The sequence below is a fragment of the Notolepis coatsorum genome (assembly GCF_963971535.1).
Source record: "Notolepis coatsorum genome assembly, chromosome: 2".
NCBI classification, from domain to species: domain Eukaryota; kingdom Metazoa; phylum Chordata; class Actinopteri; order Aulopiformes; family Paralepididae; genus Notolepis; species Notolepis coatsorum.
The window spans coordinates 91,989,836-92,134,014 of NC_140166.1; positions in this window are offsets into that span (position 1 = coordinate 91,989,836).

The following is a 144,179-nucleotide window of genomic DNA, read 5'->3' on the forward strand; positions in this document are numbered from 1 at the left end:
TAGCCAAGAGCTAACTAGCTCTCAACAGGCTAACAAGCCAGGAGTGAATTGATGGCTAACTAGCCAACCACAGGCTAACAAAGCCAGGAGCTGATTGATGGCTAACTAGCCAAGAGCTAACTAGCTCCCAACAGGCTAACAAGCCAGTGCTAACAGGAAGTGGACTGGCCCTAGCCAGACATGAGCTAATAGCTGGCTACCAAGCCAGAGCTAATGGAAGTGAACAGGATGTCTCACAATCATCCCCACATCACAGAGGACGATAAATTACCCTCTGATGATGGATTGGGAGCTTCTACACCCAGCAGGGGGTTAGACTACCCAGGAGAACGGGGAACACACCCAGAGTCCCCTGAGACGCTTGCGGAAAGTAAGGAATTCACAGAACCAAGCAAATCACAATACCCAGAGCTGCCGGCTGTACAGCAGGCAGTAATTGGCACAGGAGAGAAACCTTACAGCTGTGGCCAGTGTGGAAAGAGCTTCAAGAAGAAGGCTAATCTTAAACGACACCACGTGGTACACACAGAAAATAAACCTTACGGTTGCGCCCAGTGTGGAAAGACCTTCAAGACGAAGGGAGATCTTAAAAGTCACCACATGGTACACACAGGAGGGAGACCCTACGGCTGTGACCAGTGTGACATGAGCTTCAAGAGAAAGGCAGCGCTTAAAGTTCACCACATGGTACACACACAAGAGAAACATTACTGCTGTGGCCAGTGTGGGAAGAGCTTCAAGACAAAGACATGTCTTAAACAACACCACATGGTACACACACGAGAGGAACCTTACTGCTGTGGCCAGTGTGGAAAGACCTTCAAGAGGAAGGCAGAACTTAAACAACACCACATGGTGCACACACGAGAGAGACCTTACTGCTGTGACCAGTGTGGAAAGAACTTCAAGACGAAGACTCACCTTAAACGACATCATACGATACACACAGGAGAGAAACATTACTGCTGTGGCCAGTGTGGGAAGAGCTTCAAGACAAAGACATGTCTTAAACAACACCACATGGTACACACACGAGAGGAACCTTACTGCTGTGGCCAGTGTGGAAAGACCTTCAAGAGGAAGGCAGAACTTAAACAACACCACATGGTGCACACACGAGAGAGACCTTACTGCTGTGACCAGTGTGGAAAGAACTTCAAGACGAAGACTCACCTTAAACGACATCATACGATACACACAGGAGAGAAACCATACTACTGTGACCAGTGTTACATGAGCTTCAGGAGCCAGGGAGGGCTTAAGAAACACAGACGGCGGAGGCAGCCATGCAAGGTGCCAACCTGCTTAACAGGAGCAGTCAGGGGTTATGTGTCTTGCTCAAAAACACTGCGACACACTATCATGGACGAGTTTGGAAATGGAAAAAATCAAGAGGACGATGTAGTCATTCTTCCTCTTTATGAGGCGCAAGGCTCCACCTCAAAACGAGTATCTCCCTCCACTAACATAGAGGCGTTCAACTCTCTAGACGAGTTCCTAAAGGCCAAGAATATCAATTATGAGCACTGTTCCATTTTCTATGGCCCAGAAGAGGAGGATGGCGACATTCAGATCGAGGATCAGAACCCGAGGCCACAGATGACACCTTCAGGTGAAACTGAGTCAGAGCCTGAACATGATGGGGAGCTAAATACCTCTGAAACTGAACACAGTTCTGATTACTCAACATATTGAGTAATAGCTCAAGAGAAGCTAGCACAAGGAGACGCTAGCTCCCCAAAGGGGCTTCAATGGCCCAAATGATGGAAAGAGAAATAAGAAGCCTCGGTCAAGATCCAGGGGAAAACATGGGGGAGAAACTAACCCAAGAGCAACATGCAGAGCAGGCTAACTAGCCATTGCGAACAGGAGCTATTAGCATGATGACGAGCCAGAAGCTAGCAGGAGCATGAGTCCTGCTACTGTGACGGAAGTGGAACCAGCGTAATCATACAGGCTGGTGTTATCAGCAGGAGCTGAGTCTACAAGAGGCTACATAGCCTGAGTCTACAAGAGGCTACCGAGCCTGAGTCTACAGCAGGCTAACTAGCCAGAGCTAACACCAGACATAACAGTAACTAACTACCCAGTCTGGACCGAAACAAGCACAACACAGGGTTGACCCCCTGTGCAAGAAGGAAATGGCCGGAAACAACAGTCCGAAAGGCCTGTGAACAATGTGCGCTGGTAAGGGGGACAAAACCTGAACCAGTGCCATCGAGACGAATAGCAGTATCTGAGAGCAGGACTGAAACTACTGGAGGAAGCGGGTGTAATGGCCCAATACTCTGTACCCTACCAGCCCAATACGAACGGGGTGGCAGAGAGAGCTGTACACTCTATGAAGGATCAGATGATCAAAGTGAATATGTTGCGATCCTGGAATGAACCGACCTCCCTCCTTAGGATACACCAAGGAGACCGACAGTACAGTTCGGACCGGAAGGATCAGAACCTGCCCTATTTCGGGCCAGGAGCATTCTTAGACGGGGGGGGGGAGGTCCCCCGGAGTCAGTGGACGACGCAGCGAATGGCAAGAAGGAATATACTGACTCAGGTCAGAACTCGGAAATGGAGGAAGACCGGGATAGGTCAAGCTCCAGAGCATCCTCAAGGTCCTCATCTAGACCTCCCAGACCTCCTAGACCTCCTAGACCTCCCAGACCTCCCAGACCTCCTAGACCTCCTAGACCGGACAGAGAGACATCGGCCTGGACCCAGGTTACAGGGCGACGAGAGCCCTGAATGGACCTGAAAGAGAGAAAAGAAATGAGTCCTCTGTGGACTGTATCTGTGATGTCCTACGAGGCCTACGGACAGGGTCACATGACCAGGCCAACCACACCTCAATAGAGGATTGCTGCTACAATTCTCGGGGACCCGTGGGGTCGCCCGAGAAGTGACAATTCAACCTACCTCAAACTATGGGAGAGATCCAAGAGGTCAGAGGGGGTGACCACAAGATGACCACCAGGTGTTGTATTCAGACGACAACACCTGGGTGCGTTGGCCGGGAACAACAGATTTAAGTCTTCCCGCCGGATACCAAGTAACATCGTGACCCCTATCCTGTCGAGCCGTCCAGCCAGGGAACAACAGATGCAAGTCTTCCCACAGGCTACGGGGGTAACAAGGTACCAAGATGGCAGAGGGGGTGTGGAGACCCCGCAATCGCCATCTCGTCCCCCAGTACAGACGCTATTAAGACAATGGAAAATGACCGACCAGGATGACAGAGGGGGTGTAAAGTGTCACAGCCAAATAGTGACACTGGTTATAATGACATCCTGTTCTCTCTGTCAATTATGGAATGTAAAAGGTTTAAGCATATGTTAATGGTATATATCTGTTTTAGATCTAGGCATATGTTACTGTAGGTGTCTATATGTGAAGATCCGTGGCAGAGGAGACAGCTCTCTATGACGGGTGCACACTTGTATAACTTGTATACACTTGTATCTTATATAAGCTGTATATTCTTTATACACCTTAGGACCATGTACTATATAGCCAGCAGTCTCCCTCGTCTGCATCCCCTTGAGTTGGGGTGAGTGAGAACGAAGGGGGCCCCTTTGGAATGCCGGGAGGTGATGGCCTTGGAAACATCTCTGAGCAGGGTGCTTTCCACAGCAGGTTGGCACACCCTGCGTAGAGTAGACAATGATAGGTACAAGTATGTGCATATATATGTGTACACTGTATACTATATATATGTACTGTATTATACATGTATGTGTATCTGTATATATCTGTAGTATGTGTTGGGCTATGTACTATATATTACGGCAGTCTGCCTCGTCCTCGTCTCAGAACGAAAGAGGCCCATGGAGTGAGGGAGTTAACCCTTACAGTGAGGAAGCAGAACAGACATGCATTCATGTTTAAATGATGTAATGGGGTTTTTCCCAGAAGAAGGTAATCTGTTAACGACTAGAAGGGGAGGAGTCCATCCTTACTACGTATTGTACGTTGGTTGGCTAGTGAAATGACATCCCTGTGACATCACTGTTTTTAGACCAATAGAAATATGATGCCGGATCAATATAAAAATGACTGTTCCTCCTTCGAGAGGCCAGATTTGAAGATTTTGCTTGCAGACACCAGGCACAAGCCGTTTTAGGCCTTTGCGATATTAAGAGATGAGATGTTTTTGTTTTATACTTCTTTTAACTGAGTTGGACATTTCCAATGAAGTCTCTTCTGTAACTTGCTTTTTCTAAATAAAACAGCTTTTTATAATATATCTTTTTGTATCCATTCTTCTGACCAGACGGGTAAGCATTGAAATGTTTTTGCATTGTAACTTTACCCATTGTTTAACCATGAGGGAGCACGGCTTCGTGATGTTCATGATTTATGATGTAAAAACTTTAGAAGTGTGTCCTTTTTTTTTTTTTTTATATTTTATTTTGATTTTCCATTATTCAAAACATACACAAATGACAATACTGAGACAATTACAGGACCGTAATAACAGCAACAATAACAACAACTATATGTGGGTGCCTATATACGCCTATGGTAAATGGTTGTAAATGTGCAAGATAAAGTGATAAAGGTCCCTACATATGTAAACAAACACAACAGGAAAACAGAAACAAACGACAACAACAAAAAAACAACAAAAAATTACAATATTTTCAGAGACATTGAGAGATACAGGATGTCCTCAACACATCTTTAACACATCTTTACCAGAATGGAGCTACTAGAGAGATCAATGAGAAGGTCATTCAGTCAAGTCGGGTGGGAGATCTCCAAGATAGTCCAGAAAAGGCTGCCAAATTTTATTGAAATGATCAACCCTGTTCCTTAGTGAATAAGTCACCTTTTCTAGAGGGATACAGCTCTTCACCTCTGAAAGCCACATCCCAAATGGCAAAGGGAGATCTGACTTCCATTTTGTTGCAATACATTTTTTGGCAATAACCAGGAGGAGTTCTGTAAGCTTGATGGAATGACTGCGTGTAAGGTTTGAGTTTGTAAAGTTACCAAGGAGGCATAATTCGGGATCAGTCGGAAATGCTATATTATGAATTTGTGATATGGCCTCACAGACCCGCTCCCAGAAACTTTGCAGTTTGATGCAATGCCAAGTGGAGTGAAGGAACGTGCCCTCCTCCTGGCCACACCTAAAACAGAGGGGCGAGATACTAGAGTTGAACCCATGTAATTTGGAGGGGGTAAAATAGACCTGATGCAGGAAATTGAATTGAATCAGTCTATATCTTGAATTTAGTGTGCATGTGACCCCATCTTTACACAGGTCCTCCCAGAGGCCTGGATCAATTTCTGTGTCCAAATCTCTCTCCCATCTAGTCCTGGACCTATCAGGTTCAGTGGTCGGCAGAGAGGGTAGTAAGGTGTTATAGACTTGAGAGATGGTTCTCACCATCCTTTGATCATTATGAAAAAGACTTTCAATGGGAGATTTTTCTGGTAGTTTCCATTGACCTTGAGTGTTAACCCTCACAAAATCTCTCAGTTGCAGGTATTTAAAGAAATCTCTTCCAGGAAGTTGATATTTCTCTTTCATTTGCTGGAAGGACATAAAAACCTCCTTTTCATAACAATGTTCCAGTCGAGTGATACCTTGTAAAGGCCAGGACTCAAAGTCTCTATTCTGGTATAAGATAGGTATAAGCCTATTTCCCCATAGGGGGGTTTTAGGTGATAGAGGGCTATTGTGTCCGAACATTTTTTGTAATTTTAACCAGGTTTGGACTGAATGGATCATGAAGGGGTTCTGGGTGATGGTCTTAATTGATTTCACGTCCCATTTGTACAAGGTATCAGACGGGGCGGTCTCGTTGATGTCTAGACATTCAATGTTCAACCATGAGGCTGAGAGGTCCCCCTCAAACATTTGAGCCAAAAATCTGGCTTGTGCCGCCAAGTAATACAATCTAAAATTAGGAAGTTTCAGTCCTCCCTTTGTATAGTCTAAAGTAAGTTTAATTAAGGCGATCCTTGGGGATTTACCTCGCCATATAAACCGTCTGATCAATCCGTCCAAGGAGGAGAAAAATTTAGAAGGGACTTGGATTGGGAGGGACTGAAATATATAAAGAAACTTTGGCAGGACATTCATTTTTATAGCATTAATTCGGCCTAGTAAGGTGAGAGGGAGGTTCATCCATTTTTCCAAGTCCTCCCCTAGGATTTGTAACTGTCTTAACAGATTGAGCTTATATAGATTCCCCATCTCCTTATCTATTAGTATACCCAAGTATCTTATACCATTTGGTGACCATTTAAAAGGGAAGTTATGTTGAATGGTGTCTTTAATAGAATCTGATAAGGGCAATATTTCACTTTTGTCAAGGTTAATTTTATAACCGGAAAAGGAGCTATACAAGTCCAACAGTTCGACTAAACGTGAGAGGGAGCTTTCTGCGTTTATTAAAAAGAGAAGAATATCGTCGGCAAAGAGCGAGATTTTATGCGTGTTCGGTCCAATTTCGAAGCCCGTTATTTTAGTGTCTATTCTGATTGCTTCTGCTAGGGGTTCTAGGGCAAGCGTAAATAAGGCGGGGCTAAGAGCACAGCCCTGTCTGTTACCTCTATGTATGGAGAAATAATCTGAGGTAGTCCCATTGACCGCAATCCTAGCTTTGGGGGAGCCATAGAGTGATTTGATCAAGTCGACAAATTGAGCGTCAAAACCAAATTTTTCAAGGACTTTGAAGAGATAGGGCCATTCCAACCGATCAAAGGCCTTTTCGGCGTTGAGGGAGAGAGCAATGCTGGGAATCTTGTTTTTATGTGTGAAATGGATAATATTAAAAAAGCGTCTAAGATTGTTAGAGGAATGTCTGTTAATTATAAAGCCAGTCTGATCGGAATTAACAAGGCGGGGAAGGAATGTTTCTAAGCTTTTGGATGTCATCTTAGTTACAAGTTTATAGTCTGTATTTAGGAGCGAGATTGGCCTGTAGGAGGCGCACTTTAAAGGGTCCTTCCCAGTCTTGTGAATAACCGATATAATGGCCCGAGAGAACGTCTCAGGAAATTGTTTTTCTTCTCTAGCTAATTGAAGGACTTCCATTAAGGGAGGGATTAAGAGGTCTTGAAATTCCTTGTAGAACTCTGGGGGGAAACCATCCTCCCCAGGAGACTTATTTGACGGTAGAAGTTTAATGGTCGCTGTTACTTCGCAAATTGAAAAAGGTTTGCTCATAAACTCACTATCCTCGACAGACAAGCTTGGGAGATCAAGTTTGGAAAGAAAGGAGTCTATTGCTGTGCTGTCCCCGCTAGGTTGTGCAGTGTATAAGTCACTGTAATAGTTTCTAAAAGCATCGCTAATTTCTGTGGGTTTATTGGAGATTTTGCCCGGGGCTACTTCAATTCCGTTAACTGCCCTCTTGCTTTCTTCCGTTTTTAGTTGCCATGCCAGTACTTTGCTAGGTTTCTCTCCCAATTCATAGTATTTTTGTCTAGAACGCATAATGGATTTCTCAGTTTTGTATGTATTTAAGTTATTATATTGTATTTTTTTGTTCACCAGGGTCCTATATGTATCTTTATTTGATGTTCTCTGATAGTCTTTCTCAAGTGTTTGAATTTCAGCCTCAATAGAATCAAGTTCAGCACAGTATTTCTTTTTCATTCCCTTTGTATAGGAGATAATGTGGCCCCTTAGGTAAGCCTTGAGTGTATCCCAAAAGATGAAGCTATTAGGGGCAGATTGTTTATTTGTTAGTGTAAAGAATGCAATTTGTTCTCTAATAAAGGAGCAAAATTCTGGTTGTTTGAGAAGCATTGGATTAAATCGCCATCTATATATTGTTTTTATCTTATCTGGCATAAATATGGATATAATCAAGGGGGAATGATCGCTCAGCAGTCGAGTAAGGTATTGAGCGTTCAATACTCTATGGCATTGGTGAGTGGATAGCAGGAAGTTATCTATACGTGTGTGGGTTCCGTGGGGGTGAGAATAGAAGGAGTAATCTCTAACCCCTGGGTGGATTCCCCTCCAGGCATCTGTCAAGTTATAGTCCTTCATAAAAGAAATGGTTGTTTTTGCTGCCTTGGTAGGGGAAGCCGGGTTGGTTGAGGACCTATCTAGTACTGTATCCAGGCAGAAGTTGAAGTCCCCTCCCACTAAAATTATGCCCGTTGCCTGAGCTATAAGAAGGAAAATATTCTGGATGAAGGCAGGGTCGTCGAAGTTAGGTGCATAAATGTTCAATAGTGTCCAACGTTCCGAGTACATTTGTCCCTCAACAAGTACAAATCTGCCTCTAGGGTCAGAGGTGGTTTTGGTGGCAACGAAAGGGATGTTTTTGTTAATAAGGATTGCGGTTCCTCTAGATTTGGTATTAAAGGAGGAAGCAAACACCTGTCCAACCCATTCTCTCTTGAGTTTCTTATGCTCCTCATCAGAAAGATGCGTTTCCTGTAGGTATACAATGTCTGCCTTGAGTTTCTTTAGGTATGAATAGACCTTTTTCCTTTTGATTGGGTTGTTTAGGCCTTTGATATTGAATGTTATGAATTTAACTGGCTCCATCATTCGATCTGTGTGGTTGTGTTGTAAAGTGCTCTCCATCTCCCCATCACTCCATGTCTGGATTATTCTCTATTAGAGTATAAGGGTACCGATATCTCTCTATATGAAAAAGTATACATGTAGTACAGACGGAAACATACATAGAATACAAATAGAACATAAACACATTACCCCTATGCCTGTCTCCCCAATTGAGACAGGCTGATAAATCCCCTGTTGACAGAGTGTCTTCCAATTGTGCAGCTTCACTCCTAGCCTATGTAGAGAGGCTCCTGCCTCTCATTATGTTATACTGCACATCTTATTTGTGCTTTAACCGAAACTATTGCTGAGGAGCAAATGAACATTGTTATTTACATGAACAACCAATAACTTGGAGAACTGGAGATAGGTATGTGTAGAATTGTACCCAACCCTTGTTTCATGTTCAAAAGTGACATCAATTTAAAGGGAGAAAAAATAATAGATGGATATTTAAAAGATATATGTATGTATATAGTAGGTCAAACTGTCCTTACTTATATAAAAACCATTGTCATTCGTGAAGTGACAGTGATATGAAAAGTTCCACCTTACGTTCTAGGAAACAGAAAAAGCGATCCCATATCCAAATTAACTCTGGCAGGTCGATTTTGCAATATGTCAATTATTACGGTATGTAAAACTTGTCCTTCAAGAAGTGGTAGTGGTATGAGAAAGAAATCAAAATAAAAGTTCCACCTTTGATTCTAAGAAGACCCAACCTTTGTTTCATGTTCGAAAGCGACATCCATTTGAAGGGAGAAAAAATAATAGATGGATATTCAAAAGATATAAATATAGTTGGTCAACATGTCCTTATTTATATAAAACTGTTGTCATTCGCAAAGTGACAGTAATATGAAAAGTTCCACCTTAAGTTCTAGGAAACAGAAAAAGCGATCGCATATCCAAATTAACTATGGCAGAAAAATAGAAATAAAATAAAAAGTCCACCTTAGATTCTGAGAAACAAAGAGCAAACAGAAGAAAAAAAAATTAAGATTGCAAACTATGGTAGGTCGACTTTGTAAGATGTCCATATTTATATAAAGCCATTTTCATTCAAGAAGTGACAGTGAAGTGGGAAATTCCACCTTAATCTCTAGAACCAGAAAAAGTGTATACATATACCCGTAAATTCTTTCACGGTCGATGTGGAACGTCTATTGTAGTCTGGTGACCCGGTCATTGAACTGGTTAATCAGACAAACTATGGCACGTCTACTTTGCAGTATGTCAGTAATTATATAAAACCATTATCATTCAAAAAGTGACGGTGAAATGAAAAGTTCCACCTTAAATTATAAACCTGGGGAAGCGATCATGTGACGTACCCATACCAACTATGACCGGTCGACTGCTTGTTTTCTTTCACGGTCGATGTGAAATGTCTTATAGCCTGGGGTCCCAGTCATTCATTTAACGGGGTTTTCAGCTTGGCCAAATCTTTCCTTGCAAAATGTCTTGGCTTCCTCCGGTGTGGTGAAAGTGTAGACTTCTCCCTCCGCCAGTGTCACCCGGAGGCGGGCGGGGTGAAGGAGCCCGAAGCGTATGCCTTTACGGTACAGGATAGTTTTGACCTCATTAAACGCTGCGCGTTTTTTAGAAAGGGCTGCGCTGTAATCCAGGTAGAATCTCAGAGTCTTATTCTGATAGCGGGGTTCGTTTTCTCTGGCCCCGCGTAATGCTTGTTCCTTCTTCTGGAACCGGTGGAAGCATACTATGATGGATCGTGGCGGGGTACCTGTTTTGGGTTTGGAGAGTAGAGATCGGTGTGCTCTCTCCAGCTCCGGTGGCTTGTTGAATACGTCGGGACCCATGACTTCCATCAGTAGATTTGCGACAAATTTAATAGGGTCTTGTCCCTTTTCGCTGTCTTCGGGTACGTTTACAATACGGAGGTTGACGACTCGCCTTGAACGATTTTCCAGCTCGTCGACCCGGTCTAGGAGGGTGCTGTTGTCTGTTTCCAATTTGTGTATGGTTTTCTCCGCTCTGACGAGACCCCCAAAGTTATCTCCCGCGGTGGTTTCAACTCTGGCGAGGCGTGCTTGAAAGGAATTAACCGTTTCGTGAAGTGCATCCACCGATGTTTGTACGGGCGAGAGAGAGCTCTCTAACAAAGTTGAAAAGTCTTCTCTGAGGCTGGATCTTTGTTTTGCCAGAACTTCGAGTAGAATATTCATGGATAGGGCGTCTTGGCCGTCTTCCATGTGCTCCGTATTGACTGCGACGTCTCGTGCGGCCATTGTCTTGCTAGTAGCGTTAGCCCTATTGATTGGAGTTGTCCGTGTCGGTTGTAATGTCGCTTGTTTAAGATGTCTGGTCCTGTCGTTGTTCATTTTTACCTCGGTAGGGTGTTTGTTAAGTAGGAGTTTCGATTTTCTGTGGTTGAAACGTTTTTTAGATGTTAGAAATGTAAATTATTAGCGTGAGGCAGGAGAGCCTTCTCGACCACGTCTTTCTCCTACGCCGACATAACCGGAAGTCAGAAGTGTGTCTTTAACCAGTCGGCAACAACACGGTCCCGTAATGTTCCTGATTTATGATGTAAAACTATAGGAGTGGGCCTTTATCCACACATTATCATGTAAAGCTACAGTGATACTACGTGTCTACAGTGATACTACGTGTGACGGATAAGGGAAATGGACATCATCTGAATAAAGAGTGTCCATCCCAGTGCAAATAAAATAAAAGATTCCGCAACTTCAGTCACTTGACCATGGTCAATGACTGGTGGGGTCGGAACGGTGCATTCGCTGGGTCTGTCGGTCAGGTGTAACAACAACATTTTGTAGACTCATTGGGTTCTGCATGTCAACCACTTCGCAGGACGCTGCTTGATGTCAAGATGAGCACACCAATGAGTTATGAAGTTATCAATCTGACCTAAGACCTAGCGTGGGCACTTATCATCTACGTACTGAAAGACCAAGATGGTGAGACTCTAACCGGAACATTCTATGAAGTCGAGTTGCAGAAAATTGTGGAGGCTACGAACAAGAGATATATGATTGAAAAATGTCTGGGTGATAAGAAACGACACAGCAAGATTTACACTCTAGTGAAATGGAGGGGCTGGCCAGATAAATTGAACTCCTATATCTTAAAGAGTAATCTCACAGATGTATGAGACATGTCTGTACATAGCCCGAAACCTTAGAAGGATGGGGTTATTCTAGACTTTATTTTATTACATGAGGATATCATAATGGAGGGGTTCTATGTCACCCTACCATCCAATGCAAGTATGAATGTTTTCCCTGCGAATACTAACGCTAGTTTCACCATCAATTTGGGAAAAGCTCTACACCTAAAGGGTGAATGGCTAGTGTATCTGGCAGAAATAACCTATCCGCATACCTGGTACAATATTCCATCGAAATCAGCCTATTATGAGTATAAACTTATAAAAGGTGACGACAGTCTGAAAAAGACTCAACGTATAGGTAGGAGTGGTTATTATAAAAACCCTGAACAGTTAATTAAACTAATCACTGACGGTCTGCAGAAGACGGGATATCAGAAAGCAGGACTCCTTTTTAACGATATTACAAAGACCTGTGAGTTTACAGGATATGGTGTACATGAGGTTAAATTCCCACCCGAATTATGCTACATGTTGGGCTTGGTATAACTTAGCTAATATTGTGGCGCCTCACCCCGCGGATTTTGGTACAGGCGTATATAATCTGTTCGTATACTCTGACTTTTCAGAACATCAGTTAGTGGGAGATGTATACGTACCTTTCTTGTCCACAGTTCAAGTCCAAGGTACATACGCCGACATTATCAATATCCGCTACGACAAAACGCATTATTCCAGGGTCACAAAAACCGATATAAATACTATTCATGTTGAGGTCAAAACAGATCGAGACAAATTAGTAAATTTTACGTATGGGAAAGTAATTGTAAAATTACATTTTAAACCTCTAAACGTCAGTGTACATTAAAGAAAATGGGGACTCCCCTATAGAATTTCATATTCCAGGCGAAGGACAGAGATATTTGGATCTCAACAACACCTTATTATATTTAAAAGCAAAAGTCACCAATGCTGATGGGAGCAATTTGGCAGCCGATGCGAATGTTTCTCTAATCAACTATCCCTTAAATACAATTTTAAGCCAGGTTGGTGTTACAATGCAAGATCGTTTAATCAGTCAATCTAGTGCGACCCACCCCTACCGAGCCATGATCGAGACATTATTAAATTACTCCCCAGATACTCTGAATAGCCAATTCAGTGCTGGATTATTCGCTAAAGACACTGCTGGAGCCATGGATGATATACTTATAACCGATGCAGGGGGAAATAAAGGTTTAAAAACCCGAGGAGCTGCTTGTGCTCTATCTCGGGAATTCCACCTGCTAGGCGGAATTCATTCCGATATATTTTTAATGATCATCTACTGTTAAATAAGGTTGATTTAAAATTAAAGCTCACAAGGGCTAAAGATGAATTCTGTATAATGTCGGCAGCGGCGGGGGGATATATTCTACATATTCTGAGTGCCACGCTATTTGTCAAGAAGATCACTGTATCGCCAGCTGTACAGTTAGGACACGCCTCTGCCTTACAAAAAGGCAATGCTTTATATCCTCTGTCCCGTATTAATGTAAAGACTTTCTCACTCCCTGCTAATTCTAGAGTTTCAACTCGCGATAACTTATTTTTAGGGTTATTGCCAAAGTACGTAATATTAAATTTGGTCCCGCATAACTCCTATACCGGCGGGTATAATAGAAATCCTTTTAATTTCCAACATTTTAACTTGGAGTATGCTGCTTTCTACAGTCTCTTCACCGCCACAGGACGATATTTGAAGGACTCATCTCTGATTTTTGATCGCACTGACTTTTTAGCAGGCTATGGGTTGTATTTTTTTAATCTGGATCCTGATGAAGACGGGATAGCCTCCTCCCCTGCATCTACCGGGAATTTAGGTCTGGAGATGCGCTTTCGACAGGCTTTACCAGACACAGTTACATTGATCGTATATGCGTGTTTTGATTCTATTCTCGAAATCAATGACAGACGACAAGTGTTGGTAGACTATTATTAGAAAAATTAACAACCTAGAATTACAAGCGTTATGTTCTTCCTTGTTGGGGGACCATTTTCAAGGTGTTTGGGCATGTGACGAGTTAAAACTGAATTTACAGAATACAAGGATTAGACCAGTCTATTTTATTGTTAATACGGATCCTAGCAATAAGCCAGGGGCACATTGGCTCGCTGTGAGTCTTGATAATGAACGAGAGGGGCAATTTTTTTTATTCTTTCGGACTTAGTCCAAATTCTACAACATATCCCTCCGATATCTGGGATTTTCTAGAACAAAATGTTACAGAATCCTATTATTATTCAACCCGTAGTGTACAGAATGAGCTCTCTGACTGTTGTGGACAACATTGTGTATATTTTCTCTGTCAAAGAGCAAGAGGTTACAGTCTGAATGATATCATATTTAAACAATATACAGCTGACACCATGAGAAATGATCTACTAGTTACCAGTTTTGTCCGAAAATATAAGAAATGTATATTAAACTGCAGAGGAACCCATAGGCAATCGTCTTGTAGTTTAAGAATGTTAAATGAACGAATGTAATCAAATATATTAAACACAAAAGCTACAGTTTTTTTTCGTTATTTATGCTTTATTTGTATTTTGTAAATACATAACACAGTGACATTTCATATGCTGAACAATTTTTTTGCAGGAAGTGTACCCCCATCTGTTTCAGTATTCTTCTTTTTTTCTGGGTAGTATAGGAGCTTTAAGGGGTGACTATGGATCATAGAGGACACCTTCATCAATAGAACGAGTCTTTATAGCATTCAACCACATATGAACATCTTTATTTCCTATATATAATAGAGGGAGGTTAACCTCTGATAGAGATTGTAGAAACATATCGAACCCTGGGCCAGGTGTAAAATGTTTAGATGTATTTGACAGAGCTTTTAGATAGTCTAATATATGAGAACCTCTAATGGGGACACCTTGAGAGATAAACTCTGCTTTACTGTTCCATGATTCGGTAGGTAAATCATTTAGTTGATGCAGGATGAATCTAGCTTTTACTTGGTTTCTAACGGGTAGAGTAGAAACTAGTTGTTCTATATTTCCAGGGTCTCTGTCCGTTTGTACTCTCTCAGATGTATCCACCGCTGTAAGTTTATTGATATCGTGTTCTTTCTGTCTAATTAAGCCCAAGTATCGATGTAGAAGAATATAAAAATGTTTCGCTTTTTCAGAGTCATTGGCATAAACATTCTGATTATGTAGACATGAGGCTTTAGCCATAACCGGTGATGGTGCAAGTTCTTCTTCGTCAATTGTAGCATCGGTCAGGATATTATACATGCTAGTATGTATTTTATCTGACGCCTTATCAAGGATATTAGATGCCGATGCAACACTGGGTTCAGATGTCTTGATCCATTGGTTTTTAGGGATAAAAACCATCTTCTGTATGCTACTCATTATTAACTTTTTTTTGTGAATAACGATACCAGAAATGGAATAGCGGCACTTAAGAGAGGGATGATAAAACCGTCACCAGTCTGTATAAGAGTCTGCCTCTTTTTACTGTCAGCCAGTATCTTTAGGAATTTCTTTTTTCTACGTAGCTTCTGTAGATGGGACCCTTTAAGTGGAATGACGCCCTTCAAAACGTGTAAGGCAATCTCGCACATACATCTCAATAGATCTGGTGAAGCTCTAGCCAACATCTGTTTGCGAATAGCCGGTGCCGAGCTATATAAAGCTTTTAATACGGACATATGGCTACGTATACGACACGACATGTTTTATTTTCTAATGTAGATGATGGGTGGGGCTTCCTGGGGCAGCAAACCACTTCTCAGTCTCAACTGATCTGGACAGTGCGGGCGTAGATCTATTAATAGATTCGAGTAAGGATACATGGTTGCATCTTTGAAGCTATCCAATAGAAAGTCTTTTTCACCCGGAAACATTTGCCCCGCAAGTATAGAGCGCTGCAATCTGTCTCGGGGGTTTTTAAATAAAATTAAGTAGCTAGCATTAAGACTAATTGTATGATAGTGTTTACTTTGTTGAAACAGGTTTTGTGTAAGTAGTATAACACTCATTTTTCTATGATGTCTATACTGTGTGAAAATCATTGCCACTTCGAGATGTTCTCCTGCCGTGAAAACCATGTCATCTAAAATAACGAGGTGATGTTTCAGATTGGTAGGGAACAACGTCTCATCAGTGAAAGAGTCGGGCAGCCCTTTAACAAAAGTGATTTTTATTGTTTTCAATAAAACATCATATAGATAGAGGTTGGTAACAATCATAAATCCACACGATATTATCAGGTACATTTGACAAAGTTTCTCTACAATGCTCCAATAGTTTCTGTACAAGATATGTTTTTCCACAACCACTGGGACCCGCTACAATCGTAGACATAGGTAACTCCAAACGGGGATCAAAATCAAACTCTGTTATATGAGACATCTTTTTTTTCACTAACCAAAAGGCAGTATGGTCCCGTTAGAGTACATTCTCTGTTTATCGTACACTACCCGTAGTTTTTTCAAGACTGACGTATTAGTGAGAGAGACGTCCTTTTTAGAGTGTGTGATTGAGAACTGTGCAGTATACAGCATGGGTTCGCTTGCGGAAGGGGCGGGGCTTAGATAGCTTTAAACTAAATCTTGCATGCCGCCAAACGAAACTTGTTTGCAATTCTCTTTAGTCTGCATTTTTCCTTTTGTTTTCAGAACAACGTTATCCTGGTCAGTAAGATAGGCGTAGGACTTTGGCGCACAGGTGACCCAGTCTATGATCGATTCCCCTGCTTTGAGCTCGCTAGTCAGCTCGCCTAGATATGAACCCAGAGGTAGACTGTCGACGTTCTTACAAGATTTATAAATCACGCTGTCGGTGTTGTGGTATAAGACATCTTGGCCCAGTTTGTGCAGATAGTCATACAAATGCAGCCGCCCGTATCCTGTCACAAAGGATGCGATGGAAATATTGGTGTTTCTCTGACTGAGAAGGTGCCGCTCAGTGTAACACTATTGGACAAGTGCCACCTCGTCACTCAATAATGCCATATATTTCACGTTGTATTCTTCAGAGAATAAGAGTTTGAAAAACTCTTCAGTGCCCAGCAGGGGGTGCACATTTAGTGCTCGCATGAGACTTCCTCTCTAGATACTCTACCTGGCCAGGGTACTCCTGGGTCCTAGTGCCCCCCATGTTGCACTATATGTCATGCACATTGATTGATTGATTGAAAAGTTTATTAACAGATTGCAGAATGGGTACAGTACAGTACAGCTCAATACATACAATTGTTACGGGGATGCAGACCAGAGAAAGACTTTCGTCTTGTTTACATCAGGGTCCAGGGACGCGGGAAGGGGGGGTGCGGGGGGTGCTGCAGCACCCCCTCTCAATTATTGCAAAAAAAAAAAAAAATTATGTTTTTTTTTATGGCAGTATTTATATATTTGTATATACTGTAACTGTATAACTGTAACACTGTATATTATAAGTTTATCCTGCTCAAAGCATGTCACCATTTTAATATTGTGTGTATTGAGCCGTACTGTATTGTAGCCATTCTCCAATCTGTTAAATAAAGTTTTCATTCATTCATTACACTACTGTATGTACACAATCATACGTGTAAAACCGAGTAGATTTTCGAGTGATGACAGACTGTCACAGACTGATTGAATGACAGGTGAAACAACTAATTGTATTCACCTCCTGTCTCCCGCCCTTCCCACGCGCCACGAACCACTGAGCTACTGTGATACAGTGCTTGCGCAGTCAGTCGATTTGAGCTAGTAGTCAGACTTTGCTAGCACAGAATGTCTCACTCGCAGAAAAGAAAAATATCAGATTTATTTTCGAAACGTCCCGCCGGTCCCAGTGACAGTCCCACTAAATCTGATAAACGTCAGAGAGAGACAGAGACAACAGGTTCAGCCTCAGCATCAGGTATTGAAGAGTTAACGTTAGGTTATGACTATAACCAAGTTCTGTTAGTTAGGGGCGACGCTTGGCATCACCTTCTGCACTATCTCGCGTACGTGCACGCGTACTGAATAAATTCCACAAATGTACCTCTAATACCAGTATTAGTCTGACCACACCCCTCATCAGCTTACCTTCATAAGCAGGTGTGTGGTCACCTGCTCTCCTCCTTCCCAAGCTTTCACCACAAGGTGAGGTCAAAGGCTGCAGCGGCCGTCTGATGCCAAGCGTCGCCCCTAACTAACAGAACTTGGTTATAGTCATAACCTAACGTTCTGTATCGTTAAGGGGCTCAGCTTGGCATCACCTTCTGCACAAGGGAGGCCAAGCGGAGCCACTGGCTGACAAATACACCCCGCTGACAGCCCCCCACAACCATCAGAACAGGGAGGGCCGAGCCCCCCCGACCCCCCCTAATGGCGGGTAGCCCCCCTATTAGGGGCTTCACGGGAAGGCGACGGACCCGACCGTGCGAAGAGGCACTCAAGCAACTCAACGCACAGGGTGAGCAGACCGTGGCTTGACCCCACGACTACACACACGCACAACCCGCATGCCACCCGGGAACGAACGGAGGAACAACCTCGTTACTGCCCCCAGAATCACGTGGTCAAGAGCAAACCCAACCCCGTGGCAAGGCCGTAGCAGCGGAGCGCGAAGGAAGACCCAGATCCACCAAAGGACCGGGCTCCCTGGAATGGGGGCCCGGAGAAGTCCATGATGCCAGCATCAAGACCCCACCAGGGGGGCACCTAGTGACCCCGCCCCCCACATCGCCAGCGTATCCGGACAAGGGGCCCCTCAGCCGAGCGGGCCCTGTCCTCCCCAACAGCACACCGCCTGGAACACAAGCCCTGCAACAGGCAGACAGCACGGCTAAACACACAAGAGGTAACCAACGGAAGCAGGCAGCGCACCGGGGAAAGACCAGGCAACAGGCTGTCAACCCAAGCCTGGAAAAACTGCGGACGAGGCAGGCGCCAGAAAGGACAGCTGAACAGCCGTCCCGGCAGAAGGGGCGTATGCTGGCGTTGTCGCATAACCAAGCTTTCAAACAGCACGTCAGAAGTGGGATCCGTAGACCACTCGACCCCTGACAGCTGCCCACAGAAAAGCCCATACGATCGGCAGACGTCATGAACGTGCAGGGGCACCCTCAACCGGAGAACCGGGAGTTGACACTGCATCAACACACCAGAGAACCAACCACCCAGGCATCACCCCATGCAATGGTTGGTCCCATAACCCCTCAGGAAAGAACCCCGAAACACACCTGCGGCACCGCCGCAGCCCGCATTCCGGTTCCCAACAGGGCTATCCCGGGCCTACGGGTCAACGAGCATCACCCCGGACCGGGCCCGGTGATACGGGGAGCACAGGATCCCAAAGGAGGTTAACCCCACCCAACAGGCTCCTCAGCGCCAAAACGCAAGAGAAGAGCGTAATATGGAAGACCAGCCCCAGCACCCCGCACTCGGTATTCCCAGGAGGTCACCCAACCAAGTACCAACCAAGACCAACCCGTACAGCGGCCGAGATCCGACGAGATCGGACGAGTACAGGTCGGCACGGCCGTAAGCCATTACGACAGTGCAGAATACAACGCACCCAACAAGGGTCCCATAACGCTCAACCCTGTGACACCCGGATCGACCTAGCATTTTCCCCCTGAAAAAACCCCAAGTCCCTCAGGGTACCAGAACAGCAGATCTGCATCCCCAGCGGACAACGGGTGCACTGATCTGGACCAGCGCGACCAGAACCAGTCCCGTGCCCTAATCACGCCGACCTGCCAACCCCAGGAGAAGGGGCAGATATGCGTGTTTGATCCCAACATAAAAAAGAAGGCGCCACCCAGACGTGTCGGTATGAACCGCGTCCGGCGGCCCACCCCTAGGGTGTGAGACCCTTCCCCATATGTCCAGACCCATTCCGTCATCATCCCCTGACATGAACGGGAACCCATCGACAACACACAGGATGTCGGAAGAGGAAAAAACCCCCATCCCAATTGCTCCATAAAAACGCTGTTTTACCAAAGCAAACGAGGCGCGCCAGTCAGCAACGGCCCAAAGCACATCCTGAGCCAGCACTATGTGTGCGTTCTGACATACCCACATCAACAATAGGCCGTTTAGACCACCATATTGAATCCCCAAGACGCCCAGGGAACGACAAGAGGGGCGAGATGCAATAAACTCCATGAATGAATGAATGAAAATATTTACCCAACAGACTGCAGTACAGGAATACATACAAAAAGATAAGGGGAGGCAGACCTGAGAAAGACGTTAGTCTTGTTTCCATCAGGGACCCTCATTTCATATCCATCAAGACACATTCAACTCTTTATAAAATAAAGAAAAGGCATCACCCGTATGACCCAACTGCACAGCTGGGAGTAAAAACCCTGTTTTTCACATGATTTTAATCCAGTCACTCCTTTTAATCAGAGTGTAAGACCAGACTCCCCCAGAAAACACCTTCCCACATGAGACCACGGTCAAGAAAAAGATATGTAAACTGTGAGACACGTGACCAACAGACTCAAGTTTGACACATAAACGGGCGCAGCAGGCTGTAAGTCCTGCGCCCAACCTCGACATCTTTAAGACACCAGCTCATGGAAGGCGTCGCCATAGCAACAACGCTACAACGGGCGGGGAAAACCCACCGGATCCTGTCATAACAGGAGTCGGTAGAATACCCCTCCCCCCCCCCCCCCCCCCCCCCCCTGTCAAGCACTGGCCTGGCCCTGACTGGCTCAGCAGAAAAGATCAACAAATCCTCCAAACCAATCAAGTGGGAAAAAGGAGGGGTTTATTCGACACCCCCTCCCGAAAACACACCTTTTATCCCTACACACAGAAAACAACCGTAGCCATCTTGAAAACCTCCGGTAGAACAAAGCATAGCATAAGCTAATACAATGCCTGCTACCCACAAGTGTAAAAAAAGGGTTTACAACAAAACACAAGTCGCCTGTGCGTGAATCCCATACCCGTTGCCTATGTCATACATAGGAAGAACGCTGAACGAGAGTAATGGCTAGGCCATGAAAAATGTGCGTACGAGCATTACTGCAACTAACAACACAGCGTTGTGAAAACACATATACTTAGTTAAAGCAATGGAATAACACCAGTTCTAATTGCATGTGGAGCATCAAGCTAATAGAACCTATTACCGAGTGTAAGTTGCAGACCTTGCTTAAAACCCGTAACACAACACAACTCACCCCCCAACGTAACAGGGTAGATTCATATATACACAACCCCACCATATGATTTGTATGAAGAAACACACAGTTTGTTCGGCCAAACACAGTCCCCCTTATATCGGGGAACTTTTTTTATTAATTAAAAAAGTGTAAGGCACAAAATCACAGAGGGGCCGGGAAGGGTGTAGAGGAGGGGACACAAAGGGGAAAAAGTCACTCCTAACGGCGTCTGCCACCTCGCGCCGCTCGAGTCTTGCCACCCCGGGGAGCCCCGGAGGGACGATAGGTTACAGTCTGCTGGACACGACGTTCCCTACCGTCTCCTCCGGTCTGGGATGGGCCGGCGGTGGCCGAAGCGCCGTTTCGTCCCCTGGCCCTCTTGGCAGGGCCAGCAGCGGCGGTGGAGGTAGTGGTAGCGGCGACGGAGACAGCTCGACGTCGCGGAAGCCTTCTGCCCCCACCGGCAAGGACGGGAGGCGGAAAATGGGGTTGAAGGACGGATCTCTCCTCTGCCATTTCTCTGCATGTTGAGGTCATCAATTGCAGGGCCTTCCCGAACAGGCCAGCGTCGGAGAGGGCGGCCGTCAGAAGAGGGGCTCTCTTCTTCTCTGGCACACGGGCCTGCTCCAGCCAAAGGTGACGCTGGCCCAGGGTGGCCAGGGCGCGCACTTTCCCCATGGCTATGGCCAGCACCTGGGAAAGGTGCAGAACAGCTCCCGCAGCCTGGGTGATCTGATCGCATTTTACCTCGTTCAGATCCGTGCCGCCCGTCATTATCCCCGATACAAATCTAGCCAGGTGGGCGATGTTAGACGCCGCAGCCAGCGACTGTGTACCAGCGATGAATGACTGGTCACCCCAATAAGCCAATCGCCTAGCCGACTTCCCCTGGAGGACCGGCTTGCATAGGGGTTCCCACACCATATCCGGACAGAGGAGCGCGGCCATCGGATTGTCAAGCCGAGGTACGCCCTCCCCCATACCTTTGACTAACCCCGACACCCGCATAACTGGTACGTAGGCGGGAGTTAGTCCCATGATGTTGGACACCGCCTGACCCCGACGAACATAGGCCCCCATCGATGGGAAAAATGGGTAGACAACGTCCACCCCTCTCACTGGGGGACGCTGCCAGGGATGGCCTATGAGGTCATCAGGGACAGGTGCAGGCAATGGCAGCGGCAGCGGCACACCGTTTGCGGTGGCGGCTACCGCCATGAGCTCGGGAAACAAGGCCCGCAGTTCCCCCTGCGAACCCTCCTCCACCGACCCCGCATCCCTCGCATACAGCAGGCTGCGACTGGTCAAGGAGCCACAATCCGATGCGGCTGACAGTAGGGCATCCTGCTGATGAGGCCAAGGTGGTTCCTCGACATCCTCGAACAAGGCGCCCCATGGAGCCATTTCTCCCCCCTCCGGGGTCTCCGGAGGAGGGATACTCTCCTCCACGGGACCATCATACAAGAACCCGTCCGCCTCCTCCATGAAGTCTTCAGTTTCCATCAGAAATCCAGAGTCGGACGCGTCCTCGCTGGTCTCCAGCAATTCCCCAAACCCAGGCCGTTCGCGTCTGCACGCCACCATCTTGCGACGCGAGCGAGCAGACGCAAAAAAATTTCGTCGTAAATCCTCCGGCTCCAAGACAATCCCCCGTTCATCAACGGGCGATTCCCCAGAACCAGAGGAACCAGAGTCGAGATCAGGCCATCGCCGGAGCGACGGCACCGAACCCTCGGCTCGTCGGTGAGGAAAACTATCCACCGGCAGTCTCCCGGGCTGGGTCGGCAACCACGAGAGTGGCAACAGCCCAGCACCAGAACGCACGACGGAGGCGGGAATGGAGAACCGGTGGTGAAGAGTAGGTCTAGCGGGTCTACTCTCCGCGGAATACATTATGACCCAAACCTTTTCTTATACAACAAGTGAGAGAAGAAAAGGTTAAGCACAATGTAAACCAGTCACAACTCTTTTCAACTAACAACACGTCAAGTGGGGTACTACCGAGGCACTTTCCTTGTGGTGAAAGCGAGAAGGAGGAGAGCAGGTGACCACACACCTGCTTATGAAGGTAAGCTGATGAGGGGTGTGGTCAGACTAATACTGGTATTAGAGGTACATTTGTGGAATTTATTCAGTACGCGTGCACGTACGCGAGATAGTGCAGAAGGTGATGCCAAGCTGAGCCACTTAACGATACAGAACTGAGTCTGTTCCCCTATACCCCCCCTCTGGCGCCAGGGGCTTCCACTGAGGGGTGATGCAAATAGGCATGGGGTGTTATGGCAGCTCATGATGGAAAGAGTGCGCACCAAGTCTGATCCCGAGTTGAAGAATTGGCTCCAAAAGAGAGACAACTGGATGTCCAACAACATCCAAAACGAAATCTTACAGCTGCTTGCCCATGATATTCAGCGACAAATTAGAGGCAAAGCATCCAAAAGCCCAATCTTTGGCTTGAGCGCTGACGGAACCACTGATGTCACTCACTGGAAAAGAACAATTCTCGTGTTATATACAGTTAGCCGATGACAACTTGAAAGCTCAGAACTTCTTTTGGGGTTTTTACAATGCCCGGCCCAGACACAACAGCCGAGACGCTGTTTTTGTGTATAAAATACTTTTACGCCTCGACCTGCCCATGGAGAGGCTGATAGGATACTGTTTTGACGGGGCCAGCAACATGTCTGGGGGGTACAGGCTAGACCAGGGGTTCCCAAACTTTTCAGGCCGCGACCCAAAGAAAACGGTGTCAGAGAGTTGCGACCCCCACTATTATAGGAGGTAAAAAAAAATTTTTTAAATGGAAATGTATGGTTGAAACATGCAAACGTTCAAACGCACACACACACTAATAAGCATTGGAGGCTTTTAACCAGGGCCGGACTGGGGAAATCATTCAGGCCAGGAAATATAGCCCCAGTCAGGCCACTTTTTAAGCAGGGGGTCTGGGGGTCCCCCACCAGGAATTTCTTTGTTACAAAGACTTAATTTCCTGCATTCTGGTGCAGGCATTTTTATTATTTGTACCCTTTAAATGCCAGTGTTTGTGATGGCATCACAACTTATTGTTAAAAAACAGGCTAGCATATGTATGATTAGCAACAACACAGATTTTTATGGATTTTCAGTTTTTTGTAATTGATAAATACAATATTTTATTCAACTTCAGCCCTGATCATAACACCACATATTCATTTTATAATTCTAACCCTTTAAATGCCAGTGTGTGTGATGGCATATATTTGCAATATATCAAATGCAAAGTACATTTTTCTGGGGGGGATTATTACAGGCTAGCATGTGTCAATGATTAGCAGTTTTTCGTAAGGATCCCGCCTCCACCAATCACATGCGGCTCCCTTTGTGTGTGTGTGAGAGCAAGAGAGAGAGAGAGAGAGATAGTTCTCCAACTTGTGTGAGTTGCAGTGATCTCCTGGTTGTTCCCCACCTAGGTTATCTAACTATTGCGCTGGTGCAAATAGAAACACTGGCCTGGCCTGCTTCTAAGTTCAGTGGCCTGAAAAAAAAAAAAAAAAAAAAAAAAAAACGTTTCTGGCAAAAAAAAATCTGGCGACCCCCCAGCACCCCCTGCCGTTTTATAGTTCCCGCGTGCCTGTCAGGGTCCCCCATTTTCAATTCATCATAACATATATGACATACATGACATACAGATAGACAGTACTGCTACATCTATACATTTATGACATATCAGATTAGTACTGTTTGTGATACAAAAAGTGTCCAGAAAAAGAGTGTATATACATTTGACATAGAAACTGTACATTGGAGGAGGTTGGGTAGGTGGGGGCTGTACATTGGGGGGGGACACTGTACAAAGTACATTGGAATACTGACAAAGCCATACTTGGTAATTTACTGTACAACTGGGTTAGGACATTTGTAGGGGCCAGTTTCAAATTGCAGTCTCCCATAGGTGTTCTTTGAGAGTGTTTTTGAAAGTGGGTAGTGATTCACATTCCTTTACAGCTTTGGGTAGGGCGTTCCACATTGATGTGGCATAATTGCGAAACGTGTTTAGTCCCTTGTTTGAGCCGAATCTCGGTTTAACATGATTTGTGGAGCTCCCTCTGGTGTTGTGATCGTGGTATTCACTGACCTTTGGGAAGTATCTTGACATGTACATGGGTACCTTGGTCGCGTAGTGTATCTTGTAGACCAGGCCCATTGCAAGTTGCTGTACTCTGTTGTCTACTCTAAGCCATCCTAGGTTGTCAACGTATTTTATATGTTAATAAAATAGCATTTATCTTTAGTCCTAATTCTGTCACTGTTTGATGTCACAAAGAAGGGTGTATCCGAAAGCTGTCTACAACATTTGTAACATGTGATGAAAAAGTAAACAAATAATTAACTGTATTAGACATTTGTTAATGATGAATAGGCTTCACTTCAGATTAGGGCACACAATAGCATCTGCAAATGATTTATAGATTTGTTATGAATGTCTTAACAAATCATTTGTTGAACATGAAAAATAAATGGAGATACAGTATAGTTGTTTTTTCATATCCATTTTTCAAAGCATCTACAAATGTGTTACTACACATTAAACAACATTATTTAATGATGAACAAATCAAGTACAAACAATGTTGATAATGAGTTATAAATAATGTAGAACTAATCTGTAGATGTTATACAAATATAGTTATAGATGATTTAATAATCATTTATGAATGTATATAAATGGTTTGTTCATGATTAGTTCATTATCTACAAATACCTTATAAATGTATTATAACAGGGTGTTATTATAAAGTGCTACCCAGATTGGTTTCGGAAAACATATGCCGCAGATATTCTTAACAACTTGCTCTCAAGGAGGTCAGTACCAACACAGGTCCGCCAACAGGTAGAGAGCTCAACAACCTTTCAACCATTCCAGCATAAATCTGGTGGAATTCAAAAGTACACATCTTATTATTCATGATGTGCTTTTTTAATAAGCACATCAGAGTTAGAATTGACAGTACTGTCCATATTATTTCTAAGTTTAGAGACCTTGTTGACAAAATAATCATAAAAATAATTTGCGATCTAAAGTGGCTTAGTCAAGTAGACGCCATCTGATTCTACAAAAGAAATGGAGGTCATCTTTTTACCCATGATTTCCTTCATTACATCCCATAATTTTTTACTGTCGTTACAGCTTTCAGAAATTCTCTTTTGATAGTAGGTTATTTTATTTCTTTTATTCATTTTGGTTACCTGATTTCTTAACGTACAATACATTTGTCAACAGAAGATCCAGAAAGAGCAGCAACCTTTTTGGCCTCGTCCCTTTGAGCCATCAAGTTCTTCAGTACTATATCTATCCATGGCGCACATTTTGCTTTAGCCGTGAATTTCCTTAACACATTGGTTGCCAGCAGGGGGTGCACTATTTATCGCTTGAGTGCCAGCGCTTTAGTCAATGAGAGGACGGAGATATTTGGAAACGCATAAACTATATCTTAAATTATGGCTATGTGTCTAATACAACCGTCGCTTATCGATGACTTGCTTGCAGTCAACATGTACGAAATGGATTGTTTTTTCATCAGTACATTTCCGTTTCATACCGTTTTGAATACGAGTATCGTTTTGAAGATGTCTAGTGATTCCAGAAAAATCCGCAAAAATAGCCCTTTACTGGAATACACGTTGTAATTTTTCGGCCTATTTATGAATCGTTTTCAAATAAACGCTAGATTATCGATAGTATATGTGTACTTATGCACGCTAGAGAAGCGGGCTGAAAAATCGATTATCTATGCCCTGCCTGGCGCTAACGTTACGCACACACACATACACACATATGAGACACGTTGTGAAATCTGTGAAAAAACATCTGATTACCCCAAGACTGGTAAAATAAAGTCCTTACCTCACATCAGATGTTCTGCAAAAAGATTAATCCAATTCCTGATCGCCATTCCAAATATCGATCGCGTTTATTGATCCAACGTTAGACCTCGAAACAGATAATCCACGCTGCTTTTCGTTGCCTCAATGAATGCAATAGTCTCTTCTCATGGCTCAGAAGTCAAATGTGGAGCCCAGAGTTTTTTTTTCTCATGCATTTCCATTGACACCATTCCAATGGGTGCAATACCATCCGGGAGACGATAGGGGGAGGTATTTGCCCTTTTCGAGCTCAGAGCCAGTCCCAATGATAACGTGAGGCTGGATGGATGAAAAATGAATGGATATCGCTAATAAAAGAAATAACGATTAAATAACGAGATTTCTCATCATTGGCACTCAGCGCATGGCGACCAACAAACAACGAGATTTCTCGTCGTTGGCACCCAATGTGTTAATGGTGCATGAATGTTCACAATTTTCATAAAATGCTCCATAAATAAATTCAAAGATATCTCAGGATCGTCAATGGTGCATACATCATCAGCCCATTCAATATTCTTAAGATCTTCAAGAAAAACATCTTCATTCAATTTCTTATATGATCTAGAAATTATAATTTTGGGACAGGCCCTAGGTAGCTTAGTTCTCCTGGATACAGCAACTAAATGATGGTCACTGAACACAACTGGGACTGAAACGGGTGAAGAGCTCAGATCGGGAGTATTAGTGTAAATGTGATCAATACATTTAGAAGTTTTAACCGTGGCAATTATTCCTTAACCGTGGCAATTCTCGTTGGTTGGAAAATTAATTGCAATAATCCACAGGTGTCAGTTATGGTTTTGAGTCTGTTCTTCAGAGGACAGTTTTCAGAAAGCCAATCAATATTAAAATCACCAAGACAGTACAACTCTCTATTTTCCTCTGTGGCCCTGTCCAACATGTCACACAAGCTACTTAAATACTGTATATTGGCACTGGGTGCCCTATAACAGCAGCCAATAAGTATAGGTTTCAGGTGTGGGAGTTGCACTTGTAGCCATATAGCTTCAATATCATTTATCATTCAATCCTGCCTAAGTTTCACAGGGAAATGTTCACGAATAAAAATTGCCACACCACCACCAAACCTGTTTCTATCATGTCTGTAAATTGTGAAACCATAAATCTCAACCTCAGAATCTTCGAAGGAGCTGTCCAGATGAGTTTCGGAAACTGCTAGAATATCAACCTTATTTGTCTCCAAGAATAGAGCAAGGTCATGAGTTTTGTTCCTCAGGCTACATATATTAATGTGAGCAAGGACTAGTTCTTTCGGCAGGTTGACTATGGGCGGCATCCATAATAAACGGTTAATGTGATAAGCAGCAGTGATGCCGGTAACGCGTTACTAAGTAACGCGTTATTGTAATCTGATTACTTTCCCCCGAAAATAGTAATCTAACGCGTTAATCTTTAAAAGCCAGTAATCTGATTGCAGTTACTTGTCCAAGTGGCTGTGCATTACTATTTCGTTACTATCTCATCATAAATTCATAATGCAGGCGGATTGCAGTATTTTATTTCGTTTTCGACAGTCAAAAATACATTTTGAGCTGTTTTTCTTTTGGGAGTGACGTAGTGTGGCAGTGAAAGGGTTACACAAGAATGTGTCCCGCGGGCCGCGGCGTGACTGGACACTCTGTCTGTGAGTGACTCTGCCTTGGTCCAATCACATTCCCCATCCACAGTCTGCGAATCAGAGGCAGAGTAGGGCGGGTCTTCACAGCACGTCATGTGACATATGAGCCAATCGTGTGACAGCAGGGCTCCGTCGTCGGAGAATTCCAGTGTGAGTTTCTGTTCAGACTTCCATCCCAAAACGCTCGTCAGTCACTACTTCACGTTCATATGCGGAGGAAACAAAATACTGTCTACCGCTAAAAACAGCACATCCAATTGCATTGAAAGCATCTGGAATCACAACACTAGCCGACGCTTCGACTAGGTACAGGAGGAATCGGAGGCCAGCCAAACAGCAAAAGAGAGAGATAGTTTCTTTCCCTTTTGATTAATGTATATTTGATGGTGGCAGAGCAAAAGCTCTTATTTGCCAGATTTACAGTTAATTTACATGTTAAAGAGAGACGAATTGAAAATGGGGGACCCTGATGTAAACAAGACGAAAGTCTTTCTCTGGTCTGCATTCCCTTAACAATTGTATGTATTGAGCCGTACTGTACTGTACCCATTCTGCAATCTGTTAATAAAGTTTTCATTCATTCATTCATTCAGACTGATTGTATGTTTATAGAGAGACATTTATAAAAACAATTTAATAGTTACAGTTGATATAATTGAATAGTTCAGCCTGCATTTGTTAGATGTGAATGGATACACTGGTTTTGTAAAACCACTGGCTGGCTGCTCTAATGCTGTGAGCATCATAGACTGTTGCTTTACCATACTTGATGGTACAGAAGCTGAAGCACTAGTTTAACAATTTACGTTATGTGCAGAGAAACAAGTTAAAAACAATTTATGCACTTTCAATAAAGCGTTTAAAAAAAACGGTTGGGGGAACGACGACGACTTCGTAACCTAGTTACTTTCAAAGTAACTAAGTTACTCTGATAATCAAGTAATCAGTAAAGTAACTTGGATTACTTTTTAAAGGAGTAATCAATAATCAGTAATCGGATTACTTTTACAAGTAATCTGTGGCATCACTGATAAGCAGTGATGCCGGTAACGCGTTACTAAGTAACGCGTTGTTGTAATCTGATTACTTTTCCCCGAAAATAGTAATCTAACGCGTTAATCTTTAAAAGCCAGTAATCTGATTGCAGTTACTTGTCCAAGTGGCTGTGCATTACTATTTCGTTACTATCTCATCATAAATTCATAATGCAGGCGGAATGCAGTATTTTATTTCGTTTTCGACAGTCAAAAATACATTTTGAGCTGTTTTTCTTATTATTATTATGGAGTGACGTGGTGTGGCAGTGAAAGGGTTACACAAGAATGTGTCCCGACTCCCGCGGCGTGACTGGACTCTCTGTCTGTGAGTGACTCTGCTTTGGCCCAATCACATTCCCCATCCACAGTCTGCGAATCAGAGGCAGAGTAGGGCGGGTCTTCACAGCACGTCATGTGACATATGCGCCAATCGTGTGACAGCAGGGCTCCGTTGTTATGTTCGTCTGATAATTCCACCCCAAAACGCTTGTCTAAACGAAGTGAACGCTCGTTTAAACGTAGCCTCAGTCAAAATACTGTCTACCGCTAAAAACAGCACATCCAATTGCATTGAAAGCATCTGGAATCACAACACTAGCCGACGCTTCGACTATGAATTGAAAATGGGGGACCCTGATGTAAACAAGACAAACGTCTTTCTCTGGTCTGCATCCCCTTAACAATTGTGTGTATTGAGCCGTACTGTATATTGTACCCATTCTGCAATCTGTTAAATAAAGTTTTCATTCATTCATTCATTCATTCAGGTACAGGAGGACTCGGAGGCCAGCCAAACAGCAAAAGAGAGAGATTGTTTATTTCCCTATTGATTAATGTATATTTGATGGTGGCAGAGCAAAAGCTCTTATTTGCCAGATTTACAGTTAATTTACATGTTAAAGAGAGACTGATTGTATGTTTATAGAGAGACATTTATAAAAACAATTTAATAGTTACAGTTGATATAATTGAATAGTTCAGCCTGCATTTGTTAGATGTGAATAGATACACTGGTTTTGTACAACCACTGGCTGGCTGCTCTAATGCTGTGAGCATCATAGACTGTTGCTTTACCATACTTGATGGTACAGAAGCTGAAGCACTAGTTTAACAATTTACGTTATGTGCAGAGAAACAAGTTAAAAACAATTTATGCACTTTCAATAAAGCGTTTAAAAAAAACTGTTGGGGGAACGACGACGACTTCGTAACCTAGTTACTTTCAAAGTAACTAAGTTACTCTGATAATCAAGTAATCAGTAAAGTAACTTGGATTACTTTTTAAAGGAGTAATCAGTAATCTGTGGCATCACTGGTGATAAGTGATAATAGATAAAATAGTGAATGTAACATGTCTTCTAGGATGGATGATCTCTCTTCGGTCTTGAACCCTGTGGAAGGCCCACTTGATCAGGGGCAGGGACCCCCAGAGTTGACTGGGTGGGCACTCTGTTCCTCTGATGTCGCCTGGGTGGGCACCATAGATGTAATACCAGCCACCCTTCAGTCAGCTGGAACCCTGAGCTGGAACCCATCCTCCATTCAGTGGCAGGGATCGAACCGGCGACCTTCCGGTTACTGGCCGGCATCTTTACCTCTAGGCTATCCTGCCTCCCCATCCTACTTCCAAGGACCCCCCAACCAGCACAGCTATGGACCACTAGTGGAGCTGTAGGCCAAAGACACCTCTCCCGGAGAATGTTGAAAGGAAACATTTCTTCCACAACAGGAGAATAATCACTCTGAGTGCTAATGTAATAGAGTTAGAGGTTTGAACACACTGAAATCGAGGGGGGGGGGGGGGGGGGGGGGGCCTGAGGGGGGGGCCTGAGGCATTGATCAGCCTGGCAGCTGAGGGGAAGAAGCTCAGTCTGTGATGAGCTTTCACAGCCTTTGGGATCCTCAGCCTTCTCCCAGAGGGGAGCAGGGTGAAGAGGCTGTGACCGGGGTGGGAGGGGTCGGCCATGATCTTCCTCGCCCTCTTCAGCACCCTGGAGTCGTGCAGGGACCTGAGGGAGGGCAAGGGACAGCCGATCACCCTCTCCGCGGAGCGAATCACCCGCTGCAGCTTGGCGAGATCTTTTGCCGCTGCAGCGGGGAACCAGGAGATGATGGAGTGGGTGAGGATGGACTCAATGATGGCCGTGTAGAATTGGGCCATCATGGTCCTCGGCAGTTTGTATTTCTTCAACTGCCGGAGGAAGAACATCCTCCCCTGGGCCTTCTTGAGCAGGCCCGTGATGTTGAGCTCCCACTTCAAATCCCGGGAGATGGTCATGCCAAGGAATCGGCATGACTCCACGGAGGCCACCTGAGTGCCTCCCAGTATGATGGGAGGGGGCAGGGCTGCTTTCCTCCTGAAGTCCACTACCATCTCCACTGTCTTTAGAGCATTGAGCTCCAGGTTATTGCAGCTGCACCAGCTCTGCAGCCTCTCGATCTCCCTCCTATAGGCCGACTCGTCCCCCCTGAAGATGAGACCCACCAGGGTGGTGTCGTCAGCGAATTTCAGGAGTTTGACCGAGGGGTGGAGAGAGGCACAGCTGTTGGTGTACAGGGAGAACAGTAGTGGGGACAGGACGCAGCCCTGCGGGGAACCGGTGCTGGTGGACCTAGAGCTGGAAATGCTCTTCCCCAGCCTCACCCGCTGAGACCTGTTGGACAGGAAGTCGGTAATCCACCTGCGAGTGGAGGCCGGCACCTGCAGCAGGGATAGCTGGTGCTTCAGGATGGGTGGAAGGATGGTGTTGAAGGCCGAGCTGAAGTCCACATACAGGATCCTGACATAGTTGCCTGTGCAGTCCAGATGTTCCAGCGTGTAGTGCAGAGCCATGTTCACAGCATCCTCTGTGGATCTGTTGGCTCTGTACGCGAACTGCAGTGGGTCCAGCACAGGATCAGTAATGAGCTTCAGGTGGGCCAGGACAAAGCGCTCCAGGACCTTCATGACCAAAGAGGTCAGGGCGACAGGTCTGTAGTCATTAAGGCCCGTGACCTTGGCCTTCTTGGGGACGGGGATGATGGTTGAGGCCTTGAAGCATGCTGGCACGTGATACAGCTCCAGCGAGGCATTAAAAATGGTGGTAAACACCGGTGCGAGCTGGTCAGCACAGTGCTTCAGGGCAGAGGGGGAGACAGAGTCCGGGCCGGCCGCCTTCCGGGGATTCTGTCTAGAAAACAGCCGTTTCACCTCTCTCGCACTGACAGAGAGAGGGGAGGGGGGGGGATGTGGGGGGGGGGGGGAGGTTGTGGCTGAGTGGGTGAAGGAAGAGGGCGGGGGGGAACCTCTTTCTCAAACCTACAGTAAAATTCATTAAGCTCGTTCGCCAGGGGGAGGTTATCAGGCGCCTGTGGTGACTTCGGCTTATAGTTGGTAATGGTCTTGAGGCCTTTCCATACGGAGGAGGAATTCCCCTCAGAGAGCTGCTGCCGCAGTTTCTCTGAGAAGCGAAGTTTCGCCTCCCTCACCTCTTTGGCGAACTTGTACTTGGCCTGCCTGAACCGATCCACATCTTCACTGAGCCTGGCCACCTCCTTCTCCGACCTCAGCCGCCTGAGTTGGGCTGAAAACCAGGGCTTGTTGTTGTTGAAGATCTTCCTAGAGCGGAGGGGGACACATACCTCCTCACAGAGGCTGATGAAAGATGTCACAGTGTCTGTGTATTCATCCAGGTATTCATTCCAGCCTCAGGCCCCGCCCACTCAACAAAGTCCTGGTCACAGCCTGCCCTCTCCAGCCAGGCGCAGAGACACTCACATGCCTCACTGGACCACACTCTGAAGCTCCGCACTACAGGTTTTGATTGTTTTAATCTCTGCCTGTAGCGAGGGATCAGGTGGATGAGATGATGATCACTGTTGCCCAGTGCAGCACGGGGGACAGAATGGTAGGCCTGCTGAATAGTACAGTAGCAGTGATCCAGAGTGTTCACTCCCCGAGTTGGGCAAGTGACTTGCTGCCTGTATTTGGGGAGAGACCGGCTCAGATGAGCCTGGTTAAAATCCCCCAATACAACAACAAAACTGTCCGGGTGGTTACGTCGTTCAACGTTCGTCAGCTGTTCGGCTAGTGTGTCTACCGCTGCGGTGACGTCAGCGTCAGGAGGAATGTAAACACAGACGAGGATGTAAGAGTTGAACTCACGGGGGAATAGAATGGACGACAGCGGATGAAGAGGGATTCGATAGCAGAGGAACAGTGTTGGTGAATCACTGTCACATCGGAACACCAGCGATTGTTTACAAAAAACATAATTTGTTTACAAAAAACATAAGTCCACTTCCACGCGACTTACCCACCGCCTCGAAGTCCCTGTCGGCACGAAACGCGGAAAAGCCATCCAGCTGTACAGCCCCGTCTGGGACTGATGGCTTCAGATGGGTCTCCACGAACGCAAAGACAGCTGTGGAGTGGAAGTCCTTGTTTCCCGCAACCAGCCACTGGAGTTCGTCCATTTTATTTGGTATAGAGTTCACGTTTCCGAGGAATATACCGGGAAGTGGTGGCCGCGAGCCCCGCCGCCTTAGGCGAACCAGACAGCCACCTCTCCTTCCCCGTTGCCGTCTGATCCAGCGCACAGCACTGACGAAGAACGCGGTCCCCCTGACCAGTACATCCAATAAATCCGTGGAACAGGTGAGTAGTGTTGGGAAAGTGTCCGATGGGTTTGAACACCCGATGTGCAGAAGTTCTTCTTTGGTGTAGGATGTTAGACAGGACACAGATACAACACGGAACAAACAAAACGCAACACACTGTAGCGCCAAGGCAGCCGTGGGCGGCACCATCTTGTTTCCGGTCACCATGACGACGTGTGTTGTTCGTTCAGCCCACGATGATTGTTTTTGTTTGGTTTGTATGGAAATATTCTAAACATTCTGTGAAAAGTTGACAGGTGGTCAAACTACACCTCAAGTGAAAATAGTTAATTTACTGATAAATTGAAAATGAAAACATTAGCGCAAAAAAAGCCTTTTTATATTACACAGTATAATATTGCTGTATAGTTTGTTTATACTTTCAGAAGTATGCTATTTAGACATGGTCCTCAAAATGAATGGAAATGAACGATGAGCCTGACAACTGGGTGGTGTTGACAGGGGACGACAGGAACAGCAGCGGTCACTAGCTTAATTGTAACCTTGCATGCAAGTGGGTTGCATAAAGGCAATTTCCTTTTAAAAAGAACATCCTTCCCTGATGGCAGAATAATTAGGCTGGGGATATTTTGGGAGAGACTCTGATGAATAGGTGTGCAGCCGCAATAATAGGAGCTGGATTCATAAAACCAGAAGCTCAGACAGATGGTTTAAGTGTGTCTTTATTCTCTAATTAGATCCAGAAATCAAACGTCTGAGTATTAAGTGTCTAGACCTTATGCCCGAGGATGATTAGAGGTGAGGAGAGGGGGAATTATGAGGACACGGTCACATGGAGTATCACATTATTAACACCTCAATAGGTTTTTCTTTCTTTAACCATGTAAATGCAATATAAATATTCACGTAAAAAAGCTTAATATGTAGATTGAAAATATAGAAAATATTTTGGGGGGACTTTCATAACACATGTTTCAAACCATTATTCAGTATCGTGAGACACTGAGGTTTCCCTCATTTACAGTGACAACAAGCTTACAAAACAAAGACACATTTATCAGCAGATTCATACATATATGCACAACAAATGAGAATAAGCAATAATATAAAATAAATAATATAAAGCAATAAAAATCAGCAGACAGTTACAAGGCGACACAGAGTGGTCAGAGATCATACCTTTAAATGCAGCAAGAGAAGGAAGAACCTTCAGCTTCAGAGTCAGTTGGAGGGTATTCCAGGTGCTCAGATAAAAAAATTGTGTTTGACTGTTCACATTATTGTAGCCACACATTTCTTAGAGAGACATTTCTTCTTATAATATGCTTTCAAACTAAGACCGGTTATGATACAGTACAGATCCAGCATTGGAAATTAAGATCCCTTCTACCGTCATTCCAACGGCCTCTACCGCCCCGTTAACGCCCTCGTCAAATGATTTTATTAGGGTGGGTGCGGCTTCTGTTTTGTGCCACCAGGAGGCGCAAAGTCAAGTTGGAATTATATCCATCCAGCGCACCGCTGTGTGTGTGTGTGTGTGTGTGTGTGTGTGTGTGACGGATCTTATTAGTCTACTCTGCGTTGATGTTAAATGCTGATGTCCCGAGGGGGAGTCGAAAAGGGGAGCTCCCGCTCCGCGGGCGACGACATAGACCGCTGCACTAAGAAGTGAATCCACTGCTAAGTACCATACCTATACGTCTTTTAACCCTGTTATGAGGAAGTGAGTTTAACTTCCCAGCCCGCTTACTGCCACAGTCACTTGTCAACACACCTGTTTCTGTGACTGTGGATATACTCACGGGCACCCGTTACACTCACCTCCCTAAACTCACGCGCCTCAGGACATCTGTGACAGATCTTATTGGTCTACTCTGCATTGATGTTAAATGCTGATGTCCCGAGGGGGAGTCGAACAGGGGAGCTCCCGCTCCACGGGCGACGACATAGACCGCTGCACTAAGAAGTGAATCCACTGCTAAGTACCGTACCTATGCGTCTATTAACCCTGTTTTGAGGAAGTGAGTTTAACTTCCCAGCCCGCTTACTGCCACAGTCACTTGTCAACACACGTGTTTCTGTGACTGTGGATATACTCACAGGCACCCGTTACATGTGCACACACTACAGACATGGACATATTATTTTGCAATGTAATGCTTTTCTGTTGATTATTTGACTGTCATTGGTACAGTAATTGTGTGGTATTTTCGTGCGTTTTTTATGGATAATCAGCTGAGATGTACAGTATTATTATTATTATTTACGTTGAGACAAAACCAACATGCTGGCCCCGAAGACCCGCCCCTACTCTGCCTCTGATTCACAGACTGTGGCTCTAGTTAGGCTCTGGTTGGGGGAAATGTAACTGGACCGTGGATTATTGCGATCACGCTGTCCTGTGGATTTCAGCTGTCTGTTGCTGTACTGAATTTACTGGTAAGTTAACTTAGGTTTAACGTTAGTTTGTTTACTGCAGTTATGTCAGAACGACAATCAACTAAGGTAACGTTACAGTAGCAACTGCTCAAATAAAGCATATCAACATTGCTGTCAAGTTAACGCTATGGTCCCTCGAAACTTGAATGCGACCTCAAGGCTTTTCAACACTGGCGTGACATTAGCTAACGTTCATTTAGCAGGATGTAATGTGTAACGTTTAATCAACGTGAAATGGCCCTGAATACATCAAATAATGTATTTCCCAGCTGCTAAATATTGTAAGTGTATGACCAAAAATATATATCACTATGAATTGAAAATGGGGGACCCTGATGTAAACAAGACAAAAGTCTTTCTCTGGTCTGCATCCCCTTAACAATTGTGTGTATTGAGCTGTACTGTATTGTACCCATTCTGCAATCTGTTAATGACATTTACATATCTGTAGATACTATATCTATATCTGTACATCCCTTACCTACTCTTACTAGTTACGCTGCTAGCCAGTATGACTACTACCATAGTGTCTTTATACCTGTATCACTGTACATAATAATACTACAACTCTGTACACTACATACATCTGATTAGCATTATTACTCAGTAGTACTGATTTATATATTTTAAACAATTTAATGAATTAAAGTTTTGTTTTAATTGTCACATATAAGGTACATGTACATTACAGTGAAACACTTGGTTCTGTATGAGCTTCCTGAGATTGTGCTTCATACATTTTACAATTTTTCTTTTTTGCAGGCATGCTGACTGACAGCGGCCTGCTCGTGGCTCTCCAGATGGGATGGTGTCTGATGACTGCATCATTGAAATAAAATGTCCCTATAGGCCGTAAAGTGAAGGCTGTATCATTTCACCCCGTTCCCACCTTGGCGAACTACACAATTTTCACCCTGGGTGAAAGATATATTGGTGTAGAACATATTTGAGTTGCCTTAACTGAGATGTTATTTTATTTGTCACATATAAGGTACATGTACATTACAGTGAATGAATGGAAACGAACCTAAAAAGGACAATAACACTACCTTATGCATACTCCACCTTATGTGAATACTGTATATTTTTGTTAGTTAGTTAATTATATTGACTTGTTATATTGTTTACACTGCTTGTTTTTACTACCTGTACCTCCCCTCCCCCATGCTGCTATGATGCCTGAATTTCCCCAAGGGGATCAATAAAGGAATATTTTATCTTATCTGAAGAAAACTAGAATTGATTGATTGAACATTTTATTAAACACACACACAACAGGGAGCTGTGATCACCTTGTCCGAGGTACTTCCCCTGTATTGGGGTTAGATGCACAAGTACAGTACAACAAAAATAATTTGACATCTAACCAAAGTTGCAAATGTCACAGTAAAGGGCATTAACAATATACAATGTACAAGTGATTAAACTGGAGTATATATAAATAAATGAGTACTGTACTGGTGTGAGATCTGCATTGGTCGACTAATATGCATTGGTCGACTAATATGTTCTACACCAATATATCTTTCACCCAGAATGAAAATTGTGTAGTCCGCCGAGGTGGGAACGGGGTGAAACTATACAGCCTTCACTTTACGGCCTATAGGGACATTTTATTTCAATGATGCAGTCATCAGACACCATCCCATCTGGAGAGCCATGAGCAGGCCGCTGTCAGTCATCATGCCTGCAAAAAAGAAAAATTGTAAAATGTATGAAGCACAATCTCAGGAAGCTCATACAGAACCAAGTGTTTCACTGTAATGTACATGTACCTTATATGTGACAAATAAAACAAAACTTTAATTCATTATATTGTTTAAAATATATAAATCAGTACTACTGAGTAATAATACTAATCAGATGTATGTAGTGTACAGAGTTGTAGTATTATTATGTACAGTGATACAGGTATAAAGACACTATGCTAGTAGTCATACTGGCCAGCAGCGTAACTAGTAAGAGTAGGTAAGGGATGTACAGATATAGATATAGTATCTACAGATATGTAATGTCATTAACAGATTGCAGAATGGGTACAATACAGTACAGCTCAATACACACAATTGTTAAGGGGATGCAGACCAGAGAAAGACTTTCGTCTTGTTTACATCAGGGTCCCCCATTTTCAATTCATAGTGATATATATTTTTGGTCATACACTTACAATATTTAGCAGCTGGGAAATACATTATTTGATGTATTCAGGGCCATTTCACGTTGATTAAACGTTACACATTACATCCTGCTAAATGAACGTTAGCTAATGTTACGCCAGTGTTGAAAAGCCTTGAGGTTGCATTCAAGTTTCGAGGGACCATAACGTTAACTTGACAGCAATGTGGATATGCTTTATTTGAGCAGTTGCTACTGTAACGTTACCTTAGTTGATTGTCGTTCTGACATAACTGCAGTAAACAAACCTAAGTTAACTTACCAGTAAATTCAGTACAGCAACAGACAGCTGAAATCCACAGGACAGTGTGATCGCAATAATCCACTGTCCAGTTACATTTCCCCCAACCAGAGCCTAACTAGAGCCACAGTCTGCGAATCAGAGGCAGAGTAGGGGCGGGTCTTCGGGGCCAGCATGTTGGGTTGTCTCAACGTAAATAATAATAATAATACTGTACATCTCAGCTGATTATCCATAAAAACGCACGTTAATCGAAAATACCACACCATTACTGTACCAATGACAGTCAAATAATCAACAGAAAAGCATTACATTGCAAAATAATATGTCCATGTCTGTAGTGTGTGTTCTAGAATGATAGTTCCCTCTCTCCACCCTGTAACTCGACTCCCCCTACTGGTTGAACCAGGCAGTGCTGCGTCACCTCCTGTTAACTCGCCTCACATAGGCATCACCAAGCTTGGTGCCGGCGGTAGAGGTTAGATTTTCCAGTGCTCCATCTGTATGTCCCCTCAGGGTTGTACCGAAGTATCACCCTAAATACTTATAAGGTAAACTCCTCATTGTCCCTCCACTGACCACCTTCCATGTTTGTATTCACAGAGTGACTCCCGCCAGCGCAGAGAGTGACATAAAAGTGGCATGAATTCCGATATGACTGTTCAGACGGAGGCCACATTGCAAAAACTCTGACCTGTATCTGATTTAGGAAATGAAAGGCTACATTCACAGTGCAGGCAGAAGTGGCTCGAATCCGACTGGTTTTTTTCATGACAGCACAAATCATATTGAATCTTTATAATTCAGGTTTAGGCCACTTTCTTTTTTTTTAAACTTTGACCAGTCAGCTGGTTCTTTTAGCGTTTATCGCTTTTTCATCGCATTCATACTTGGTCAAGTTCGACCGACAGAAGCAGGCTGAAAGGGTTCAGATGGGGGGGAAGACACTCTGGGAAAGGCACGGCTGCCGTCCGGGATTCGAACGCGCTCAGCCCCAGATCCGTGACGAGCACGGTTGTCCACGGCGCTGAAATAGCACTCGCGGTACGTGGTGAGCTACTGGAGCTCCCCTGGTTTAGGCCACTTTCATACAGTATGTGGTCCTAAATCAAATATGTCACATTTGTCAAAGAAAATGTACATCCATCTTCTTCATTGTTCATCTGTGCATGTGGGTAAGTTCAGGGCCCTCATTCATCAATGTGTGCGTAGAACATGTTCTATTTCCACACGTAAGCACGGAATGTAGAACCAGTGTACGCACAGGGAAGTCGGGATTCATCACACGTGCGTACGCAGGCTCTATGCTCCTCCGTGTTGATGAATACCACTTTGTTCTACCGTCAATGCTCGTGCATGATTATCCATATATGGTCATGAAAGTGAGGAAACACCCCCCATGGGATGTGAAATAATGGACTGACCCGAGCGGAACTCTGAGAAACTCCACGGAGAATTCACTGCTGTCGAACCAAGAAGAAGACACTATCGCGTATTATGGGATAAATAAAAGGCGGATTTGTAAACGGTGATGTCAGATATCAACGGCTCCCTAAGACCATTGCTGCAATTCTGCCTGGACAGCTCAAAATAGTAATAAAGACCGTTCGTTGACCACTGTTTGGCGTTGGTTGTGTGTCATTATAACCGTGCTGTAATATGAATGCCTTTATTAGTTGTGTTCGATTGGCTATATGATTTTTAGAGGCATCTATTTTGTTGTCGGCTAATAAAGACCGCGCTGGAATATGACTGCCTTTTCCCATGTTGTTTGATTAATACCCAGGGATTAACGTTCTCCTCAATTTTATTCCAAATCGCGATGGATCTCCCGTCAATTTTCTACCTGCTGCATATGATTTCTAGAGGCATACTACAATCTATTTTGATGTCAGTATTGGGTAGCCTATATAAACAATAATACGAGAGCATATACAAGAACAATGAATCTCACTGCATGTATGATGTAGCCTGCCTTTCAATACATGAACTTGAATTCCATCATGTTTGTGTGCGGGACTCACAAGGCTGTTGTCACAATGGGTGGTACCGGTACAGTAATAATAACAGTCCACACAATATCACGATCCATGCCATAGCCTATGTTCTATTAGGACATGATCTGTGACGACAAATGTTCTAGAATGTTTGATTAAGATATCATACTCTGACAGCATGCCTATGATCAACAAAAACGCGAACTTGAATCCCATCATATACATAGTCTGTCCACTATCTGGTGTCATTGCAATGCGTTTTCTATTCTTTCTTATACAGTAAAAAGGGGGAAGAACACTATATTCATATGACTTGTATTCTGCTTACAGCTTCGAAATTCCACTTGTTTCGTTTAACGTAAAGCCTTTTAAATATAATCAAAACGTTCCCGTGTTTCTGCGGTCTGCGCGCAAAATAATAACGAGTTGAGCTTTATGATTTATGATGAATTGAAAATGGGGGACCCTGATGTAAACAAGACGAAAGTCTTTCTCTGGTCTGCATCCCCTTAACAATTGTATGTACTGAGCTGTACTGTACTGTACCCATCCTGCAATATGTTAATACACTTTTCAATCAATCAATCAAGCAGTCAGTCAGTAGCCTACACCCCGTATATTCCGATAACGCTATATAAACCATGCTGCATTCATTCTGAGAGGAAGATCTATTATTCCAAATGCTATTTATAGGGTTTTGACCATAATTACACTACTGTTGCTATTTTACAATGAACTATAATGAACTACGGTTCATACAGAACATGCAGTGTTATTATGCACAGAAGCTCATTTCCTTGTTGTAATAATATATTCTACCACTGGGCGTCAGCTAAGTGTGGTCCGAGCTGTGCGTAAATATAAGCACAGAGTCAAGTTCAAGTTGAAATTGATGAATCCCACTCTTTGCTTAGAAATGATCGTACGCACAGGGTAAGCACAAATCTGTGCGTAGAACACGTTGATGAATGAGGGCCCAGGAGCGTGACCAGTTCACACTGGAAAGATCAGATTCCATGTGATTTGTGCTTTTCAAGTCAAGTCAAGAGTTTTATTTGTCACGGCATACAAGTATACAGTGAAATGCGGGGGGTCTTGCCCGCAATGATTGTGCATAATACAATAATAATATATAATAAGAATCCAATAGAACGACATTGTGCAATAAATAATACAAGTAATCAAAGTAGGGCATATCGGTACATGAGTTTTTACAGAGCATGGTAAGACATGCTAGGTCCTGTGATAGTGCAATACACGGGGGACGGTGCGAGGACGGCGCGGGGACGGTGGTGTAGTGGTTAACACTGTCGCCTCACAGCAAGAAGGTCCAGGGTTCGATTCCCGCTTGGGGACCAGGTTTCCATGATGCCAGGTACCCAGGTGGGATATCTCCCAGGCCTTTCTGTGTGGAGTTTGCATGTTCTCCCCGTGCTCGCAAGGGTTTCCCCCCCGATAAGATAAACCCAATGGAAAAACATGCACAACAACAGATCGCTAACGCTGTGGCGTCCTTGACGAAGACGGACAGAAGCACTTGGATTGGTCCCCTGGCGCGGCTCACGTTGACGCCTGTCTGCTCCCGGCTGCCCTTGGGGGGGAAGGACGACGGGATGGGTTGATCGCAGAGACAAATCGCATCTGCGATCCTAAAGAGACAATGCATGCGTGTGTGTTCCGGTGTGTGTGCTAAACTAACCGCTGTGTGTACCACTAAAACAACGTTGCATGCCGAATAAAGACCTCTGCAACAGGTCCTGCATTATTATTATACACTGTTAGCTACGGATGAGGCACTGGGTCTTTATGTACACTGCTATACAATGCTATATTATACAATCTCACGTTATACTATACTATTTTTAAAGTGACCTTTCCTTTTGTAAAGTGACCATAAGTGTGAGCGTGTGCAGCATGAGTGTGTGTGTGCTCATGTTAAAGTGGCTGCTAGTGTGTGAGCGTGTACAGTGTGTGTGTTGTGTGTGTGCTCATGTGTGCTTGTGTGTGGAGAGTTCAGTGTTCAAGGCTCTGATGGCCTGGGGGAAGAAGCTGAGCCGAAGTCTCTCTGTCCTAGTTGCTGGTGTTCGCAGGCGTTTGCCTGACCGCAGCAGCTTGAACAGGCTGTTGTTTGGGTGGTGAGGGTCTTTCATTATTCTGCAGGCTCTGGATTTGCACCTCTTGTTATATAGGACCTGCAGGGGTGGTAGTGCAATACCCGTAGTATGCTCGGCTGAGCGTACCACTCTCTGTAGGGCCTCCTTGTCCTGTGCCGTGCTGTTTTCATACCAGGCAGTGATGTTTCCAGTCAAGATGCCACAGCTCCGGAGTAGAAGGACTGGAGTATCTTCCCTGATACTCTGAACTTCCTTAACTGTCTCAGGTGGTAGAGGCGCTGCTTCGCCTTTTTTACGACTGAGTCTATGTGTGTTGTCCATGTCAGATCCTCAGAGATGTGGACCCCCAGGTACTTGAAGCTGCTCACCCTGTCCACGGTAGCCCCGTTTATCCTCAGTGGTGTGTGTGTCCCCTGCTGTTTTCTCCTAAAATCCACGATCAGCTCCTTGGTTTTACCAATGTTCAGGAGCAGGCTGTTGTCCTGGCACCAGCGTTCCACTACCTCAACCTCCTCCCGGTAGGCGTTCTCGTCGTTGTCCGACATCAGCCCCACCACCACTGTGTCGTCCGCAAACTTCACTGTGGAGTTGGAGCTGAACTTGGCCACACAATCGTGTGTGTAGAGTGAGTACAGCAGGGGGCTCAGAACACAGCCCTGGGGGGACCCGATGCTCAGGGTGATGGTGTTGGAGGTCTGACCCCCCACCCTGACCGCTATTCACACTGTCATGAAAATCCCCCAGATCTGAGTCACATATGAGAACATTTGATCAGATTTTCCAGGTCTGCAATTATATTATATATTTTTTAAAGTATAGGTGAAAACTTCATTTTCAAAAAAATATAATCTTTTCCTTTTCCTATAATTACCTTGAAAGTTATCCAAACGTTATATTCAGCTAGTTTCCAATAGGAAGTTATTAATTAGCTGGTAATTGCTTTTGTAATTTGTTAGGAAACTACTATGAAGTAGATGGATAAGTATAATTGGAATATTGCATTTTCCACATCAATGAATCCCTGGCACGTAGGTGATACATAGCCACACCCCCCAAAAATGTATTCCTGAAATATCATAATATACATAAAACCAAGTACACCTTCAAACACAGTGTTCAACAAAATCATCTACAAACAAAATCAGTTGACGATATCAATTGTCAACCCTGTAATCAATCAAAGTAAGTGGGATAAACATACTATTCGCTGCTGGCGGGACAAAACCTCCTAACTCCATATATATATATTTTTTTTAATCGACTCAGTAGATCATCCTCCATGTGTGTGTGGTTTTACAAAGTCTACACAATGGGAAAGCATTAAACCAATCATCTGTCTAAACCTCGTAACTCTATTCGCCCTCAAATCTGTGTTCGTTTTTTTTCATCAGCTGAAAAGTTGGGTTTTTGGAGTTATGAGGTTTTGTCCCGCCAGCAGCGTATTGCTAATTCAATCATAAAACATGACCAACAATAGCATAAATTGTGTGTGTGTGTGTGTGTGTGTGTGTGTGTGTGTGTGTGTGTGTGTGTGTGTGTGTGTGTGTGTGTGTGTGTGTGTGTGTGTGTGTGTGTGTGTGTGTGTGTGTGTGTGTGTGTGTGTAGGGGTAGAGCTACATTATGGTGGAGGCAAGTTGGTCTCATAATGTGGTTAATATGGGAAATAAATAAGAATTAGGCCTACTGTCTACTGTCTACTGCCTACTGCCTACTGTCTACTTTCTACTGCCTACTTTCTACTGCCTACTGTCTTCTGAATGGGAATAGTGTGGAGGTTGGGGAGCAGGTTTATTATTCATTATCAGGACTATTGTCCTTATGGAACCCCTTTGTGATAGATGTTTCTCAACGTGTGGGAGGTGCCTGTGGAAAAACGTATGTTTCCACGAATGAGAGAGAACACACTTTTCAGATTAAGAATTGAGCTATTGAAAATAAATATTTGTTCTATACAGTAATTGAAAGGAGATGAAAAGCATTTATTCTTGTTTTATCAGTTTTAGGTTCAGCCAGGACAGTTTAAGGAGCGGCACAAATCTGTGCAGATGATGGCTCAGCATAACCAGTATAATCCTTCACTGGTTGCTTGGTGTGTGTGTGTGTGTGTGTGTGTGTGTGTGTGTGTGTGTGTGTGTGTGTGTGTGTGTGTGTGTGTGTGTGTGTGTGTGTGTGTGTGTGTGTGTGTGTGTGTGTGTGTGTGTGTGTGTGTGTGTGTGTGTGTGTGTGTGTGTGTGTGTGTGTGTGTGTGTGTGTGTGTGTGTGTGTGGTGTGTGTGTGTGTGTGTGTGTGTGTGTGTGTAGGGGTAGAGCTACATTATGGTGGAGGCAAGTTGGTCTCATAATGTGGTTAATATGGGAAATAAATAAGAATTAGGCCTACTGTCTACTGTCTACTGTCTACTGCCTACTGTCTACTTTCTACTGCCTACTTTCTACTGCCTACTGTCTTCTGAATGGGAATAGTGTGGAGGTTGGGGAGCAGGTTTATTATTCATTATCAGGACTGTTGTCCTTATGGAACCCCTTTGTGATAGATGTTTCTCAACGTGTGGGAGGTGCCTGTGGAAAAACATATGTTTCCACGAATGAGAGAGAACACACTTTTCAGATTAAGAATTGAGCTATTGAAAAGAAATATTTGTTCTATACAGTAATTGAAAGGAGATGAAAAGCATTTATTCTTGTTTTATCAGTTTTAGGTTCAGCCAGGACAGTTTAAGGGGTGGCACAAATCTGTGCAGATGATGGCTCAGCATAACCAGTATAATCCTTCACTGGTTGCTTGGTGTGTGTGTGTGTGTGTGTGTGTGTGTGTGTGTGTGTGTGTGTGTGTGTGTGTGTGTGTGTGTGTGTGTGTGTGTGTGTGTGTGTGTGTGTGTGTGTGTGTGTGTGTGTGTGTGTGTGTGTGTGTGTGTGTGTGTGTGTGTGTGTGTGTGTGTGTGTGTGTGTGTGTGTGTGTGTGCGTGTGTGTGCGTGCGTGCGCGCGTGTGTGTGTGTGTGTGTGTGTGTGAAGGGGGGGGAGGCTGTGTATGTCAGTGTCGTCAGAAGGAGCCCATGGCAGCTCCAGGCTCTGAACTCCCTCCTCCAAGTCATTAGAGACTCTCTGAGTCTCTCTCAGTGTTCCTGCCTCAAGACCCATCTCCTCTCCTTCTCTTGGCCCCCCATCTCACCCCCACACATCCTTATGTGTTTGTGTCATGCTTGTCTGTTGTCTGTCTCACTACCCCATCCAGTGTGAAGCCTAGTTATAGAAAAGCACTACATAAATGTAATTTATTATTACTATTATTATTATTATTATTATTATTATTATTATTATTATTATTATTATTATTATTATTATTATTATTATTATTATTATTATTATTGCTACTACAGCAACAGAATCTGATGGTTTGCCTAGTACAGTGCATAGCCTTGCCTGACACCCTGGCCACAGTTAAAGCATGAAGGATCCCCATGAAAAAGTCTCTCCATCACGTTTACTCCCCCTTATCTAGTCTCATCAAACCAACAGTTTATGAGACAAGGAGGTTACTGCCAAGTCTATCAGAAGATACATTTTCATCAGCTACATTTAGTCATTTAGCTGACGCTTTTATCCAAAGCGACTTACAAGTTCTGTATGACAAGTCATCAGGAAGGGCACAACTCTATCAGCTGAGTAACAATGTTCACAAGTGTTGCGTGCTACAGTGTAGGTTAGTATATTAGGACAAGTGCATGACAGTAAGGTTAGTTAGGGTTACATTTTTTTTTTTTTTTTTTTTAGATAATGGTTGAAGAAGTGCGTCTTTAGTTGACGGCGAAAGATTGGACGGGTTTCGGTTGTCCTAACTGGGGTGGGTAGTTCATTCCACCATTGCGGGAGCGGTTCCCTTTGCCGCACGGTATGCCAGGTCAAGGGCCTTGAAGCGGATACGTGCAGCAATGAGGAGCCAGTGCAGGTCCCTAAGAAGTGGGGTGACATGGGCCGACTTCGGTAGGTTTGAGATCAGGCGGGCCGCTGCGTTCTGAATGAGTTGAAGAGGCTTGGTGGCAGTGGTCGGAAGGCCAGCAAGCAGTGCGTTGCAGTAGTCGAGGCGGGAGATGACTGTTGATTGGACGAGGAGTTGGGTGGCTTCTTTTGTCAGGAAGGTGCGGATCCTTCTGACGTTGCTCAGGAGGAATCTGCAGGTTCTGGTTGTCGCTGCGATGTGAGCAGAGAAGTTCAACTGGTCGTCGAGGACAACACCATGGTTCTTGGCAGTCGGGGACGCGGTCACAGCTGCATTCTCGACTGTGATGGAGAGGTCGGTCAGGGGGGAGGATTTGGCCGGCAGGTGGAGCAATTCTGTTTTGCTTAGGTTCAGTTTGAGGTGGTTGGTCGTCATCCAGGCGGAGATGTCGGACAGACAGGCCGAGATCCGCTCGGAGACGTGGATATCTGAGGGAGGGAAGGAGAGGAAGAGGAAGACAAACCAGACAAACTCTCCTTTACAGTGGACACCTACTACACAATCCCAAACAAACTGTCTGATCACCGTTCTAAATGAACATGCAGGATGTGGACTTGCTAGTGTTGCCTAAGGTTTGCAAACAGTGAACATGATCTAACAGTATGTTTAACACAAAGCATTGGTAGCTTTCCAACATGCTGTATGTACTGCCGCTGACAGTTTGTCAGCAGCAGATTGAAGTAGAAAGTCGTGTTGTACTTCATTGCCACCCTTGAAAAGAAAATCAATTCATATCTTTGCTGCAACAACACTGAGCTGGGTAGTCCAGCTGAGTTTATTGTCACATGAATGGTTTTGGTTGGGAGTGCAGTGACTAGGCTATCATTCCCTCCATCCAGAATATCTACGAGAGCCTGTGTGTCAAAAAAGCCCAGAAAATCATCAAGGACTTTAATCACCCCAACCATGGACTGTTCCAGCTGATGCGGTCTGGAAAGCGCTACTGCAGTCACACAGCCAGAACCAACCAACTAATCAATTTTATTCCATGCTATTTTAATTTAATTTAATGTAATATTATATAGGATGCTGCTACGGTCGAGGAACCACAACAAAGTGAATTGAAAAAAGAAAATTGCTGTAAAAAGTACTGAATGACGTGACAATAAAAGGAATCTGAATCTGAATATCAAGCCTTCATCTTATGTTATCCATATTATGGTACCCATCCTTATGTTACCCATACTGTACCAACTTTGAACTTACACTGTAATCATAGTAAACATAATAACCTTAACTACCTACCTCATAATATACCCATATAACTATGTATGGTAGCATGTACAATAGTGCTGTATACACCACCATTTCTGTCTGAATATACCTGCATATAATCATTCTATATAAATGGCTGCTTTTTTATTCTAAAATTATATTCTATATACCTATATACACCTGCATATAACCCATATAACCCTTTATGATAGCATGTACAATAGTGCTGTATACCCTACCATTTCTGTCTGAATATACCTGCATATAATTATTCTAAATACCTACAGTATATACCTACTTATACACCTGCATATACTCAGTAGAACTAATTAATATATTTTATACCCAGTTTAATCACCTATACATTGTATATTACTATTGTTGTGAAGGATCAGATTAAACCGAATATATATATTTATTTATATATATATATTTAAATAGTATTTGTATATCGTTTGATATCCCCTGTATATTCCTTGTACAATATGCACTGAATATCCCTTTAGTCTACTAAACAGCCCATAATAGTTTCATTCTACCATTGGACGAGAACCTGGCGCCAGCAGCCATACCCCTAGGTTCAAGTTCAATCGTGCCGCCCAACATGTCGTGGCAAGCCCGGTTCCGCGTAGGAATACGTCTGGCGAAATACGAATGGTACTATTTGTTCACAGCGCATATATATATGGCGCAAGTAAAGTAGAACCTTCTTTTAGTCCATTAGTTCTTTACCCTCCAACCGAGTAACAGACGCGAAGCCTCACCCACGACGCACGTGTGGTGCAGTAAGGCCTACTTGGCCTCAGAATAGGCATTGAGATATCGTGTGGATTAATAGTTGAATTGTCATAGTTTGGCACTATACCGTCGAGTTGGACGTATTCTATTAAGCTAATAATAGTCTATTTATGTATGGTGCATCGTTCGGTTAGAGTTATAAAGTTATCAGTACCCCCATCGTTCCTGACGTTATCTGGAGTCTTAACCAGGCTGGGCAGACCACTAGTGGTGCTTGCATCCGAGGAGCTCCGGGCCAGGGCGACTGGACCTGTACATTGGATTACTCTACCCGGACGACGGCGAGCCTTCCACGGCTTGGATTATGCTTTGGGTGCTTTGATTATTCCATGGATAACGGCCAACACTGCGGAGTGTACTTGGAACTACCCCCCGGAGAGGAGTCAAGGTGAGACGGCGCTCTACCCCAGTGAGGTCGCCTCACGTCTCTCCGTTGTGGACCGGCAGCTACCGTCCACCAGAGGGTCCAGCTGTATTCGTCTGCGGACCGAGGTTCTGTGGGCACCGTGTTCAAGACTTTGAATTCTCCCAAGAAATCGTCGGCCAGATGGGATACCGCCAGCGGCTTCTCTAACCCCCCCCTCCTACTGTCTTACAACCAGCGGGACCCCCCCCCCCCCTTAGTGTATCCAGCTATAATCATTTAAGTACCATCGCTATAGTTTCCTAGAGAACCGGGTTGTATACTTACTCCCTGCGTAACCAGAGATTGGACATTCAATGTTGATTTACCTACGAATACTCATTTGCCATACAAGTGCATTTCAAATCATAAGTGTAAACAAGTGAACGTTGTATATACCTTTTGCTATATTAAATATTCGATTTGTACATTTGTGTGGACTTCGTTTCATCAGGTGGGAAAGTGTTCATCATATCTATATCATGTACTGGATGGCCAGAAGTTAAAGTACAAGAGGTAGTGGTTTAATACCATACTTAACAATACAGTCAGGGAATTGTACCCCTCAGTTAAAATTGGTCCTTCGAGCCGGAGGGTAACTAGTGTAATATTAATATAGTGTTATTAATATTAAAATGGCCTATGATGAACACTCCACGAAACGGTCCTCCTAACCTAGAACGCCCGCGGCGCAGACGACAGACAACTCAGTACTTAGAGGATTACGCTGTCAGTCAACTACCTAGCCTTCGACAAACGGTAAACGCGGTAAAAGTAGAAAGTAAAATTATGTCTGACCTTAACGACCAGGTTTCCCCGACCACAGAGGCCCTAGTAGGTCCTAATGTAACTGACCAAGCTCACGGTGGGGACCAGGAGGGAGCTGACATGCCTTTACCCCCCGCCACTACCGAAGAAGTAGTCCCCGACCAGCCCCGGGAGGAAGACAACCCTACAGAGAGAGAACTCTGCACGGAAGAAGAGGAGGAGAGCGCCGAGGAAATAGAGCTCCAGGACTCCCCAACGAGTACACCCAGGAGCGGTTCACCCAGGAGCGGCTCACCTCCACAACCGCCTTCCCCCAGCGAAGCGGAGAGGATGCTACAACAGGCGTTCCTCGTCAGCCTGACAGCCTCTACCGAACGCGATCGACTCCAAGCACAGACGCTTAGCGAGCGCGAACATTTTACCATTGAAAGAGAACGCCTCCAAGCGCAGCAACGGAGCGAAGAAGAGCGCACACGCCTGGAGATGAGACGCCTTCAGATGGAAGAGAATATGGCAAGAGACCGGGCTGACGCCCAGCGCGCCGCTGCCGGTGCCCAAAGAGAAGCAGATCTCACCAAGCGCGAAGTCGAGCGCGACAAGTTACAAGCGCAGCTAATGGAGCAGCTGATCCGCAAGGCAACACCCTCTCCCTCCGCCAGGGGTTCAAGGAACTCGTCGAGACAACAGTCAAGGGCAGCGTCTCCTAACCGAGCAAGCAACCCTGAACTTGACCAACAGACCAAGCCTATACCCCCCGCAGACCCCCTTCCCAGACCGGTCCAAGCGAGACCCAGCTACAAGGAAGGAGCGGCATACACTGCGGAGAAGCTAAATCAACGACTACAGGATCTGGAAGACCTGATAGAGGAAGAAGAGGGAGAGGAGGAGAACCAAGCCCGACGACAGCACAGTACTCCACCGGACCAGGAGGTCAAGTACAGCCCAGGCTAACCCCCGCGGCGCTGCGCTACAGACCCCCGACTCTATTCACGGGTGAGCACGACGCACGACCAGCCCCGAGGAATAGCACCTGGACCAGCGGGCCATGGTACCCTGTCGGTACCAGCCCACAGAGAGGCGCAAGAGGGGACTCGCCTAGGAGGTCTCTCCCCCAACGCTCGCCGATGTATCAGCCATCCACGGCGTCATACATTGCCACGCCGTCATTTCCAGACTTCACCTATGAGAATCGAGCACAGTACACGGAGCTCCGGATGTGCTTAGAGACAATGATGGTGGATGTCGCTGATGAACGCCACAAGTATGCAATATTACTGAAGCACCTGAAAGTACCGCGAGCGCACAATATAGCGCTGGCCTATGCCACCTCTACGACACCATACACAGCGGCCCTAGCAGCGCTGGACCAGAGATATGGACGTATATGGGATTACGTAATCCAAGAGATAAGGCATATTGATCGCCTACCCCCAGCAACAGACAATCGCTCATTAGACGACCTGTCAATCAAAGTGCAGTCCCTGGTAGGGATGCTGGGAGCGCAACGGGAAAAGGGCATGCATGAGCTATACGCCAACTCTAACGTCGAGAGGATTTTGGAGAAGCTGCCACCCGCAAGACAAGAGCGTTTTAGGCGGCAGAGAGACTACCGGGATCCTAACGGCCCCGAACCATCCCTCCTTGATCTAGCCGACTTCCTGGCGAGAGAAGTCAGCAGCTTACGACTGGATACGTTCGGGCGGAGCACGCCAAGCTCCAGAGAGGGACCCAGGAGAATAAATGATGGAAGAAGATCGGTGACTGTCATGCACCAATCAGAGTCAGTACCGAGCAGTAAGAGCCACAGTACCCCCTCGAGAAAGGAGAAGTGTAAGATGGTGTGTCCCTACTGTGAGAAAGAACACTGGCTGTCACAATGTGACCTGTTCACAAAGATGAATGCAGAAGAAGTGAGTCAATGGATAAAGTCCAACAGGCGCTGTTACCGATGTGCGCGACCACACATGGCAGCCGAATGCCGCCTAAAGAAAGGGTGCAGGCGGTGCGACGGAGCCCATCTAGATATACTACACGACAGTAACAGAAGACGGCCTTCGCCTGCACCATCGAGCGGCACCAAGGCAAGTGTCATGTACATTGACCCCGCCAGCAGCAGCGGCGCCCAAGTGCTCTTAAAGGTAGTCCGTGTGACATTGAGCTACCAAGATAGGGTCATGGACACTTACGCCGTCCTTGATGACGGGTCAGAGAAGACCCTTCTGCTCGCGTCCGCTGCGGCCCAGCTGGGACTGCGGGGGAGCGAGAACGAAATGACGATTCGGACAATAAGAAGAGATTTGGAGACGATAAAGGGCGAGAATGTCTCCTTCACTATCGCAGCAAACGGGCAGCCAGAGCGACGGTATAGGATTACAAATGCTTTCACCAGCCAAGAAATAGGACTATCGCAGTACACCTACCCTATCGCCAAGTTGATGGATAAATATGTGCACCTGCGACAACTACCTATCCCGCTCATAGACGGCGCTACCCCGACCCTGCTGATAGGCTCCGACCATGCAGAACTCATAGTCCCGATTGACCGGGTCCATACAGGACCCAGAGGCTGTCCTGCAGCAGTCGAGACCCGCCTAGGGTGGACACTACAAGGCCCCCTCGCTAAATCTCTCAACCGAACAGCAGCCACTAGCTGCCTCCACTCCAGAACGACAGAAGAAGACACCACTCTCCTGCAGCATGTCGAGAGGCTATGGACACTAGAGACAATGCCCTTTAAGAACAAAAAGAAAGATATTCGTTCTAAAGAAGACATTTACGCCATCAAACTACTCGAGCAAGGGACAAAGAGAGTCACAGTCGGCGGAGTGATGAGATACGCAACTCCACTCCTGAGGCGAGAGGGAATGCCCACCTTTCACGCAAAGAAAGACGCCACAGAGCGCTATCTATTGAACACAGAGCGGCGCCTAGCCAAAGACCCCGCTCAAGAGCGTGTGTACCGCGCTGAGATTGAGAAGCTAATCACAGCGGGACACGTGACAAAGATTGACATTAAAGAGGCCGATCAGACGACCGAATCATGGTACGTGCCGCATCACAAGGTCCACCACAACGGCAAGGATCGCATTGTGTTTAACTGCAGCTACCAGATTGGATCCCAAAATCTGAATAAAGAGCTCTTGCCCGGCCCCACACTCGGCCCCTCCCTACTAGGCGTGCTACTGCGTTTCCGCCAGGACAAGGTGGCTATCAGCGGGGATATCAAAGGGATGTTCCTGCAGGTGAGACTAGTGGAGGAGGACAAGCCCCTGCTGCGGTTCCTATGGAGAGAGAGGATCGGAGATGAGAACCCAGCCATCTACCAGTGGGAAGTACTCCCCTTCGGAACCACATGCAGCCCGTGCTGTGCTACATTTGCACTACAGAAACACGTCGCAGAGGACCCAGCAGCAGATGAAGAGGTCCGACACAGTGTGAAGAACAGTTTCTACGTGGACAACTGTTTACAAAGCGTTTCGACTCAAGAAGAAGCCGAGGCTCTCCTAATCAAGCTACGCGCCTCCCTGATCAAAGGCGGCTTTGATCTCAGGCAGTGGGCCAGCAGTGACCCGCACGTATTGCGCAGCCTCTCCCCCGCGGACAAGGCTGCCAGCAGCGAGACCTGGATGGCGACCATCCCAGGAGAAGCCCAAGAAATGACACTAGGACTAGTCTGGCGCTTCAAAACAGACTCGCTCCACTATAGACACAAACCCTTGACTCCAGAGCAGGGAAGGTCGACTGCGACACCGACCACCAGACGGAGTGTGTACAGAACACTCGCCAGACAATATGACCCGTTGGGATGTATTCTACCTTACACCACCAGGGCAAAGATGATTGTACGAGCACTATGGGACAAGGACCAGGGCTGGGACGACCCAATACCCGCACACCTTGCCTCAACATGGAGAGAGTGGGAGACGGAACTCCGCTCACTCCCAGGCGTCAATATACGCCGCAGCTACTTCCCATCCACAGTGAGGCCAGAGACATGCAAGATTGATCTACACGTCTTCAGCGACGCCTCCGAAGTAGCCTATGGATCGGTGGCCTACTTGCGTGCCCAAGAGAAGGGAGGAAAGATACACACTGCTTTCATCCTGGCCCGCTCAAGAATAGCCCCACGAAAGCAACAATCTATCCCGCGTCTAGAGCTCTGCGCAGCCCTAGCAGGAGCGCATCTAGCCACGTTAATCCAACGTGAACTCACCATTCCGGTGCACAGAACAATCTTGTGGTCAGATTCCACGACAGTACTCACATGGATCAAGTCTGATTCATGCAGATACAAAGTCTTCGTGGGAGTCAGAGTCACCGAGATTCAAGAGTTAACAGAAGCAGCGAGCTGGCGGTATGTGGACACCAAACACAACCCAGCTGACGTCATCACCCGGGGAATGTCCCTGGATGACCTCACTCGTCGCAACATCTACAGTGACGGACCAGAATTCCTCAAGCTCCCGGAAGAAGAGTGGCCTACGCCCACCCCACGGGAAGCAAGTAACGAGGAGGCTGAGAACAAGAAACCTATGTTCTGTGGACTGAGCACAGTCGCCTCCACAGACCCCAACATAGATGACTGCACTACCCTAGAGAGTGCGCAGCAGAGGACATTCCTGTGGCACCACCCAGAGATTCAGTCCACCACTGACATGTCAGCAGCTGACTACGAAGAAGCAGAACTTCTTCTACTACAACGAGCCCAGAGAGACTCGTTCCCCGATGAGCTAGACTGTCTACAGGGAGGAAAGCCCGTCCCATCAGACAGCAGACTGCTCCACCTGGCACCCGAGAGTGACGCCCATAATCTCATCAGAGTGGGTGGTCGTCTGCGGAGAGCCCCCGATCTACTGGATGACATTAAGTACCCGATAGCCTTGAACAGCCGACACAAGGTCACAGAGCTGATCATAAAGAAATACGACGAGGATGTACACCACGCAGGAGCAGAGAGAGTCTTCGCGGAGATCAGACGTCGCTATTGGATACTTCAAGGAAGAGAAGCGGTGCGACGCTTCCAGCGAACCTGTCTAGACTGCCGAAAGTGGCGCGCGCAGCCCAGCATACCACGGATGGCTGACTTACCCCCCTGTCGCCTCCGACTCGGCGACAAGCCATTCCACTCCACAGGCATGGACTGTTTTGGCCCGTTGTATATAAAGAGAGGAAGAGGAACCGAGAAGCGGTGGGGTATTGTATTCAAATGCATGACCACCAGAGCGATACATATCGAGCTCCTTCCGACCATGAGCACAGACTCATTCCTTATGGCCTTCCGAAGATTCACATCACGGAAAGGAAAACCGTCTACATTGTTGTCTGATCACAGGACAAACTTCAAAGGCGGAGAAAGAGAGCTGAGAGAGAGCTTCCAAGCTATGGGCCCAGAACTTAAGACCCACCTCGCTCCATCCCAGATTGACTTCCAGTTTAATCCCCCGAACGCACCCCACTTCGGTGGAACCTGGGAACGAGAAGTACGTTCTATAAAGACAGCCCTGTACGCCGTGCTTGGGGCCCAGACTGTGGCGGAAGAAGTCCTAATGACAGTCCTCACGGAGATCGAGGGAGTATTGAACTCAAAACCCCTCGGTTACGTCTCAAGTGATGTAGCAGATGTCGACCCAGTCACCCCCAACACACTCTTAATGGGGCGGCTGGACCCCGCGCTACCCCAGACAATGTACAGGCCTGAAGAAGCGAACGGCCGAAGAATGTGGAGGTACAGTCAAGTACTAGCTGACAAGTTTTGGAGCAGCTTCCTACTCCACTACCTACCGTCTCTACAGACCCGCCAGAATTGGGTAAAAGAGAGAGACAATTTCACAGAAGGAACAGTCGTCATGATTATCGACCAGTCACTACCCAGAGCTATGTGGCCGGCTGGCCGCGTAAGCAAAGTGATCACCGGTGCCGATGGCAAGGTCCGAGCAGCTGAAGTACTCGTCCAAGGGCGAACTTACACACGACCTGTGGCGAGGCTAATAGAACTGCCCCGACTCCCAGATACTATCGATGATGACCATGACCCTATGACTTTGTGAGTTGACTGACCCTTACAGCGGACCTTGAGTGGTAGACAGTGCGGTTAATCTGTCTCTGCTTAGCTAATTAGGTGGGACTAATTAGGGGGCGGCTGTTGTGAAGGATCAGATTAAACCGAATATATATATTTATTTATATATATATATTTAAATAGTATTTGTATATCGTTTGATATCCCCTGTATATTCCTTGTACAATATGCACTGAATATCCCTTTAGTCTACTAAACAGCCCATAATAGTTTCATTCTACCATTGGACGAGAACCTGGCGCCAGCAGCCATACCCCTAGGTTCAAGTTCAATCGTGCCGCCCAACATGTCGTGGCAAGCCCGGTTCCGCGTAGGAATACGTCTGGCGAAATACGAATGGTACTATTTGTTCACAGCGCATATATATATGGCGCAAGTAAAGTAGAACCTTCTTTTAGTCCATTAGTTCTTTACCCTCCAACCGAGTAACAGACGCGAAGCCTCACCCACGACGCACGTGTGGTGCAGTAAGGCCTACTTGGCCTCAGAATAGGCATTGAGATATCGTGTGGATTAATAGTTGAATTGTCATAGTTTGGCACTATACCGTCGAGTTGGACGTATTCTATTAAGCTAATAATAGTCTATTTATGTATGGTGCATCGTTCGGTTAGAGTTATAAAGTTATCAGTACCCCCATCGTTCCTGACGTTATCTGGAGTCTTAACCAGGCTGGGCAGACCACTAGTGGTGCTTGCATCCGAGGAGCTCCGGGCCAGGGCGACTGGACCTGTACATTGGATTACTCTACCCGGACGACGGCGAGCCTTCCACGGCTTGGATTATGCTTTGGGTGCTTTGATTATTCCATGGATAACGGCCAACACTGCGGAGTGTACTTGGAACTACCCCCCGGAGAGGAGTCAAGGTGAGACGGCGCTCTACCCCAGTGAGGTCGCCTCACGTCTCTCCGTTGTGGACCGGCAGCTACCGTCCACCAGAGGGTCCAGCTGTATTCGTCTGCGGACCGAGGTTCTGTGGGCACCGTGTTCAAGACTTTGAATTCTCCCAAGAAATCGTCGGCCAGATGGGATACCGCCAGCGGCTTCTCTAACCCCCCCCTCCTACTGTCTTACAACCAGCGGGACCCCCCCCCCCCCTTAGTGTATCCAGCTATAATCATTTAAGTACCATCGCTATAGTTTCCTAGAGAACCGGGTTGTATACTTACTCCCTGCGTAACCAGAGATTGGACATTCAATGTTGATTTACCTACGAATACTCATTTGCCATACAAGTGCATTTCAAATCTTAAGTGTAAACAAGTGAACGTTGTATATACCTTTTGCTATATTAAATATTCGATTTGTACATTTGTGTGGACTTCGTTTCATCAGGTGGGAAAGTGTTCATCATATCTATATCATGTACTGGATGGCCAGAAGTTAAAGTACAAGAGGTAGTGGTTTAATACCATACTTAACAATACAGTCAGGGAATTGTACCCCTCAGTTACAACTATGCTGAACTGATTAAGAACTCTGGTGACCGATGCATCGAGCTCCTTGTGAAACTGATAAACAACATCTATAACTCAGGAAATATTCCAAATGATTTCCTAAAATCAATGTTCATTCCGATCCCAAAGACTGGAAGAGCCACAGAATGCAACAATTACAGGACTATCAGTTTGATATCTCATGCATCAAAAGTACTCCTGAAAATCATCAAGAACAGAATAGAACCCATAATTGAACATCAGCTCTCGGATAGCCAAATGGGTTTTCGCAAAGGAAAAGGAACAAGAGATGCAATCTGCCAACTCAGAATCATTGGTGAAAAATCGATAGACCAACAGAAGAAGCTGTATATTTGCTTCATCGATTTCACGAAGGCCTTCGACAGAGTTGAACATACAACATTGATGAGAACAATGGAAGAATTCAAAATACCAGTTTCTGACAGAAGAATAATTGCCAACTTATACTGGAGGCAGAAGGCTAATGTTAGAATAGGAAAGGAGAAATCAAGAGACTTCCCGGTGGAGAAGGGTGTAAGACAAGGATGCATCTTGTCCCCTGTACTCTTTAATATGTACAGTGAATCACTGATGAAAAAAGGTCTGAGAGGAGGGAAAGGAGTAAAACTTGGCGAAGAGAACATCACCAATATAAGATACGCGGATGACACTGCTATAGTCTGTAACTGTCAAGAAGATCTACAGGACATGATGAATAAGCTGAATGTCGAATGCAAAAACTATGGAATGTCACTAAACACAAAGAAAACTAAAGTAATGATCATTGAAAAAACACCAGGAACTGTTTGTAAAATACAGGTGGATGGAGAAAAACTTGAACAAGTGAAGGAGTACATGTACCTTGGAAGCTGGATCAGTGAAGGTGGAAGAGCTAACATGGACATTAAGAGAAGAACCGGAATTACAAAGGGCGCATTCTTGAACCATAAAGAATTATTGAGAAGAAACATAAGTTGGAAAACGAAGACCAGGATTTTGGAAACGTATGTTATGTCAGTCTTTTCATACGGAGCAGAAGCATGGACGCTGAATGAAGAGGCAAAGAGGATGATAGACTCTTTTGAAATGTGGACACTGAGGAAGATGCTGAAGATAACATGGAAGGATAAGATCAAGAATGAGGAGGTACTGAGAAGAGCGGATATGCAAGGGGGACAGCTGCTGGAGAGGTTGAAAATGAGAAAGATGGAGTTGTGCGGGCATGTTCTGAGAGGATCCAGCGGGGAGATGTTCAAGAAGGTGGTGATGGGGAAGGTGGATGGAAAGAGAGGAAGTGGAAGACCAAGAAGAGGCTGGGTAGACGATGTCTGTGATTGGAGTGGAGTGAGAGGCGGAGTCACGGAGTTGGAGAGAAGAAGTGGGGACAGAATGGGTTGGAGAGTGATAGGCAACCTTCGGAACGAAGAAGCCACCTAATGATGATGAATTTACTGTTACATGTGCACTCTGGTTAGACGCCAAACCTATTTTCATTGTACTGTACTTGTGCTGTTTGATGACAATACATTTGAATCAAATCAAATCTAATCGAATTACTTTGCACCCTGCTCGAACACTCTTTACATTTACATTTAATAATTTAGCTGATGCTTTTATCCAAAGCGACTTACAAGTTTTGTACAACAAGTCAGCACGAAGGGTACAACTCTGGTGCTGTATGATGACAATAAATTGGAATCTAATATAATCTGTCTTGTCCTTGGATCACCATAGGGTGGCGCTAAAGTTAATTTGAATCTGCTGTTGACAGATTCAGTGAGCGTGACATTTAAAACAGTAGAGTGAAATAGACGGCTGGATAGCTACCTAAGCTTTCTGTTAAACAGACTGTTATTATTCACTGTAATAACACTGTATACACGTATGCAACGCTAGCATAACATTAGTTTTCCGATGACAACAAAAGACTAGTTCCAGTTATCATTCAGATTCCCGAGTGTCACCATTGTTAACGTTGAATGCAAAGCGCATGGAAACATGAATAAATGCTCCTCATTTTAATTTTATTTATTTATTTAATTAAATAAATATGGCCATGGTATAAATGGGATAATGCCCTTCAAGCTGTACATGAACATCTTTGAATGGCCTCAGCGGAGGCAACCGTTCACGCCTCCAACGTCCATTAAAATATGCTAATGTAAAGCTTGTCAGGCATTATCCCTTACTGACGGTTCTAGCATTGTTTTCCAATTGTTCAGGATGTACCAGAGCAGGAAGGTAGGTGGTTCTGCTTCCATTTAATCATCAAAACACGTCTTGTTGTATTTAATCTGGAGGCATTTTAAAATTTAAAGAGGAATTTTGCAGAATGATTAGCGTAGCAGGACTGCCGCGTTCCCTCTGTGAGAACTGATTTATTTTTACCTTCTGTGTGTGTGTGTTTAAAAGAAAATACATCATATAGTCACAAGCAGTATGCGTTCACCAGTCAACGTAGGTTTGTGAAACGCCAGTGACATACTTTTCAGAGGAAAAGAACATTCTTTTGAAGAGGGTTTTGTTCTCTTGCAGAGGAGGGAGCGTGTGAAGAGGGAGCCGGCTCATTGCGATGTGGGTGGCACACTGTACCACTACCTAATTGGGACGTCATTTAGCTCCGCCAGGAAGCAGACCTCATACAGAAGTGACAGAAACCCCTCTTTATTAATTACCATTCTTGATAAAAGTCTGACGCTCTTTAGAGTTTTGAAGAATACATACATTTGGTGAAACCCAATGTGAATAGAATATAGAATAGAATAGATCTTTATTGTCATTGTTACAGTTGTTACAACGAAATTTTGAATGAAACCATGGGGTCTTGTTTGACTCAAATCTCAATTTCAACAAGCAAGTAAGATCAGTTACCGTCCTGTTTCTTCCAACTGCGCATCATTTAAAAAATCAAGTCCTTCCTCTCCCCCAGCGACCTTCATAAAGTCATCATCATGCTCATTTTCTCATGACTGGACTACTGCAATTCAAAAACAATCATTCCCCTCCAGCGCGTTCAAAATGCTGCTGCCAGGCTGGTCTCAGGCAAAGGGTGACAAAGGGTTTCCGGGCCTTTGCAGTGTTGGCGCCGACACTGTGGAATAAGCTCCCTCTCAACATCAAGTCTGCCAACACCGTACAGACATTCAAGGCCTTGCTTAAAAACCCACCTTTTCGCTCTGGATGATCACTGAGTTACTTTGCTGTGTTGTGTGTCTGAGGTGCTCTTATGTTATCTGTCCTTCTGTCTGCCTGGTTCCCTGTCTCCATTGTCCTTTCCATTTATTCGTATTTCTTTTTCCCCGGGCTGCGCCCCGGGCCGATGGCTGGGGGGTGCATTATAAATGAAAATATCATATCATATCATGTACCTGTCTCCCCACCCCTTCATGCAAAAAAGTAGAAGTACAGAATTCAGAATCACCCTGCATATAACCCTTCTATATACCTATTTATACACCTGCATATAACACACAACTTTGCATGATAGCATGTACAATAATTCTGTATATCCTCTTAAAAGTCCTGCAAATTTAGCATACATTTTCTTTCAGAACAGGATGAATCACTCTGAGTGGTACTGTAATTGAGTTACAGAGGTTTGAACACACTGACATTTTTTTTTTTATTATATATATATATATATATATATATATATATATATATATATATATATATATATATATATATATATATATATATATATATATATATATATATATCTCTTTTTTTTTTACTTATGTCTGAATTATTTTGCAAACAGATGCCTCTTACAGGTTCCAGCTATATTTTCTAATGGTAAATGGCTGCTTTTTTTTTATATATCCAAAGCGCTTTAAAACTTGTTACTCACATTTTACCCATTCACTCACACATTCACACACAGATGGCGGATGCAACCATGCAAGGTGCCAACCTGCTCATCGGGAGCAATTAGGGGTTCTATTTCATTCTGGTTTCCGCTCAGCGTCATTCTGCACTAACCTCACTTCGTGCCTAGCACTGAATAAAAAACTGTACCTTTACATACCGACATCCGTCTGGCCACACCCCTATCCGCTTACCTTCATAAGCAGGTGTGTGGTCACCTACTCGCCTCCTTCTTCACTTTCACCACAAGGAAGTGCCTTGGTAGATACCCACACGAGGTTGTTTAGTTGAAGAAAGTTGGAAAACAAAAGAACAGGAATATACGTTGACATTATATCTTTATTTTCTCTCTCACTATTTTCGAGAAAATACGGCGATATTGTCTTCGTCACTGGAGTGTCTGGAAGATGATGATCATTCTGACCTCCACCGGCTTTTTCGTATTAGGGGCTCGCGCCGCTGATATACTCCCCAACTGCAGTCCTCCTTGCTGCGGTTGGATGGGTATTGGCCCTCCGGTCATACAGCTGGACTGTGGGAGGCACCGGCTGTTGTGAGAAATCGGTTGCTTCCGGGTGGGGTGAGTACTGTTTTGCTTGCGAGTGCTGGTTGTCTGTTTATGCTATGGGGGTTAGCTGACAATTTTACGAACGCCGACCCCGGACTGGGGTCCTCTGCTCGGCTTCTTAAGCGGCGGACCGAGGATCTTGGTCTTACCATGATGGTCAACCTAGTGGGCCGCGACCGAGACCTGGTTAAAACCCGGGATTCTCTGGACGAGCGGATGCTTCTCTGTCCCGTGCAGGCCCCATCTTTCACATAAATGTGGAAGTACACCCTAACGAGGAAATGTGGGCATAGGATCTTCATTATCGGGAGTTCCATGCTCAAGTCGGCTGCAGCCCGGATGGGAAATTGTGCCGGCTCCGCTGTATGTCTGGTAAATCACAGTTGAAAACTGTGTTTGACATTTCTTTTTCTCTTCCCTCTTAGGATGGGGATGGACTTGGACAGCGGCCTGTCTGAAGTGTGGCTTGTTATGTCGTTGTGTACAGTTCAGGTGATAGCTGCTTAGCTGGCGTGCTAGTTGTGGCCTACTGTGTTAGCCAGTCAGCTGTTAGCTGCGACGCTAGCTCGTTGTGTTTTCTAGGCTAGTAAACGTTAGCTTGTTGCTATCAGTCGGACGGCTGTTAGCTTAATGCTACACTGTTGAAACGTTACTGTGACTATAACATGCCTTAAACACTCTGACTACGACGTCATCTTTGACAGAGGATGTTAGTCGACCCTACACCCGGGTGCCAGTGCCAGCGAGGACTTCGTCAACATGGAGAACGGCGGCTGGGTGGCGTAGTGGACATACCCTTGTCACCAACGCAGGAGATGCTGGGTTCGACTCAGTATCGACGGCTCCTTGTCGTTCTCCCAGGCGACTTGGAGGAACAATGTCTAGTGTCTTGTTAGACTATCCATTGATGTGTTTGGGTCTTGACGCGTACATAGTGCTGGCTCGGGGTGTTTCTGATAAGAATCACGCAGGGGGCTAGTACGCCTTGGTTGCAACTGGGATGGAGTTTGTCTCTTCCGAGCGCCAGTTTACTAGGTTGTCTCGATGAATTCTCGTTCATATCTGGGGGATGTTAACGGAATAGATCAGAACATAGGTAGAGGGGTCTCACACCCTTGGGGTGGGCCACTGAGCGCGGTACAAATGGGACCGTCTGGGTGGCGCCCTTTTTTCATGTTTTAGATCGACACGCATACCTACCCCCTCTCCTGGAGTGGGCATGTCGGCGTGGTTAGGGCACGGGACTGGTTCTGGTCGCGCTGGTCCAGGTCAGTTAACCCGTTGTCCGCCGGGGACGCAGATCTGCTGTTCTGGTACCCTGAGGGACTTGTGCTTTTTTCAGGGGGGAAAAATGCCGGGTCGGCCCGGGTGTCACAGGGTTAGGCGTTATGGAGACCCTTTGTTGGGTACACATTGTACCTGGCACTATCATAAGGGGCTGGTTCTCCTTTCTTTCGCTCCTCTCTCACGCATGGCAAAGAGGGGGCTGTTGGGGTGGTCTTCTGGACCTCCTCTGGTAACCCTGTGTGCTTCCCGAGCCGCCGGGCCCGGTCCGAAGTAATGTTTTGTTGAACCGTAGGCCTGGAATAACCCTTTTTGGAAACTGAAACACTTGTACTGCGGTATAGCTGGTGTATACCCGCAGGTGTGTTTTGGAGTTTTTTCTTGAGGGGTTATAGGAACAACCACTGTATGTGGTACCAAGAGGGTGGTTGATTCCCTGGTGTGTTGGAGCAGAGTCAACTCCCGGGTTACCCGGTTGAGTGTGCCCCTGCACGTTCATGATGTCTGCCAATCGTGTCAGCCTTCTCTGCCTCGACCCCTCTGGGTGGGTTTTTTTTGATGGAGGCTTTGTTATGGTGCGCAACAATGCCAGCATACGCCCCTTCCGCCTGTTTTCAGTTGACCCCTTTGGCGCCTGTCTCGTCCACAGTGCTCCAGGCTCGGGTCTACAGCCTGCTGCCTGGTTTCCCCGGTGCGCTACCTGCTTCCGTTATGGTTAACCTTTTGAGTGCTTCAAACTTACGGCCATGCTGACTGCCTGTGTTGCAGGGTCAGTGTGCCAGGCGGCGTACTAGTGGGGGGAAGGGCCCGCTCTTGGAGGGGCCCTGTCCGAATACGCTGGCGATGTGGGGGGCGGTGTCACTAAGTGACCGCCTGGTGGCGTGAACATTAAAGGCAACAAACTTGTGTTCAGCCTTTCGTTCAGCGTTTCTCTGATTGGCCACACGGCCACGTGACTGCGCTGCCGCTCTGTGTGTTGTTGCGCCGCCCGCTGCAGAGAGTTGCGCCGCCCGTGGCAGCGGCCGTCTTCCGTTGTAGAAGCCCTTTCAATGACAGAGCTCTCATATTTTGCGAATGCATAAACTATATCTTAAATTATGGGTCTAATATGGCCGTCGCAATGACTTGTTTTGTTTACATCAGGGTGAACGCTGTTGTATTCGCAAATATGAGAGCCAGCAATACGCAGCTCCAGTTAACCTAATTTATACCGTAATGAATCATTAAAAAAATATACCGTTAACTGGAATATGTTGTTTCTTTACACATATGTTGGATTATGTAATTGGTTTGTCATGACAAAACAATACAAATCGCTAATTTACATCAGGGTGAAGTGAACGCTGTTACACTGCCACCACCCACTTCAATGACAGAGCTCTCATATTTGCAAATGCATAAACTATATCTTAAATTATGGCTATAATATGGCTGTCGCGAAGTCATTGATAAGCGACAGCCATATTAGACACATAGCCATAATTTAAGATATAGTTCATGCATTCGCAAAATATGAGAGCTCTGTCATTGAAAGGGCTTCCACAACGGAAGACGGCCGCTGCTGCTGGAGCTGGACCGAGTCAAGCCGGCGGCGGCGCACGGAAGCCGGGGAGAAACCACCGCATCGCCCCGCTGGCGCTTCACAATGTGCAGTTTCTAGTTAATCAGTCAGCAGCCTCGCGAAATAACATTATACATTATATAACGTTACAATGTACAGTTTCTAGTTAATCAGTCAGCAGCCTCCACAGCCTCCAGCCTTGCGAAATAACATTATACATTAAAACATTACAATGTACAGTTTCAGGTTAATCAGTCAGCAGCCTCCACAGACGAGTGAAGCGTGTAGTTGTTTTGATAAATGCGTTGTGTATTCGCGCGATTCGATTCGGACAAAGATTACAGCTCCGCGCTTCATTAATTTCATTTGGGACCTCTGCCGCTCGTCTGCCGCGCTTGCGGCAAAAGGGGGCGGGGGGTCGTGGCCAATCAGAGAAAAGCTGAACACAAGTTGGTTGCCTTTAATGTTCACGCCGCCTGGTGAGGTCTTGATGCTTGGCGTCATTGACCTCTCCGGGCCCCCTTTTTTCCAGCAGATCCAGTCCCTTCAGGGGGTCTGGGTCTTCTTTCGCGCTCCGCTGCTACGGCCTTGCCACAGGGTTGAGTTTGCGCTTGACTCTGTGATTTTGGGGGCAGTAACGAGGGTTGTTCCTTCCGTTCGTTCCCTGGTGGCATGCGGGTTGTGCGTGTGCGTAGTCATGGGGTCAAGCCACGGTCTGCTCACCCTGTGCGTTGAGTTGCTCGAGTTCCTCTTCGCACGGTCGGATCCGTCTCCCTCCCGTCCTCCAATAGGGAGGGTATCCCTCCATTAGGGAGGGTCGGGGGGCTCGGTCCTCTCCGGTCTGATGGTTGTGGGGGGCCTCAGCGGGGTACATTTGTCGAGCTTCTGGCTTCCGCTCAGCTCCTCTTTTGCAGAATGACGCTGAGCGGAAACCAGAATGAAATAGAGCGTAAGGTTATGTATATAACCAAGTTCTTTGAATACTGGTGACGCTCAGCGTCAGGACGCCACTGCGGCCCTTGACCTCGCCTTGTGGTGAAAGTTTGGAAGGAGGCGAGTAGGTGACCACACACCTGCTTATGAAGGTAAGCGGATAGGGGTGTGGCCAGATGGATGTCGGTATGTAAAGGTACATTGTGGAGTTTTTTATTCAGTGCTAGGCACGAAGTGAGGTTAGTGCAGAATGACGCTGAGCGTCACCAGTATTCATAGAACTTGGTTATATACATAACCTTACGTTAAGTCTCTTGCTCAAGGACACATCGACACGCTGCCCGGGAGGAGCGGGAATCGAACCGGGAACCTCTGGATTGACAGACGACTGCTCTACCTCCCGAGCCACTGGCGCGCCCCCCCCTAATGGTATGTATAGGTGTGTTTATCCAAAATGGCCATTGGCACCAATGAAGTAATGCACACAGCAGATGTCTGGACCTTTACGCAGAGAGAAAACCATTATATCCTGGGAAACATCCATCAAGTCAGGTATCGTTGTTTCCAGAAATTCATTGGCTACAAAAACGGTCATTCATTTTCACCATCAGAGGTGACTGGTCCGGTCACCGCGAGGCAAAACTGGAGGTGGTAACTTTTTCAAAACTTTGATTGATTGATTGAAAACTGTATTAACAGATTGCAGAATGGCTACAATACAGTACGGCTCAATACACACAATTGTTAAGGGTATGCAGACCAGAGAAAGACTTTCGTCTTGTTTACATCAGGGTCCCCCATTTTCAATTCATAATGACATTAATGACATACGCAACATATCTTGACATTTCTGACATACATGACATACAGGTATACAGTACTGTTACTGTTAGGGATTTACTGTGCCCCCAACTAGCACTATAACCAAAAGTTAAGAACAACACAAGACAATAGGTTTCTTATTACAAGCTGCAGTCAGGGAGGTCTCCTCAGAGAACACTGGAGAGTACTTCCCATTTACAGTAGTTTTATTACAAGCGTGGAACAAGAACATCATGTGACAAAAAGGGCGCAAACAGACAGTTAATTCTGCTGACTATACATTAAGTTACAAACGGATGCCTGCACAGGAAATGGCCTTGTGTTAGAGGGAGAGATGAACTTCCTGTTTTCTCAGAAGTGGATAAGCAGAAGTGCTTATCCTTGAGAGAGAGACATGTCAGACACACAGAGACACAGAGTGAGTTATCTGTAATCTTCTCAAGCAAGTTATTTCATTCATTGCAGATAACGAATACATAGAGATATACATATATATCTTTAACATTTCCCTCCTGTTTATCAAAATGGATGAATACACTGTACATTTTCCATCAGTTACCTACATCTGCGCAAGCTTTTCTGCAGGAACGTCATTGTTTTTACAGTTCATCGTTATCATTAGCACATTCTGGATCATATTCCGGTGGGGGCATGTCACCATCTAATTGTTGCAATGCTATATAATTGCAGACCATTCCAGAAAACATCTTTCTCATCATGTTTTTTATCAGAGGGAAAATGCATGCAGTAAATACACATAGGATTATCATTATGGCTATCAGGAACATGAATCCTTTCATCAACAGTGCCTGCCACCCCCCGTCTAACAACCAATTGAACCAACCTTGACCAGTAACATGATCCTTAGCCATTACTCTTTGTAACTCTCTCAGTCGGTCCATTACATCGGTCATGTTTTTGGAGTGCACGTCGTCTGTGATATATGTACAGCATGTAGTTCCTAGCAGTACACAGGTGCCCCCTGAGGAAGCAGTGATCAAGCCGAGAGCCATCCTGTTCTCCATAACCACTGTGCGAATAGCATCTACTTTGTGGTTTTGGAGTGAGTTTACTTTGAGGGAAGAGTTAATGTACAGCCCAAGCCTATAGTCCATGGTTTCAATCCGTAGGATGTTTTTTTTTATCACACCCACGTGTGGGAAGAGGGTCAGTACTGTTTTGTTGCCATCAGACCAGTGTTTAAACTCGGCCGGAACATCAGAACCCCATACAGCGTCATGAGGTTTCAAAGGCTGCTCTGAACCTCTCTTGTGTCTATTCTTAGTGACAGGTCGTTCCCCTGGCTCCAGGAAGAACGTATGATCAGTCAGAGATATGGGCGTGCAGGTGCCTGTCCAATACTTTGGCAGCAAGGGGTAAGCGTTGTCTCCGCATAGCCACCATCCTCCCTGCACCCAATAGGTTCCGCTTGATACCCCGGAGAGGTCCACTGGAGCGCCGTCTCCGTGAACCACAATTTGGTCACAATTGGTGGTATTCCCCATGGGACTATCACCAATTGCCTGTTGATAACATATTGGGTGATTTGCACTTTTTGTATCAAGGACAACACGCTGGGGCCTCATTTTTTCAGAGGTTTTCTTCCAGTTGATCCAAAAATCACAGGCGCATGTGCCCTTGCTGATACCTGGGCTGTATGGATGAGTGTCATTAATGATTAGGCCTTTATGCTGGTAACCTATCCCACCCATACTTGCATAACACATGGCTCATGACTTTTCCATCATTTTTCCGTAGAGGGTCACCTGGGAACTAGAATAGGGAATTCTTGAACACACATAACAATAATTTTTTTCATAGCTTTTTGCCAAGGCGTTCACAAAGAAATACCATTTATTTGTCATTCTAGGTGCTTTGTGTGTTCCTGTGTTGTAGTCCCAAGTTGGATCTTTGAGATATGTCCATCTCTTGTGCAGTGAAAGGAGTGTTTCAGCACCAGAGAGTCCTGGATTCTCTGAATCATAGTCATCGTTGGGAACCAGTGGTAAGTAGAGATGTAACAAAAATTATGCAAGTACTAATGTGCATGTAACCATCATTGTAACCACAGCTATCACAATCAGAACCTTCCCCATTTTCTAATTTGTGTAGGATTCGTTGTTTTCTTCACCAGGTTTTGAGACGGTCAGTTCCTAGTGAACTAACCCCCTTTGAAGTGCTGGGCTTCCACCTACACGTCGAGATTGGGCAGGAATTCAAGCTTTTTACAGTGTGATTGATGGATCCAAGAGAGCCGTCCTTCCACTTTCACTGAGGTAGGCGTGGTTAGCAGCACTTGGAATGGTCCGTCCCAGCGTGGTGTTGCCCAGTTGGCTCTCCGGAACACTGTTACCAGCACCTGGTCACCTGGTTTGAGAACGCTGACCTGTGGGGGAGATAAGGACTCAGGCAGATCATTTGCTTCTTTAATTGTCTTATTTTTAAGCATAACAGCCATCCATTCTGCAAGAGTTGTCTCCTCCGCACTCTTAGTGAGATCTGCCGCAATAATAGGCATCGGAAAATGGCGGTCATACAGAATTTCAAATGGCGTCAACCCTTCTGCTGTGGGTGTCACTCGCATATACATTTTTACTAAATGCAAGCAGTCTGGCCATGGTCTTCCTGTTTCCTCTACACATTTTCTCAGTCTTTGTTTCAGAGTGCCATTTGTGCGTTCTACCAGTCCAGCGCTTTGGGGGTGGTAAGCACAGTGGTTCTTCAATTCAATACTGAGCGTTCGTGAGCAAAGCGTGATGACCTCATTCACAAAATGTGTTCCGTTGTCGGACCGTATTATGGATGAAATGCCATGAGTTGCGAAGATCTCTTTACACAGTATGTTTGCTACTGTAAGTGCTGTTAAATCCTTTGTTGGAAATATTTCTACCCATTTAGAAAATGCATCAATTATTACCAGGCAGTATCTTAGTTTACCGTTTTGAGATAGTTCTATGAAGTCCATGTGTATTACTTGAAATGGGTGTGTGGGTTTGGGGAAACTTCCTCTTTTTGGCCAGCAGCCACCTTGCGAGTTATTTTTACAACAGATCAAGCATGCTCTACAAAAATGTTTTGAATAACTTTGGTAATTAGGAGCATAGAACACTTTCATCACTTGTGATACCATCCCTCCTGTTGAGACATGGCTTAGCCCATGACTCAACACAGCTGCTGTTCTATACATAGATTTAGGTAGAACCAGTTTTTCCTGTATAGTGAGAAGTCCTCTGGGGTTTTTCACTGCGCCTGCGCGTGTCCATGCTTGTTGTTCAAGTATGGGTGCAGCGTTTTGCATGTCTAGTAGGATTTCACAATCGATGGGCGTGTTTACAGATGTGTCACTTAAGAAAGCGTCATGTGTCTTTGGGGTTTTCCCCACGGCTGCTAATTTCGTCATTTTGTCTGCAAAATTGTTTCCTGTGGTAACCAACGAGGTGTCTGTCTTGTGTGCGGCACATTTACACAATGCAAGTGGATTTGGTAATGAGACCACATCTAAGAACTGTTTCAGTAGTTCCCCATGAGTCACAGCTTTTTCTGTTGAGGTAATCATTCCTCTGCGTGCCCACAACTGTGCAAAGTGATGGATGGCAGAAAAAGCATACTGGCTGTCAGTATACAAGTTAATCTTTTTACCCTCTGCCCATTTGCAGGCTGTAATTATGGCTGATAATTCAGCTGCCTGTGCAGACAGGTGTGAAGATAATTTTCCTCCTATGAGCAGTGTATCTATTGTTGTTACTGCGAATCCTGTATGTGTTTTGCCATACTGATCTTTTGATGATGAGCCATCTACCAAAATGTCTATGTAGCCCTGTTGAGGTATGTCATGCATGTGTTGTCTGGGTTTGGTAGCCTGGTCTGTTTCATGAATGCAACAGTGGGGTGAGCCATCCTCTGCTGTTGGCAAGAGTGTTGCTGGATTCAACATGGTGCATCGTTTCAATGTTATGTGAGGTTGTGACAAGAGAGTGGCTGTCAAATATAAATGTCTGGCTGCTGTGAGGAATGTTAATTTAGCTTGTAGCAGTAACGCATCCACGGCGTGTGGTATGAATACTGTTAATGGGCTATACAACACTAACTCAGCAGTTGTGGTGACAGCCATACTTGCCGCGACGGTAGCCTGCACACAGGGTGGTAGCGCTCTAGCTACTGAATCTAGTCGACTAGACAGTGGTTCCCAAAGTCGGGGTCGCGACCCAAAGGTGGGCCGCGAGCAGCCACGGGTGGGCCGCGAGATGATTTAAAAAAAATTAAAAAAAATAAAAAAGTATATTTTTTTTATTTTTTATTTTTTTATTTTTTATTTTTTTATTTAAATTTTTTTTGTCAGGCCACTGAACTTAGAAGCAGGCCAGGACAGTGTTTCTAGTTGTATTCTAAAATTCTATTCTATTGTATTCTAAAATGTGACTATATGGTTTTATATTAACTTAATAAATAAACAAAAACGAAAAATCTACTTATTTCAACGAACATTTCAAACTAAATAACAGATTATGCACATAAAACGCTGAAAACAACCGAAGCAACAATAGTATTTTAATGAGGCTATTATTATTATCATTATTATTTTGCAACAAGTTAGCCCTCTCATAAATAGCACATATAAATGAATAACTAACTTGAACTAACTTAATAGGATTGAAGTGATATTTGGCTTAAAAAATCGGTCGCATGGCAAAAAAAAAAAAAAAAAAAGCCTGACGATGTGCATTGGGCCACGGCTCTCTGACGCCTTATTTTCTGGGCCCCGGCCTGAAAAGTTTGGGAACCCCTGGACTAGAGTAATATCCTACTGGACGTCTCTTGGTCCCATGTGGTTGGGTGAGCACTGCGCACATGTGACCATCGTTATTGTGCACAAACAGTTCAAAAGGCAGACTATAATCTGGAAATGCCAGAATAGCATTTGATTGTAACAATTTTTTCATTGTTATGAATGCTTCGTCAGCCTCAGGTGTCCATGTTAATTTATCTGCCATAGCCATCTGTGTAGTGTAGATTAACGCCTGTAGGGGAGCTGTTGTTCTAGAATATTCTGGAATCCAAATTCTGTAATAATTGCACATTCCAATGAACGACATTAGCTGTCGTTTAGTGTGTGGCTTTGGTGCCTGTGAGATTGCCAGCTTCCTGTTTTCGTGCAGCCGTTTACCTCACTGTGAAATCTGGTGACCCAGATATATGACTTCCGGCTGCACAAACTGAAGTTTCGAAAGGGAGACCTTGTTTCCTGTTTTTGCTAAATGCTGTAGAACTTCTAGTGTTGTACTTTTGCATTGGTCAGCTGTGTTTGATCCTATGAGGATATCGTCCACGTAAATTTAAATTTGGCTATGTTCTTTAGGAATATAGGTAGACATACATTTCTGTATGTTTTCTGAAAATATTGAAGGACTCTCACTGTACCCTTGTGGTAAGCGAGTGTAGGTGGATTTTACTCTTTCAAACGTGAATCCAAACCAATGTTGAGCGTCTGGGTGTAATGGTATTGAGAAAAATGCATTACTCAAATCTATGACTGAAAACACCTTTCTCTGTGGTTCTAAACTGTTCAACAACGTATGTGGGTTTGGTACATTCGGTGCTCTTGGAATTACTGCGCTGTTGACTGTTCTCAAGTCTTGTATTAGTCTCCATTTGCCAGTGGTTGCTTTCTCTACAGGGAATATGGGTGTATTACACTGTGCTTTGGGTGAGCGAATGATAATACCTGCTTTCTCCATATCTGAGATTACTGGTTTAATGCCATCCATTGCCTGCTTTTTCAATGGGTACTGTCGGGTCACAGGCCTGTAGTCTGATCTGGGAGTAATAGTTACTGGCAACGCTGTGGTCATTAGTCCCACATCAGAGGGCCCCTTTGACCATAAGGGAGGAAGCGCTCTCAGCTCGGGGTGTTCCTCCAAACTTAATAATCAAAAGGCTGGTTGTCCCGTCATGTGGACGGTGGGAGTGGTCACTGTCGCCCAACTTAGAGGTTTTCTCCTGAGGGTTTTGTTACAGGAGACCTCCCACCCTCCTGTCTGTTCTGGATACCATTTCACTTGATTTCTAGCTCTGGCCACAAAGTCTCCTAATTGGTACCATTTTGTACCGGGCTCTTTTGTGAGCGAGATGTGTGGAGGGTTTGTAGCCAGATCGTTGACCATTTTTGGCCATGAGACATCAACAATACTACTCACTCCATCAGAGTAGACATATGCTCTGGGTTAATCGCAGATACGCATTGTATGCATGGTTCGCATGTGTGCCAAATGATGACCTCGGAGCAGGTCCTAAATTATTATTATTATTATTATTATGCACACGTTATATTTTGGGGTCCCAATTTACTGATCTTTTTATCAAAGTCTGGGTCAGGACCTGTTGTCCTTTTGAATCTGATTGTTGCATGTAATTCATCTGGTTTTTGAATATCGGCTGGGCCTTTAAGAGCCTCCTGTGCTACAGCTATTAGTTGTTTAGTGATAGACATAGGTTCTCTAGTGACTAAATCAAGTGACCACTAATACCTGGGGGTCCCTCTCCCCTGTACGAGGAACATTTCTGATCCCTCCTCGTGATCATCTCCTATGTGGTCCCATCTTACTACCGTTATACCTTTTTGGCCTGGTATTAGGGCTAGTCCCAGTAGTGCCAGTGCGTCTCTTCCCAGGAGATTTACTGGACAGCACGGATCCACTATTAGTGGGATGGAAACTGATCTTTGAGAGATAGGGTCCAGTATGAGCACTGGTGCTGTGGAGTGACCTGGCCATTAGCCGATTTGACTAATATTTTTCTTCCTGTCTTTTCCACCTTTGGTGGGCTTTTTCTGACTAGTGACGTGCAAGCTCCTGAGTCACACAGGAACTGTACTCTTTCTCCGTTCACCAATAAACTAATATAGGGCTTGTGGTCTTTGCTTTTAAGGTCATATGACGCTAATATCAGGCCTACGTCTATATAGTCAGTGTTTTGGTACGGTTCATGATTGGGTGGGTCAGGTTCCGAATCAGAGTCAGACTCCGAGTCCCTCGTCCAACCGCTTTTTTCTTTTGGAGGGGGGACGCCTGGAATGATTTTTGCTTGTTTAGGAGGGCAGTTTGGGATGCTGTCTCAGCCTAGTCATTCTTTGTTGTTCTCGCCGTAGTCCCCACTATCTTGGGTGGGGCATTCTCTGGCAAAATGCCCTTTTCCTCCGCAACTGTAACACGTCTCGTCTTTAATGTTCCAGCCTTGGTTCTGGCCTCTGCCTCTACCTCTACCTTGGCCTCTGCCTTGGCCTCCGCCTCCCCTTCTATTCTGGCCTTGACCCCTGCCCCTCCCACCATAATTGCTAGGGCCCTGGTAGACGATTTCCATACCTCCCTCATCATCTTGGTAGAATACTTTGGCTACTTTTTGCTTTTTCTTTGCCTCCACCTCGGTGGCGTGTCTGGCATAATTTAGTGCTTCCGTCAGTGTGCCAGTTTTCCAATGTACCCAATTTTTCTTAAGCCACTCCCTAAGGGGGGCTAATATACTCTCAATAAAGGCCATTTTTAGCTGTTGTTGGTAAGTGCCGTTGGGCTCAGCATCATATTGGATGCCGCTATGTTGTCTGAAGACAGCTTGTAGTCTGTCTAGGAAGTCAGCTGCTAATTCGTCAGGTTTTTGTTGTGTGGCATGTATTCTGCCATAGTCAGCTCTCATTCTGTACTTGACTCGTATACGCTCATATACTGCGTTCAGTGGGGTGGTTAGTGCGTCGTCCCTTAAGGTAACCCCATCCACTTGGCCTGTATAATCCCCTTGTATTTTATACCATCTGCTCCCAAACACGGCCATCAATACTCTGAGCATTTCTACACCGTCCAGTCGGTAGGACCTTTTCAGCCCCTCCAACTGGATGATGAATTCATCAGGTCCTGCTCCGGGCTTTGGTAACCCCTTGACATGCTCTAGAATGTCAGAGTGTCCCCAGGGCCGGTGCACTTCTGTGAGTCTTTCCAGATCGCCGTTGATTCCATAATGGGGATTTGGAACTTGGAGCATTGGAAATTGATCTATCATCTCAGTGTTGTATGGGGGAGGGCATTCACTACCTGTTTTTTCTGTCGGCACTGGGGGGTATAACCCAACTTCTACTGAGTGTAGGTTTAGTTTTGTCATCTGTCTGGTAACAGCTCTGTCTTTTTCTGCTTTAGATGTTTTCTCTTGTCTCTTATTCTCCTTTTCTACTCTCTTAGCCTCACCTATCCTGGCTAATCTGGCCTCGTCTTCTGCTGCCACTGTCCGTCTGTTAATTTCAGCTTCTACCAGCCTATTTACTTCGCCTGTCAACAGGGATGAATGTACGACCACCTCCTCCCCCTCCTCCTCTTTCTGTGCCAGTCCAACTAGTCCTGCACTTTGCCTTTTCTTAGCTGTCTGTTCTTTTCCTGGCTTCATCTAACCATCTCTGTGCAATAATCTTTTGCTCTGTGTAATTGATCTGTCCTTTCGTGGAGGTGGTGGTTATGATTTTCATATTCAGCTCATCCAACACTTTCTTGCAGCTTTTCGCTGTACAGTAGCCTGTGAAACTATGTTTTTTCTTCCACTCAGCTACATGTCTCATATTTTCTGGATCCTTTTGAAACATGTATCTCTCGTCTTATGTGAGAGCTTTACTCTGTGATTTTCCCATGGTTGCTATTTATTCATGTATATTTTCAGAGATAACTGTTTCCAGTTTGACAAACCCAAGTAGAAACCTCATGAATGACTCCTGTTGGTCAATTGGAAACTGCAGGAAGTCAAGCTTCTACAATCATGCACTCGGAGTGACTGCGGGCTCCCACTTGGTGTTTAAATTCACACAGTTTTCCAATCTTTTAATTCATGACGTTAATTCCTTTAGCCAACTTTTATTATCTCTTAGAATATACCATATACTCACATTCACACTTGTGTACACAAAAACATTCACCAGCACATACTAAACGTTACTATTTCCCAGAAATACTTTTATCGTAACCTTAGTGCCCTTTTACAGTAAGAGGCTACCAGTGCTTTCAAATATTCACAAACACATACTAAGCGTAACCTTAGTGCCCTTTTACGGTAAGGAGCTACCAGTGTTTAAACACATACTAAGCGTAACCTTAGTGCCCTTTTACGGTAAGGAGCTACCAGTGTTTCTTTTTTCAATTACTATTCTTATAGATCTATCTTACCCTCTGTATCTGCTGTTGTTGTTAACTGGTTGTCTGGTCGGATCCCGTCAATCCTTCATTCAGGGGAGAAAAGGCAGTTGCTATCGCCGGCCGGACGATAAATTCAGTGATTCTCCTCTGAAATGGTGATATCTTGGGATCCGGCTTCGAAGGACCAATTTATGTTAGGGATTTACTGTGCCCCCAACTAGCACTATAACCAAAAGTTAAGAACAACACAAGACAATAGGTTTCTTATTACAAGCTGCAGTCAGGGAGGTCTCCTCAGAGAACACTGGAGAGTACTTCCCGTTTACAGTAGTTTTATTACAAGCGTGGAACAAGAACATCATGTGACAAAAAGGGCGCAAACAGACAGTTAATTCTGCTGACATGTTACTTTCTGCTGACTATACATTAAGTTACAAACGGATGCCTGCACAGGAAATTACCTTGTGTTAGAGGGAGAGAGGAACTTCCTGTTTTCTCAGAGGTGGATAAGCAGAAGTGCTTATCCTTGAGAGAGAGACATGTCAGACACACAGAGACACAGAGTGAGTTCTCTGTAATCTTCTCAAGCAAGTTATTTCATTCATTGCAGATAACGAATACATAGAGATATACATAATATCTTTAACAGTTACATTTGTGACATACAAGATATGCAAATATACAGTACTGTTATCCTAACTGAAAATCCTAACAGAAAATATATACATAATTGATAAAAAAAAAATATATATATACATACGAGGGGGAGGAAACTGTACCGTTAGAGCCAGTATTTAGATTTTTATAAGAAAAGCCACTTAATTGTGACGTCTGTAGTCAACGCACTACAAAGGACTACAAATCCCACAGCGCCTTGCGCTAAAGCCGCAATGAAGGCAACCTGTTGAGAGACGCGTTCGGGAAACAGTTTTTAACCGTTTCATATCGTTTCATACCTTTTCCTATCTCTTCATAACGTACCTTTTCGTATTATACGTACATACAACTTGTACAAATACCCTTTAAGTTATAAAGTTATATAAGCATTACCAAGAAAGAAAGAATACCTAAGTTGTTTGTTATTTTCTTTGAGTTTTGCATATTTTCTTTTAGGAGGGGGTGGGTGGGTAGGAGGGGGGGTGTATACATTTATGGGGGCCATACAGATATACAGATATATATCATGACATTTATGACAATACATGACATACAGGTATATAGTACTGTTACATTTGTGACATACAAGATATGCAAATATACAGTACTGTTAACCAGAGATCCTAACAAATAATATATACATACGAAGGGGAGGAAACTGTACATTAGGAGGGGGTGGGTGGGTGGCAAGGGGGGTTTGGACATTTTCAGAGGCCAGTTTCGAATTGCAGTCTCCCGTAGGTGCTCATTGAGAGCGGTTTTGAAGGTGGGTAGGGATTCACATTTTTTTACGGTAGGGCGTTCCACATTGATGTGACATAATTGCGAAATCACCTGTACATTTTACTATCACACTTTACTGTTACATTTGCACTCTGGTGCCAAACTTGTACTGTACTTGTGCTGTATGATGACAATACATTTTAATCTAAAAATCCTGCCACTGATCTTCTCATTGGAATAGGTCTAGTTGTATAATTTGTAATGACCTTTCACCTTTGTAATGGAGCTCTAAAGTGGTTAGGAAAAGCAGCCAGCGATACTTAGTGTCTAGTCGGGACACAGGAGGCAGGAATGCGCTTTGAGGAGTTTTATTGTGAACTAAATGTAGATGTACAGGTACTAGTATTATTATACTACCATTACTACTGTGGGAGTGTGGTTCTAAATGAGGAGGAAACAAAAGACACCAATGTTACATTACTTAGGTTATACTGGCCACTAGCGGACTGGCCATCGGGAGCACCGGGAGTTTTCCCGGTGGCCTGGCAGACTCGCATGGCCTGGCTGCCCTGGCAGACTGGCAAATGCTTTTTTTAAATTTTTTCATTTGTTTGTTTGTGCCCGCAGTCAGGGGCCTGGCCTGGCCTGCCTGAGTCAAATTCCCGGTAGGAATTATGGTCCCAGTCCGCGACTGATACTGGCTCTATAATTATCATAAACCTCACGTTTATTCTACAATTACTAGAGATAAACAGTGCCAAAACAGGTACTAAAAACGATAATCTACAGAAGAACAGAAATGCTACTCGATAGGCTATACACATACGAAACGGATAAAGGTTATCACTCAATACACACTCGCTGGTAAATGAATCACCAATGAATCAGCAAGTAACTAAACATCTTCATAATACACACATTTAGCACTTATTTGAGGTCATGGACACACAAAATGAGAACGTGTTAGAAACTGACTGACCCCATTGACATGTCCACACATCATTATACAAGCTGTTCTCTACAGATCGGCACGAGTGGTGTGTAAAAGGAAAACGGGTTAAATCTCACTGTCAAAGAAGTTTGTCTTGAAATGGCAACTGCTACGAGACATGATCTTTATAACATAAACTAAGATAATCTCTTGATTGGATAAAGTTAGTGTATTTTCTGTTCCGAGGGAATGGGAGACCCATGTTACTGACCAGACAGGGTGTAAAGTACTTGAGTAATTGTACTTCGTTACAATACTTAAGTACTGTTTTGTGGGATTTGTACTTTACTCGAGTATTATTAGGTTTGTATACTTTGTACTTTTACTCCATTACATTTCAGAGAAAAAAAACATACTTTTTACTCCTTACATTTAAAATGCAGACCTACAAAGTACAAAGTACAAATCTCACAGGTCCAACCATTTTAATTAGTATATTTTAATTGTTTATCTGGCCAAACTAACTAGCGACCGCAGGTAAACAGCCAATCAAATCCCCATTAATGGAAAATGAACCCGCCCATACCCATGCTGATTGGTCCTTGTGCAACACTAGAAAGCGGGGATCTTTGATTAAACACCTGCTATCAGAAGAATAGACAGTCAGATCCGCATTATGCTGTGGGTAATATTGTGATATTATTCGGGGTACTCCAGTATTCTGTCTTTAATATTGTGATATTATTCAGGGTACTCCAGTATTCTGTCTTTAATATTGTGATATTATTCAGGGTACTCCAGTATTCTGCCTTTAATATTGTGATATTATTCAGGATAATCCAGTGTGCTGTGGTTAATTTTGTGATATTATTCAGGATACACCATTCTGTTTTTAATATTGTGATATTATTCTTGCTGTGACGTGAATGCCGTCCATGTTAGTTTACCTTCAATGGAGAAGTGCATTAAATAATTTTAATGCAAAAAAGTGTCCTCGGTTCTTTCATTTCAGCATTGTCTATCGGAGAACACATTCCATTGTGGGCAGAGTGTATGCTTGGTTTCATTCCAGCCTTGCCTAAACACCAGCCGATGATTTCACTAATTGGCTCACCTTTTCAACTAACTCACCTGGTGCAATGTATAGTTTAAATGAAAACTTGGCCCACGATGGAATGAGTTTGAGACCCTTGGTCTATCCCTTAAAAAAAATACTTTTACTTTTTAGTACTTAAGTACATTTAAAAGTAGGACTTTTTTACCTTTACTCAAGTGGGTTTTTAGTCAGATACTCTGACTTTAACTTGAGTCAGATTTTGAGACAGTACCCATACTTTCACTTAAGTATAATTTCTGGGTACTTTTTACACCCCGACACCCTATAGCAGTGATGGCTGTCAGAATGTAGAGCTATTATTTTAACATGTAGACCACTTATTTTAACAAAAAAACTAAAACAAAAAAGACACTTACAGGGCGGCTCAGTGGCGCAGTGGGCAAGGCGCTTGCCACTAACACAGGAGATGCTGGGTTTGAGCCCAGCTCTCGGCGTTGCTACCGGCTTGGCTGGTCGTTCATACTAACACAATTGGCAGTGTTAGGGGTGGGAAAGCCGGTGGGTGGGGATTGGACGTTGCGGACAGCGACTCCTACAGGTCGGTTGGTGCGCCTGTACAGCAGAATCAGGAAGTATCGGGGGCAGCGTGAGCCTCCCACACGTTACTCCTCGCCACTGAGAGATCGCGCTGTTCAGGTGAAAAGATGCGACAGCTGCCTCCTCGTGTACCGGAGGGGACACGTGATGCAAGGCTTGGTCCTCACTGCAGCCGACCAGTGGGAGGCATAGTCTAACAACGTTCGAGACAGGGGAGGGGAGAATTGGCGAGGCAAAATTTGGGTGGGAGAAAAATAGAAAAATAAGGAGAAAAAGTGGATAAAAAAAATACACTTACAGCACCTTTAACAAAATGTCAAACTCCAGGGCCCTCATTTATTAATGTTGCGTACGCACAGATATGTGCGTAACCCGTGCGTACGATCATTTCTAAGCAAAGTGTGGGACTTATCAATTTGAACGTGTGCTTGACTTTGTGCGTATATCTACGCTCAGCTCAGACCATGCGTACCTGGCGCCTGGCGGTAGAATATGGAGACTGCAGACGGACGGCATTATGCTTTCATCAGTTTCATGCATTAGTTTCAACACTGGCGCGTGTTCTGTATGAACCGTAATTCATTATAGTTCATTGTAAAATAGCGACAGTACAAGAGGTTGGCCTGCTTGTTTGGCACGGGGGGGGGGGCAGACGCAGAACACCCACCTCCAAACACGATTAAATATTGTTTCAAATAAAAAGCAAAATACTATTATTTTGTGTCATGTTTCCAAATGAGATTGGTCACAACAAAATGCTTTCTACTTCAATTTGTTGGTTAGAATAGATGACGTCTGTTAAAACTTCACTGAGACTAATGCCCCTTTTCCACTGCATGGTACCTACTCGACTCTACCCTACTCTACTCTACTCGCTTTAGGTACCTGGGCCCTCATTCATCAACGTGTTCTACGCACAGATCTGTGCTTACCCTGTGCGTACGATCATTTCTAAGCAAAGAGTGGGATTCATCAATTTCGATTTGAACTTGACTCCGTGCTTACATCTACGCACAGGTCAGACCAGGCGTACCTGGCGCCCAGTGGTAGAATATATTATTACAACAAGGAAATGAGCTTCTGTGCATAATAACACTGGCATGTTCTGTACGAACCGTAGTTCATTATAGTTCATTGTAAAATAGCAACAGTAGTGTAATTATGGTCAAAACCCTATAAATAGCATTTGGAATAATAGATCTTTCTCTCAGAATGAATGCAGCATGGTTTATATAGCGTTATCGGAATATACGGGGTGTAGGCTACTGACTGACTGCGCTCCGCGTAGCTTGATTTATTGATTGATTGATTGATTGAAAAGTTTATTAACAGATTGCAGAATGGGTACAGTACAGTACAGCTCAGTACATACAATTGTTAATTGGGGATGCAGACCAGAGAAAGACTTTCGTATTGTTTACATCAGGGTCCCCCATTTTCAATTCATCATAAATCATAAAGCTCAACTCGTTATTATTTTGCGCAGACCGCAGAAACACGGGAACGTTTTGATTATATTTAAAAGGCTTTACGTTAAACGAAACAAGTGGAATTTCGAAGCTGTAAGCAGAATACAAGTCATATGAATATAGTGTTCTTCCCCCTTTTTACTGTATAAGAAAGAATAGAAAACGCATTGCAATGACACCAGATAGTGGACAGACTATGTATATGATGGGATTCAAGTTCGTGTTTTTGTTGATCATAGGCATGCTGTCAGAGTATGATATCAGAACATTTGTCGTCACAGATCATGTCCTAATAGAACATAGGCTATGGCATGGATCGTGATATTGTGTGGACTGTTATTATTACTGTCTGTACCGGTACCACCCATTGTGACAACAGCCTTGTGAGTCCCGCACACAAACATGATGGAATTCAAGTTCATGTATTGAAAGGCAGGCTACATCATACATGCAGTGAGATTCATTGCTACCCAATACTGACATCAAAATAGATTGTAGTATGCCTCTAGAAATCATATGCAGCAGGTAGAAAATTGACGGGAGATCCATCGCGATTTGGAATAAAATTGAGGAGAACTTTAATCCCTGGGTATTAATCAAACAACACGGGAAAAGGCAGTCATATTCCAGCGCGGTATTTATTAGTGTTTGCGCTGCCCAGGCAGCAATGGTTAATAGATATCATATCCGACATCACCGTAAGTGTACACGTCTGTCAGCCTGTCCTTCCTGTCAGCCTGAGCTTCCTCTCTACTGCTCGGGGGTCTGCGTTTTGACCACACCATGGTGGCCTTCCTGGACTGTGTGCAGCAGTTCAAAGAGGAGGTGGAGAAAGGAGACACAGGCATCCGTCTGCCGTACAGGATGGACGTGGAGAAGGGGAAGATCGAGGACACCGGAGGGAATGGCGGCTTGTATTCCATCAAGACTCAGTTCAACTCAGCGGAGCAGTGGACCAAGGCCCTCAAGTTCATGTTGACCAACCTCAAATGGGGTTTGACCTGGGCGTCCTCGCAGTTCTACAACCGATAGTGGAGTTTGGCCTGGGCCTCCTCGCAGTTCTACAACCGATAGTGGGGTTTGGCCTGGGCATCCTCGCAGTTCTACAACCGATAGTGGGGTTTGGCCTGGGCGTCCTCGCAGTTCTACAACCGATAGTGGGGTTTGGCCTGGGCGTCCTCGCAGTTCTACAACCGATAGTGGAGTTTGGCCTGGGCGTCCTCGCAGTTCTACAACCGATAGTGGGGTTTGGCCTGGGCATCCTCGCAGTTCTACAACCGATAGTGGAGTTTGGCCTGGGTGTCCTCGCAGTTCTACAACCGATAGTGGGGTTTGACCTGGGCGTCCTCGCAGTTCTACAACCGATAGTGGGGTTTGGCCTGGGCGTCCTCGCAGTTCTACAACCGATAGTGGGGTTTGGCCTGGGCGTCCTCGCAGTTCTACAACCGATAGTGGGGTTTGACCTGGGCGTCCTCGCAGTTCTACAACCGATAGTGGGGTTTGGCCTGGGCATCCTCGTTAGTATAGTGGTGAGTATCCCCGCTCCTTGGGTTTTAGTAGTTGGTAATTGTTTCTAGATTAGAAGGACACTTCTAATCCAATACCTTCTCTCAGAAGTCAATACCTGCTAGTTACCGGAACATCCCACTGCAGGAGGAAGTCGATAAGGGGCCCCATCTCAGTGAAGTGCGAATCCCGAAGATCCAGGCGGAGATAGGCCTTCTCCTCGGGACTGACGTACCCAAGGCAATGGAACCATGGCAGGTGGTACCAGAAGCCAGAAGCCAGCAAGTAGATTTACGGCTGGCACACTACGAAGGAATTTTCCTGTGTGGAGTCGGCGGTGATTTTGGAGACTGGGAAAATACAGTGTTCTTACCTTGTAGTAGTATGTGTAGTATTGACAGGAATATTTAGGAAAGTAGATTTAGGACCACTTCTGTAAAGAAAGACTTTGCAAATAAACCATTTGAATATCTTTACTATACACGGAGCGGCTGTGGACATTGCTTTTCTTTATCAACGGACGTACTACTCACGAGTAAGTAATTTGACCAGTGGAGTGGAGCCCCGGCCCGCACAGCACTTGTTCCTGCTGCAAGCATAATGAAATCCTACGCGAGGCTAAATAAATATGGCGGCTTTCAGTTTTTCTGCAAACGCTCCAATGAGTGACGCGTCTCTCTTCTGACCAATCAGTGGTCTGCAGTGTTTCACGTGACTTTTCTGGTACCACTTCTACCCGCTTGGAACCTCGACAGAGCAGGGACTAAAAAAGTACCCAAAAAGTACCAGGTACTTTGGTAATAGAAAACCGAAAATGCAGAGTAGAGTAGAGTCGAGTAGGTACCATGCAGTGGAAAAGGGGCATAAGCAGTGATGGGCAAGCTACTTGGAAAATGTAGTAAGCTACACTACAAGTTACTCTCGATTAAATATAGCTCAACTACAATGGAAGCTATCCCCAGATAAATGTAGCAAGCTACACTACAAGAACACGGCAAAAATAGCTAACTACATCGGCACTACTTTTTTATTTTATTTTTGTTTACTTTATGATCAAGTTTCCACTAACCAAATAGGCAAGCAAAAAAAAGGTTCAGTTTGATTGTTTATTAGAAAACTGAACAAGCCCTCGGTCTGGCTTTTTGTGTCATCATTTTAACATGAACTTGTATTATGTACAAAATGTTAATAAAGTATGAGGAAAGAACTGTGGAAACGTAATAAATGAAAGGCAGTGAAACAATAATCAAATAAACACCAACATATATACTCTCTCTATTGGAATGGAGACTTTTCAGCACAGGATAAACTGCCCACTTTATCAACCAAAAACACACTTCTTCAATATCTGAATTTTAACTAATAATAACTGTCTTACTGCATTTTACTATTATGCTACCATGTCTATACTACCACCAACTATGCTAATATGTCTATACTACTACAGTATGTACTCAGAGTATAACACTCAAGCTCGAGACTGCTAGACAGGGGGGACTGTACAATCCCTTTAAAAAAAGTGTATTTGGCCAGGCCGTCTTCTCATACAGAGCATCCCACCAATGTAACTCAATTCCTCAAAGAATTAGAGTGTCCACATCATACCATTCATTCAAGTGCAGGGTTAGGGAATGGCTCATTGAAAACCAGAACCTGTCAACACTGAGGTGTCTGTGTGTGTATGTGCGTGTGCGTGTGTGGATATGGTGCGTCTGTCTATGTCTGGGTCTCTTAATATGTCATGATGTGCTCTGTCCTTGTGTCCATGACTGTATTGTGACCTGTATCCCTACTATGTCTATGTGCTTTTGTTGTGTTTTTATTCTTATGTTATTTATCTTGATTTTATTCTGTTTTTATCGCTAATCCTTTTTTTACACAGGATTTTAGCCTGTACCTTCAGGCAGGGGGACTGCCAATGGAAATTAGCCTTTTGGCTCAAATTGGGTGCATTTACATTTGTAAAATGTTTTATTAATGTACACTGTCCCCCTTGAACAAATAAAGTAAACATAATAAAGTAAACCTAACCTAACCTAACAAACAATACTACTTATCCTTGGCTGCTAGATATACCACTCCTGCTGACTTGTTGTACACAATTTGTAAGTTGCTTTGAATGAAAGCGTCAGCTAAATGACCAAATGTATTTAAATATGTAACTCACAAAACATTCCATGGCCCCAAAATCATGTGGGGACCCCAGATCTACAAATATACATTACTGTTTAAGAGTACAACGCCTGTCATATAGACCTATAGCGTTGGAAACTCTGATTAAGGAGAGGAGAGGAGAGGAGAGGAGAGGAGAGGAGAGGGAGAGGAGAGGAGAGGAGATGAGAGAGGAGGAGTGTTACAGTAACGTTACACAAACTGACATTCTAAAGCCAAGACACTTACCCATAAAGACGGTATCTCGATCGATCTCATCTTTCGTTGAATAGTGCAGCTTCTCCATGTGACGAGTCCAACTCAAGCCGCATGCATTAATCCCATGGAAAATGTAAACAATAGCCATGTGCATCGCGAGCCAGCTTGTTTTTCAGTGAAATTCATAAATTTTTCCAGAGAGGGCCATGGAGAGGCATTGTTGTTATTGACATCATCTTCATCAATGCCATCAGCCCTGGAAACATCGAATCCCTCTGCCATTTCGCGCGGACTGGTGGTTCATTCATTCATTCAGTGGTCTGTGTTTTGATTTGTTTACTTCCTGATTTGCGGAGCTGGAGTGGCATGTCCCGCCCTATCCTGCCTCTGATTGGCCTCCCCGTAATGTTTTGGCCTAACCTTACCCAATCGTGAGTCGTCATACTCATATCTAAACCAACCAACCAATCATAGTGGGTTTTCTCCGGAGTTTATATTTTTTTTTAGTCTGTTTCTCCAAATAGTAGCGTGTAGCGTTTTGCTCATGCTACGCCACTACTTGATTCTAAAAATAGCTGCACTACAGAGAACGCTACTTGGTTCAAAAGTAGCAACGCTACCATCACGCTACTGAGAAATGTAGTTAAGCTATGTAGCGTCGCTACTTGTAGCTAGCTACTGCCCATCACTGGGCATAAGACAGTCTATTTGTGAGCTCCCGCTCAGATGTAATAATAATAATAATAATAATAATAATAATAATAATAATAATAATAATAATAATAATAGCTTCATTTTATATAGCGCCTTTCAAGAGACCCAAGGTTGCTTTACATAGATAGGCAGGGGAAATAACAAAGTAACAAACATAGTTGACAGACACAACATAAATATGATGATGGAATTCAAGTTCGCGTTTTTATTGATCACATAGGCATGCTATACATATAGGCTACATGGCAGTGAGATTCATTGTTCTTGTACTCTCGTATTATTGTTATAGTATATGCTATTGTCAAGAAGGAAGTACATTATTTTCAATCGTGGCTTTCCTTTAATTCGTATAGCCGAGAAGCAGTCTCCTATCAGCTTCATTAATCCCGACCCATCTCAACCACACCATAACTGAGACCGGCTATGGAAACAAATCATATAGACTACTGTAAATAAAATAGCATAACATTATAAAGGATAGGCTATAGCAGGGGTTCCCTTTCTTCCCCGAGCCCCACGATTCCCTGGAGACATAGGAATATGATATGATATAGGCTATACATGGGTCCGTCAGCGAGGAGATTTTGCCATTTGAGAATAGGCTATTATGGCCAAACGAGGGCCTATAGCCTATAAATATTATTAAATGTTTTCATAAGTGTAAAGATACAAGGACAACAGTTATATTAACGATCAAGTTAGTTTACTGTATGCAGGCTTCGCAGGGCTCCGTGTGACATGTCTGTGCCATGCTGCGTTATGTGCAAATTAAGGTTGCATAATGTAGGCTATGCATATATAATTTATATAGGCTATACCTAATACCGACAACAAAATAGATTGTATGCCTCTACAAATCATATTATAACCGGTAGCCGATAGAACGAAACAAATAAAGGCATTCATATTCCAGCATGGTTATAATGACATTGACAGTTTGACACCAACCCCAAACAGTGGTTAACGGTCTTTATTAGTATTTTGAGGGGTCCTACTAATCACCCCAAAGTACCAGAAAATACCCTAAAGTACCCCAAAATACCCCAAAGTACCAGAAAATACCCTAAAGTACCCCAAAATACCCCAAAGTATACCCCAAAATACCCCAAAGTATACCCCAAAATACCCCAAAGTAGCCTAAAATACCCCAAAGTACCCCAAGATACCCCAAAGTATACCCCAAAATACCCCAAAGTACCAGAAAATACACCAAAGTACCCCAAAATACCCCAAAATACCCCAAAGTACCCTAAAATACCCCAAAGTATACCCCAAAATACCCCAAAGTACCATAAAATACCCCAAAGTACCCTAAAATACCCCCAAAATACCCTAAAGTACCCCAAAATACCTCAAAGTGTACCCCAAAGTACCAGAAAATACCCCAAAGTACCCCAAAATACACTAAAAAAACCCAAAATACCCCAAAGTACCAGAAAATACCAGAAAATACCCCAAAGTACCCCAAAATACCCCAAAATAGGCTAAAATACCCCAAAGTATACCCCAAAGTACCAGAAAATACCCCAAAGTACCCCAAAGTACCCCAAAATACCCCAAAATAACCTAAAATACCCCAAAGTACCAGAAAATACCCCAAAATACCCTGAAATACCCCAAAATACCCCAAAGTATACCCCAAAATACCCCAAAGTACCAGAAAATACCCCAAGGTATACCCCAAAAATACCCCAAAGTATACCCCAAAGTACCAGAAAATACCCCAAAATACCCCAAAATACCCTGAAATACCCCAAAATACCCCAAAGTATACCCCAAAGTACCAGAAAATACCCCAAGGTATACCCCAAAAATACCCCAACTTGATTATTTTGGGGTATACTTTGGGGTATTTTGTGGTACTTTAGGGTATTTTCTGGTACTTTGGGGTGATTAGTAGGACCCATTTTGAGCTGTCCAGGCAGAATTGCAGCAATGGATATCTGACATCACCATGTACAGGTCCGACAGCCTGTCGCGTATTTCTCCCATAACACGCGTTGTTTCTTCTTGGTTCGACAGCGCGTTAAATTATTTGCTTAGACCTCTGTGAACAATCTCCCTCTCAGTGAAGTTTCTCAGAGTTCGCTCGGGTTAGACCATTATTTCACATCCCATGGGGGTGTTTCATTAGTTACTAAATATGGATAATCATGCACGAGCATTGACGGTAAGAACAAATGGTATTTATCAACACGGAGGAGCATAAGACCTGTGTATGCACGGTTGATAAATCCCGATATTTCTGTGCGTACACACATTCTAAATTCCGTGCGTAGGAACAGAAATAGAACACTTTCTACGCATTGTTGATAAATGAGGGCCCAGGCCTCTCACCCCCACCCTCTCCCCCTCTCTGTTTGATGCCTGCATGTTGCCTGCAAATTGATTTCCTCTCTGGGGATGGAGGACATTGAATCAAATCGATACGGTACGTCGCTAGATGATCAGGTTTGGGTTTCCTAAAACGGTCCTGTAATCTCTCTCCTATGGCTGTAACATGTGGTTCAAATCCTACACAGCCTTGCTCACCCTCAGTTAATAGTTACATCAACCGCAGTCTGATCAAAGTTGAGTTGTTGTTTCCTATTTTCACTCGCTTGCTCGTTTGAAGCGGTCATCTCTGTTGACCAGGGTAACGGCGTACAGGGCGAAGGAAACGAGGAAAGGAAGGAAGCAAGGAAAATAATGAAAGTAAGGAAACAGCACAGCCCTGCTACATTTTATTCCTGTATCTTTATTCTCATTTAGTGTATATACTCTACTACATCCTGCACAATTGTATAGCCTTGTCCTACAGTATATTCTATTGTACCTTCATTCTCATTTAGTTTGTATATTCCATTTAATTTTATTCTACTTGAATTGTCTGTTAATGTTGATGCACCAAATTACCAAAACAAATTCCTTGTACTGTATGTGCAAGCTTTCTGATTCTGATTGTGAAAGAAGAAAGAATTAACTAATGTGAGAGCACTCTGTAATTTACTGTATACATCCTTGGTTGAAAATGGTCAAAACTGGCACATGATTTATAATAATGCCTACTCTTATTAATCCCCTCAGGGGGATCTTAGACGCATGACAGTTTCTTACACCAATACTATCTCGTGGAGACTAGATTGAAAAGGCCCTTTTTCCCCCAGGAAGGAAATATATTACAGTTTCTTTCATGTCTTTGCCGGACAGTTTTTTTTGACTGGTTTCACATGCGGGTTTGCTTTGAAGTTGACAACAAAGAGGCCCTTATTTTGTGCTGTGAAAGAGAAAGTAGAGAGTTAAAGAAGAGGTTATTATTAGAAGAATAGCTACTATGCAGGTACAGCTGTATGGCGCCATGTGGCTCTAGGGTGACCAGCAGTGGCGAATCCTTATGGAAGCCAACGGAAGCCATGCCTCCCTAATATTAAAATATGAATTAATATCAAATATGAAATATGAAAAAAATAAATAAAAAAAATATACTTTTTTTTTAATATAGTTTACATTCTTTTTCATCTGTGCATCTGTGTTATAATTTTATTTTTATTTTTTTTAAATGTCTCCCTCTTCTCCTTCTCACTCCCTCTAACACTGTCAGACTCACTGTGCTCACTGATGCTAGTATAGGAGAGAGGCAGGGGGTAGGTCTCTTTCTCCAGGGCCCTCATTCATCAACGTGTTCTACGCACAGATCTGTGCTTACCCTGTGCGTACGATCATTTCTAAGCAAAGAGTGGGATTCATCAATTTCGATTTGAACTTGACTCCGTGCTTACATCTACGCACAGGTCAGACCAGGCGTGGTAGAATATATTATTACAACAAGGAAATGAGCTTCTGTGCATAATAACACTGGCATGTTCTGTACGAACCGTAGTTCATTATAGTTCATTGTAAAATAGCAACAGTAGTGTAATTATGGTCAAAACCCTATAAATAGCATTTGGAATAATAGATCTTTCTCTCAGAATGAATGCAGCATGGTTTATATAGCGTTATCGGAATATACGGGGTGTAGGCTACTGACTGACTGCGCTCCGCGTAGCTTGATTGATTGATTGATTGAAAAGTTTATTAACAGATTGCAGAATGGGTACAGTACAGTACAGCTCAGTACATACAATTGTTAATTGGGGATGCAGACCAACTTTCGTCTTGTTTACATCAGGGTCCCCCATTTTCAATTCATCATAAATCATAAAGCTCAACTCGTTATTATTTTGCGCACAGACCGCCGAAACACGGGAACGTTTTGATTATATTTAAAAGGCTTTACGTTAAACGAAACAAGTGGAATTTCGAAGCTGTAAGCAGAATAAGTCATATGAATATAGTGTTCTTCCCCCTTACCGGTACCACCCATTGTGACAACAGCCTTGTGAGTCCCGCACACAAACATGATGGAATTCAAGTTCATGTATTGAAAGGCAGGCTACATCATACATGCAGTGAGATTCATTGTTCTTGTATATGCTCTCGTATTATATTGTTTATATAGGCTACCCAATACTGACATCAAAATAGATTGTAGTATGCCTCTAGAAATCATATGCAGCTGGTAGAAAATTGACGGAAGATCCATCGCGATTTGGAATAGAATTGAGGAGAACTTTAATCCCTGCCCCTGGGTATTAATCAAACAACACGGGAAAAGGCAGTCATATTCCAGCGCGGTCTTTATTAGCCGACAACAAAATAGATGCCTCTAAAAATCATATAGCCAATCGAACACAACTAATAAAGGCATTCATATTACAGCACGGTTATAATGACACACAACCAACGCCAAACAGTGGTCAACGAACTGTCTTTATTAGTATTTTGAGCTGTCCAGGCAGAATTGCAGCAATGGTCTTAGGGAGCCGTTGATATCTGACATCACCGTTTACAAATCCGCCTTTTATTTATCCCATAATACGCGATAGTGTCTTCTTGGTTCGACAGCAGTGAATTCTCCGTGGAGTTTCTCAGAGTCCCGCTCGGGTCAGTCCATTATTTCACATCCCATGGGGGGTGTTTCCTCATTTTCATGACCATATATGGATAATCATGCACGAGCATTGATGGTAGAACAAAGTGGTATTCATCAACACGGAGGAGCATAGAGCCTGCTTACGCACCGTGTGATGAATCCCGACTTCCCTGTGCGTACACTAGTTCTACATTCCGTGCTTACGTGTGGAAATAGAAATGTTCTACGCACACTATTGATGAATGAGGGCCCAGGCTTCCAGCATTATAGAGTCCAAATCCGATCCTAGCCAATCAGATTCGAGCTGACTGCCACACCCTAAAAGTTTAAAACGGGGCTGTGAGGAAAACACTCAGCATATTTTCCCCTCTGCACTCTGAACATTGTATTAACCCGTAACTGTTCCCACGGGCCGAATATTGCCCCGATCCTCGCGAGATTAAATTCACGGGGACCTCTCGGCGTGCCGAAGCTTTTCCTAAATCACTTCCATCATCGAAAACGAGGGGAAAAGGTCGGCTCGCGACCCTGAAAATGTTGCGTGATTTTAAAAACGCTGTATTAAGTGAGCCTATTATGGGATCCACGCAAACTTTCTATCGTGGAAACATCTGGGCGTCCCGCAACTTTTACTTATTCACATGTAGCCCCGAAAATGCTTAGAAAAGGAAAACAGAAAGCGTGGAATAAACTCGCCGAAACGGAAAAGTGTCCCACGGGCGCGCCGTGATTCCGATCCGCGTGAAAATATTCACGGCCATAGAGGAGACCGTGGGACACCTTTTTGCAACCGAATATGTGTCTCGAATTTTCTCCCACGCGGCGCGCAAAATCGTGCAAGGAAAGATCGGACCAAAAATTAACCAATGCTCCAGCAGTATTAATGACCCTGATGTAAACAAGACAAACGTCTTTCTCTGGTCTGCATCCCCTTATACAATTGTGTGTATTGAGCCGTACTGTATTGTACCCATTCTGCAATCTGTTAAATAAATAAAAAAAAAGTTTGACTGGCCGCCGAGCCATACTGTAGTGTACATGGTGACTGCTTGACTTAAAAAAAAAAATTAAAAAAAAATATTAATAAAAATATTTAATAATTTATTTTTTTATAATTTTTTTTTGGCTTCCCCTGTTATTTTACCCACGCGACGCCACTGGTGACCAGGTCAAAATGGTTCAGTCGCAGGACAGCAGCACTGCTTTTGCGGGACAATGCGGGACACGTAGGTAAAAAAAGATTAAAATTAATTATTGCTAATTAAAATGAAAGAAATGTATTTATTATTTAAATGCCTTTATTTCATATTCGACGCAGACGGTAGGCTATATATAGCACATTTTGTTATTAATCTTATTAAACTGTATAGATGCTTCACCAATCACCTTCTCAGCCGCTACTATCTATGTCACCAACATCATTTAATCACACTTTCATCATTAAGCAGGTAACCATCAATCTTGTTATCCAAGCTGATAAAATCACTCCATTAATAGAAAGAGCAGGAGCTAAGTCTTTTCAGTCATCTTTTCCTGAGCATTATTAGCAGTGAGGTGTAGAAGAGAGGAGACGGAATGCGATCATTGATCTTCACAATATAATAATGTTTTTATTGTGAATAGAGGATCACTCAGTTGCTCATATAACAAAAAGGGTGAGACCCAAAGTCTCCACAAACCCTATACAGCACAGTCTCTGCAATATGTGTCTGGTGAACCCACAACATTTTTTAAACAATGCAGAGTCCAGTTTGCTGCTGATATTAAGAGCTTCAGCTGCTTCGCGAAGCTCTTGGAAGCTGAATGCTCTCTTCTTGAGAGCCAAGCATGACACCTGTTTCAGGTCATTCTGATCAGAGAAATCAAACCATTTGTCTAGGTAAGCGAGCGCTCTCTGATAGAAAATTCAAAAGTCCTGTTCGATCGCAGTAGCCTGTGCGGCCGGTAGGAAACCTCTGCATGAGAGCACTGGTCTCGAATCCAAAATAACGGTCCTTTGATCGTTGTTCAAGTTTCAGTCTTAGACTGGTCATGAGCTGGAAAAGCTCACAGACAGTTGTGTCATCCCCCTCAACTTCAAGCAAAAAAAAAAAAAAAGCTTTAGGCTATTCTGCAGAAACATCAGGTATGACTGACGTCACACACACTGCAGCTGCCTTGGCCTTGGACTGTCTGACAAGTGACAGGCAGCGCGACTCGCGAGACTCGAGTCGAGCTGCTCTGCTCGGCTGTGCATTGGTTTGACGTCGCCCGATTTTTTTTATTTTAAATATAAGAGGGTATTGGAACGAGGCATTAAATTAACAACATTTAAAACATTTTTTAAATAATAATCTTTGAATAAAAAATAATAATAATAAAATTTAAATAAAATAAAAATTAAATTAAATTAATTTAAAAAAAAATCTTTGAATTGGGGGACATTGTTTTGTTGTAGTGGGACGAGAGATAAATGTCCCAATATCGGGACTGTCCTGCGAAATGCGGGACAGGTGGGCACCCTATGTGGCTCTGACCGCCACTACAGTGACCCCATGACACCAACCGATGTTCCCTCTGAGATCCTAACGTAAGATCCATCTGGACTACTTTTAAATATTGCTGTAGGTTTTCATAGGCCTGCACTGAAATGATAATAAAACACAATATGTTGTAGTTTAAGTCTACGGAGGGTTTTTTGATGAGTGGTTTTATGACCGCAGTTTTAAGATCAGAGGGGACATGGCCAGCCTGGAGAGAGTGGTTTATGACCTTGGTGATGAGAGGGCTCATGGCGACAATATTGTATTTCACAAGGGCTGAGGGAAGGGGGTCCAGGATACAGGTGTCGCTGTGTGATGATTGAAAAGCAGCAAAGAGTACTTATTGACCACAGGAAAAAGTTTTGTACATTATTTTGTACATTATGTTATAGCCATATATCGACACATTTATGAAAATGTACAATGTGTACATATTACAAATAAGTAATATATTGACATATTTACAAATAAGTACATATATTACATATTCAAGAAATGTTAACTTTTAACGTTTTCAGAAAACATTTTAGGTACCTTGCTGGGGAACAAACCCGGGACACTCACATGGGAGGCAAGGGCCTTTACCTCAAGACTACCAAGCAGGCCCGGACTGGCCATCGGGAGCACCGGGAGTTTTCCCGGTGGCCTGGCCTGCACAGATTAAAAAAAAAAAATTATATAAAAAAAAATATATATATATATAATATTATTTTTTTTTTTTTTTTGCCAGGCCATTGTTTCTAGTTGTGGCGGCGGCGCTGCGCGATAGTTAGTTAACCAAGGTGGGTGGGGAACAACCAGGATTTCACTGTCTGCGACAGAGTTGGAGAACTATCTGACTCTCTCTCCCTCACGCGGATCACACACACACACAATGGAGCCGTGCTGCCGCTTGTGATTGGTGGAGGCGGGACCAGGCGATACAACTGATTGACAGCGGAGGCGGCGAATGGAATGGCAGACGGCACTCAGATGCAGAATAACAGCCAGGCAATGAGCCAGGTAGTGAGGGACTCGGGAGAGATACAGTAGAGCGAAAGTCAATTAACGTTGATGTCAAGATGGACAGTGGAAGAAAGAGAAAGGGTGGAGGAGAGAGGGATAAAACAAAAAAAGAAAGGCCCTTACAGGAGAGAGTGGTTAACTGTATTATAATAGTAAATAGAAAAATATGTTGTGCTCTTGCTTTTTTCTTTTTGAAGGTGGAGAGAGTATCATTGCTAGTGCCACAACAGTTTAATTTGAGGTCCATAACAGTACATTGTACTAAGCAATTGTTGGCTCATTAGTTTGTGATTCACATGCACTCAAATTCACCAGAATGCAGGAAATTAAGTCTTTGTAACAAAAAAAATCCTGGTGGGGGACCCCCAGACCCCCCGCTTAAAAAGTGGCCTGATTGGGGCTATATTTCGCGCTATATCTCCCGGTATGAATTATTTCCCCAGTCCGGCCCTGCTACCAAGACACACTTTTCCCAAACCCTAACCTTAAAGGAACACGCCAACTGTTTGGGAAATTTGCTATCTACCCTGGAGTTAGACAAGCAGATACATACCCTTCTTCTCTGTGCATGCATTAGGCTTAGGGAACAGCCGCACCAATAGCCTAGCTTAGAATCATTCACTGGAAGTAGGTGTGCCAGTGTAGCCTAGTTCCCAACAGTCACTCCAAATACAGCTCCACAACTTTCCTGTAAACATGTTGTGACCTGTGTATTTACCACGTGGGGGGGGGGGGGGGGGGGGGGAATGTATTAGACATTTTCGTTTTCTAAGCAGATATATACTCAGAAATCGTTTTTGCCAAACCACTGCTGCCTTGGCGCAGTGATTTCACGCATCACCTCTGAAAGCCCCGTTCTAACTTCTGTCAATAAATCCAATGTGACTAGTAGCTACTTTAGCGACAGGACACGCTTTCATTGAGTGAAGTTGATATCATCAGATAGTAGTAGTATCTAGATAAATCACAACTTTACAATCATGCCTCTGTGTGTTGTAAAGAGTTGTGCTAAGAAACCATCGAGGCCAGGGTTTAAATTTCCGTGTCAATCAATTACAACTAAAGATCCGAACCGGTTGGAACTATGGCTACTTGCTCTGAACATAGATTCCAACACACCAATGGAAATAATCAAGAACGCGCTTGTTTGCTCAGAGCATTTTGCACGACATGACTATTATGCAAAAATGCTACCTAGAAACCGAACCACGTTTTCTGAAGGATACGGCCATACCATCCATCGGCATCGCACAGAGAGGAGAAAGTGAAACACTGGCAACCATGACTGTGGTAAGTTTTCAGTTATGTTTATAGATGGAAGGCTGTATTCCATCTGTCTAACGTTAGCGAATATTGTGAGATTGATGAATAGGACATAACTTTGCTGGACTGTATAATCCTCAGTGGTCCCTGCATCCCTTTTGATTGATACGTTCACTTGCTGACTGGCATAATGTACCACCAAAAACTAGACTAACATTAGGCTACTCGTAAATTGGGTAACCTATTTAGTTTACTCAGGAGTCCAGGTTATATGAACAGGTCTATGACCAAAGAAAAGAGCATAAAAGTGTCTTCATTGTTTAGCCACAGTTTCTATAGGCTACTATCACCAAGCCTGATTCTACCCCGGGCATTACAGAGCACTGCTCGATCTAACTAGCTGTACCAAGATGCAAACCGGCCTGGTGCCATTACCTTTCCTTTATCCTACTGTATTTCAATAATTGTATCTAATTATGGTATTATTGTTTTCATATCAAATTAAATCAAATGTATTTGTAAGGCCCGACAACACACGTTAATGTCCCCATGGGCTGGACACGTCTTCTTTAAACAAGTCAAAAAGAAACATCACAATAAATCAAGAACAAACCAAAAACACCATAAATTCCAATTTTTTTTTAATAAATGCTAAATAAATGCAACACTCCCAGACATACCCCACACGAAGGTAAGGAAAAACTCACTAAAACCTAGCAATAGGAAGAAATGCACCACAGGCAATGTGGAGGAGAGACACCTTAGAAGGGCCATTCAAGGGGGGATCGCCCTTCTTAGATGTCGGTGATAGTACAGATGGAGCCATTAGTTTTCCTAACCATTTTGCCGCGACGAGCGCACGGTGATCTCACGTCATTGGAATTCATTAGGAAACCAGGCTGCTGTTCTGTTTTATGCCGCCAGGAGGTGCAAAGTCTGTTGACTTCCTCATCACTGTGCCTTTGTGTTGATACTGTAACAGGCGAGCCACTGTCAACGTTGGGACGGCGCGAGACTGAGAGAGACTTGTTTATTGTGAATTGAAAATACGCCGGTAAAGTGGGGAGGGAGACTTGTTCATTCAAGTAAGCTATAATACAGTATATAATATGGCCACCAGACATATTCTCTCCGTGAAATTGCATTTCTCTGTCGCTCAAAAAGCTGTTTTCTTTCACTTTGAAAAATTGTCACTTCCGCTCAGTACTCAGCTTTGAATGAAAATACATTGCTAAGCTAGCGAACATATTTGCATTCCTTATTCATTTCAGTAACGCTATGTTTTCAAAGAATTAAGGACATGTCAACAACAGGGTGGATCTGGAATGCAACTATGTCTGGATTATGCATTGAAACTCGAAAGACAGTAAATAAACTAACTAATAAAACGTTCAAAACTATGTTCCAACTTGTGTATTGTTTTCATAAAAGTCGACTAAGATTGTACTCTTGTATTTTGCACTGTATGTCACAGGTGAGCTTGCTAGCCATTAGATTGTTAATGTGATATTAACGTTAGATATATCCGACCAATCAATCAATGTCAGACTATAAAATGGAGTACAATAGGCTCTGAACAGGCTATCAGTGATATTGTGACCCACTCTTCATTATGCTCCCCTGCATTCAAGAGCTAAAGATACCGTACTTTTCGGACTATAAGCCGCGGCTTTTTCCCCAATTTTTCGACCCTGCGGCTTATATAACGGTGCGGCTTATATGTGACTCAACGTGACCAAACTCGAAAATGTAAAAATCTAAATATAGCTTTTTTGACTGCATTGAAATGTTATTTATCTGTTCCCTTATTTGCTAAACTTAATACAACTTGTAAATGAGTTAATTCTTGTTATTTGTCCGACAGTATTGTGTCCCAATGCTAATTACATATGGTAATTAAACATTAAAACACCTGCGGCTTATAGTCCAGTGCGGCTTATATATGTACACATCATTCAATTTAGCTGCTGCGGCTTATAGTCAGGTGCGGCTTATAGTGCGAAAAGTACGGTAAGTCTGAGATACTTTGCAGTGCAGGTGAATGAAGTAGAAGCAATTCTTAGTAGTGTACAATGGGGGAAATAAGTATTGAACACATCAACATTTTGTTCAGTAAATGTATTTCCAATGAGCGTATTCAAGCGAAATTTGCACCAGACGTTTGTATTAACTAAATAAATCCAGACAAGAAATCTAAACATTAAAGTCCATATGTAAATAAAGTTATGTGTAATAAAGTGGAATGAAACAGGAAAAAAGTATTGGACACACTAAGAAAAAGCAGTACACCACAGCAAGGAAAGGCAAGGAACTAGCTGAAAACCTAAACTAATTAGGAGGCAACTCTACCTCCTATCTGTGCTAATAATGTCAACTGGGTTAGAATATATTGATGGGCTATAAAATGTTTTTTTTGTTACCAAGGTGCCACACAAGAAACATCAGCTGATGGGTAAAAGCAAAGGGCTCTCAAGACCTTCACAAACAGATTGTTCCAAATCATGAAAATAGAATTGGCTAAAGACGTATTTCACAACTTCAGAATCTTCAGTAAGCACCATTGGGGGCATTATCCAAGTGGAAGCAACATCACTCCATCATCAACCGGCCATGCACAGGTGCTCCTCGCAACATTTCTGATCAGGGAGTCAGAAGGATACTTAGAAAAGTAGCCAGAGAGCCATGGACCACTAAGAAAGAGTTCCAGAAAGACTTGGAGGCAGCAGGTACAACTGTGACATAAAATACCATAGGCAATGCACAAAGCATACAGCAAAGGAAACTTGCAGTTGATTTCGGAGAAAAAAAATCAACTTGTTGGAATGGCCCAGTCAATCACCTGACTTAAACCCAATTGAACATTTGTGGAAGCATCTGAAGATCCAGATTCACAAGAGGCCCCTCCGCAATCTTCAAGATTTAAAGACAATCTGTGTAGAGGAATGGGCCAAAATCACACCTGAATACTGCGGGTGATTAGTTACATCATGCAGAAAGCATCCTTGGAGCTGTCATTACAAACAAAGGCTTCTCCACTACGTATTGAATTAATTTCAGTTAGTGTTTTCAATACTTTTTTCCTATGTCATTCCACTTTATTACACATAACTTTATTTATACATTATTTATACATACTTTATACTGCTATGTATAGGGCCATCTCACAGTGGAATAGGTTGCCATAATAGTAATAGTAATTATGCAATTACTCAAGCAACAAGCAAAGAAAGCTTTAAAAAACAAGTAAAGAGGTTACCTTTGGGTACAGGCACAATGCTTGACATACTAATACCTACAGTATTTGCATTTAAATAGTGTGTGTGGGGGGTTGGGCATTCCAATGTCATACCTATACAGTATAGTCACTCTCTACCCCCCCTCTCTGAGTGCAGGGGTGTTAAGAGGTTGAATGGAATCATTGACACAGATACCATCCTTGAAATAGTAGTTCTCTTGACTTTAATGTGGGTCTAACTTAAACATCAAACACATGAACACACATTGCACTCGCTCACACAATAGGTCACTTTAAACACAAAGGTCACTTTAAGAAAATAACTTGTTGTACTTAATGCATAATATAGTTAGTAATAGCAAGTATAGCATAGGGACATAGCAGTAAAACTATATATATTGTACATAGGACCCAGTGCCTTTAAGTAGTAGCTCAACATTGTATTGCAATTATCTCAGGATTTATCAACATTATATTTTACCATGTTTATTCTTATTTTATTACTATTTACTATTGTATTCTTGCACAATTGAAGCGGGCATGGCCAACCGCATTTCACTGTATGCCCTGGTATGTATGTGATAAATAAACCTCTTTTTTTTTCTTTTTTTTTTTACTCAGTGTCCTCATCTCCTTCTTGCTCAATTATGTCTTCAAGTTCAGATGCTGCTTTTTCCTCCGTTTCATAAAATGTCATGCTCAGAGAGTTCTTTACCGCCACGAGTAAATGCTGGCAGAGCTAGAGACACTCCTGGAGGCAACACATCTGTGATGGTGAATCCACGATCTGCTCAAATTTGATCACCAGGATTCAGGTGGTCAAGAAAACCACTGTTTTTTGTGATAAAAGTATCACTGGCCCTTCCACCGAATAATTTTGATACAAACAAATATTTCAAATATGATTCCGTTTTTACTTGTTCTTTCCTAATATTTCAAATAGGAATAATTTTTCACTTGTTTTCTATTCTAATATTTTCAAATACGGATCAGCTTTTACTTGTTTTCTTGCCTGCTGGCATGTGGAACTCACAATCAGTTCAACAATAAAAAAATGTATTGCCACACTGCATTTTTTTTTTTTTTACTATGGAACACCTGTACAAGAGCCTGAAAATCGTGCCTGTGGTGAAAATGTACTAGCCTAGAGTACACAGTAATGTTAATCAATTAAATATATTCAGTTATATCTGTTTATACATACCCATTTAACAGAGCCTGTGCCAGAAATGTAAAATGGTTATAAAATTACAAACACATTTTGGCAATATTTAATAAGTATTCATGAAATTGTTTGCCTTTTCTGAGGAAGTGGGTGGCTCTTAAAAGAGTCTTTGGGTTATGATTGCTGGTGATGCAGCAGTACAGGTTGCACGTTGTAGGCTCAGAGGATGCTGTCCTGCCAAGGCACCAGACCGTCTGGAGAGGAGAAGTAGCTGGTGGATTGACGGTCTCTCACTGCAGCTGCTTCTTTGGAGGCATTGTCCCCTGGGGATGCTCTGCACTGCACCCTGCGACTCTGCTGGCACAGTTGTAGTGCGGGGGACATCCAGGCTAACGTTAGCTACTAACTGTCAGTTAGCCAACACTGTCAGTTCGTATTATCTTAGGTTGATGTCAGCTTGCCGTTTACCTAGGTGTAGCAAGCTGGTAAACAAATGTTTAAAACATACCCTAGTGTATTACTACTGGACTATTCTCCATATGGTTAACTCAGGTAAACTTAAAATATTATGTTATGGATATTAATAATATTATTAAAAGGAGGCAGCAGGCCCCTCAGTTGGGGAATGCCCAGAGCCTCTCATAGTCCCCCGCAATCTTCCTTCAGGCTTCAGCCCCTAGTATGGGCATGTAGTCGGAGACCATACACTCCCATAGCCTCACACACTATGCAAAATCCCACTCTGTAGCTGAAGGCGATGGAGTGGAAAGAGTCTCCAGTTTGACAGGTACCTGCAACACAGTGGCGGCTCTGCCACTAGGGGCGCAAGGGCGCCGACCCACCTGCTGCCAGCTGCTGTTAAATCACAGAAGAAGAAAATAAAACTTTTTAGTTTTTTGTTTTATAGCCCTATAAATAATATAAACATGTTTAAAATTAATAATATTTACTCATTTTAAGTATGTTTGTATTTCCAATGCACAATATAACGTTATTATCTCAAATAAAAAAACACTCGTTTTCCTGAGCAGGAAGTGACATCACGTTTTTTTTATTTTTTTTATTTTTTCGTATTTCTCGGCCCGGGCTAGAAGCGATAGCGCTCTGAGTGCGCGTCACAGTTTGATCGCTGTATCCGTCACAGCCAATCAGTGCATAACGCGTTGTGCGTTGAAATATGACTATTATGTTGGAATCCGGGCGCGATTTGAAGCGGTCTAGCCAGTAGCGTCAAGAATTTCTGTAGCCGCATTTCGCGGAGACGCTCTCTGATTGGCCGACGCCAGTATTTTTTTCCGTAGCAGAATTTCACAGAGACGATCTCTGATTGGCCGAATCCAATTTCTAATGTTCCAATTCTAGCTTATTAGGTTGGTTCCTAGGTTGGTCCTAGGTTGTTTGTCTTAGAGCGTGTCGTGACTGCAAGTTCTTTAGACTGTTAAGCTTAGGCACTCTTTCAAAGTTGGTTAAGGTTAGAGTTTGTCTTAGAGCATGGCGATAGAACGCCAGGTAGTTTGCAGTCTGTTCGAGCGGAAATGGACAAAGGAATGAAGTACTTGTGACTGTTGTGTGGTGCTTCTGCTAACAAGCTAACACTTGGCTAACAAGCTATATGGCGGATGCAGTCTGGACACAGTGGACAGTGGTCTGGAATCAACAGTGGATTATACACTTTATCAAGGCAAGCCCTGGACGTGTCAACTAAACAGTGAGTCTCTCTCTCTCACTCTCTCTCTCTCTCTCTCTCTCTGTGGTTAACGTTAACGTTTGTAAATAGTTTTTTTTAGGAGCAGTACTGTTAGGCTACTGCTGGCCATTCATGAAGCGAGACATTGCTGATTGTTTATTTATTTTATAACACAAGACTATGACTACCAACTGCCTAGCCAGCCATGTATCAATCTTGGATGCAATAATAACGTTACCACACTGACTGTGTCGATGGCTCATTGATTTAACTACTGCAGCTCTCTCGGATTGAAAATACGTGGATTATGGCTTGTTCAATATCGTCTATGTTTGAATGAATGAATGAATGAATGAGAACTTTATTAACAGATTGCAGAATGGGTACAATACAGTACGGCTCAATACACACAATTGTTAAGGGGATGCAGACCAGAGAAAGACGTTTGTGTGAGAGAGAGAAGGAGAGAGGGAGAGATCTGCCTGTGTTTGGAGACGGGCGAGTTTTGTTTCTAACTTTTCTATTTATATATTGTGTTTCAAGTTGTGAATTAGAGTCTAGACTATACTTTATTTGACTGGTTGTGTGTTGTTGTAGTAACAGCTGAGCGACTCATTCATAAGAGCCGATTCATTGCCGTGAGCGTGAGTCGAATCGCTCACGTCTTGCCATGAGTCTGTTGCGTGGTACTGTATGTTTGCAAAATGTTTGGTATAGCGCCCCTAGTGGCGAAGCACCCACCGGCCGCCACTGCTGCAACATAAAAAGAAAATACATTAGAGAAGAGAACTGGGTATGGAAAATGACATGAAATAGACACAGACTATAAATAGCTAATGCATCTATCTACTTAACTATCTAGACAGACGGCCAATTATTAGGTATGGGAACTGTCTGGATTACTAAAAAAGTTTGCCTTCTTGTCAATACAATTCAATAATGCTTTATTGGCATGACTGCATTTTGTTACAATGTTGCCAAGCAAGTAGCAGTGCAATTGTCTCTGGCAATATTGAATTGATATAACAGACACAGACTATCAATAGCTAATCATGCATCTATCTAGACAGAGATACAGACAAATAGCTAGCTAGTCTATTGATAGTTATGTACAGTTCAATGTACAGTTTCCTCCCCCTCAAATGTATATATTCTCTTTTAGAAACTGTCTATATATATATATATAGACAGAGTTGTCTGTATATCCTGTATGTCATAAATGTCTGGATGTAACAGTAGTGTATATCTGCATGTTGTGTATGTCATAGATGTTATGATGAATTTAAAATGGGGGACCCTGATGTAAACAAGACAAAAGTATTTCTCTGGTCTGTATTGTACCCATTCTGCAATCTGTTAAAGTTTTCAATCAATCAATCAATCAATATATCGTTTAGTAACGTTAGCTAGCTAGCTAGTGATTGATCGATTGAAAACTTTATTAACAGATTGCAGAATGGGTACACTACAATAGTGATACCGTTTAGCTAGCTAGTCTATTGATATTGATTACATTTTCAAAGTTAGCCACACTTGATAAGACTTGGCTGCTTTGTGTGGAATGATAGTATCTAGGGGGCGTGTTGAGTAAAATGAAAGTGTGCACTGACCTTGGGTTTTCAACATTTACACAATTATTTGATTCAATGGTGGGTTCTGTTTTGTTTTATGCTGCTGGAGTATGGGGTTTTGATGATGCACCTGAATGTAATGCGATCCAGAACCGGGCCATAAGATACTTTTTAGGAGTCCATAAATACACACCAAAAGGGGCTATAGAAGGGGACATGGGGTGGGATTCTTGCTCGGTCAAGCAAAAAGGTGAAATGGTGAGGTTATGGAACCGCCTGGTCCAGCTGCCAAATGGCAGGGTGACTAAAAAGATTTTTAATTGGGACAGAGCACACGGTCATCCCTGGTCAAGAGAGATGTCTATGATTTTTTCTTCTACTGACTTGAGTATGATTTTTATGAACAATTTGCAGTGTAAGGTTCACATAATTGAAACAAAATTATCAACAATCCATCAGGATAAGTGGAAGGTGGAGATTTTGAAAAAACCTAAACTTAGAAAATATATTGCAATTAAAAATGAGTATTTTACTGAACCTTATGTAATGTTAAACTTAAAGAGAAGACGGAGGTCTCTGTGTGCCCAGTTGAGGTCTGGCACCCTGCCATTGGCTGTGGAAGTGGGTAGATTCCAGGGTAAACCTGAGGAGGAGCGGTTGTGTGTTCTGTGTGATCTGGGAGTGGTGGAGGATGAATAACATTTTGTTTTTTATTGCCCTTTGTACACCACTTTGAGGAGGGCTTTATTTGAAAAAATTCAAATTGTAAACCCAGATTTGTTTTGGCAGTCTGAGAGCTGTATGTTGAGTTGTTTTTTTGTGGAGGACATCTTCGGTTTTGCAGGATTTTTGGAGAAGGCATGGCACCTGAGACAAAACACACTGTATCCTATATAATTGTATTTGAATTCACCTTGTTTTTCTGTTTATTTACATTGAGTACAGCTTGTGTTATATTACGTTTTATTGTATTTTTTTTTTTTTTTTTTATGGCCATCTTGGTCTATGTCATTTGTTAAGTAATTGGTAAAGTATATTATTATATACTTATTGTTATGTGTCTTGTAAGCCCATATGGGCTGGGCATACATCTGTATGTAAGACACGAAAATAAAAAATATCAAAATATCATATCTAACTAAGCTACGTTATTGATATCTAGCTAGCCACGTTAGTGATAGCTAGCTAGGTAGCTACATTGGTGGTAATTTTAGTAACGTTAGCTAACTAGCTAGACACTAAACTGTATCATCATGTTTATCAACGAAGAGACAATGTTCACGTTTTTAGCTACTCACCTCAGACAAAATGCAGAGCCGTTCAGCAGGGGTGATGGTCTCCCTGTAACGTTAGTTGATGGTTGCATTTTGGCGATGAATCATGCATGACCCGAACTTTTCAAAGCGGTGCGCCTTGAAAAAACGTCCCCTGTCGCCACAGGCCCTTAATCCACTTCTGGCGAATACCTTGGTCGTCTGTACGGCCAGGGAATCGATGCAAACTGTATGATCTCAGACACGGGCAGTGGTCGGTCAAGTTGAACAGTGAGCTAAGTTGAGGACATTGGTGGAGGTGTTTCCTGTTTCATAATACGAATTTCATAACAAAAGCGGCCGCTTAAAAAATTTCAACGTTGACAGTTATCAATCGCTTGCGCCCAAAGGACATTTTATAAAACGAGGCATACAATACAATACTATGTATTTTAGCCAAAACATGTGGTCAGAACACAACATTGCAGTGCATTTTGTCCATTCTCTCTCATTCTCTCTCTTTCTCGAGCGCAGAGCTCCTCCTGAATGACAGAGAGCAGCCACGTCGGGCACGTTGTCACCAGCTGTATTCGAGCGCTCCTGCTGGTCATTGTTACGTGTTACAGTTTGCGTGATTGTGATGGGTGGACATAGCAATAGATACAAGTGGTAAGCATATATGTGAATAGAATAGATATATGTAGTAAGCATATTATGTTAATAGAATAGAAGTACTTAACCCAGCAATGAACTCCACGTCTAAACCACGTTGGCAGACCACGGACAGAAGATGGTAAGAAGCTGATCCATGGCATCGGTGGTGCACGTACAACAGTCACTGCAATCTTGGCCAAGACCCAGAGACATCCATCGCTCGGTTTGGTGCAGACAGTGACGCCGCTAGCTCAACAGCTAGTGACGTCACTGGCGCGTCGGCTGTTGTGGAGGGGGGGGGGCATCCGCAGGGGGGCGGGGACGCTCTCTCATTGTTGGTACACAGTGTGAGAAGAGCATTTATGCAGGTGAACACCAGAAAAGCTGCTGGCCCAGACGGAATAACAGGACACATACTTAAGTCCTGTGCTAACCAGCTAGCCCCTGTGTTCACCGCCATATTTAATCGATCCCTGGCGGAGTCAGTGGTCCCCGCCTGCTTCAAGATGTCTACCATCACCCTGTACCAAAGAAAACCTCCCCAACATGTCTCAATGACTACAGACCGGTGGCACTCACCTCTGTGGCCATGAAATGTTTCGAGAGGCTGGTCAAGGATCACATTTGTGCCTCCCTCCCCAGTGATATGGACCCTATGCAATTTGCATACAGGCCAAACAGGTCCACTAATGATGCGGTCTCCCAAGTACTGCACAGCACCCTCTCTCACCTTGACCGCCAGAAGGGGGGCTATGTGAGACTGTTGTTCATTGACTACAGCTCAGCGTTCAACACCATAGTCCCCACCAGACTGATGGACAAGCTGATCGAGCTGGGTCTGAGCTCTGCTCTGAGCCCTTGGATACTGGACTTTGAGCGAAAGACCCCAGGCGGTCAGGGTGGGGGGTCAGACCTCCAACACCATCACCCTGAGCATCGGGTCCCCCCAGGGCTGTGTTCTGAGCCCCCTGCTGTACTCACTATACACACACGACTGTGTGGCCAAGTTCAGCTGCAACTCCATAGTAAAGTTTGCGGACGACACAGTGGTGGTGGGGCTGATCTCGGACAACGACGAGAAGGCCTACCGGGAGGAGGTTGAGGTACTGTAACGCTGGTGCCAGGACAACAGCCTGCTCCTGAACATTGGTAAAACCAAGGAGCTGATTGTGGATTATAGGAGAGGACTGCAGGAGACACACACACCACTGAGGATAAACGAGGCTACCGTGGACAGGGTGAGCAGCTTTAAGTACCTGGGGGTCCACATCTCAGAGGATCTGACATGGACAACACACATAGACTCAGAGAGTTCCCATGTTTGTAGTGGGTGGAGATGGAGCAATAAATACATATAGTGAGCATATGCATACATGGTGACAGTAAAATCACAGTATATAAGAAAATTGTGAAATTGAGTAATAGATAGAACTACTGCAAGCGTATGGATACAGGATGAGATACAAGACAATAGCTCAGTGCCGTATGGCCCGGGGGGCAGGAGAAACCACTCAGAATTGGTCAGGGCAGAGCAGGTAAGGTTCAGTACTGCAGGCCAGACAGAAGGTGGTATGAAGCTGTTCCATGGGACCGGTTGAGACAGAGACAGAGGTTAAAAAGGTTCTCCCATGTCTGCAGAAAAGGAGACATGGGAGCAAATAGACATCCTAACTAAACTAGACAGATTAATCTAAGGGTCAGTCCCCGACCAGGTGAGATCAGGGTAGGTTGAAGGAGAGAGAGAAAAGATGGGTCTTAAGCAGGGATTTAAAAGCTTTGACAGAGCAGGCGCCCCTGACGATGGCAGGTAATTTGTTCCACAGGTAGGGAGCGTGGTAGACAAAGGCTCTGTGGCCGGCGGATTTATTTTTAACCCTAGGAATCGATAGAAGCCCCGCATTTTGTGAGCGCAGAGCACGAGAGGACGAGTATCGAGAGATGAGATCGGATAGATAGAGCGGTGCGAGCCCATTTCAAATTTTGTAGGTGAGGAGTAGCACTTTAAAGTAAGATCTGGCTTGAATAGGAATATGTGTTGGATCAGCTGTAATGAATTGCATTCCAAATATATTGCCTTCATGTATGTATTATGAATAATAATACTTGTTTATCCATGTTCTGTCATTTATCAATTAGGGTGAAGTGAGCGATGTCCAGCATGATCCACCATGCTGGATCACCCTCATTTATCAATTAGGGTGATTCAAGAGGTTTATTCATCACATACACAAGGTATAGTGAAATGAAGGTGGTCATGCCCTCTTCGATTGTGGAAAAAAATTCAAATAATAATAGAATAAAATATAATAGAAATAAAAGACATGATAAAAGTACTAAGATAAAATACAAAAGGTAATGAGTCCTATGTACGCTACTATACAATATACAGTTATACTCTATGTCACTATGCTATGCTAACGATATTATACACCTTTTGTGAAGTGAGTGACGTCCAGCAGGATCTACCAGAAGTGGTGGATGCTTCCAGCCTTTTTGCAGGTCTACCACATTCAACACCTGTACTGCTGAAGAGCTACTGCAGAGTTCAGACTCCCACTCACTTTGCAGCTGACCAGTCCTGAGCAGACAGCCACCCGCAGAAACACATCTATTGCCCTGGCACCCAGCTGGACAACCAAAGTGCCTTCCACACTTTTTCAACCAATAAGTGGGGATTAATTGTGTTGTATTGTTGCACCGCTTATTGTAAAATAAATGACAGCATTTCTCAGTTTGAGTTCTCTTATTTATTTGTGCTAATCTGCTATGTGTAGGCCTAATCATTTGAGTTGTACAGTGAGATGTCTAATCACAGATAATGACTACACAGTTTATGGTCATAAAATGAATTGAACATTTATATAAATAATCTAGAAGGAAGGTATTGTACTAAACGGCCATGTGTATTACAAGTTCTGTGGTCACATGTACCTTTATGTGAACAAAGAGATGTAAGAAGAACACAACACAACTGTAATCAAACATTTATTTGTGTGATTATTAGGTTATCTCTAGGCCAGGATGTGTTACACAAGCTTAGTATGTATCCACAAAGTGTGTGATCAAGACTAATGGTATGTATCAACAAATAAAATAATATATTACTTTATTGATCCCCTTGGGGAAATTCAGGCATCATAGCAGCATGGGGGGGAGGGGAGGTACAGGTACATGGTGATAGTAGAAGACATGATAAAATGATAGTACAGTGGGGAAGTAAAAATAAAAATAGGCAGTGTAAACAATATAACAAACTCTGAGTATGTGCATATGAGCAAGTAGGCAGTGTAAATAAGTCAAGGTTTGTATGCCCTCTCAGTTATATTTGCATTACAATAAATATATGCTATGATTAAATAAGTAACAGTGTTATACAGTATACACACAGGTGCAGTATGCATAAGGTACATATGGCGTGATATACTTCATACGTTGTCCAATTAGGTAGTCAATTTAGGTGAGAGTCAGACACACTCAGTGATGGTAGTTCCTAGTAGTTGAATGTAAAGTTGTGATTTATCTAGATACTATTGGATGCTGTGTCTCTCAGTCCCATGGATGCTGTGTCTCTCGTGGATGCTGTATCTCTCATGGATGCTGTATCTCTCATGGATGCTGTATCTCTCATGGATGCTGTGTCTCTCGTGGATGCTATATCTCTCATGGATGCTGTGTCTCTCATGGACGCTGTATCTCTCATGGATACAAGATACAAGATAGAAGAGTTTTATTTGTCACGGCATACAGGTATACAGTGAAATGCGGGGTGTCTTGCCTGCAACGATGTGCATAATACAATAGTAATAATATATAATAAGAATCCAACCAATAGAGCGACATTGTGCAATAAACAAGTAAACACAGTAGGGCATATCGGTATCTGTACATGAGTTATTTACAGAGCATGGTAGGACATGCTAGGTCCTGTGGTAGTGCAGTACACTGTTAGCTACGGATGAGGCACTGTGTCTTTATGTACACTGCTATACAATGCTATATTATACAATCTCAAGCTCTACTATACTATTCTTAAAGTGACCTTTCCTTCTGTAAAGTGTCCATAAGTGTGAGCGTGTGCAGCATGGATGTGTCTCTCATGGATGATGTGTCTCTCATGGATGCTGTATCTCTCGTGGATGCTGTATCTCTCATGGATGCTGTGTCTCTCATGGATGCTGTATCTCTCATGGATGCTGTGTCTCTCATGGATGCTGTGTCTCTCATGGATGATGTGTCTCTCATGGATGCTGTATCTCTCATGGATGCTATGTCTCTCGTGGATGCTGTATCTCTCGTGGATGCTGTATCTCTCGTGGATGCTGTGTCTCTCATGGATGATGTGTCTCTCATGGATGCTGGATCTCTCATGGATTATGTGTCTCTCATGGATGCTGTATCTCTCATGGATGATGTGTTTCTCATGGATGCTGTATCTCTCCTGGATGCTGTATCTCTCATGGATGATGTGTTTCTCATGGATGCTGTATCTCTCATGGATGCTGTATCTCTCGTGGATGCTGTATCTCTGGTGGATGCTGTATCTCTGGTGGATGCTGTATCTCTCATGGATGATGTGTCTCTCCTGGATGCTGTATCTCTCATGGATGCTGTATCTCTCCTGGATGCTGTATCTCTCATGGATGCTGTATCTCTCATGGATGCTGTGTCTCTCATGGATGACGTGTCTCTCATGGACGCTGTATCTCTCATGGATGCTGTGTCTCTCATGGATGCTGTGTCTCTCATGGATGCTGGATCTCTCATGGATGCTGGATCTCTCATGGATGCTGGATCTCTCATGGATGCTGTGTCTCTCATGGATGCTATGTCTCTCATGGATGCTGTGTCTCTCCCTTGACCACGAGAGAGAAGCAGTGATGCAAACTTACTTTACATTTGTATGTAATTACTTGCTTAATTTGTTATTAATTGTTTTTATGGGCTTTAACTGTTTTGATGAGTTTCCATGCCTGGAAACACATTAAATTCCCCAGCAGACGGAAGACCATATTGTCTTTCCCCCCTGAGGAGATTGGTTGGACATAGATGAGGGTGACTTTTTTTTAATACCAGATTATGCCTATTATTCATCCAACCATATCTGTCCATATTATATCCTATTATGTTACATGAACAGCCATCGTACCTATTGTAACAATTTGTCTCCCTTAACACACAATATTCCTCTTTCTACTCTTAATGACTCCCATTAGAGTATTGCAGCCTGGCTGGCTGAATTATTGTTTTTTGTTTGTTTAAAAGCCCAGGTAGCTGGTGGTAATGACACTAGTAAGAGCTAGAATAAATGGTACTCTCATGAGGGATACGAAGCAGCAGCCCACCTGCTAGTGTGCCTGGGACTGCTTCACATGTGGTGACTCCAGTCTTGGTTTTCAGACGGCAGAAACCGAATCTGTTAAAAAGTGGACACTAACGACAGTTCCCCTGGTCTGTGTCGGCAGAACCTGACATACCGGAGGGACGAGATGGTCGTCAGAAAAGGCACTCCTACAGGCAGGGTATCCACTTTCATGTCAGTGTGCACGGTGTAACGGTCACAAATGTGCCTACTATATTTGTCTGTTATTATTTAGTTGCAGTGCCATGTTTTGTCACTAAGTCACGCTCCATTGTTTGTACCTGATGTAGCAATAGGTTTAATTCGATCTTGAACCAGTGACTCACTTCACTTCCTGTCTACCTGTAGGGTGACCACCCATCCCGCATGAACAGAACATTTGACGTATATTTTGACATTGTCATAAGAAAGCATAAGTTATTCAATTATGATTAGTAATTAGGTAAAGGTAAAAATCTCAAGTCAGCTATGTAAATTGAGGCCATCTGTGTCCGTCTGAGACGACGGGGGTCGCACCCACCCAGGAACCAAAAAAAAAATCAAGCTAACGGGCATCTGTGTCAAAAACCAATGCGCAGCCATGGCGTCACTGGCGTGGTGCATAGTTTTTATACAGGAGAAGACAGCCGAAATGAAAGTAAAGTTTAGCTAGTAAAACTAAACAAGAAAATGGAGGAAACTCCTAAGAAAAAAACTGCTCATACAACAGAGTCTGGAAGAAGAGATATACTGAGATCTGTTTCAGACGATCCCCAAAAAGGCGAGTGCAGGATTTGCCGCCGGAGCTTCACCATCACCCATGGAGGAGAGGGGGACAAGAGGCATGGCGATGGAGAGGCTCACAAAAAAAATTCACAGCAAAGGAATGCTAACACTAGTATGACAAGCTTTTTCTCGAAACCAAAAGACAGCAACACAGACAAAGTCACAGTGGCTGAGGTGACCAGTGTCTACCATAACGTGAAGCATGGCTTATCATATAGATCTGGCGATTGTGGATCTAAACTTTCCCCTGTCCTGTTCCCCGATTCAGAGATATCTAAGAAACTAAAAGTGTTTTAAGCCTACTGGATATTATATTTCATTCATGTTGTTAAAATAACATAAGATAAACATTCTATACTGACGATTTACAGCAGATTAATAACAAAATGTGCTATAGCCTACCGTCGAATATGAAATCAAGGTATTTCAATAATAAATTAAATAATAAATCATATATATATATTCCCTCTCCTACTACGTGTCCCGAATTGTCCCACAAAAGCAGTTCTGCTGTCCTGTGACTGAACAATTTTGACCTGGTCACCTTATCTACCTGCCGTCTGGCACAACGAAAACTTGTCCTCCAGTAAACAATGTGGCTTGTGTCTGTGAATCTATATATCAATCTACATGTATGTTGAGAGAGTATAGAGCCGTATGACCAGGCATCCTATGGTTATAAGCATAACAGTATTTTGACAATAAACGGGTATGAAATCCCAACAGTGTGAAATCCCAACAGCAACATCATCTGACTAGCTCTTTCATGCTAAGCTAAGCTATCTTTGTGCAATCCTTTTCTAGCTAACAAGTTAACATCATCACACAGCCAGGCACATAACAACGGACATGTCTCTTTCAGAATGGAGACCAGCTGACCAGGAAGATGGCCGCCACAACGTCAATCTACTAGAGTTTAGAAACGAGTAACTCGATTACAAAAAAATTCATTGAGATCTGATTTAACCCACAGCACACTGTTTCACACGGACGATAATTACTGTTGCACAATGCACTTCCGCTGTGCAATGCAAATGTGAAGAGATTCCAGGGGCAGAAGGCCAAATGGAATATATAAACTCAAGATGATGTTTATGTAACGGAGGTACCGTGAGTATATCCACAGTCACGTACCGTGAGTATATCCACAGTCACGATGGACTTCAAGTGTTGTGAAGTGACTGTTCGAAACTGGCCCCTGTAAATGTCCTAACCCAACCCCCTCCAATGTACAGTAAATGTCCTAACCCAGTAATACACAAGACCCTTTTCTTGGACAAAGTAAGGTTTCGTCGATAATCCAATGTACAGTTACCCCCACCCAAGTTATCTACAATTTTGAAAAAAAATGTAATGGTTTCCCCCCTGTCACCTACTCGCCTCCTTCCCAAACTTTAACCACAAGGCGAGATCAAGGGCCGCAGTGGCGTCCTGACGCTGAGCGTCACCAGAATTCATAGAACTTGGTTATATACATAACCTTACGTTCTATTTCATTCTGGCTCCGCTCAGCGTCAGTCTGCACAAGAGGAGCTGAGCGGAAGCCAGAAGCTCGACAAATGTACCCCGCTGAGGCCCCCCACAACCATCAGACCGGGGAGAACTGAGCCCCCCGACCCTCCCTAATGGAGGGATACCCTCCCTATTGGAGGACGGGAGGGAGACGGATTCGACCGTGCGAAGAGGAACTCAAGCAACTCAACGCACAGGGTGAGCAGACCGTGGCTTGACCCCACGACTACGCACACGCGCAACCCGCATGCCACCAGGGAACGAACGGAAGGAACAACCCTCGTTACTGCCCCCAAAATCACGGGGTCAAGAGCAAACTCAACCTTGTGGCAAGGCCGTAGCAGTGGAGCGCGAAGGAAGACCCAGACCCACTGAAGGGACTGGATCCCCTGGAAAAAGGGGGCCCGGAGAGGTCAATGATGCCAGGCATCAAGACCCCACCAGGCGGTCACTTAGTGACACCGCCCCCCACATCGCCAGCGTATTCGGACAGGGCCCCTCCAAGAGCGGGCCCTTTCCCCCCATTAGTACGCCGCCTGGCACACTGACCCTACAACACAGGCAGTCAGCATGGCCGTAAAGCATTCAAAGGTTAACCAACGGAAGCAGGCAGCGCACCGGGGAAACCAGGCAGCAGGCTGTAGACCCGAGCCTGGAGCACTGCGGACGAGACAGGCGCCAAAGGGGTCAACTGAAAACACCCCCCCGGCGGAAGGGGCATATGCTGGCATTGTTGTGCAATGCGTGTTGATCTAAAACATGAAAAGAGGGCGCCACCCAGACGGTCCCATTTGTACCGCACTCAGTGGCCCACCCAGGGGCGTCCATTTGGTATGGCAAGGTATGGCACTCGCCATACCTTGGCACATAAAAATGTAAAAAAAAAAAAAAAAAATCTTTACAATTTTTTATGTTGATTTAGAATTCGAATGTCAACATTATGAACGAAGCTTCAAACTATTCGGTACAGCCCTAGCATGTTTTGATATTGTCAATTATCTCACTTTTACTAGGTGACTTTTACTGTGACTAACTGAAATATGCCCAAAAAAAAAGGAAAATGGACATAGGGACGTTTTTTTATCAAAGGGCAGCAGAGACAAGTGATACAGGGACACAGGTAAGGTCTGGCTTAGTGATTATAATAGTGCAGTTCAGCATTCAGTAACCCATACTTTTTGTGAATGTGTTTTTGATACTACATTCTGTTGAACACACACCTCAAAACCGTACCTAAGGAAAATTGGCTCAATTGCAAGAAAAGTAATAGACAGTTATGATATTACATTCTGCATAATTCGTATGCAAAATATTGTGGTTCCCTGCTTTAGTCTGTTGACACATTTCTATACTAAAAATGCTTGTGTAGTCCTGTGTCATACCTAAATGTCATATAACTGAATTGTATAGAAACAACTCAACAAAAGTGACTATTGCACAACTGATTTGACAAAAAAAATCTACCAAGGGGGGGAAACCCCCCCTTCACCCACCCCCCCCTCCTCGCCATACCTTGCCTTTTACTGAAAGGACGCCACTGGGCCCACCCCAAGGGCGTGAGACCCCTCTACCTATGTTCTGATCCATTCCGTTAACATCCCCCAGATATGAATGAGAATTCATCGAGACAACCTAGTAAACTGGCGCTCGGAAAAGACAAAACTCCATCCCAGTTGCCCTATAAAAACGCTGTTTAATAACGAGCAACCAAGGCGTACTTAGCCCCCTGCGTGATTCTTAACAGAAACACCCCGAGCCAGCACTATGTACGCGTCGAGACCCAAACACATCAATGGATAGTCTAGCAAGACACCAGACATTGTTCCTCCAAGTCCCCTGGGAGAACGACCCGGAGCCGTCGTGCTTCATGTTCTTTCCTCTTTTTATTTAAAAAAGAAAGAAACACAGACTGACATGAATCCCACGTGACGCAGCTGAGGGTAAAATCTTTTTACATTTTTACTAGGGATGCCCCGATCATGTTTTTTGCCACCGATACCGATCACCGATCGTCGTGAGCCATATCGGCCGATACCGATCCGATACCGATTGTTTTTGATTCAAAAGAAATTAAAAATTATTTTATATAAAAAGTTTTGTTTTTTTCTTTTTTTATAAAATATATATATTATATAATTAGACTTGTACTTGTATTATCTGCGAGACATCGCCACCACGCAACAAGTCAAAATGCTCGCTATCTGCAAACAGCTCCACTGTCTGTGTGTACTCTAGTAGCCTCCAGCTCCAAAAAGGATTCTCCGGCGCTGCAGCGGGACCCTATTGGTAACGTTACTGTGCTTTAGTCATTTCACATTCAGCAAGCCCTCAGCTCGAATACGCATTAAATCAATGTTATAAGACATTGATATCAAGAGCTATCTGTAGCTACTGCTAGCCGGCTAGATGACGTTAAGACAGAACTTTAGTTCAATGGGACATTTCGTTTTGAACAGTAAACTAACGTCAGCTAACGCAAGCTAACGCAAGCTAACGCAAGCTAACGGAGGTATGAACATGGACTACTAGACTTTCTGGATCATTTGTTAATATCAGGAGCTATCGGTAGCTAGCCGGCTAAATACCGTTAGACAATGCCTACTAAACGTGAATAGTTGACTGGGTAATTTTGTTTAAACAGTAACGATAGCTAGGTAGCTAAAGTTAGCGCAGGTCGAATGCACTACAGACTCGAGCAGAGGAGCCGCCTCTCAGTCCTCTTTGTTTACAAACTCTACACGGGGCGGGCGGGGCTAGGGAGGAGGAGCAGCGGCAGTTTGCAGGTTGTGTGTGTCTGAGACAGACAGCGAGTGAGAGCTTCGCTTGATCGGTTTCCGCGATCGGCGAATATGACTCATTATCGGAATTCACAGATTGCATATTTATACTGAGTATCGGCCGATAACGATCGGTGGCCGATCGATCGGGGCATCCCTAATTTTTACATCCCGCCACCCTCGCCACAGGGAGGAGACGGAAATCCCCAGAGAGACTTCCCACGCGAGCTGTATAGATTGAAAAGAATATATTGCAACATTGAGCTATGTAACACTTGGGTTAGAGCTCTCCGAGGAGGAGGCACCGAACCAATACACACTCAATAATCGAATTGAATACACACACAATAGAGCAGAACTCCTTGTTTGAAGTACTACTCACCTTGACAATCTGAGGAGGAGGCTCTGAACTCTGAGGAGGCTCCCTCACTGGGAAGGAGAGTCCGAACTCACAGAAGACACTTCTCCCTGAGGAGGAGCTTCATGAGGAGGAGCTCTGACAACTCCCTGAAACAGATCCATAACATGGACCTGAACAACCCACGGAAGTCTTACCAATCTTACCAACTCCCCCCCCCCTGTAATGTGCCGAACAGCAACGTGACAGGAACCTTGAAGGACAGGTGGTTTTAACCCCTGACCAATCAGAAAGGGGGAGGAAAGGATTACCAGTTCACCCCTTTATGACCCCTCACCCATGATATGATGTAATGACAAATAGAGCATGACACATGCTACATGAAGCATCTAACAGCCTCACATAGCTCATGCGCTAACCTGCTACCTGAGTTTTACTAAGGAAAAACACAGAACAGAGAGGGCCCCTTTAAGAGCCCCGGTCCAGACTTACACATGTGCTTTTGTGGGCCAAAACTAACCCAGTTGTAGATCACAAGACACACACAACCCTTCATCATGGCAAAAGTACACTCTTACTACAGAGGAACGCCGTTTTTCATAACGAGAGAAGACAGAAGTCCTCGATTATGTAATGGCCACAGACCTTGCTAAGCACACATGATAAATGACCAAACAACCTTTTCTTTAGGAAAAAATAGTTTCTCAAGCGGAAAGCACAATCTCAGCAATTAAGCTGAGGGTTACATCGTATCCCCACAAACACAGTGACAAAATATATTGTAACCAAACATGTCTGAGAGGAGGGGGGGGGAGCGGGGGGGGGAGCCCCAGGGAAACCGGGGGGTCACCCCTCCTATCTTACCCTTGATACGACCAAGGCGAACAGGCACCTCTGTTATTGTGTGAACATGCTGTTCATTGTCATCACAGGCTGAGAAAAAAGATTCATTCCTCAATCACATGTCACTAAGCATATCTTTACAGGTATAATTAACCCTCTTAGTTGTGAGTTCACCCACGGTACAACGTTACATGAACACACATGTTCTCATCACAACCAAACTAGTTCATTTTACACACGTAAAAAACAACGCCGATTTACTACAGAGAGAAAAGCTATACCAGTGACAAGACAATTCACACACAACACGCGTCGTATCCTCAATATATTGCAGCAACACATGTTTTGGAAACATCGTTATTACAAAACATTTAGAAGGGAAGAAAAGAAGAAGTGTTTAAAGTCCGGAGGACTCCTACCTTCACCCTGAACGCAGGCCGAGAGAACAGCAACACCGGTTAACGGGACACCGAGTTGAACCCAGCATCTCCTGCGCCGGTGACGAGGGTATGTCCGCAACGCCACCCAGCCGCCGTTCGCCATGTTGACGAAGTCCTCGCTGGCACTGGCACCCGGGTGTAGGGTCGACTAACATCCTCTGTCAAAGATGACATCGTAGTCAGAGTGTTCAAGGCATGTTATAGTCACAGTAACGTTTCAACAGTGTAGCATTAAGCGAACAGTCGTCCGACTGATAGCAACAAGCTAACGTTTACTAGCCTGGTGAACACAACAAGCTAGCGCCGCAGCTAACAGCTGACTGGCTAACAACAGTAGGCCACAAACTAGCACGCCAGCTAAGCAGCTATCACCTGAACTGTACACAACGACATAACAAGCCACACTTCAGACAGGCTGCTGTCCAAGTCCCTCCCCATCCTAAGAGGGAAGAGCAAAAGAAATGTCAAACACAGTTTTCAACTGTGATTTACCAGACATACAGCGGAGCCAGCACAATTCCCATCCGGGCTGCAGCCGACTTTGAGCATGGAACTCCCAATAAAGAAGATCCTATGCCCACATTTCCTCGTTAGGGTGTACTTCCACATTTATGTGAAAGATGGGGCCTGCACGAGACAGAGAAGCATCCGCTTGTCCAGAGAATCCTGTGTTCACCAGGTCCCGGTCGCGGCCCACTAGGTTGACCATCATGGGCGTTAGACCAAGATCCTCCGTCCGCTGCTTAAGAAGCCGAGCAGAGGACCCCAGTCCGGGGTCGGCGTTCGTAAAATTGTCAGCTAACCCCCATAGCATAAACAGACAACCAGTGCTCGCAAGCAAAACAGTACTTACCCCACCCGGAAGCAACCGATTTCTCACAACAGCCGGTGCTTCCCACAGTCCAGCTGTATGACCGGAGGGCCAAACTGTGAAATGCCACAGAACGAGTGACACTTTTGGACAATGACATCCTGGGTCGTTCCTATATGACCAGTATAAATCTGTAAACTAAACTCTGGAAAGACTATGATGGCTCTACTTATAAAAAAAATGGAACTGAGCCTTTAAATGTCTCCATAGAAGGGGCTGGTGTCTGTGAAAGGGGAGTTAACCTGAGGAATGTGGCCCTGAGGATGCAACAGGAGAGGAGAGGGAGCTGTAAATGTTAACCCTTTCAGATGGGAAGGGTTGCTGGTTGAAAAACAGAGTCTTGAATCTATAGAGGGAGATCTTAAAAAAGGAAACTATATAACAATTAAATGTTTGATGTGTACAGTAAAAGTTTTCAAAATGGCATGCTTATAAATTGAGTGTCAGTAGAGAATAATACTAACAGAATAATGTGTAAAAACTGTTTGTCTGGAGGGATCCTTAAGAGATACTGGAGAGGCCTCGTACATGGTACGAAATCACGTGGTCACCACAGACAAAGCCGTTGTCTGTTTAGAAGGAAAAAGGGACTTTCGGTTACTTAAAAATCACTAAGTAACTAGCAGTAACGATAGTACAACGAAGGAGGAGTCCATAACGAAATTATGTATTGTATGTTGGTTTGCTAAACAGAAATGACGACCATTTGACATCACTGTGTTTAGACCAATCAGAAATACGATACAATATCAAATAAAAGAGACGGTTGCCGATGAAGAGGCAGACTTTTTTGAGAGATTTTGAGGAGATGACTGAAACCTGATATATAGTAAGCTGAAAAACCTGTGTACTTTTATAAATGAAACTGAACCCTTAAATGTAATTTTTCTACTGTTAAAAAATAAAAACAATCTTCTTTTGGAAACCACGTTTTGCTTCTATTTTTCCCAAAAAGACGGGTAAGGATGGAGATGTATTTTTGCATTGTAACTTTACCAGTAATAATAATAATAATAATAATAATAATAATAATAATAATGATAATGTGCCTGAATGTGCCTGTATTGTGCCTAATATATGATATAAAAAAGAACTTTTTCCCCAGACGGAGGAGGAGGAGAAGGTATATCATTGTGAGTAAGGAGAAAGGTGGGTTTGGCAAGCCTGGTTTTATCAAGTAATGCCATACAGTAAACTCAACGGCGAACAGAGTAAATTAAGGACTAAAGGTGGATTCTGTATAATGGGATTATCAAGTAAAGCCATATAGTGATAATACGTGTACATAGGATAGGGAAAATGGACCTCATCTAAGTAAAGAGAGTCCTTCCCAGTGCAAATAGAATAAAAATATACCCCGCAACTCCATTTAATCAACTGTATTACTGGAGGGGACGGGGGGTTCCTGTGTGTGAGCCGAGGTCTGCTGAGTTTAAGCCCTGAACGTTATAGACAAATTGAGTCCTAGATGTCCCACGCTTCGCGGGACGCTGCTTGAAGCTGGGATTCGGACTAAAGAGTTATGGGATAATCAATCTGACCTCGGTTTACGACCGGTGCTCAACATGGCGTCCCTGGCGATGTGCATTTATACTAACCAAAATAGGTGCTAAAACGGCCGAAGAAGACAGGACTACTGTCAAAATCCTCTGGAGTAAAATTAAATTACAGATTTGGCAAAATCAAAAAAGTAGGAGGTTCTACTTAAAGAAAGGATCACGCTTAAAGTATATTTTTGTGATTGTGGTAAAAAGGTTTACTCATGACTAAAAAGTTACGTAATGTTTTCTTAGTCAAAAAAAAAAGTAGAAAGTTCTACTCGAAGAAAGAGTCGCATTTAGAGTATATATTTGTGATTACGGTAAAAAGGTTTACTCATGACTAAAAAGTTACGTAATGTTTTCTTACAGTCAAAAAAAGTAGGAGGTTCTACTTAAAGAAAGGATCACGCTTAAAGTATATTTTTGTGATTGCGGTAAAAAGGTTTACTCATGACTAAAAAGTTACGTAATGTTTTCTTACAGTCAAAAAAAAGTAGAAAGTTCTACTCGAAGAAAGAGTCGCATTTAGAGTATATATTTGTGATTACGGTAAAAAGGTTTACTCATGACTAAAAAGTTACGTAATGTTTTCTTACAGTCAAAAAAAGTAGGAGGTTCTACTTAAAGAAAGGATCACGCTTAAAGTATATTTTTGTGATTGCGGTAAAAAGGTTTACTCATGACTAAAAAGTTACGTAATGTTTTCTTACAGTCAAAAAAAAGTAGAAAGTTCTACTCGAAGAAAGAGTCGCATTTAGAGTATATATTTGTGATTACTGTGAAAATTCTGCTGGGTGAAGTTGCAATGCAAAAATCACTTTCATGCTTTGTTCACAGAAAAGCGAGGGCTTCCTAGCCCAGAGACACTTTGTAAGGAGCGGAGTGTGGATGTGAAGCGAGTCAAAACGACCGTTCACAGAAAAGCGAGGGCTTCCTAGCCCAGAGACACTTTGTAAGGAGCGGAGTGTGGATGTGAAGCGAGTCAAAACGACCGTTCACAGAAAAGCGAGGGTTCCCTAGCCCAGAGACACTGTTTGTAAGCGGAGTGTGGATGTGAAGCGAGTCAAAACGACCGTTCACAGAAAAGCGAGGGTTCCCTAGCCCAGAGACACTGTTTGTAAGCGGAGTGTGGATGTGAAGAGAGTCAAAACGACCGTTCACAGAAAAGCGAGGGCTTCCTAGCCCAGAGACACTTTGTAAGGAGCGGAGTGTGGATGTGAAGCGAGTCAAAACGACCGTTCACAGAAAAGCGAGGGCTTCCTAGCCCAGAGACACTTTGTAAGGAGCGGAGTGTGGATGTGAAGCGAGTCAAAACGACCGTTCACAGAAAAGCGAGGGTTCCCTAGCCCAGAGACCCTGTTTGTAAGGAGAGACTGGATGTGAAACACAGTCAAAAAGACCGTTCACAGAACTGGAAGCTAACTAGCTCGCCATCCGCCAACAAGCCAGGAGTGTACTGAATGCTAACTGGATGGCTACCTAGCCCGAGGCTACGTGACACGAAGCCAGACGGAAGCTAACTAGCTCACCATCGGCTAACAAACCAGTGCTAACACGATGTCTCACAATCATTCCCACACCATAGAGGAGGAATTACCCTCGGAGGAGGGATTGGGAGTGTTTATACCCGACCTGGGTCTGGACTACCCAGGAGAACGGGAGGACCGCCCTGAGTCCCCTGATACGTTTGCGGGAAGTGAGGAATTCACAGAACCAAGCGAACCCCTATATCCAGAGCTGCCAGCTGTACAGCAGGCCGTAATTGGAACACGAACGGTTCCGACGGCTACGGCCCCTGCATACTAGCCCGAAGGCCTGGGACTTCAGGGACAGTGGAGCCCCCTGCCCCAAGTCCCTACAACAAACTCTACGCCAGAGGAGCAGACCATGCCCCCTGGCATGTCAAGGTTGAATGAAATCTCATGTACTATCAAACCCAGATCTCAACCAGGAAACCCTAAGCATATACAGCACCTATGGGTCTGCTCCATATGGTTACAAAATTTTGTACCAAAAGGAAACCACACATTTGTGGTTAACCCAGCCAACAGAGGCCTACGTAATGGGGGGGGAATGGCAAAAGCCATACAAGACATGGCAGGACCCGGCTACGCCGACTGGTGTGCAAGAGAAGTGGCCAGACAACCTCATAACCTCCTTAAGGATGGCACAGTGTTGGTAGGAGTCCCCTACCTACTTAAAAATAAGGGTTACGAGGGGATACTGACAATTGCCATGCAAGACATACTGCCCGGAACAGACCTTGAAGGCCAAACCCGAGTACTCCTGGCATATTACAGGAGCATTTTCAGACAAGCCCAGAGAGTAGGCATAACAAGCCTAGTCATGACACTGTTCGGAACAGGGATTTGGCACTATGACGTCAACACGAGCATATGGTGCTTCTTGGAAGCCTACCAAGAAATACCGGCTGCATCCATGGCAGTGGTCTTGCTAGTCCCGGACAAATACCAAGCAAACACAGTGCGCAGAGCTCAAATGGAGGCATGGCCATCACATTACCGAAATGGCTGGGGAAATCTGTTCGAAGAAATTGAGCCCACTATGGTCGGAGACCTCACACAGGTCATGAACGAGGTGGCATACAGAAACCAGACATGGTCTGGTCCTCAGGGAACACCGCGGGAAGCGAGTCACTCAGAACAGAGGGCCCAAATCACGTGGCCCCCGTCTGGACCCGGGAGGATGTATGAGGAAATACCAGACACTCGGCCCCCCAGCACTGAGAGAGCAGACGCAGACCAAGCACGGCCTGTACCCCCTCACAAGTACATCAGCCAGAGGGAACCCCGCTCCATTAGTGACCCCTCTGGATGTGAAACGAGGGAAGTTACTAGCGGGGGACAACTACAGACGCTGGGGGGATCAGCTACACCAATGGCTACATCAACCCCAGGGCGAGATTACTCCCTGGGGTACTTAAGCCCAGGACCACGTGTTCACGAGGAAGTGAAACAAGCGAGAGCAGCCTACACCTCTCGCCGTGGTGAACACTCCGGGGCGAGAGGAATATTTATAGACTCTCACAAAGAAACACCAGACATAACAGTCACTAACTACCCAGTCTGGACCGACAACTCTGACGCACCATGGTCAATTCTCACCTTCACTGGACCATCTTTGATGAGCTATGGTAGATGGGAAACGAGCATGGTAGCGGCAGGAGGCGCTTATTACCGGAACCTGAGGAAACAGGTGATGGAAATAAGGACCAAAGAACCCCTGAAACCGGGCAAGGCAGTAATCACTGAGTGTGATTATAATGTGTTTCACGCGGAGAAAGTTGTCCATGTGACACTAAGCCAAAACAGGTACAATAAAGTACAGTCCTCACAAAAGAACTGGGACAATCTGGTGTCCCGGATGAAGGATCTCCTGCAGAGAAGAGAAATCTATGCTGGCCATGGTACCAAGGACATGCCCTACCGACTAGCTATAAACCTGATGTGGGGCAGGTCTCGAGTATATGGCCAAAGAGGCATATGGTTGGGGGAGGCGGTAGTCCGCGCAATCTCAACCATAAGAAGTGCAAAACACACGGAAATCTGCCTCATGGTAGAACCCAAGGACCATGAGGGAATAACCCAGGCCTTGACTGAAGCAGGAGAGAGTGAGGAGGATGAGGACAGTGAACCGGCATCGGTACCCTTCAATCCCCCTCCAGACTCGAAGGGGTCGGGAATTGGACCCAGGAAGGAAAAGTCCAATTCCCAGAGCTCCTCCCGAACAACAGAAAGAGGGAGATCATCCACTCCCCGGAAACCAACAGTACAGTTTGAACCAGAAAGGGATGGACTTGCCAAATCCCGGGCTAAGAGTATTCTTAGACGACTAGGCTGTCCCCAGGAGTCAGGGGACGACCCGATAGATAGCGGACCGGAGTATACTGATCCAGATCAGGACTCAGAAGAAGAGGGAGACCGGGATCGGTCAAGCTCCAGAGCCTCCTCAATGTCCTCATCTCGGTCAAGATCAAGGGAGAGAGTTCGGTACCCAAGGGGCGAACCTCCTAGGCCTCGGAACAAGAGAGCCAAACCGGTCAAACTGAGACCTATGGGCCCCGGGCCCCCCCTGAAGGGCACCGCCTTCCAGTCACCTTCAGGCTTGACCTGGAGCTCAGGATTGGAGGACGTCTCCGACGAAAGTGAAGGAGAATTGGCAGGAGAAGAAACAGGGGATATTATGCCAGCATATCCCGTGACATGGAGGAAGGCGCGGGCCTTAGCACGGTCACCTGAGGCAGAGAAAGTGTTGTCTCACCCGGGAATAACGGAACCATACAAGCATGCATATTTACATGCTGGCTATGATGTACTGCGCGAACAAGTGTACAAACGGGACAGGGCCATGGCCGAAATAGCCAGGAGAGAAAGACACTGGTTGAACAAAGCCCCGTCCATAAGCCCAATCCGAGCCCTGAGACACAGCACAGAGGAACACCGCCCGGAGGTAAGCCCTCAATCCATACTGGCCCAATCTCCCGGAGACATATACCGACCAAGAGGAAAGAGTTTACATACCGACAGGAGTCTGTATGACAGTGCCCAATATGGAGAAAGCAACAAAGCACAAGAATTATTGAGCAAAACCCAAGTGCTCAAGAAACTGGCCCCAGAAATGAATCATGGGGAGACCCAGGCTGCTTATATCCATAGGATTGCTCAGATTTTCCATGGGTCCCCTCTCTACGATGACCCGGATGCCGCTCGCATTTTGCGACACCTCAAAGGACTGGAGATCCCCGAAGGGGCGTCTATGGCCCAAATGATGGAAATAGAAGTGAGAACCCCCGGTCAAGATCCAGGGGAAAATATGGTGGAGAAACTAATCCCACAGGTGAGAGACGGGAGTGTGTCTCTCACTGTTGCAGCGGAATCAGTCATACGTGGAGGACCTGTGCAAGGATCAGGCTTACTACTTGAAAAATTGTTCATAGGAGTACCAGGGGGTAACAGTCTTGCAGCCAAATGCGCAGCATGGTCCCGAGATCAGTTACGGACGGAATGCATGCTGTATGACCAAGTCAAAATGCTTTCTCAAACCAAATACAATAAAAGTGAAAGGAAAGGGGAGAACCCACGAGAGGAGAAGGCTCAAATTCGGCATCCCAGAGCCCAGCAACAGCCAGCGGCTAACGTTAAACCTACCTACTCAAAAAAGTGGGCCGCATTAACCCCAGAAAAGCAAGCAGAAAGGAGGGCAACAAGGGAGGAATTCAAATCCCGGAAGGAGAGAGAATAGAATCCTGGCCTCCTGGTGATGTGACAGATGACACTCGAACATGGGAAGAAGACAGAGTGACAGAGAGTCTATTAACCCTCAATATAGATCCCCAGGAGAGGCCCCTACTGAATGCTATTGCACTCAAGACACAGGAGACGGATGGGAAGTTAACGTGTCAAGTGGGAAACGACCAATACCTAGTAGACACCGGAGCGGAAATTTCCCTACATGTAAATACACCCATTACCGGATCCATAGAAGTGGAATTAGGTAATGGGACCAGAGCCCTCATGGGAATAGGGGAGAAGCATGGGATATCAGGAGTGGTAGGACCACCTAATTCGGAACCCCTGTTATCCCCAAAAGACTTGATACTACTGTACGAAAAGGAAAAATTCATACCCAAGGGTGACCCGCAAAGGACACAGCACGGAGTCCGTGTCAAATATATGAAGCCAGTGGACATACGGGGCGAAATGGAAAAGGTAGTGGAAGAGTCCGAAAGCCACGAGAAAATCCTCATACGAGAAATACTCAAGAGAGGCTTATATGCTGCCCACAAGAACGACGTGGGAAGGGTGGACCCCAAGTATACACACACTATAAAGGGGACCATACCACCGAGACAAGCACAGCACAGGGTGGACCCGAGGTGCAAAAAGGAGCTGACAGAAACCATCGCGGAATTGGAAGAAATGGGCGTGTTGACTATGTTGGACTCTGCTCTAACAAATACCCCTGTAATGGGAGTCCCCAAACCTGATGGGTCATGGAGATTAGTGCACAACTTAATTGCCCTGAATGCTAGAACATGCTCAGATACCAGGACAATGATAAACATAGCACAGACAACCAGGAATCTGCCCAACAAACGTTGGAAGTCTAGCATTGACCTGGCTAATGGATTCTGGTCAGTACCTATCGACCCCCTATCCACCCAAAAGACGGCGTTCACCTGGAACGGGCTGTCCTATGGATGGACAGTTTTACCACAGGGGTATAAAAACTCCCCGAATGTGTTCCAAGGAGTCATAGAGGACATCCTAAGAGGCCTGGACGTCACCATATACATTGACGACGTGTATTGGACCAATGACTCGGAACAAGAACACTTGGAACTACTGGACCAGGTAGTGACCCGCCTCTCCAGGGCCGGGTTAAAGATAGGCCTCAAGAAGTGCGAGATCGCGAAACATACCCTGAGGTATCTGGGTTTCAACATAACGGACACCGGAAAGTCAGTCAGCAGGGAATACCTGGATCAGGTAGCGGCCATTGAGAAGCCTGTGTCCCTGAGTCAGCTGGACTCTGCCATGGGAAAATGCGGCCACATTATGACCCATGTGCCTGGCTATGCGACAAAAGCATCCCCGCTCCACAAACTGAAAGGCAAAGCTCTCGAGGGAAAAAACCCTAGGAATAGGAACATCCCCATAGAGGAAGTGGAGCCAGGCTGGACGGTGTTCAAAACCCATGTGCTGGAAAACTGCAAAGATCTGGAAAAAAGAGACCCCACCAAACATCTAGAAGTATTCCCACAAGTGGAGGGTACGCAAGGGATAACTCTGAAATGTCAGAATAGAAAGGGGAAGACCCCTTGTCTACTTTTATCCATGCAGTTCACCAATACGGAGGAGCGGTATACGGAAGAAGAACGAATCCTATGTGGAGTATTTAGATTCTGGAATGCCCTGAAGGACTTGGCTCAGGACAAAGATATAATAGTAACCACCGAATTTCCTGCCCTGCAGAGTGCCTCGAAGGGAACTATTACAGGCTCGAGGGCCATGACCTCACGATGGGGACATTGGTCAATGATGTTAACAGATCCTAAAATGAGATTTATCACAACAGGAACCAAGTGTCCCCTAGAAACGAAAACCAAGCTCACCGAGCCTGAGGCCGAACCCAACTGGGTACTCTACACAGACGGAAGTCAGCACAAACAGGACGGAACAAAGGCCAAGTGGGCCTATGTTCTAAAACACAACAATGAGAACATCAAAACAGCGAGTGGCTGGACCGAGGGATCAGCCCAAACGGCAGAGGTAACAGCTATACTGGAGGGCATAATAATGGCCAAAGGGAAGCACATACCGAAACTACTTATTGTAACCGATAGCCAATACTGTTACAACGGAGGAACAGAGAACCTGGAGTACTGGAAAGCGAAAGGATATGAAACCAGCACAGGCAGACCAATGGCCCATGGTGACCTCTGGGCCCTCATAGTGGAACAATTCCGAGGCATGAAAATAGCTTGGAAATGGCTAAAAAGCCATACGGAGGAAACCGGGGTCCACTACCAGGGAAACAAAGAAGTCGACACCCTGGCCCAAAACCGCCCTGAGGTCAGCGGGCTAAAACTCAAAAGACTGGCCTTAGTCACGCCCACTGCCTGGGAAGACAACGGCACGGTGAGAGTACCGGAGGACGAGGCTACTCACATGATCCGACTGGTACATGATAACCTTGGACATGTTGGAAGTAAGAGGATGTTGGTATACCTAAGAACCAACCACATTCACATACCTAAAGCGAAACAAAGAGCGATAACAATCCGGAAGGCCTGTGAACAATGTGCGCTGGTGAGAGGGACGAAACCTGAGCCTGTGCCACTGGGACAAATAGCAGTATCGGAAGCAGGGCTGCATTTTTCCGCCGACGTGTTTGGACCCATGTCGGAGGGGACGAAAAAAAAACACAGGCAGGGACTGGTGATAGTGGACAATGGGCCAGGTAGACTCAGAATGTACCCTATCCCCACTCCGACGGCTGCAGTAATATGCAACTGCATATCACAGTTCCTAAGGGAAGAGCCAAGGGCTACATCGCTCAGGATGGATAATGCCACCTACTTCACTCACGGAACAGTGAAGACACTACTGGAGGAAGCGGGTGTAATGGCCCAATACTCGGTGCCCTACCAGCCCAATACGAACGGAGTGGCCGAGAGGGCTGTGCGCTCTATAAAAGAGCAGATAATCAAGGAGGATATGTTGCGATCCTGGGATGAACCAATCTCTCTCCTTAGGATACACCAAGCTGTGAACTTGGGAAGAGAGGATAAGAGATGTGTTTCAGAAGATAACATGGCTGTCTCTTCTCCCTTCTCCTTAGGTGAAGCCGTGTGGGTGCTCCGAAAACCCCTGGCAGGAAATCCCAGCAAGAAGTGTGAAAGCAAAGATACCATCGTTGAAATACTTAGTCCCAGGCGATTTAGATTACAGAACCTAGGTATAGTGCACGTAAATCAAGTCCGCAAAACCGGGTGAAGAAAGGGAAAGATGGCTGGAATCTCAAGCTCTACGCCACAGAAAACGGGAAGCAAGATGGCCCAAAGGGGTGTACCGGGACTTAGAGAATCCATGCCTTTCGCCTTGGAGTGCGCCAGGCACAAAATATTGATCTGTATGGCGCCAGGATTGTCCCCTTTGAACGGGGACACTGGAAACATACGAGGCGCCAGCGTTTTTATGGGTGTGGCTGATGGAGCAGTTAAGGCGGCGAAAAAGGGGTATCTGTCGGATAACAGATCACTAATACGTCACCCCGACACCCCGGAAGCAGAACCTGTGGAGGGACCTGGAGGAAGTATAATCAGATGGACGAAATGGGGACACAACCTGGATAAATGCACCTTGTGCCTCGTCCAGGTGACTAACCTACTATGGCAAGGACCATCACGGAATCGTCCAGAACAGGTCCCCACGGATCACAAACCTCTATATCGCCCAGGCGATGATACCTACACCTTTGGGCCAAAAGAGGGCCCGAGGGGATGCAGAATAATTGTCTGCCAAGCATGTTATATGGAATATGGACCCCGTATAGTACTGGCAGCGTACCCTCCTATGACCCCACAGTTAGCATCCAAGTGCGGGTGCTCATGGCTGGGTTATGCTCTAGCCAAATGCCAAGACCATACGGAAGTGAAACTAGGGTCAGGAATATACCTGACAAAGGGCAGTGGATACCTGCAAGATGGGGATGCTCCAGTCCGCAAAGGGGCCGCGGGTCGAGGAGGTATAGCCTTCAAGGGCAGCACGGAAAACCTGGCCAGCCTGATGGAAACCTATCTTGAGAAAACCATAAACACCTGTTTCCTCAGGGCAATGCCTTCAAGGGGGGATAAGATGTTCCTGGTGAAAGGACCAGACACATTCTGGGTGAAGGATACGGAGGAGAGGTCAAGACTGTTCACCAAGGGACAGGAGGTCATGACCAATGATAGACTAAAAGGAAATGACCTTCTACTGGATGTAGCCAGCCTGGTGCGCATGTTGGCTAAAAGGGCTGTGCTACTAACCTCGGGACTGATCTCCTTGCCCTTCCCCAGCTCTGGACACAGACACGGTGGTGAATTCGATTGGTTGACCACTATAAGTGGAGAGCTCAGAGAAGGGTTCCGTGAAACCCTATCACTAGAACTACTGGTGAGGGACGGGCCTGGAGTAACTAAAACGGGCACGAAAGGGAAGTCTATATCCCCAGGAGATACAGAGAGACCCGTGAATGGAAAAGAATACCAATGGGTGATACTCTCTGTCACGCTGAGTGTGGGGCATATGCCACATCCTATCAGAGGCCTCTCTGTGGAGATTGCCCCGGGGAAAGACACTCCTGTGATCGGAAGCATTAGGAAGGGGTCCATGATCAAACCAAAGAGGGTACACTACCCCGACGGCATGGGACCAGGCTCGAGGGCGCCCAGTATATGGGATCGCATCAGGCGAAGATCAGAAGCCTTGACCAAGTAGTACATGCTCGATGCGCACAGGCGATAACCGTCTCACCTTTTCTTCTCAGGCAGCGAAGGAAAGGCGAGAGGGAGGAATATGGCCTACCTGAAGAACCCCACAAACACCTATAACCTGGTAGCCCCGGAGTACGGGGAACAACCCATACCCATGCGCAGTGGGCCTAGTCCCGAAGACACACTGGGGCCCAGTACCCAGACATCAGAATATTGGGCACCACCCAACCCAAAATACCATGACCTGCCAGTCATAAGCAGACAACCAACGCATATGGGCAGGGACTATATATATGAGCACATGACCTGTCTAAACAAAGGGGCATATGCGGTGCCCAGCCCAAATGATGAATCCGCTCGAAGAGAGATCATGACCTGCTTGACAATGGATATAGATCGGGAATGGGAGCAGTCAGATTCTGACAATGAATCCGAGAACAGGGCCGCTCCCAACATAGAAGAGATATCGCCAAGCCTGGCGACTCAACCCAAGAAATCCGCCAAGGCTGTGGCAAGTAAATGGATAATCAGAGTGACTCTGGTAGTACTTGTCATCACACTAACCCTGGGATTTATAAGGGCAATTGATTATCCCAGGACTCGTACTGAATGGGAGTTTGAAGAACCAACGGTTAAGGACCATAGAGGAATACCAGTGACCCACTATAGGATGGTCACTCAGGTCCTGTGTGAACCAAGAAACGCATCAGAGAGATGGGAGGCCTGGTCGGACTATATATCTACCTCTTTTAGTGACACAGGTCAGGCCAAGGAACAATTCCCTGACTGCTCACTGCCTGATCCGGAACCACAATGCTGGTTACTAAACCCAGAGGAGGGATGTAATCCATACATGACATGGAAAAATTTGGCCGCTCAGAGGGACGAGATATGCCTCGGTGCGGCAGGAGCGGAGGTGACAGCAGTATACCCTTCTAGCCCCAGAGGCGAAATCTCAACCAAATTGAAACTAGCCAAGGGAGAGGCACGGATATACCCCTGCATCAGGGTCAGAGCACACTCCAGGTATCAGGGTGACCCGGAGTGGGGGCCTTGGGAGGAATTATCTAACTGTTCTACTACCAGACTGAATGGGACCCGAGCAGTAGAAGTGACCCCGGGCAGGAAACCCAGTGATGACACAGGAGAATCTACCTTGACCAAGGTGACCCTGTATACAAAATGGCCCCCGGCATGGGAACGAGAGGTTGAGGCCTTTTTTGGGTTCTTGACCCCCAGACAAGACACTCAGCCGGAGGCTCAGGTCCAGGAACGGCCTGAACAGGATATACCTCTCACAGCTACTGACCAAGCAGGAGGATGTCCTTTTCAGACTACCGCTACATGGTTCAAATGGACTGTGGCGGTAACCAACCCAGGACGGGTAAAAATCAAACCATACCCACCTACACTTCCATGGGTGCGCGGTCTCCCCCTGGCGGGGGGGAGGACCTTATGGTACACAGACGTCCCAACCTTGACCCCGAGCCAGGTGGAGAAACTCGAGGGAAAGTGGGGCACGCAAATACTAGACTCTCTCCTCGATTGCCTATCTGATAACCTGGCAAAAACTGACGAGGTATGGAGGGGTCTTACCACCATTGAAGTGGGAAAAAGAATGATGAGAGAAGCGGGTGAATTAGTCCCTATATGCCGAGAAGCACGGAATATGGGGGTCCCACGCCCATACTCGAATGGAACTCTGGGCCAGGAAGCCACCTGTCGTGTGAATTTCAGGAATTATTTGAGGAGGTATAGAGTATACCCAGAACCCTCAAAATTCGACAGATACCACAGCAGGTGGGCAAAACGGCCCCTCAATGAATGGAAGGCCTATGCAGGAATAGGCCTCACGGATGAGGAGGTCAACCTGGTGGCGGCATGCTGGCAGAAGGAGCCAGATACGGAAGAGACCAAGTTGACCCTGTTCATCCACCAACAGTTAGCTGCTCAGGTTTTGGGGTTCCAACTAAATGTGGGTAGGCATATAGACCCAAATTCCAGCACCCCATACCCCGGAGCATTGGTAGTGGCGGTGGGGAGCAATAACAAAGATCCCCCAAAAGAAAGCAAACCTAATCCAAACCTCAATCCCGATGGATCAGAAAAAGAGGATATATTGGAGTGGGTACATGATTGGAAGGAAAAGGATCCACAGCTACCATTCACTATGGTAAACATTAAAGAGAGACAATTAGGCGAAATCCTACTACCCCCACCTCTTATTCTCACTAGAAAGACCTCTAGTGGCTACATAATGAGGTGGGGTCTGGAACCAAGCTTCAGAGCGACGGGGGCCCAGCTCGGGGCCTACCCCGGAACAACTTATGGTAAATGGGGGAAACAGTATTGTACGCAGAATGATCAGAGTCTGTGTACAGAGAAGGATACTTATCCGCACCTACATGTGGAGGAAGCTACCTCAGCTATGGTAGACCTAGCTTCTACTAGGACCCTGACTAGGGGGAGATCCCGGGATGGGATTAACAGTACGTGGATCCATTGGGGCACTCTCCCTCTGGCTAAGGCTCAGGAGATAGGATGCGACCCTCGAAGAATGGTAGAAAGGTACTACATTGTGCGTAACCCTCCGCCGCAAGAACATGCATGGAGTAATATGCACTGGTTTGACTCTCCAACCTCACGGGACACCAGTGACCTAATGAGATGGAGGGCAGTTTCGGGGGAGGGTGGAACACTGTATTATGACTCAAAATTCCCCCGGCAGGTGAGCATCCCCTTGATAGTGGCTAACTGCTACCGCTCTTCTCCCACTGCGCGATGGGGAGCTAGACAGAATGAAGCCACATGGCAGGCAAAAACTTCAAAATGCGGACCCCTAGCAACGCTGTTTGAACACACCCTGGATAGAGGATTCCCCTACTATTGGCCACCGGAGGCATACCTGTTGAACCGATGGAATTTCATCAATACCCAGTACTGCAATAACAGACGGGGAAACAATCAACATCTGTTTAACACCTGTACGGGATGCAACAAGGCCCTGTTTGACTTTGTATCCCCATGGAAACCCATATCTGATTATTTGGAAACGGGAGGAGGGCTGGGTCCGGGGTTTGGCTGGACAACAAGAGGATTCTACCTGGATGGTGTTTTTCCCATTTCGCATGCTAACAACATGACAAACGGGTCCTGTTCACAGGATCGGGCACCGCATGTGGACGAATGGAGCAGGAGGAGAGACATAACTCAATTTGCGATAGTACTCGGTACCATTATCGGGCGTGCAGCTGAAGATATAGGAGGGGCCGTGGCAGATGGAGTGGGTGATGTTTGGAATTTTGCCACTTCCATGGTACAGACAGCCAGGGCGGTGATGATGGGGATTGTGAGATGGGCCCTCCCCTGCATTGTGATAATAGGGGTCATTATTACAATAAATCTACTACGTCGTATGGGCCTCCTCTCCCGGTCAGGGAGGGCCGTAAATTATGCAAAAAAGAGAATTTGGCCTTCAACTATGACGGAGCCTCTTCTGAAATGAAGATAAAAAAGGACCAGTGTTGCCTCTCTCACACACTAGTCAGAGACGCTGGAACGAACAGACACCACCGGAGAATGGCGGTTAAGGGATATACCATCTCAGACGAACTTATGTTACATGGTGATAGCGTATTGAGTATTTTGGATCATGACCCCCTTGATATATTGAGAGCGGCCCTCGTGTCATCATCACCAAGTCTGGTTTCACCAAAAATGCCTGACCAGGGCCAGACAGCAACTGCGATGACAACACCGGAGGATAAATTGTCTCTGGGCCTAGGAGTAACCTGGATGAAGAAAATAACGCTCCAGAGAGGAAAATGGGACGCTATAGATGACGGCCAACGATCTCAGTTATATGCAGGAACTGGCAGAATGATGACAAATGAAGAACTTAAGTCCCCTGCCAGTTGGCCTGACATAGTGGGAATAAAACCCGGGAGAAGACCTTATTCTGACCCTTTCACCAGGATGCAGTACGAGGACTTCTTCTGCTTGGACGCTGCGTCAGAAGAGAGATCCAGTGTCGCCCATGTTCTGGTGGGAGGTAACTGGGCCGGTATCCTCCCGGCCTGGGTGAAGATCTACATGGTTACCCGAGAGGGTGACACAAATCTCGGCAAGACATGGGCGACCGTCAAGAGCTGGGGAAACAGCTGCGAATATTATAGAATGGATTTGGTCTTTTACCCTAAGATGAGCACGTCTAACATCAAAGTTCAATCTGGAATCCGTTATGCGCGGAGGGATCCGAAGATTTATCCTGTCCTGCCCTCCACCGAGCACAGTAGTGTGGTCGGTCAAGAAGTCAGGGGAGGTGAAAAAGGTCAAAGCCTGCCAGACCCAAGATCCATGGCCTCTCGATCCGGGGGGTCAAGACAAGAAGTCCCCGGTACAAGTACATCGCCACCATCTACCAGAGGCTGGGCGGACTACGAGAGGCAGAAGAAAGCACGAAAGTCATCAAAATCACCTTACCAATGACATAAAAATGTTGGTAGAAATATAATCAAAAAAGAAGCAAGAGACCTGTTCTCTGAGAAAGAACAGTGATTACTATTTTTAAAAGCAAAAGCCCTGTTCTCTAAAGAAGAACAGTGATTTCTATTTTGAATTTTTTGTTGTTTATGTAACAATATAGCCCTATTTACCTATTTTTCACATGTAATCATATGCTTCATTTTTTCAATTATTCAATTGACGATGGACAAAGACCTCACAGGAGGGCAGAGTGGGTGTAAAGTGTCACAAAACAAATGACACATTTTGAAATAGACATCCTGAGTCGTTCCAATATAGCCGTATATACCTATTTTTCACATGTAATTATATGCTTCATTATTCAATTGATGATGGACAATGATCTCCCAGAATGACAGAGTGGGTGTGAAATGCCACAGAACGAGTGACACTTTTGGACAATGACATCCTGGGTCGTTCCTATATGACCAGTATAAATCTGTAAACTAAACTCTGGAAAGACTATGATGGCTCTACTTATAAAAAAATGGAACTGAGCCTTTAAATGTCTCCATAGAAGGGGCTGGTGTCTGTGAAAGGGGAGTTAACCTGAGGAATGTGGCCCTGAGGATGCAACAGGAGAGGAGAGGGAGCTGTAAATGTTAACCCTTTCAGATGGGAAGGGTTGCTGGTTGAAAAACAGAGTCTTGAATCTATAGAGGGAGATCTTAAAAAAGGAAACTATATAACAATTAAATGTTTGATGTGTACAGTAAAAGTTTTCAAAATGGCATGCTTATAAATTGAGTGTCAGTAGAGAATAATACTAACAGAATAATGTGTAAAAACTGTTTGTCTGGAGGGATCCTTAAAGGGGAACTATCTTATAAATGGCCTTTTTGAGTGTTTAGCATTGTTTCCTAGCTATGTGAACTTATATTAATATGATCTATGTCTCAAAATTCTCATATTGGCGCATTCTTCCAATTCTCCTCTCACAATATTCACCCTCACTGAACTGAGTCGTTTGAAAATGTGCCTATATGTGATGTCATATAGTCACTGCTGCATGTTAATGTTTTTGAGGACTTGATTAGAAATACAAAACAATGAATAAAAAAAATATATATATTACAGAGGTGTTCCATAGACTCACAGGAATTGTGTAAAAGTGCCCAAATAGTGAAAGAAATAGTAAAATAGTTCCCCTTTAAGAGATACTGGAGAGGCCTCGTACATGGTACGAAATCACGTGGTCACCACAGACAAAGCCGTTGTCTGTTTAGAAGGAAAAAGGGACTTTCGGTTACTTAAAAATCACTAAGTAACTAGCAGTAACGATAGTACAACGAAGGAGGAGTCCATAACGAAATTATGTATTGTATGTTGGTTTGCTAAACAGAAATGACGACCATTTGACATCACTGTGTTTAGACCAATCAGAAATACGATACAATATCAAATAAAAGAGACTGTTGCCGATGAAGAGGCAGACTTTTTTGAGAGATTTTGAGGAGATGACTGAAACCTGATATATAGTAAGCTGAAAAACCTGTGTACTTTTATAAATGAAACTGAACCCTTAAATGTAATTTTTCTACTGTTAAAAAATAAAAACAATCTTCTTTTGGAAACCACGTTTTGCTTCTATTTTTCCCAAAAAGACGGGTAAGGATGGAGATGTATTTTTGCATTGTAACTTTACCAGTAATAATAATAATAATAATAATGATAATGTGCCTGAATGTGCCTGTATTGTGCCTAATATATGATATAAAAAAGAACTTTTTCCCCAGACGGAGGAGGAGGAGAAGGTATATCATTGTGAGTAAGGAGAAAGGTGGGTTCGGCAAGCCTGGTTTTATCAAGTAATGCCATACAGTAAACTCAACGGCGAACAGAGTAAATTAAGGACTAAAGGTGGATTCTGTATAATGGGATTATCAAGTAAAGCCATATAGTGATAATACGTGTACATAGGATAGGGAAAATGGACCTCATCTAAGTAAAGAGAGTCCTTCCCAGTGCAAATAGAATAAAAATATACCCCGCAACTCCATTTAATCAACTGTATTACTGGAGGGGACGGGGGGTTCCTGTGTGTGAGCCGAGGTCTGCTGAGTTTAAGCCCTGAACGTTATAGACAAATTGAGTCCTAGATGTCCCACGCTTCGCGGGACGCTGCTTGAAGCTGGGATTCGGACTAAAGAGTTATGGGATAATCAATCTGACCTCGGTTTACGACCGGTGCTCATCCAGCCGCAGCAAGGAGGACTGCAGTTGGGGAGTATGTCAGCGGCGCGAGCCCCTAATACGAAAAAGCCGGTGGAGGTCAGAATGATCATCATCTTCCAGACACTCCAGTGACGAAGACAATATCGCCGTATTTTCTCGAAAATAGTGAGAGAGAAAATAAAGATATGATGTCAACGTATCTTCCCGTTCTTTTGTTTTCCAACTTTCTTCAACTAACAACCTCGTCAAGTGTGGGTATCTACCGAAGGCACTTCCTTGTGGTGAAAGTGAAGAAGGAGGCAAGTAGGTGACCACACACCTGCTTATGAAGGTAAGCGGATAGGGGTGTGGCCAGACGAATGTTGGTATGTAAAGGTACATTGTGGAATTTTTTATTCAGTGCACGTGCACGAAGTGAAGTCAGTGCAGACTGACGCTGAGCGGAGCCAGAATGAAATAGAACTACATGGTACTACAGGGTACTACAGGGTACTACATGATACTACATGGTACTACATGATACTGCATGGTACTACAGGGTACTACATGATACTACAGGGTACTACAGGGTACTACAGGGTACTATATGATACTACATGATACTACATGGTACTACATGGTACTACATGGTACTACATGGTACTACAGGGTACTACACAGGGTAATACAAGGTATACATGGTACTACAGGGTACTACAGGGTACTACATTGTACTACATGGCACTACAGGGTACTGCATGGCACTACAGGGTACTACAAGGTACTACATGGCACTACATGGTAGAAGTAATACCCTAAGTGTGACTGACTAGATGCATCAGGGCGGGCATATGTCTAAAAATGGACACTATGTCACTTCACCTGAAGGGGCATATGACCATTTATGGCTTCACCACTTTTTAGCTAACAACAAATCCTGATTTCACTAATCCTATGCAAAAAAGATGATATTGCCCGCGGCGCGGGAAACCGGGGTTCAACTCCCACTCAGGGCATGTCGAATAAGACCGGTTACAGTGGTGCTGTGACCCGGATGCCTTGGGTGGTGTGAGTTTAGGGGGGTGAGTGTAACGGAGGTACCGTGAGTATATCCACAGTCACAATGGACTTCAAGTGTTGTGAAGTGACTGTGGCACGTAGCAGTACTGCAAGTAAAACTCACTCCCCCTTAAAAGGCATACAGACACAAGGGCGGCTACGTGGCGTAGTGGGCAAGGCGCTCACCACGAATGCGGAGACGCTGGGCTCGCCTGTTCGAGCCCAGCGCTCCACATTGATTTCAGTTTAGCTGGTCGTTCATACTAATACACATTGGCCGTATTAGGGGGTGGGAAACTGATGGGTGGGGATCGGGCGTTGTGGACAGCGACTCCTACAGGTCGGTTGGTGCGCCTGCGCAGTAGAATCAGGAAGTGTCGGGGGCAGCGTGAGCCTCCCACGCGTTACTCCTCGCCACTGAGAGATCGAGCTGCGCAGGTGATAAGATGCGACTGCTGTTACCTCAAGTACCGGAGGGGACTTGTGCTATGTATGACTTAGTCCACATTGCAGCCGGCTTGTGGGAGGCAAGAAACAGCGTTCGTGACAGGGGAGGGTTGAATTGGATGATACGAAATTGGGATGGGAGAAAAATATAGAAAATGGGAGAAAAAGTGGTTAAAAAAAAAAAAAAAGGCATACAGACACATTACCAAGAAGTGAATTCACCTCTTGGTATAGTGGTCTGCGATATCACCCACGGTGCGGGAGACCGGGGTTCAACTCCCACTCGGGGCAATCCCTTAACAGGGGTCGAATCTGAAACACAACGCAGAGCAACACGAGACCGGTTACATTTATACAGTGTGTAGCCCAAATTTGGTTCTCATAGATTGAATCTTTTTTCACTTTACAAAATCAGTGGCATATAAGCTTCCGGTTTGAACGCAATGTGAAGCGATACGCGTTTGGTTACAGCTCCGCTCCCGTCAACGTTAATTTAGTTTAAAAACCTTATTTGAACAATACCAAAAGAGATTAAACCACATCGTATGTATTGATAAGACCTTCTACTAACTATATCAAAAGACATAAAGACTCAACATGGATAAGAAAAAGGGTGGAAAGAGATTCGGCACAGATACTCCAACGGCGCTGATTTTGACACGGTCAAAAAATACAACAGGCGAGGCAGCGACGGTACCGTTGTTGACTAGCCCCGATGGGGGGACTATAGTGGAGAATATACCGGGACCAACGACGACTGGCCCCGAGAGGGAGACAGCAGTTGACAACACAATGGTAACGACGTGTAAAAATACCGTAAGAGATAAAGCAGGGGAATTTGAGAAGATAATCTCCAACAAACCCATCGAGTCCATCATTGCACCCACAACATCAACTGACACAAGCAGTGCAATTTCACAACCCGACTTCAACTCTCAGACTATCCTGATGAAGGAACAGATGGTCGCTTTCAAATTACACATCGAGGAACTCAAAGATGAATTCAAAGCACACGTCGATGCTAAATTCGAAGAGGGTATGGAAGCAGCCGCTGCACAGGCCGGGCAAATCACGGCAGTGGAGAATACGGTGATAGAAATTACACAGATGGTCCAAGAGAACGAGAAGAACGTCAATGATGGATTAACAGAGTTATCGAAGGAGATAAAACAGGTGGAAGAAGAGTGTCGGAAGAAAATACAAGAAGTCGAAGAGGAAGCAAGGGAGAGGCAGCTCGAGACCCAACGTTACTACAGGCGAAATAATATCCGCATTGTGGGACTGGATGAATCAGTAAATTGCACAGACGATAGCTTTCCAACAGTGTTAGTAGATCTTTTAGGTAATAACACCCTTCCCACAGCGCCGACAGTGGACCAATGTTACAGAGTCGGTACACGAGGCCAAAGAGTTAACGGTCCGAGAGTTATCATTGTTACCCTGCACAAGATGGTAATAAGAGTAGCCATCATTAGAGGAGCGCGCAATCAAAGGGGGAAACTGAAATATGGTGAAAATTCAATATCTATCTACGAAGATCTATGTAAGGAGACCATCGCTCAGCGTTTCCCCTACAAGGATGTGATGCAGAGAATGTTTAAGAGTGGTCTCAGGCCAATCCTTAACTACCCGGCACTATTATCGATCTTGGGAAAAGACGGTATTAGGCAGAGAATACGCACGCCTAAAGCCGCCGAAGATTACATGAAGCAACATGGATCTGGTCCCGCCGGGCAGGACGCAACACTGGCTCAGAACAGATAATTCTTCTCTCTCTTTCTCTTTGTATTTTAGAAATTTTATTAGAATGACTTTACCACGGCTCAACAAAAGTAACGGATGATATGTACGCTGACAACAATAAGGCACAAGATGTTTAATATGGCTTGTAAGGCATTATATTTACAGTCTTCTGGTCTCTGTGGAGACAATAATCCAACATTGACATTATGAACATTCTGGAACATTCTGGGCTCCTCTCTCGACTGCTCAGGGACACAAAGGAATATCCCGGAAAATACTAGTAGGTCATGACCCCTGGGTAGGAAGATCATTCTGGAACATAAAAGCAGTGTTTACATATTTACTAGTATTCTACAACCTTCTAGAATATAATGCACCCCTTCAACGAAGGCCTGTAAATTTAACATTAACATCCGGTGTGAATAAGCATAGGATCCAAGGACTAAAGTTTAATTAGGCTTTAATAAGGCTTAAAAAAAAAAAAAAAAAAAAGACATTAGCCACATCTAAATGTATAAGCACGACAAGGTTATTCTAATATTTTAAATAATTACTCCACTGATTTAGAGATTTGCACAATGTAGCTCTAAAAGTCTCTGTTTTTCTCTTTACTCAATTTTATTTTATCTATTTTTCTTTGATGAGTTTTATTTTAGTTCTCACTCCTTTTTGTATTTTTATCTTTCACTGTTATTTTTTTTCATTTTAAGGTGTTAGTATTTATCTCCACTCTTTTCCTTTTTTCTGATGTTTCCTACATAAGTTAGTAGAAGGTTCAAATGAATATATCAATGAAGGTATATTTTTCATTTTTCACACTATTGTTAGTACATTAATGGGAAGGCGCAAGACCAAAAGCAACATTCTATTGAATTAGAATGAACGTTTTAGATCCTATGGCAATTAGCATAGGAAGAGTAGGATTACAAAGCTCAATTTGGGTAATCCGGTGGCCTAAGGGAGGGAGTCATACGCGTAGGATGTGTCTATGGGACACAATCCTGTACGACTCTCGGTGGGAGGGGGGGAAAGGGGATTTTTATTTGTATATATGTATGTTTTTAAGCTCGGCTCTCAACGGGACCTCACTAGTTGGATGTATATCTATTGTTGCCTCGCACTCCAGAAGCATTACCAACAACTACACAACAACATGTATAGATTATGGCTAGTTTGAATATAATGATCTGGAACACTGGGGGAATAAATAACCAACACAAACGCAAAAGCGTGCTCACACTGATGAAAAAAGAACAGGTGGACGTTGCTCTGCTAAGCGAAACGCACATTCTAGAGAAAGACATAGATACGTTAGCGGACAACACATATCATAATATTAGTCACTCTTCTTTTGGTACGAGAACTCGGGGTGTAGCCATAGTCGTTAGACGGAAGTTGAATATTGAAATAAAGGGAGTATGGTCTGATGTAGATGGTCGGATAACTATAGCTAAGATTGTACACAAGAACAGGAAAATAGCGTTGATAGCGGTATACGCCCCAAATTTGTACGAAGTGGGTTTCTTCACTACACTAACCAAAGCAATGTTAGACCTTCCCGATTACTCATTTATAATAGGTGCGGATTAATGCCATTTGGAATCCAAGGATAGACAAATCTTACCTCGCCTTTTCCAGCGAACAAAAGAATTCATCTAATGCATTAAAGTATTGGTCGAAGATTACAGGTGTAAATGACTTATGGCGATCACTTAACCCCACGACCCGAAAGTACTCTTGTCGATCTGCGAGACATAACACATTATCCAGAATAGATTATGTCTTTGCATCCCCGATACTATTTGATAACTATGAAGTGGAAATGATACCCAATGCATTATCAGATCACTGTTATTTACTCCTAAAAGGAACATTTGGTATACTATCTTCCCGAGCCCCAAGATGGCGATTTAACTCGATGCTGCTTAATAACAAGGAATTCATTACACAACTCAAAGAAGCTCTTACAGTATTCCTACGGGAGAATGCAAACTCGGTGCAAGACCCCAGAATAATATGGATGTCGGTAAAGGGAACGATCAAGGATTTCACTGATAGCTTTTCCTCCAAAATGCGCAAGAATCGATGCACAAAACTGGCTGAACTGGAAACGCTTTACTCAACGTTATTTAATTCTTTACAATACAACAACTCAACTCGACTAGAAAATCAAGTTAAGGTACTAAAAAAAGAGATCAATGCCATATACAGACAACAATCGGAAATACAAATACGTAGCACAAGACAACAGCAGTACTCCCAAGGTTCTAAACCTAGTCACCTATTAGCCATGCGATTAAGAATGAATGCAACATTTGCAGATATAACTACCATTAGAGCACAACAATTACTTGAAACAGACCCTGAAAAAATAAACGTGACATTCAAAGAATTCTACTCCAACTTATATAAATCAGAAACGACCTTTGATCAAAACAAAATGGACACATATCTTAATCAAATTATTCTCCCTAAACTTTCAGAGGATGACGCTAAACAGTTAGAAACACCGATCACACTAGAGGAACTCAAGAAGGCCATATCCGAAATGCAAAGTGGTAAGGCTCCTGGAAGAGACGGTATCCCACCAGAAATGTACCTCTCTTGTTGGGACATAATTGGACCCTTATTACTAAATATGATCTTATACTCAGTCAAGGAGGGGAACTTCCATAAGAACGACAATATTGCACTCATAACAGTCCTTCTCAAAAAAGACAAAGACCCCACCGAGTGTGGTAGTTACAGACCCTTAAGCCTCCTCGGAACCGATATCAAACTGTACTCTAAGGCAGTGGTTCCCAACCTTTTTCCCCCCAGGGACCCCCAAACATCTCTGATGAAATTTGCGGACCCCCTCCTAATAAGATACCATAAAATACTTTTTTTTTCATTTTAATAACAAACTGCTTATACACAGGCATATGCATCACAATTAGACCCACTATGCTTCTTTGACTTGTGCCTTCAATCAACAAATCTCATCTTGCACCATATGCATTTCAAAATGTTTGGCCAATATTCAAATGCTGTATTCATCCTCTCAAATCAGGCCCTAATGGTGAACGGTTTGCATTTATGGAACAAATCAATGCAACAAATTAAACTAAATATGAGACAGGAAATTCCAATCAGTAGCAGAGAGAATCTGTCCTAGCTGGGTTTAATACCTTTTTTTTGTCATTTTAATAACAAACTGCTTATACACAGGCATATGCATCACAATTAGACCCACTATGCTTCTTTAACTTGTGCCTTCAATCAACAAATCTCATCTTGCACCATATGCATTTCAAAATGTTTGGCCAATATTCAAATCCTGTATTCATCCTCTCAAATCAGTCCCTAATGGTGAACGGTTTGCATTTATGGAACAAATCAATGCAACAAAGTAAACTAAATATGAGACAGGAAATTCCAATCAGTAGCAGAGAGAATCTGTCCTAGCTGGGTTTAATACCTTCTTTTTGTCATTTTAATAACAAACTGCTTATACACAGGCATATGCATCATAATTAGACCCACTATGCTTCTTTGACTTGTGCCTTCAATCAACAAATCTAATCTTGCACCATATGTATTTCAACATTTTGGCCAATATTCAAATCCTGTATTCATCCTCTCAAATCAGGCCCTAATGGTGAACGGTTTGCATTTATGTTGAATGAAGTAAGAATCCACTGCAGTAAAAATATCCTCACCTCGAGTGGTGGTAGTAAGGTTGACTGACATGAGAATGTCCTGGTTCAGATCCTCATTTTCAATATATTGCACATAAACGATGAGCACAGCCTCGTCTGCGACAGTTGTAGTTTCATCAAGTTGTATGGCAAATGGACCCTTTCTAAGCTTTTCTGACAGCTGCTGCTCGCAATCACTTGACATCTTATCAATTCGGTCTTTCACTACATTGTTCGAGAGTGGTACTGATTTTAGTTTATCCGCCACCTGTGGGCCGCACAGTTTCTAAACCATTTTGATGCAGGCTGGTTTGATGAGCTGCTCGCCAATATTGTGCGGTTTCTTTGCTTTTGCAATTAAAAGCGAACACTCAAAGGAGGCTTCAGTAGCCTTCTGTAAATCACTGCCACCCCTGCTCCACGCTACTCTAACATCAACAGGCTTGTTCGCCTTGAGAGACTGTTCTTTCCTCCGAAAAAAGTCTGGATCCTTCCCAACGGTTTCTGGGTGCTTAGACGCCTGATGTCTCTTCAGCTTGCTGGGCTTCAGGCTCGAGTTGGCCAACTTTTCTCCACAAATCACACACTCAGGTCGTTTGTCTGGTCCCTCAGTGAAGCCCATGGTGATGTAATTTTCGCGATTGCTGTAGGTCCTAACTTTTTTTGCAGATGAGCTGCCGTCATCTCCTTTTCGTTTGTCACACATTTTCGCCTCTGGCGGCTGACTGCAGACGAGCCGAGAAAGTTAACTAGCGTGCTAGGCTAGCTACAGAAAGTGATACAGTCAACTGATTCGCGTTTTAGCGGCTACCCGGTAGCCTACTGTTAACGTTCAAAAATCATGTCTAGATGTTTATTTATTTATCTTTATTTTTTATTGTAGTGGAGAGACTATTCATGCTTCTGATGATAAAA